The sequence below is a fragment of the Trachurus trachurus genome (assembly GCF_905171665.1).
Source record: "Trachurus trachurus genome assembly, chromosome: 16".
In the NCBI taxonomy this organism is placed as follows: domain Eukaryota; kingdom Metazoa; phylum Chordata; class Actinopteri; order Carangiformes; family Carangidae; genus Trachurus; species Trachurus trachurus.
Window position 1 is genome coordinate 22,220,697 of NC_139902.1, and position 144,179 is coordinate 22,364,875.

The 144,179-nt window shown below is 41.0% G+C and overlaps 7 protein-coding genes and 1 pseudogene across 10 annotated transcripts in view; 1 reads left to right on the plus strand and 7 right to left on the minus strand.

The window, feature by feature from the left end:
* Positions 1 to 2,834: 2,834 nt before the first annotated feature.
* Positions 2,835 to 3,959, plus strand: ccka (cholecystokinin a; the record flags this gene model as incomplete). The annotated part of the gene is made up of 3 exons (XM_083988868.1): positions 2,835 to 2,912; positions 3,015 to 3,192; positions 3,820 to 3,959. The coding sequence occupies 3 exons, from the start codon at positions 2,835 to 2,837 to the stop codon at positions 3,957 to 3,959; spliced, it is 396 nt and encodes a 131-aa protein (XP_083844994.1).
* A 10,300-nt stretch (positions 3,960 to 14,259) lies between these two features.
* On the minus strand, positions 14,260 to 37,155 carry mroh1 (maestro heat-like repeat family member 1). Of its 2 annotated transcripts, XM_083989825.1 has the most exons (46): positions 37,033 to 37,116; positions 36,823 to 36,874; positions 35,843 to 35,954; positions 35,467 to 35,612; positions 33,926 to 34,057; positions 33,672 to 33,834; positions 32,511 to 32,609; positions 32,230 to 32,381; positions 31,359 to 31,499; positions 30,846 to 30,938; positions 29,469 to 29,547; positions 28,965 to 29,078; positions 28,669 to 28,742; positions 28,402 to 28,524; positions 28,195 to 28,302; positions 27,825 to 27,969; positions 27,681 to 27,721; positions 26,830 to 26,971; positions 26,683 to 26,735; positions 26,392 to 26,499; positions 26,113 to 26,232; positions 25,879 to 26,001; positions 25,613 to 25,759; positions 25,253 to 25,279; positions 23,404 to 23,526; positions 23,228 to 23,307; positions 21,991 to 22,132; positions 21,706 to 21,801; positions 21,459 to 21,563; positions 21,234 to 21,369; positions 20,787 to 20,899; positions 20,465 to 20,617; positions 20,258 to 20,314; positions 19,943 to 20,040; positions 19,606 to 19,771; positions 19,177 to 19,346; positions 18,925 to 19,062; positions 18,633 to 18,747; positions 18,337 to 18,483; positions 18,174 to 18,240; positions 17,837 to 17,958; positions 17,506 to 17,655; positions 17,270 to 17,404; positions 16,968 to 17,070; positions 16,802 to 16,867; positions 14,260 to 16,705 (listed from the first exon to the last, which is right to left on the minus strand). In XM_083989825.1, the coding sequence occupies exons 3-46, from the start codon at positions 35,862 to 35,864 to the stop codon at positions 16,629 to 16,631; spliced, it is 4,911 nt and encodes a 1,636-aa protein (XP_083845951.1). In that variant the 5' UTR covers positions 35,865 to 35,954; positions 36,823 to 36,874; positions 37,033 to 37,116; the 3' UTR covers positions 14,260 to 16,628. The 2 variants fall into 2 exon arrangements, with proteins under 2 accessions (XP_083845951.1, XP_083845950.1); XM_083989824.1 differs by lacking the exon at positions 36,823 to 36,874 and having other exon boundaries at positions 37,033 to 37,155.
* Positions 37,156 to 38,620: 1,465 nt separating this feature from the next.
* LOC310999758 (neural cell adhesion molecule 1-like) lies at positions 38,621 to 52,241 on the minus strand (annotated as a pseudogene). Its single transcript has 16 exons — positions 52,166 to 52,241; positions 51,386 to 51,586; positions 51,013 to 51,150; positions 50,256 to 50,399; positions 45,250 to 45,367; positions 44,963 to 45,117; positions 44,703 to 44,836; positions 44,344 to 44,476; positions 44,073 to 44,240; positions 43,817 to 43,936; positions 43,224 to 43,351; positions 42,972 to 43,140; positions 41,884 to 42,068; positions 41,682 to 41,763; positions 39,513 to 39,547; positions 38,621 to 38,645 (listed from the first exon to the last, which is right to left on the minus strand). The product of its transcript is annotated as a neural cell adhesion molecule 1-like (transcript).
* Positions 52,242 to 55,886: 3,645 nt separating this feature from the next.
* LOC310999759 (neural cell adhesion molecule 1-like) lies at positions 55,887 to 62,551 on the minus strand (the record flags this gene model as incomplete). The annotated part of the gene is made up of 16 exons (XM_083990313.1): positions 55,887 to 55,911; positions 56,762 to 56,878; positions 56,999 to 57,185; positions 57,396 to 57,564; positions 57,651 to 57,778; positions 58,219 to 58,338; positions 58,464 to 58,631; positions 58,722 to 58,854; positions 59,085 to 59,218; positions 59,345 to 59,499; positions 59,630 to 59,747; positions 59,903 to 60,046; positions 61,342 to 61,479; positions 61,715 to 61,912; positions 62,054 to 62,125; positions 62,488 to 62,551. 16 exons carry the CDS (start codon positions 62,549 to 62,551, stop codon positions 55,887 to 55,889), a joined length of 2,070 nt encoding a protein of 689 aa, XP_083846439.1.
* A 3,768-nt stretch (positions 62,552 to 66,319) lies between these two features.
* LOC310999760 (neural cell adhesion molecule 2-like) lies at positions 66,320 to 87,662 on the minus strand (the record flags this gene model as incomplete). Its single annotated transcript, XM_083990314.1, has 26 exons — positions 66,320 to 66,359; positions 66,844 to 66,960; positions 67,081 to 67,267; positions 67,478 to 67,646; positions 67,733 to 67,860; positions 68,285 to 68,404; positions 68,530 to 68,697; positions 68,801 to 68,933; positions 69,206 to 69,339; positions 69,466 to 69,620; positions 69,753 to 69,870; positions 70,031 to 70,174; positions 79,520 to 79,536; positions 80,385 to 80,501; positions 80,622 to 80,808; positions 81,019 to 81,187; positions 81,274 to 81,401; positions 81,826 to 81,945; positions 82,071 to 82,238; positions 82,342 to 82,474; positions 82,747 to 82,880; positions 83,007 to 83,161; positions 83,294 to 83,411; positions 85,666 to 85,809; positions 86,814 to 87,011; positions 87,590 to 87,662. The coding sequence occupies 26 exons, from the start codon at positions 87,660 to 87,662 to the stop codon at positions 66,320 to 66,322; spliced, it is 3,474 nt and encodes a 1,157-aa protein (XP_083846440.1).
* Positions 87,663 to 104,645: 16,983 nt separating this feature from the next.
* sult2st3 (sulfotransferase family 2, cytosolic sulfotransferase 3) lies at positions 104,646 to 114,740 on the minus strand. The gene is made up of 6 exons (XM_083989592.1): positions 114,346 to 114,740; positions 109,273 to 109,481; positions 109,030 to 109,156; positions 105,838 to 105,932; positions 105,263 to 105,443; positions 104,646 to 105,138 (listed from the first exon to the last, which is right to left on the minus strand). The coding sequence occupies exons 1-6, from the start codon at positions 114,485 to 114,487 to the stop codon at positions 105,026 to 105,028; spliced, it is 867 nt and encodes a 288-aa protein (XP_083845718.1). The 5' UTR covers positions 114,488 to 114,740; the 3' UTR covers positions 104,646 to 105,025.
* A 6,107-nt stretch (positions 114,741 to 120,847) lies between these two features.
* tmem147 (transmembrane protein 147) lies at positions 120,848 to 125,436 on the minus strand. Of its 2 annotated transcripts, none has more exons than XM_083990552.1 (8): positions 125,363 to 125,436; positions 124,627 to 124,725; positions 124,137 to 124,206; positions 123,966 to 124,031; positions 123,732 to 123,868; positions 123,334 to 123,418; positions 122,839 to 122,960; positions 120,848 to 121,685 (listed from the first exon to the last, which is right to left on the minus strand). In XM_083990552.1, exons 2-8 carry the CDS (start codon positions 124,701 to 124,703, stop codon positions 121,565 to 121,567), a joined length of 678 nt encoding a protein of 225 aa, XP_083846678.1. In that variant the 5' UTR covers positions 124,704 to 124,725; positions 125,363 to 125,436; the 3' UTR covers positions 120,848 to 121,564. The 2 variants fall into 2 exon arrangements, with proteins under 2 accessions (XP_083846678.1, XP_083846679.1); XM_083990553.1 differs by having other exon boundaries at positions 124,627 to 124,729; positions 125,363 to 125,429.
* A 7,653-nt stretch (positions 125,437 to 133,089) lies between these two features.
* gapdhs (glyceraldehyde-3-phosphate dehydrogenase, spermatogenic) overlaps positions 133,090 to 144,179 on the minus strand; it is an 11,754-nt gene continuing 664 nt past the window's right edge. The window contains exons 2-11 of the mRNA XM_083990594.1: positions 137,240 to 137,301; positions 136,710 to 136,806; positions 135,755 to 135,861; positions 134,966 to 135,056; positions 134,747 to 134,865; positions 134,467 to 134,548; positions 134,209 to 134,360; positions 133,942 to 134,104; positions 133,695 to 133,792; positions 133,090 to 133,568 (exon numbers count right to left, since the gene is read on the minus strand). Of these exons, the coding sequence (XP_083846720.1) occupies positions 133,499 to 133,568; positions 133,695 to 133,792; positions 133,942 to 134,104; positions 134,209 to 134,360; positions 134,467 to 134,548; positions 134,747 to 134,865; positions 134,966 to 135,056; positions 135,755 to 135,861; positions 136,710 to 136,806; positions 137,240 to 137,268 (1,008 nt within the window). The 5' untranslated portion in view covers positions 137,269 to 137,301 and the 3' untranslated portion in view covers positions 133,090 to 133,498. The remainder of the gene's footprint in view (positions 133,569 to 133,694; positions 133,793 to 133,941; positions 134,105 to 134,208; positions 134,361 to 134,466; positions 134,549 to 134,746; positions 134,866 to 134,965; positions 135,057 to 135,754; positions 135,862 to 136,709; positions 136,807 to 137,239; positions 137,302 to 144,179) is intronic.

Sequence of the window (144,179 nt, forward strand, 5' to 3'; positions counted from 1 at the left end):
GTGTAAATGTTGAAATTACTTTTTTACAATTATGCAAATTCAAATATTCTAAGTAAAAAATATGAAATATACTTGAATATACTTTTTTTTTTACCCTTTCATCAGTAACTGCAGCTCAGTAGGTTGTAGCTTTAAAATGAGATATAAAAGTAATAATCTGACAAGTATTGGGTTTTATCAATTAATGGCTACAATATAGTATAATTAATTCATGACAATGCAAGCTTTTACAACACTTGAGTTTATTATTTTTTTTAATCAAAACATCAACCTGAAGACACAATCCATTATCCATATTATTATTATGTTGTTATTATTATTATTATTATTATTATTATTATTATTATTATTATTATTATTATTATTATTATATTATATTATATTATATTATATTATATTATATTATATTATATTATATTATATTCCGTACAAAGAAAATAATATTTTCCATGTATAGTGTAGTTTGTGGAGTGTGTTGCTTAATATTAATAACTTTTAATCAAATTAGTCTAAAAGGAGCAAATATTCATCTCTGCACAATAACTGAACATGGAAGCAATTTAGATACATTTTTTTTCCTGCGGAGAGGAGTGGAAGAGAGTGGAGAGGGCTTTCACACACATTACAATGACATATCATTACCAGCCCACTGAATAATGAAAGAGACACAATGACCAGCTGCTGACAGGGATTATATTAGCATCAACAGAATGACTATTTACTCCACCACTGTGTAAATTTAAACTAAATAATAATAATAATTCAAATAGCCTGTGGTACAGAGTTGCAGTAATAAGTAAATTGTAAATATCACATGGTTTCAAACTACAGAAACAAACTACAGATTTTGATTTTCACATGCTGAACTGTTGTTATAATGTATTTATGCATAATTAGAGGGAACGCTGGACTCATCCAGGTGGGATCTCAACAAATTGCTGTTTAGATTCTGTATACAAGGAGGAAAGGTTATTCAATCAGAAAAATAAGAGAGTTGAGAACACCACTACACATACTGTACGTCCAGATATCACTGCAGCAAAAGGACGGTACCTTCACTCTGTTAAAGGACAGAGTAAAACAGCGAAAAATTAGGAGCAACTGAAAACGGACGTGAGCAACAGTGAACAAATGTATCCACTAAAGAGAGAGAAAATATGAGAGGTCCACAGAGCCGTGCTGTGGTGTGGTGGTGAGACTGACAAAGAAAGTGGGTTTTTGAATGATTAGACACTGAAAGCCTCAGAGCAACTTGCATTGCTGAGTTCATCTAATTGGATATTTTCCTGAATATTCTGGCACTAAGTGTAATTCACTGTGGCTAATAAGCTTCATTGCCAGACTCCAAGATAAATACAGTGTCAACAAATCAGTCAGTGTAACATTATACCACCTGTTCATGTGTTTTGTCCTTGTGCATTGCATAATTTTATTGCACTAACAAAGTGCTCAATTGACCTTTAAATTATAAGCAGATCAGAGATGTATAAAAAACAATTCAACTCCAATATTTTAATGTATTTATCCCTTCCTCTTTTTTTTGTACTGTGTATCTTTTGAAGCTATTATGAATATGAGAATGAAGAAAAAGGAAACATGAAGATGTGGAGAAAATGAGTGTGTTTCCTTTGGGATTCTGCCGATGCTGATAGTATTGATTCATCATGGTGTGCGTGTTTGTGTGTGTGTGATACAGTACTATATTGTTCTCTGTGACCAGGGACGTGCACATGACTATAGAGGGGCAGGGGCTCAACATCAGAAAAGGGCGGTGTACAATTTTTTCAGGCCTTAATATCAAAATAAATAAATTAAAATAAATTACAGTTACTATTTAGTCGGTAAAGAAAGCCTGCACGCCTTCAGGACTGCAGTCAACATGCTGGACCAATTTCCCAACTTCCCGAAACAGAGTCATGACTTCTGAACTGGTGGCTAAGGCTAATATGGTATTGGGTGCACATTAACATGGCTTGCAGAAAGAAAAAAAAGTAGGCTAAGCCTACAGGCTACACACACAAAACCAAGAAATGACTACTGTGACTGCTGTGCATATTTACCAACAGCAGCAATATTTACCACAGCAAAGTCACAATTACCAGTAACTCAATATCTGGAAACAAATTCAAATAGTCAGTGAAATCAAGCTGAGTGAGTGATTCCTCCTGTTGCTGCTGCTGTTCACTACATTCAGGTGATGTTAGACAAAATGGGCGCTTTTCTGAAATATGACTCATATTAAGCTCGTTGAATAAGTGGACGGCGACTTGTCAGAACCGACAAGGAAGTTATGTTGGTGGATTTATAACTCACGAGATTCGACACAAGTCGCTCCACTGTCACGTCTCATCTATGTGCGGGTTATCGATGAGGCCGCAGCTTCTCTCTCTCTCTCTCTCTGGACGTGCTGGACGTGCATGTGAGGGAGCACGCACCGCGGGGCAGCCCCGCCCCTCAGTGAGGGACAGAGCGGAGCAGCAGCGGACAACACACACACCAACGTACATACACAATACCGTGTGTATTACAAGGAAAAGCGTACGGTAGATAACCGTGGCATTTACAGCGCGGATGTTTACATCCTCATGCACAACAGGAATGCATTTATTGAAAAGACATTAAAAAAAGGGCACTTTTTAATACGAGGCAAAAAGGGCAGGGGCTCAAGCACCCTTTGGGCCCTATGTGTGCACGTGCCTGTCTGTGACAATGAAGGAGTGCTTGAGCAAGACAAAATCATGTTTCCCTTCGGTTTTAGCTGAGCCATCAAAAGTTGATGTCTTCTTACATCGATTTGCTTCACTGAATCTAAATCTTCCTTTCTCTGTACAGTCATGAATGTAGGTATCTGTGTGTGTGTGCTCCTGGCTGCCCTGTCCAGCTGTTCCCTGAGTCTGCCTTCACAGTCCATGGTAAGAGACGCATACACACACACACACATAAAACATCTCTGTTTTAAATTATGATAAAGTCTGTTATAATGTTTACACAGTTTTATATTTCTTATTGTCCAGCCACAGAGAGCCGAGGGTGAGGCTTTGTCAGACAGCCTTCCTCCACCTTTACCCAACCACACACGCCAGGCGCGCTCGGCTCCAGCGCCCCCCTCAGGGCGGCTCACCAACTACAACCAACCCCAGGAGGACGCACACAGCCTGAACCAGCTCCTGGCCAGACTCATCTCCAGGAGAGGTGAGCAGTTGGATGATGGTCGAGCCTGACCACTGTCAGTCAGGAGACGGATAGAACGAGTAACTGGAGCGAAAGTCTTCCCCTGTAGTCATCTCATCTCATCACACACCGGTCATTCCTCTCCTCTCTCGTCTTGTTGCTCCTGGTCGTGTTATTTCTCTCTTCCTGACGTCCGTCCTTCTGTAATCAGTCATCACTCGTGCTGTGCCTGAGATCCACCATCTGGCATTTCCCACCCCCCTCTAGTTTCTTCTCTTCTGCCTCCATTTTCCATACCTCCTCCTTGTTCCAACCTTTATTTTTTTTCCACTTCTGCTTCTTCCTTTTCCATCCCTCCTCTATCCTTCCCTCCTTTACTTATCTCCCTGTGTTTCCTGACCTCACTCTCTGCTCCCTCTGTCGCTGTGTATCTCTGTTTCTTTTTCAAGTCAATGCTGTGTGACTGGGAGACATGCTGAGCTCACTGGGAATAGAAACAGAAGTCAGCAATAGTTACTTCAACTAATTCAGAGGTTATCTGTTATTATTATTATTACAGAGTCAGTGCAGGTGGAAAACGTGCACAGCTGTCATGTTATGGCCAAGCAGAACGACATTTGTAATCACATCATGTCCTGTCTCCTCCAGGCTCTCCCTACCAGACCAGATCCTCCATCACCAGCAGAGCCAGTGGTCTAGCCCCAGGCCACAGGATAAAGGACAGGGATTATCTTGGCTGGATGGACTTTGGAAGACGCAGTGCAGAGGAGTATGAATACTCCTCCTAAGGCACGGCTTGCTTTCGCTGACGAACCTGAGTTGCAACCCCCAACACCGCCAACAAAAGCTCAGAAAGATAATGAGCCCTTTTCACACTGCACTTACTGTAACCCGGGGCTGACTCGACTGGATCCTGTACCAAAAGGACATGTCCTGCAATCTGAATCTCTATGCTGAACATAAGAGCACCTTCTATACTATTCCCTACAGTATGTCAAATGGTATTAAGTACTGAATTGTAAAGATAAGGACCAATAATATCCTGTATTGTTGTTATATACAAGAAAAGAAACTGAACAGTGTATTGGTCCAGCTATTAGTAGGTCCCACCTTCCCCAGACTGTCTCTAGGTCTCAGACCCATTATTTCCTATTGAAGAGCTAAATCTTTAAAAACACGTCCAAACGGATCAATATGTATGATCATTTTATTTTTGAGTAAGACTCAACATCTCTGAAAACTGTAGTTTTTAAACACCGTCACATAAACAATCAATCATCATCAATGGTGCATTTTTATTATGGGATTATTTTCAGCAGTGGATTTGATACAGATACTGATTGGGTGCTCTAGTAAGTATTTACAGCAGCAGGGCAGTGTATGTGGGTTAAACTCGAAATAAACTACAACAGCAATGAAGGAACATTTCAACAAGTGCAACAGTGTGGCTCATTTTTGTGTTTTTTTGAAAAAAACGTTGTGGACACGCACATCACACCTAGAAGGTGCTGAGTAGAAAAAGTCAAAGAATAAAGAAAGCAAAAACACTCGCAGCCCTGACAATCATGATCTGATGAAGAGCACATCCCTGCTCGAAACGTCACAAGAGTGCAATAAAGTACCACGCTATATGAGCCCTGCAGTGCTGCAAGTATTTTTGCTTTCTTCATTTTTCTGTTTTTATAATATGTTTTTGGGCAATGACGGAGCTCTATGCACAGAGGAGTACACTGCAAAACACAGAAAACACATGTACATTGTTGGTTTTGGTCTTTTCATAAGATTTGTCGACAATATAAGAAAACAGGTGTCAAACAGCTATGAGCTAACAAAGAACTATCAGGCACAAATCTGCAAAACCTGCACCATAAATATTAATTTAAATGAGAAAAGAAATATGTTTTTGGACTCAAGTTTATGTCACTCAGGTTGGTGTTGGAATAACCGATCTTACTGATACTTCAGAATGCATCTGATGCCTTATATTGCCCCATGGTGAGCCATTATAGTCACTAACCACAAGTGTCTATTGAACCAAAATTGGGTTTGAAGTCTCTATCTTTGATTTGTAATTCATTGCACATTGCACATTGCACTCACCTGCAGCCCAGAGCTTCAATCCATTTCAACTTTACAAAATTGCACAGTAAAAAAATAAAAAATTTTTTTATCACTTGTAACAACAGAAAACACATACAACAACAGTCCTTGACACCTTTAAAACAGCAGCTTTCCCCCTCCAACCCTGCCTGCTGATGGAATCCCTGGGCTAGAAATGTGCAGTGTGAAAAGCACGAGACATATTTTGGACATGTTACGAGACAACTTCGGAGTCCCTTGTTGCATAGTGGACTTTGGTGGCATGCAGTCAAAATCAGGAATACAAATTGTGTAGATATGAGTAGAAGAGTGTTTCTGTTCTTTTCTGAAAAATCATTATGTATGTATGAATGTATGCACTCTTGAAGGTTAAGTAATAAATACTATGTTTATACCAACTTTCAGATCCAGTATAATTCAAAATAAAGCTCCATTCTCTGACGTCAGCAGCATGACATGGTAATTCATTTGTTTACAAGCATGAATTTATTATATCTGGAGGGCGCAGCTGGTGGGCTGATCACAAGCATCTCATGCAGCCACTGTCAGCATGGAGCAGCCCTAGAGGTAGAGAAATACTGGATGTCCTCCTGCTGTAGTAGGCTATGTATGTGTGTCCTTCCACATGAGCACTGAAATTCACCAGGGGATCCTCGATTCCACAGAAGCAGGACATTATTAGTGTCTGTTGCTCTGGCTTTCACAGGATTAGCACTTCGATTAATGAGACAGTTTCCTGAACAGGAAATAAATTTAACTAATCCTGAAGTATCTCTCTTAAATTTCACTCAGTTAATACTTAAAAAAGATTAGTGTCAGCCATCTGCATTAGGCCTCATTAGTGAGAGTGTGTGCACATCGTTCTAATGATCTGCTGCCACTGACTGAACAGAAGCTGCTGTGAAGAACAACTTGGTCCATGTCCTCCTGGGAACTGAAACTAAACTTTGCTACAAAAACAGTGAGGGGATCTTGCCTGAGGCCTCCCAGTGGACTTCAGCTGATACGTGATTTAAATCAAATGCTAATGAGGAACAAACACTTAAATGGTTAGCATTAAGTGAAGAGTTCTCTGTTACACCACTGAACATACACCTGAATGCTGGATTAAGTTTGGAAATACGTGTTGTGACTTGAAACATGTTTTGCTTTGTTTACACTTTTTAATTCACCATATACATGCATGTATTATTTCATAGTTGTGTTGCCTTCAGTATTGTTCTACAAGGTGGAAATCAGGCAACATTATGTAAATGTGTGTAAAGAGCAGAAGGGGTCCTTCTCTTTCTAACTTTTTCTTACACAGAAAAGAAAAACAGAAATGGAAACAGAATGGTTTATCCTCCTGTCTGAGTCCTGTTTACTGTCTGTCTCTCACTGAAGCTCTTACAAAATAGCTCCAGTGGTTCATATTTGTGCGGCTGCTGTTAAAGCACATTAACAAACAGAAAATAGTTTTTTTTTCATTTTGTAGATTTTTTTAATTAAAAGGCTCACCATGCAAAAGAGCAAAACGAAAATGTACAACCAAAATGATCTACAAATATACACATGGTAACATGGTATATGATGAATAACATTATGCACGTTATCCGCTCCATGGATTGATTTCTCACCAGCTTCATTAAAAACAAATGCACATGGAGGAGAGGAGGGTTAGCAAAACAGAGGAGAGATCGCACTTACCATACAAATTACTTCAATAATCTTATATAGTTGTATACTTGCTATACTATGCTGCAAATAGGTTTGAGTTAGAACTTGTTTATTTTATTTTTTTTATTTGTATTGATTAATGGTGAGTTGACACATCTATAGGCTACAGTGAGAAAAGAGAGAAAAAGACAGAGAGAGGGAAACAGAGCAGAGGCAGTGGATAAAGAGAAAGACGAGAAGAGAGAAGTTGGCAGGGAGGGGGCGGTCAAAAGCACAGGGCAACGCAATTTTATGTATAGCCCATTTTTACAGACAGTTTGTCTCAAAGGGCTTCACATCGCATCACAACAACATCCTCTGCCCTTAGACCCTCACATCGACTGAGGAAAAACCCACAGGGAAACCCTTTTATAACAGGGAAAAGACGGAGAAACCTCAGGGTGAGCAACAGAGGAGGGATCCCTCACCCAGGACGGGCAGACGTGATGTTGTAGGTACAGTATACACACAAGAAAACAGAAGAAGAAAGAAGAAAAAAGAAGAGGAAGAAGAAGAAAGATGAGGAAAGAAGAAGAACAAAGAATAGGAAAGAAGAAGAAAAGAAGTTTAAAAGAAAGATTTTGAGAGATGTTGTTTGAAAGAATAGGGAAGAAGAAGATGAAAGAAGAAGAAGAAGAAAGACGAGGAAAGAATAATAATAAGAAAGAATAGGAAAGAAGAAAGAAGAGGAAGAAGTAGAAAATAAGTTTAAAAGAAAGGAAACTAGCCTAGGAAGTTTGAGAGGAAGAAAGAATAGGAAAGAAGAGGAAAGAATAAGAAGAGGAAGAAAAGAAGTTTAAAAGAAAATTAAAATAGAGGAAGTTTGAGAGGACTAAATGGTTTACGTAAAGCGATGAAACGAGAAACGAGAGATAAACTAAGACATATAGCTATGAAATTACTTTGCCGCCCATTCAGCAACCCTGTCACTAATGAACTGAACTGCGGATCTTCGCAGAATCTCATAATGAAGAGAGGGGTAGTGGTCATGCATGAAAAAGTGGTATGAGGCCATGAGCTGTGACATTCCGGCGATGAACGCCTCCCTCAGGTGGGGGCACACGTTGACAGCCAGGTAGTCTTTGAGGGTGGAGAACGGGGGGACCCCCCCCAGGTAGGAGGCGGCGCCCCCCACGGCCGAGAACACGGCTTCTCGGGCCGAGGGACACGCAACCAACACGCCGGCCCCCATCAGCGCCGCGGCTGCCCCCACCTGCCACCAGGACGGGGAGCCGGGTGGGGCGGGTTGCTGCTGGGGGGGGTCCCTGCTGTCTGGAGCGATGACCCCCTGCACAGCTGAGACCAGTCTGCCGACAACGCTACCGAAGATGGACATGATGATGTCACAGAACTTACTTTACTGTGACTATTCTTATTTATTTAGCTATTTTTTCTTTAGCTGTTTGTCTCTGCAGCTGTTTGCTTTGTGTTATTTATTTATTTGTGTGTTTTTCTCTCTAATTTCACTCTGTAGATGATAATTTTTTAGAAATAAACGCACTTTTTGTGTGTATCTGATTAAACTCAGGGTGTGTGTGTGTTTGTTTCTAAGTCAACTCACCTTGTGTCTGTGTGACAACTCGACTCCTAAATAGGCCTGCTACGTTTAGACATCAAAGGCACTCCGTGTGACGTGGCGCTTCACAGACAAATGCGTGACGTCATTTGACGTTCTAAAGGATCTCGATGTCAGTTACGTCACCGGGGAGATGACGGGAGCTGCGGGCGAACGTGCAGCAGCCTACAGGTAACGTTCCATAATGTTGCCTACGTCACACGTTCGCAACTATCTGTTGACGTATCGACGTTCAAAACGGCCGCGTAAACGTCACGTATATGGCTTGCCATCGTTAATATACAGTAATACATCCATGCTTGCCATACAATAGGCTACCTAACTGCTTGCCTGTACAGGTAGGCTACCATAGACTGTAGGCCTGTACCGAGAAGGAGATAGGAGAGGAGGAGACAGAGAGAGAGAGAGGGGTAGAAAGAAAGAAAAAAAAAAAGTAAAAAAAAAAAAAAAGGCGGGTAGAAAGGAAGGAAGAAAGTTAGTTCATTTAGTTTATTCAATTCTCTTTAGTTAATTTTTCTTTACCCAACTTTTTTTTTCTCTCTTCTAAACTCACAGATAGGCCAAACCAAATTCTCTCTTTTCATCTTTCTTTTTATCCACTGACTCTGCTCTGTTTTCCTCTCTCTGTCTTTGTCTCAACTCACCACCAATCAATAAAAAAAAAAAAATCAACAAGTTCTCACTCAAACCTAGACTCCATTGAAACTTTAAACAGTAGAAACAAGTCTTGTGTATTGGTGTATTAATCCACGTTTTGATAGGTCATGAGATGGGTCATATTTTGAGATTATAATGGGTGTGTATTGCACTGAATGTTCGTGTCAGAGTGTGAGACATCATCAGTCAGAGTGGAACAACCTTTTCATGTGGCGGCTTCAGGACACTTGGGTCAGTATGGACGAGCAGTATGGAGGTATTTGGATGTTTCATAGTGTGTGTTTTGGACGATTCAAAAGTGATCTCTATCCGTCACCAATGTTGCCAGCCAGACTCCCTTGGAACTCCAAAAGCGTTTTGATAACTCTGAAAGTTCTCCAAACCCTTCCTTGGCATGACGGTGAGTAGAAAGTTGGTGAATTATTGATTATGGGTTAAGTATCCCTTTAAGTTATGTGGAGGTTTTTGTGGTTTTTAACAGTATGACCTTGTGGACCACAGCTATTTTATTTTTCCTGGGAAGTGTGCAATAACTGAGGTTCTGTTGTCTGTTTGTTTGTTTTTCTTTTTTAAAATCTTTTCATGAGTGTGTGTGTACATGTACGCCTCAAACTGTCTTATGTATTTTAGGTATATTTATTGTCCATGGCAGCCATTACCATGCACCCGAGTCCACAACAAATTTCCCCCTGTGGGACAATGAAGTTTACTCTATTCTATTCTATTCTATTCTATTCTATGCAGCCAGTATGCCAGCCATCACATCCATGGTACCGGTGCCGAGCAAAGCTCCAAAACTGAAGTAACAGGGCGCTGTATGGGGGGGAGAGGAGCAGGGAAACTCCGCGGCTCCGCTGTGCAGCAGTTTCACCGACCCGACCCCGCCCAGGCTGCAGCAGTGGCACCATTCATCCTACTAGACATTTCTCTACAACTTCAATGAGTTTAGATTATTTTAAGGTCGAAAAACTACGTAGTGGGGCTTGAAAAGACAGAGAGGAAGTGGAGATGGGACAAAACAAAAGAAAACATCAGGTAATCAGGTTTGACCGATGGAGAGAAAGGTTTCAAATCTTTCTCATTGTCTTTCAAATCGTAGCTAACCATAGCATTAACATAAATTAATATTAACTATATGCTAATGTTAAAGTAAGTATGACATTTGTTGTGACCAGTGTGTATGTTGCAACTGCATCTGAAAACAATAGCCCCAGTGGTTCATAGTTGTGCTGCTGCTGTTAAAGCACATTACAACAAACAGAAAATAGTTTTTGTTTTCATTTTGTAGAATTCTTTTTTTTATTGAAAGGCTCACCATGCAAAAAAAGCAAAATGAAAATGTACAATCGAAATGATCCACATTAAACAACATAATTGTTACACAATCTTTTGAACATGATGTGGTTTCCACAGAGAGGAAAACTGAAGCAGTAGGAGTTTAAATTGTAAAGTTATGACGCAGGGGCCACATTTGCAGTCAGAAGGTGAATGTTCATAATGTGTTTCTCTTCTCTACTCTAATCTTTTTGTGATAATGAGATGAAAAGAAGTACAGGAACGGATTCAGACAGTGATTGAAAAAGTAAACACACTCCACAAACCTCAGCGTCTGGCTAATTCGGAGCAGGTCTTTTCTCTCTGTGAAGAGAGCAACCACGTACAGCATGTGGAGAATGAAGGGAAAAAAGGCCACGGCCAGGGAAATGGCGATGATACGAATGAAAACCCTAGTAGCTCTGGCCTGTTTCATTTTGGCCATTTTGGCTCGGCTGACCCCTCGGACAAGAAGCACGTAGCAGGTGAGCAAGGCCAGGTGGCTGAGGACCATGAAGCCGATGTAGACCGCCTCAAACACCGGCGCGATGAAGTGACCACCGCAGGAACGGCCACCAATCCATTCCTTCTTGGTCGTCATGTCTGTGAGTGAAAACACGACAGGAAGAGCCTCCAGGGTTGCGAGCATCCACACGGAGGAGATTATGAGCCGTTGCCAAGTCCGGGCCAGTCTGCTCCACTTCTGAGGATGAAGAATCTGGTAGTATCTCTGGAAGCCTATCAGCACCAGGATGTTTAAGTTGGAGCTGACACAGAAGAAGTAGAAGTAGAAGAGAAGCTGACAGACGCCGTAAGGCAGATGAGATCCAGCGTAGAAAACCACCATGCCGAAGGCCAAGCAGAGCAGGCAGAGGAGGTCCGACGCTGCCAGGTTGAAGAAGAGCCGCTGAGTGATGGTGGAGCCGTGGAGATGCCGGCTGAGTTTTGCTATCACCCTGATGTTGGCGGGGATACCCAGCAGGCAGATGACCACAATCACACCAGCAACGAGGTAGTACCAAGGGTCGGGCACGGACTCTGAGGGCTGGGAGCTGGAGTTGGAGTCGTTGGAGGAGCTCCTGTTAAAACTCATGGTGGATGGACAGCGATAAGACTGAAGTGATGAGTTGTGTTGTGTCGATCTCAGGCTGTCAGGCTGTGTGACCTCTAGCCTATATGTTGTCTGTGAAACACAGTAACATATAGGTTATACAACCACAGCATAGTGGTTTGTGGTCTCAGTGCTGCCTGCTGCACAATATCAACTGGTTCTCAGGCTGTAGGGGAGGCCGGGGGTGATTGTGTAAGACATTATTCTCTCGGCTCCTTGCAGAGTGTTCATGGATGGGCTCTCAACCACTACAAATAGCAGTGCCTTAAACCTATCAAACTGTATCACAGAATTGATCATTTGATGTCAAAGTGCAACTGCTACAACCTAACCCACTACCAGGGTTGTAACACAACGTGGGGTAAATTCTAACAGTGAGATTGAAGAACTAAAAACTGAGACCACACCACAATATAAGTTTATTGTGCATGTTCCAGCACTAAAAACATCTCCCTATGGTTCAGTTCAACGACACTGCAGTGGTTTTTGGTCTCAGTGCTGCTGTGAAATATCAACTCAGGCTCTCAGGCTGTGAAACTCTTTATTGTGTTTCTTGTTTTTGTTTTGACCAACCAAACAAAGTAAAAGTGAGGAAGCAGAGGTTCCTGACACACTCCACGCACACACACATCCCACAGCTTTATCCCAATCACATCTGGTGGAGTCTCTGATTGAGTTTCCCATGAAAAACTTTGTGCTGTGTCTTAGAGCCTCACAGAGCTGCTACTGTGGCGAGTGTGGCGGTGGGCACCTACGGGGCCAAGGTGCACATCACTTGTTGTGCACTACTTACATGTGGAAAAAAATACCACAGAAACTGTGACAACCAGATGCAAACAGGTCTGATGAGGAACGTCAATGTAAACTAGACAAATAGCACATAAAAGTGCAAAGATGAAATAAGTTGTCAAATAAATCCATATTGTAAATTGTACACATTAGGTACACTTTTGAGATATTTTAGTTCATTATTCTTTTTCTATTTTCTTTGGTTATTTATAATATATTTTATTTCATACTGACTTAATGATTGCATTCAATAAAGAAATAATTAATAGCTTTACTTTTTATAGTAACAAGTGCACAAGTGGTTTGTTTTTGTTAATAGTTTCTAGTTGAAGAATAAATAGTCCTGATCACTGAAAAAAACAGCTGTGACATAAGTCCCAGTCAACCAGTTTGACATGAAATAGCAACAGACACCATGAGGATTCATCACCTCACTAATTGTGTATTTTGTGTGTATTTCGCAGAAGGCTAAGTGCATCATACAAAGCACCAAATCAACAGAACCAGAATATACAACCTTCCTCGTCGCTCTTGATGTTGTTGTAGTTTCTCTTTCTCACTCACAAAAGATCTCCAGAGATGCAAAGACTGATTTGAAAGGGCCGAGTGTGAAACCTAAAGTGAGAGAATAGGCTGTTTCATGACTTTGAAGTGAGAGGGTTCACGCGTCACTTCTCCTCGGGGAGTAATCAAATATCTATTTATCCCTATTTATATCAACATTCAATTGGTGTGCGCTCCCCGCCTCATTACAAACACACAAACATTTTCTCAGTAGGATTTTCTCACATTACTTGCTGGACACATGGGAGGAGCAGTACAAGTCCTCCCTCTTAGTGGCTGAGCACAATTTGATGATTGTGTTGGTGTCAGAGCTGCACAATTGATCAATAGAATCAAAATTGCAATATGGTTAAGAGCAATACGAGGCATCAAACACCTGCTAGCTTTGCCTGGTTCCTATTGAAAAGATAAGAAAATAGAACTCACCCACTCTCCTGCAGCCGTTTCCTGCAGAAGAACAAGTTGATTATTGAATGCAGTAGAAAAGTTAGGAGTCCTGTGACGTTTAGCTCCAAAAATGCACGCAAGCTTTGCTGACTGTGATAGGTCCATTCATTTCCCTGACAGCAGTATTTTGCTATCTGGCTGTCTCTGCTGAAGTCGCTACAACGACAACAACATCTCTCGAGGTGGTGTTATACTTGGTCTTACAGTTAAGACCATGGGTTAAACTTATGCCGGAATATCCCTTTAAGTCACAACATTGTTTTGCATTGACAGCACTATAAAAAAAATAATTCTATGACCAATTTTTGTGATGGATGAGTCAGGCCAGAGACAGAGAGACTATTAGCTCCAACATGATTTCACATCAACAATGAGATACACAGTTTATCACAAAAATAAGTTGACACATAACAAAAAGCTGGACAACACATGATGCATGAGCAAATGGACCAATTTTGGAATAATAAATAATACAGGGTCATCAAATGTTTTTGACCCGTGTTTATCTTCTCGCATGATCAATATGCCTGGGTTTTTACTGCTCCCATGTGGACAGAGTGAAAAGTACACCTTCACGAGATATTGAAATCTGAAAACGTATGCAAAACAAATAAACATTAATATTAAATGCTAATCTGGGGATGAAATAAGTATGTGGTGTGAAAAGAGAAGCAGAGATACATGTGATGTACATGGGGAGTGAAGATGACACCATTTAAGATGGAATAAGTATTTATAGCTGCTACATATACATACATACATAAATTACCAAGACAAAATAATCAAAAATTAGCAGCTTGGTTTGAATGGATCTGTTTATTATTTTATTTTAAATACATGGATTGCCTTCATCTGCTCTCTGTTCTGGTCCAGTAGCATTATGTAAAAGTGACATGCACACATTCACGCTTTGACACATTCAAACATGAATCATTTGAGATAGCCGTACCGTCCTGAGGACGAACATTCACAACATGTTAAAAAACAGGAGGATGAAAAACAATATCAGTTCTATAAAGTTCATTCCTATTCACCCATTCGCCCTAAACTAAGCCATAGTGTTAGAAAGAAAGTGCTAGAGTCCCTGCTTGGAGAACATCAACAATCTTATTCTTATCAATCACCCAAGGGCAAAAAAAATCAAGTTTATGTTTGTTTGCCAGTCAGTTCTGAAATCAGGGACTACATGACAGAGCTTCAAAGTGCAACAGAAACATTGACGGTAGACATACACATAATAATCGTACTTTAAAGTGGTACAAATATAAAAAATGGATTAATGTACTGTATTGCTTTCACTCAACTCCCCACTGGACATTTTGTCACAAAATTACTCCACTTAATTAGGACACATTATGGGTCTGGTGCATCCCTGCCTGTTGGCTATTGAGTGAATTAATTAATTAATTAATTTGGGGAAATAAAAGTGACACAGACAGACATACTAACATAATACAACATTAGGAGGCCACAACAGTGCCCTAAAATGTTACAAACTCAACCATTCAATTGAAACATGACAGACAATGAAACAACACTAAGTGCATTCAAAATGAGAAAATCAATACCAACATTTACATAGTGCTATTATGACATGATATAAACAGACATTTGGCACAAACTGTCTCAGCATGGCAACACAAGTCCGTTCTGCACTAGTAAGATCTGATCTGGCTGGCTGCAACTGGCTGGTTCATGACTTGATAACAATGTAATGGACGGATAAAAAGAAGATCTGCATTATTAAAATGACAGCTCAGCCCTGTCACAGACTGGCTGGACAATAATGGCCGTTAATCAACCAGAGAAGGTTTGGCAATGTTGTTGATAATTAATGTTCATCTCTCTGCAGCCTGTAAAGTGAGACTGAATCATGAAGTGTGAACAAACTGAGCAGCCTGTGCACTACACAGACAGATCATGTAGTGTCCATTCAGTTGTGGTGGTGGTGGTGGTGGTGGCAGTGATTTACAAACAGCTTCGTTATCACATAGAAATGTTGGAGATACATGTTTAAGTCATGATGCACGACTTTGTTTAATCTGCTCTGAACCAGCCAGTGATCATGTTAGCGTGAGCTCCTACAACTGCAACAGCTGTTAAAAGACAGTCACTAACTGGTTATTGCTGGCTGACCTCACTGATTTGACAAAGCCAGCTGGATGATCTGGACTAACACAACACAGCCATGAGAATGTGACCATCCTCATTTATTTCAATTACCACATTCACCCACAACTATAAACCATATTCATGCTTTGCCGAAGTTCTTGTGCATGAATCAGTTAAGCTATTTTCTTTTTTTTTTAATTATAAACTTCATTGAACTTTTTTTTTTAACATCACACATCTGAACTGATCTAAAATGTGTAATTGGATCTTGGTGGAGGACATGGGGAAGGATCAGAAGAGAGGGTCTTTGGGACAATAGAATTATTTCTCAGGTAGAGATTGCCTAAAACTAAAACATCTACTAACACTATCACAAAGTTCTGGTATGACAGCACACACACACTTAAGCTACCAGGCAGAATCATGTAAAATATTTCTGTCATGTACTTTAAATGTATATTAATGTGCACATAGTATCTGAAGAAACTATCCTTATTCTGAAAAAAAGGAGTAACTCAAATGTGTTTTTAATGTTTGCATTACAAACTTATTGAAGTATGATATATATTATTAATGAAACACAGTATATCTATGGTATTGTCACATTGACTGAACACTAAATGCTACAGACAATGCCTATCATCTGTAAAGAGCAACACAGTCTTTGGTCACTGAAATATAGATAAGAATGAACACTTCCTTTCAAGTACCATAATCAAGTTTCAAAAGAAGCCGATCAAAGCTGCTAACGGATAAATATGTTTGCATGTGTGTGCATGAATGTGTATAATCAGCGTACATTTGTATGTTTTCTTAACACTGGTGCATGTGACAGTTTGGCTTCTGGCTCCATACTTATTTGCGTTTTGGTCCCTGCTTTGGTTTCAATGACTGTTACAGTTACGCTATTGTTATATAATTTTGTGAGTACTGCAGATTTGAATGGTGGGATTTGCCCGTTTATGCACACATGGGGCCAAATAATAAAAATATACTTTATCGTTTTATTTTGTACTCTATGTAGTGGCGTACCTAATGCAAACACTGATATTTATATGTAAGGTTTTGTGTGCATGAGTGTGTGTCTGTGTGTCAGTGGAAGTGTCCCATGGCCTCGGCCGCCTTCACTCTCACCACTGGATCTGGATCTTGGAGCAGCATCACTAAACCTGCACAAGGACAAATCAAGGACATGAGACATAGTTAAAACTAGTGATCATGATTTTCTTTTGAAGAAAAAATGAAAGCTGTGTATTTTTTTTCACCTTTAGTGATGGTGCCCATGTTGAGGTGGGAGAAATGCTCCTCTGGAAGATTGCCGAGCAGAAACCCTGTAAACCACACACATATTTTATGATCTGTTGTGTGTTGTGACTTGTAATTTGTAGAATCTGATGTTTATTGTACGGTCACAATGCAGTCTTACTGTACCTATAAACATGGCCGCTCCTGCTCTGACCTCAGGCCAGTTGCTCTTGAAGAACTGGATGACTGATATGTGGTAGAAGTTCAGCATGCCTGGAAAGTCCTGGATCTACAAACAACAAAACACGAACTGAACATCAAACACGTACAACTTAGAATCTCCCCCTTAGTAACTGAAAACAATCTTGTTGCTCGTGCCCATTTGTGCAAAAAATGTTGGAGAACCACAGGAATCCAAATATATCTCATTTCCAGCCACATTGCACAACTATTCAATGCTCAACCCTGCCGGGATACTTGTGTCTCACCAGGTATTTGGTGAGGTCATTGATGAATTCTCCGTAGTGCAAGCTCTTGTCATCGTGGAGGTGGTTCTGAAACATGGTTGTGATCTGGTCTGATCCCACCACAGGAGCACAGACGCGCATCGCAAATTTACACGCCTAGACACATGGAAAAAACATAATCCATATCTTTAAGAAGCTGTACGTTTGTGTAAATGTTTATTGTTGAAATACTGTATGTGTGTGTGCAGATTTCTTACCTTGACCACCTGTGGGTTTGGGTCAACCAGGTGTAACAGCAGGCTGACCAGAACATTGTGGATCTGGTCTTTGAACACTGGCTCTCCAGAGCCAAACTTGGAGAGATTCCCCATCAGATGGATGGAAGCACAACGAATCTCGTCATTCTCCTTCATGAGCACAAAAGATAACATTAGAGATACAACACTGGGATGAAAACACCTACAGGACTGACTTGGGATGAAAACACCTACAGGACTGACTTCAGATCAGTTAAGCACTGTATTATGTATGATTACTGAAAGAGCTCATGTATAATCTCATATGATACCTTAGGAAAAGCAAACTTACACTTTCCAGGAATGGTTTAATCTTCATGAAGATGTAAACCACCAGCAAGTGGACGTTTTTCTTGTCTAGATGCAGGAGAACTTTAGACAGACCCGACATGGCCTCAAGAGTGATTAATTTACCTGCAGGAGGGAAAGTAAGAAAGAGGAGGATTTCTATGTACCAATGCAACCGATGCAGGATGAGCAGCTGAACATGTGGTGTAATAAACATGATGAATGTGTTGAATTAAAGTGAAACCTCAAACTAGCAGACTGTAAATTCGAGCAATCAATTAAGGTTTTACTGTAACTTTGCTCTTCCGAATATGGAAAACAACTATGCACTCAAAACTTACCTGGATCATCTTTCTCCTCCATGCCTGAGCTCATGGCTGCCAGCAGCTCTTTGGCATATTTATTCACCTGGTGGGGGAGTTGAAGGCTGTGAGTGACCCAGCAGCTACACTAGTGTATGTACAGTAGCACATAGTGAAGGTCTGTGCATATGTGTTCGCGTACCTTTTCAGGTGAACCCACTGCAATGTTACCGAGCCCTCGGACAGATAACATGCGGACGGTGCAACAGGGATCCGATATCCGCTCCATCATGTTGTTCATTAACACATCTGTCAACATCAACTCTGTAACCACATGATGGTTCAACAGCTGGAAATGACAGAGAAAGATAAAAACACAACTTGATATTCATACTCTCCATCTGCTGGAAGTAAACACTGGCTGTTCAAAGTACCTGGAAGTGGTAAAATATTTATTCAGATCTATGAGGCCATTATTAAACAAATATGGTTTATCACCTCAGAGAAGAAAGCAGTGACGGTGGTTCTCTGGCACTCATAGATGTTGTTTAAGGACGGACACAGACACTCAACAATGGCAGGTAACCTGGGACCAGCATGTTTAGCCATCGCCCTGTAGACAAGAAGACAATGAGGTAATAGACTTTATACATTGAAACATATGGATTGGAGCTCTTTTTAAGATCCTAAATTAACAATTACCACAGTGATTTAAACTTCGTTGAACCCCTGAACACGTTTATTTATTTATTTTTCTAACAATCAATACTTAAGAGCAGTTTGGCTGTACCGTGCTAGTAATGTAACTCCAGTAACGTGTGAATTCAGTTCCTTCATTGCGTCCCAGGCGTTATCCTCATCCAGTCTTTTCATCACCTCATCTAACTGAGCTCGTGCTAACAAGATCCTCAGTGCATCAGCTGCTACCCTGGAACAAAACAAGAGCAAACCAAACAATTAGACCCCATGCGCCTTTAGAAAATAAATGTATGCAGGAACCAAATCTGTATTTTATTCAATATAAAAATAATAAATAACCCACCCTGCCACATGGACAGATGCAGTTTGTTTGGTGTTATTGTCTTTCGGTGCTAACACTCCCACACTTGCACCGAGTCTGACAGTGAGACAGGAGAAGAGCTGTGGGAACAGACTGACGGCCGGCTCCTGACTCTGACCGTTTAATAACAGCTCTTTGAGGCCACATGTCATCTACAATCAAAACACACACAGACATATGACACATGTTAACACAAGTCATCCTCTTCTGTCATTTCTATTATGGAGTATTTCTGCTTTTGAGAAACAGCTGATGATTGATGGTAAAACTACGTTTCATGGCAGCATCTTATCACAGGAACATGAACATAGTATAAATATGCCAAACCTCACCTGTTACTTTACTGTTAGGTGTGTTTCCTTATAAAAGCAGTCATGTCTGAGTATCAGTTTGTGAGTATTTGTGACTTACAGCCAGTGGTTGATTCGTGGCCACCTTTGTTATCCCTCCTCTCATCATGGACTCCTTCCTGTCTACATAGGGAGCCATGACCAGAAGCTTCTCCATCACCATCTCCATGATCTGATTGGCTACAATGGGATCTGCCCCCAAAGCCATCCACATCTCACTGGTCCAGCTGGACAGACGGACAGACAAAGTAAAAATAAAATAATTATTAGATTCAAATTAGATTCAAAACACAACAAAATGAGGATTAGGTGACTGAATTTACTTTATGTAACCAGTGAAGCTGAATTATTTATGTGTTTTATCTATTTAGGTGTTTGTTTTTTGTGTGAATATATACCTGTCATATGGAAGTGGTTGGTTAACTAGTGTATTAATAACAGTTTGTAGATGCTGGGAAGCCAGGATTAGTACTGTCTGTCCTACTGCCACTCTCACCTAAACACAAGGACAACAGTGGATTAATCGTTTCAGTGAAACATGCACTATATATGAGAAAACATATTAAAACAGATACACAATGTACATAAACATAAGATATAATGCACACAAAAGCAAACTGTTATTGTAAAACAATTTCAGAAGATGCTATGCAATCAGATTCTACAATGAAAACTCCATGGATAATAAATATTGATACTAAATGAAGTAATACCTGCTCCTCTGTGATATTCTGCAGTCGCACATGAAGCACCTCCAGCATCTCTGGTACCTGACAAACACACCACACAACACACACAAAGACACAAACAAGCTCTGTGTGAGCTAATCCAGAACAGGTGTGTGCATCATTATGCTTACTGAGAGGTATGATGATGAGTGTATGCATGTGTATGTGTGTGTGTGTGTGTGTGAGTGCTACCAGCTCTTGCAGTCCACCTCCTCGGTTCTTCAGCAGGGTATTGAGGATGACTGACGAGGCTCTGCAGCAGTTTGTCTGACTGTCGACCAGCCCTTCAAACAACATGAACACCAACGTCGTCAGCTGCTGCTGAGGCAGACGTTTGCTCATCACCTGACACACACAGGAGGCAGAGACGGAGGGAGTTAGGTTTACTATTATGGCTGGTGTTTTTTCCAAACATCCGACACAATCATTTGTATAATCTTGGACAGAGCTGAACAAAGAGAAGAGGATTCAACACAAGTGAAATCAAAGTTCAGGTAGAGGTGGACACATGTACCTTGGTGAGGTCAGAGCAGGTCTTGTAGAGAACTGAATGATCAGGATTTTCTAGTCTGTCTTTAAGCAGCAACAGGCCGTCCACAGCTTCATCCTTGTAGTCTAGTGCAAAACCTACGTGAAGAGAGTAAGTTAATATTTCCAGTAGATATTTATTTATTCATTTAAGGCTCTTTGAGGGGGGGGGGGGGGGGGTGCTAAAAGTAAAAACAAGGTTATATAAATTACAGAATAACAAACAGTTCATAAATACATTGCAATAAAACAGTGGGACTTGACAAGTAGGCCGACTCAACAGGTGCAAGAGTCAACTGTAATTTGTTAGTGATGTGAGGACAGTGAGTTTGAGGGTGTTAAAGATAAAGATAAAGCATAATGAAAAGAACATAATGCATGTTCAAACAAGGCTCAACATCACTAATAAAATGTGCAGTTTACAATGAGGTACCTTCATATCGTAGCTGTATATAGAGCAGTCTGTATATACAGTCCATAGCAGCAGCGCGTACAGCAGGGTGAGGGTCAGAGCAGCGAGGAGACAGTCGACCCAACAGCGCTCCGAGGTTGTGGAAGGACACCATGTTCTGAACAAAGACACAAAACCTATTAACATCAAGTGAGACCACAAGAACGTCAGCACTGAAGAAGAAGTTCAGTATGTGTGTGTTTGTACCTTAACGGTCAGGTTATCCAGGTAGAAAGCCAATATGTGCGCAGTAGCTGTCACTGCCCTGTCTCTCTCATGGTCCTGTGCAGAGCTCAACCACGATTCAATATGCTGCACAGAACAATAACACACACACACTAGATCTCAGACCACATCGCAGATACTAAAAAAAAGGATGCAAGACAATGGGGGAACGGGATAGTTAAATAATACAACTATTAGTAGCATTAAGGTGAACAGGAGAGGACCTCACCTTGAAGACACTCTGCAGGCCGTCAGGTGAGGGATCCTTGGCCAGTACGCTCTTCAGCAGCTCCTGCAGTGAAGCCAGAGTGTCTTTGTACAACGCCTGTGCAGATACACCAAAAACATGTTAGTCTGATAACACTTTAATTACTTGTGGCTAACATGTTTGATTTGGGATTAGAGGTTGAATACAGTAAGTCTAAACATCTACAATTGCATAATGTACAGCATTTTTGTGTTGCATTTCTAACGTATGTTTGTGCACACAATACATCTCTCTGTTTGCTTTCACCTTTCTCTGTTTAGGGTCCAGTATCTCCTCTTCCTTGATTTTTTCTGGAGTGTGTGTGTCAGGTGGCAGAGAAAACACACTGTTCACACACACCTTTAGTAGGTCAAAGCTCTCATTCTCACTCAGTGCAGGTTCCAAGGGCCTGAAGCGCTCAGCGTTAAAGATACAACAGAATCTCAGGTGCACAAATTTAGAGATAAAACAGATTTTTCAGTGTTTTAAAATTTTAGGTCATTTCAAGGTAGGAGTGTGTGTTGTCCGATGTGTGTTTTCATATTGCTGTGATGCAAACTTTATGTATAACAAAACACCCATGATATCAAGAGGAAGCAAATGTCAATAACAAATTTCTAAAATGTGGAATGAGCTGCCATTAGAAATAAAGATGTCTCCCACCCTACAGTACATACTTTTAAATCACATCTTAAAACTTACTTTTATTCCTTGGCTTTTAACTCAGCATGAGAGTTGTGTGATCTCTGTTCTTGTTTGTCTTTTTATTATCATGCTATTGTATTTTTAATCTGTTTTCTTTTTGATGGCTCTTATTTTATCTTTATTTTTAATCCTCATTACGTTTTCTTACCATTTTGGGCTCTATGTCTTTTATGTAAATCACTGTGCAGCTGCACCTTGGTAAACATTTATGTTTTGAAAATGTGCTCAACTAAACTCAAAATTTATTTATATAGAACATTTAAAAACAACCTTAGTTGCCCAAAGTGCTGCACAACATACAAGTGCTAGCAATATAAATAAACATAAATCATCAACATAGATTAAATAGGGCAATAAGAACAGTTACTAAGATAAGGTAAAACAAATAAAAGCTATACTAAAAGATGAAAATAAGAAATAAAGAAATAAAATAAATGAAGGCCAGAGAAAAGAGGTGAGTCTTTAAGAGTGATTTAAAATGCTCCAGAGTTTCAGCTGCTCTGATGTGGAGGGGTAAAGCATTCCACAAATTTGGGGCTACAACTGAAAATGCTCTGTCGCCCTTGCTCTTGAGTTTTGATCTGGGGCAAACCAGCAGTAACTGGTTGCTTGACCTCAAAGCTCTAGCTGGAGCGTGATGCTTAATGAGGTCAGATAAACAAAGAGGAGCTAGACCTTTTAGGCTATATAAATAAAGTGGATTGGACAGATTTCACAGAAACATTTTTGTACAGGTTGAGAGAAAAAGTTAGCTATTCAGCATTTCTTAGCCTTCCAGGTTTATTGTAGTGAAGGATACATCAGGTTGGCACAGGTGGCCATCACAAGGTGGCGTACTGGAGTCCTCAATGAATCAGCTGACTCTGCCTTGATAAAATCCTGACCAGGGTGAGGGGGAGAGATCAGGAAACAGTTGCTGTCACTGTCTGGAAATAACTGAAAGTTAAGTAGTTTAACATTTCTTCTTTTACTGACCAGCATGACAGTAATGAGCTCCTGTTTGCGGGTGAAGATGTAGCCTTGTTTCTTCACACATTCGCTGATGGCTTTGGCTATGTGGCCAACGCTCTGGATCAAACTCAGTTTCATAGTCAGGTCCTGGATCAGAGCCACACACAGACACATACAAACACATGTGGACAAAATCCATGCAGACAAAAGACATACAAAGACATAGAAGTGGAAAAAACGACAGGACACACAGATAAAAAGAATAAGGTCAGGAGGAAAAGCAGGTCAAACATGAATCAAACTGGATAATTGCGTTTTCCAAATTACCAGGAATGCGAACAACGTGCACAGAAGCTCCCTTTTACCAGATGCAACTCTAGCTAAGCAACTAGCTAAGCAAAAGCAAACAGTCCAGAATCATTTAGCAATATAAAAACCAATCAATCAATCAATCAATCAATCAATCAATCAATCAATCAATCAATCAATCAATCAATCAATCAATCAATCAATCAATCAATCAATCAATCAATCAATCAATCCACTCAGTTCATCAATAAATTGAATCAATCCATTTGTGATACTGAAGATTGATCCTCCATGCCTATGGATGGAGAGACATTAGGAAATCAGAGTTGATGATTAGAGGAGACGGCGTCAACAGCAAACCAGCAGCAGGCACTGGTCAAAGAAGTGACAGAGGAGCTCGAGACCTAGAGGCACGAGGAGCTGTTAGAAATTGCAAAAGCTTTTTCCACACTGAGGGTGAGCAGAACAATCCACCACAGTCAGGGAGTGACAGTCTGGTGAGTAAATCATATCGAGATTATCAAGTAATAAGTGAAACAGGTAATTCAAACGACATCTATCTATAAATAATTTCGCATTTTTAATTGTTAAGGGACAAAGGAAAGGAAGAAGGCTTTTGTTGAATCTGAGCTGCTTTCAAAACCCAGAGTAATTTGAATGCCAGGTTGTTAATATAGTCTAAAGTTACAGGTTTTACATTAGTGGGTTAGACGAGTGACAAACCACACCAAATCAACTCAATTTGATTTAAGACCTTTCAACTTTTAATCAATGGATACTGGTCATGACTGGAATCCATTGTAAGACTCAAGCCAATCACATGCATTGAAATAGCAGTTGCAACTTGCAAACCCCTCAGTGCTGCATGGCTTAAGCTTATGATACTGAAAATATTTTTTGTGGCGCATCACTTTAAAAACTATATTTCACTGAGGCAGAGCATTTTTAACATTTCCATGGAGAAATAAAGTGCTGTCAACTAAGTGCTTTCTAAACATATGGTGAGCATTTGCTCCACCATGACTCATTTAAAAGGTGCTATATGAAGTTTCTTTCTGCCGTCAAATGTGGTTTCTTTCTTGAAGCAGGTGATGATGGTTACATCCTCTTGGCACTGTATCTTCACCCTCTCATGCTGCACTGAGGACAAACTTGATACTTCAGTGTCCTACTATTGCAAACTAGTATTATGAGGTAGGCTGGGCCAGAGCTTCTTGGTTAGCAGAGTAAATAACTTTAATGCTAACATTCGCTACACAGGTATAGCAAAACTTACACTGTGTAGCTCCTAATGGATCATTCAGGATGTCAAAGTTTGTGCTCTACCATGGTGAAATATAACTGAAGCAGCCAAGTAATACAACTTCAATAAAAAGCATGTGCATTATTGTATCAAGTTTTATATCCTCAAAGATTTCCAGTAAAGATTTTCACCGTGTGTGCACACCAGAATAGATTCAAATAGGAGCAAGGAAGAGCAAGATGAAAGGGTTTGCGTTAAATCGCAGAGATAAAAGAAAAATCAAAATGGAGATAAATAACCCATGTAGTCTTCTGACAATACCTTTGTCTCTACTTTTATCCCAAGAACCTGTATGAAATAGAGGCAATAAAGTCATATTACATACAAATAAACCCATTTAAGATCTTTCATCTAATGCTGCTGACACCGCCAAAAATGTTTAATGTCGTTCTTACACCATTTATTAGTTTTTTGTGTGAAATGTGTCAATACAGCTAAAGATTGACCTCCTGCAACAAATCCAGAAACTGGTTGATACATAGTAAATGTGATAATGGATACTATCAGTCACACAAGTCAAAACTGTCTTTAGTCCTACTTTAAATCAGACTTCTACTTATTTCAACAAACCAGAAGTCACAACTGTAACACTTGAGGGGCATCACAGGGGCGTTACACTACCTTGGTATTGAAGTGTTTACTGATGCTGCGAAGGATGTCTTGATCGATGCGGTTCAGTATCTTTTCTGGAGGTGCATTCAGAGCCACTTGGCCATAACACAGGATTAACGTGCTTTTCACCTTCTCCACCTCAACATCGTTACGCTCCTGTGAAAAAGGAAGAGAATGATTAACAATAACAGAGACAGATCTACAGAAACCAAGTGAACGAAGTGGTATCAATAATTAAATGATCAGTTGGGAGACTATTGAAAAGTTCTTTGTACTTTGAGCAGGTTGAAAATGCTGGGCGACTTCTTGAACGCGTCCGACTTTCCAAACTCGTCCAGTTTAGCCAGAGTTCCCTCGAGGTGGCTGTTAGCACAGAGACCGATGCCCATTGACACTCCCTAATAGACAGAAAGAACAGACACAGACTTCAGCCTCAGTATTAAAAAAAACACCTTAACAATTTGCAGTGCAATTTATGTTCTCAGATTATTTCAACAGCACAAAAGTACCTCTCTTTCTACAGCGTCATTGTGTCGTGCGGTGAGGAGGATTTCCTGCAGTTGTTTTTTAACCAGCTCTTTATTGAAACACTGCTGGAGAGTCACACCTATACAACGATACAGGAAACTCTGCAATGGACAGTGAAAACATGATTTATAAATTCTTTGGTATTTTTTTAGATCATAATATTTTAATTTCTTTTCAGGATCATACTACAGCAAAACATGCACTTATAAATGAGTTTGCCTTGGATTTGTGGTTATGATACAAGTTTTGAAAGTATTCACCTTCTCCTCCAAGTCATTGTTATATGTAGCGAGATATCGTGTGGCCTCGGCCGCCAACTGACACACCCATTTGTCATCATCAATAGTAGCCAGGGTTTTAGACAAGAGCTGGAGATCATTAGATAAATTCAGATTTAAGTAAATCCAAAATAAAAGCAGACAGCATCTGTGTATGTACAGGCAGCTAATGCAAAACACATTTGAATATAAAGTAAAATTAGTTTATACAGATGCAAAACATTGTTGTCTCATGATGTCCATGAGATAATAGTCCCAAATAGAAAAACACACCTTCAGCAGCTTGTCATCCCAGTGCTTCTTATCGAGGCTCTGTGCCGTTGACTCTGGAAACAAAGAATAAACAGTCAGACTTATCTACAATAGAGGCGAAATCAGATGCAGACGTCGTCATGTCGCTATCTACAGTACAGTACAAACCTTCTAGCACGGACAGCAGAGGTGGTATCTCGTTCTCCCAGAGATTCTCTGTTTTGGGATGAATGCTGACACTAAGGATTTGCAGAAGAGAGAGTGACGGAGCTCCGTGACCTCTGCTGTTGAATGGGAACGCTGAATTCACCTAGGATCAACAACACAATGTGGAGATAAACAGACATCTATTAACCACAATGTACTGTAGACAACTTCCTGCTTTCTATTTACTGTACAGGTCTCACTTCACTTCATGCGACGATAACTGTACTTCTACTTCAACAAACCAGCAGTAACAGCTGTAACATTTGAGGGGCGTTATCCTACTAGTCCTATTTCCCCTCTATGTTGTGTAAAGGGGCTGGAATGACTAGTATTCAAAAGAAATAATCAGACATAGTAAATGACATATTACAATTAAATGAGCCACGGCAATGCTTAAGGACCATTGGGTATGGTAAGTGATTATTCTAAACCACAGATTGAAACAAATTAATTACAATTTACAAAAATCTGCCTCCGACTGGAGGGGATTATTATGGATGATTGATTATCCTAACCCATTTTTTGCATCACAGTTTTTGCCACTAATGATGATACAGATCCATTCAGCATGCATTTCAAATGACACACAGTGCTTCTCTTATACAATTAACCACAGGTGATCAGTTTTAAAGGTGATCGATGGGCTGAGGATTAATCCCAATCACATATTATAAATGAAAATCAGCCAATAGTAATCGGTAGCCTACAAATCGAGGTATTAGTAGTTTAAACACTGTGAGATCTGTCTTTGCCTTTGGCCAGAAGTTATCACACATTTCTGCCGTGTGCGTTATGCAGATGTCTTTACTCACCAGCAGTCTGATCATTAGTGTTTGAGGAGAGGGCAGATTGACTGGAGGGAGACAAGACACATTTAGTTTAGAATAAACAAAATCAATTTTATGTTTTCAGTGAATTTGTAACAGATGCATCATGTTGGTAAATATGTCTCCTACCTTCCTGTTTCAAGTCAATGTGAAAGCTGGGATCCTGGTTATTTTTCTTTTTGGTGCCCAGCACTATCAGACTCTTACATAGAGGAGTGGTGGCATTGCTGAACTGTGGAGGGGTCAGATAGTACAGCAATTTGGGCCATAGCACCTGCAGACAACAAAATACACACGTTAAGTATCTTAATAATATGAAGTGACATGAATCTGTGGGCTTTGTTGTAAAGCCCAAGCTTCAGAAAAATGCATGCAAAGAAAGAAGAAAGAAAAGGAAAGAAAACAACATTTAAATGACTAGAAAAACAAAGAAAAATCAGTCAGTGACAAATTAGATTAATTAGTAAAGTGGTAGACAGAGAGAGTGGAGTGTACGTACATCAGCTAGCCGTCCAACAGTGGTGGTCAGGAGATGAAGGGTGTTGTCACACATCGACCTCAGAGCCTCGTTTGACACCTCCTCTGGATCTGTGGGCCTGTCACCACGCTGGAGACACACACACAGGATAAAGGTATATATGACTTCACATATCTTTGTACTGTATGGATGTACATAGTTGTACAAAAGTTAGAGTTAAACACACACCTGGTATGTGTCAGGTAAGGCACAATGTTGAACAATGAATCGAACCAGTAACTCCCCTCCCTCCAACTCCAGATAACCGTGATGAGCCATCGCACTGATCACCTGGACCACACGCTTCTTCACCTGGGAAACACAGCGACAGAACCAGAATGAGCTTAAGTCATGATTGTCTAACATAAATTAAGATTACGTTAGGATAAACAGACTAGTCTTAATTCAGCAGATAGATACATCCAGAATGATGTTCTCTGTGTGTGTGTGTGTCACCTTGTTGCTGTGATCAGCCATTGGTTGTCTGATGCTGGCCAGGATCAGGAGCTTCTTATTTTCCATTGTTGAAGCTGTAACACGCACACACGTTAACACATGAGTAGAAATAACCAGATGATAGAGGATAAAAGTTCAGTAATGGGGAACTATAATTTGAGTGTGCTCAAACCTAAAGTAAAAGTCTGGATCACTGAAAAATTAATTAATTTTAACTTTTCTACCAATGCCAATCTATCCATGTGTGAGCAAGGCATAAATTAATTTGTGGTGTGTGTATGTTTTATTCTCCTCACTGGTGGAGTTGATGAGATGGCGAAGGACAGCGAGTGAGCCCATCCTGCTCCGTTCATTACTGTTCTCCAACTTCTGAAGTACAAACATAACCAGGCGGTCGGGGAAGGAGTTCGCTAGAGGAAGAGAGGTGGAGGAGGCAGCAGCAGAAAGACGTTGTAACAAAAACACAAAAATCATAGCAAATCACGGAGATAAACGAGAAAACAAAGGATAAACAAGATAAACCAGAAAAGAAGGACGGGGAGAGAGAAAAGTAGACCGACTGTCACAGTTAATATGATTATGTTGTGGTGGACACTGAGTCTGGCACGCTAATGAACGATCTCATTACCGTCCTTGTGACTGCGTAGAACTAGAACAGATAGAAAAGCCTGAAGCTGCTGAACAACTTTCAGTTCTTACCACACACTAAACTTGGTTACCTTCTCACGTTACAAAGACAGTGTCAGCAACAGTCAATAATCAGACGGACATTAACACAAGTAACTGAGGAGCTTTAGTACCGAGCAGACTGAAACAGCGCAGGACCTCGTTGTGGTTCTTGACAGTAGGAGGGTTGTTGTAATCAACAGGGGCCGACACCTGGGGGAGACAAAGGAAAAGTTACACTTGTCTCTTCATCAATTATAGGTCAATTTGTGCACTGCTGTGATACAAGCACTGTCAGTTCAGTTACATGATGGGACAGTTGAATAATTTATTTAAATTGAATTCAACTGAATAAACTCACTGTAAAACATCATTTCCATCAATCATAAATGTTAATCATAATTTGCAGAGACGACTGTTTGTGGTTCAAGCGACCTGCTCTTTTTACAGAACAAGGTCACACATGAGAGGCTTAAATTATAACCACACTCACACTTTGGGGAACATTTCTGAAGTTGAAATGAGAACTGAAATTTTATTATGGGCCATATTTTTCAATGCCATCATTTTGTGTTTTAAGGACTTACTTTGTTTGGACCTAATGAAATTCAGTCTGTTTTAATTATACACGTGTACAGGTTAATGTTAACAAATGAATTCATGAGATGCTGTGTGATTTTGTAATAGGAATGATAACTGTAACTGCTGTCAAAAAAAAGAAAAGAAGCACTGATGCTGTAACTCTCTGGTGAAATACTCTCTGTCCCCACCACGTGATCTAGATAGATGATACATGCACATCAATGGCAGAGTCATTGTGGTGAAATGTTGCAACAGTCAAGACATCATGCCAAGTGTCAGCTGACAAACAAGATTATGTCAACATGTGACTACAGCAACACTCAGACAGTCATTTAACACATCTACAGTAAGAGAAGGCAGGACGAAGTGAAGACAAGACCAAATGACTACACAAAATGGTGGGAACCAGCAATCAAGTGTAGTCAGACCATACAATAGGAAGAGCTAATGTTGTGTAGTGGTGTTAAGAGGACTTTTATGCTTGTGGCTTGTTCAAGATCAGTAACTCGGCATGTCTACAGCATTTTTTTTTTTTATTATAAGTTCATGAAAACTTGAAAAACAAGAGAAAGAGCAAAACCGACTCTCCTCCAAATATCTCTTATGGCATTTTTTTGGTTATCATATCTAGAATGAGATGAACATTTTTCATATGACATAAATCAAAGATATATTTTTAATATGTTACAAAACTGTCCTCTTCTGTACAAATTTATTAACAATGAAAAATAAATAAATTATAAATTCAATGGTATCTTAATAGACAGATGAAACTCAGGTCATTGGATGCAATACAGTACATCCAGTAATAAAGGAGAAATGGTATTGCTACAAGCATGTTTTCTGCTTAGGTCCTCCATTAGCATCTGGCTAATGCATTATGCATCAGTCATCTTGTTTTACTTTGCATTTATTTTAGTAATATGTACCTGCTGATGCAGAACAAACAGTAGACTGTCGAGTTGTGTCTCCAGCACCCTGCTGCCCATGTTGAGAGAAGCATCAAGCACTTGGCACAGACTCTGAATGAAGGCAGGAGAAAGAAAAAAAAATCATCACCCTCTAAAAAAGCTAAATTAGTTGTGTGATGTTTCCGTTACGTGTATGTACCACAAGCACTGCACAGGCTTATTATACCTGTACCAGTAAGTAAAATATATGTAAGATATGAATAGCTGGAGTTAGAATTGGCACAAACAAATAAATAAATAACATGGGTAGATCTGGGTTTTAAATTCAATTTAATTCTGATCCTGATACACAATCTCTCTCCAGAGGACAGTTACTGTAACTGTGTGAGTTCAAACAACAGATATCGTACAAAGAAAAGCAATGAGGCAGTATGAAGTTTGATAGGGATGCTAGAACTGTTGTCAAAACACATGATTCATGTAACAGAGACAAAATGTACAGATTGTGTCAGTGCTGGATGCCATACACACCTTGCTGATGATGTAGTGCTCATTGTTCTTCTTGTACAGCGACAGGATGGCAGGAATGAGTTTGGGGATTTGCTCCTCTAGTTTATCACTGGCCATCAGGTGGCACATGGAGCCAAGTGCCTCAGCCACAGTTAGCCTCAACTAGGACACACACAGGAATACAGAATATCAGGTGACACAGATTCACAAGCTATTCAATAAGCTATTCAACATCACCTAGATCTATGTAGTTTGTAAGAAAGAAAATGCAACACAGGCAAAACAAGAACTTTTAAATAAATATCGTAAATGACCTTCAAATATAGCGGACTACAGAGCAATAAATGAATGAAAATAAATAGATCTATGAAATTATTTTCACTGAAGAAGTATTTGTATGTTATTCTGTTCCTTGTGAAGTTGTGAAGGTCACTCCAGTGAACGATCCTCGACTCTAATAAGTTGCCTGCTTTCGGTAATGCAGCACGAAGGCATAGTGGTTAAATTGTTAACACGGCTAATTATAAAAGACAAATAGTGAACTGTGTGGTTAGTTGCTCCACTATTAAAATCCCACAGAAAACATACATTAACAGGCACTGGCAAATCAAAAGCGTGCTGTTTGTGGTTAACATGTTTCACCAAAATTGGGAACTGAAAATGACACCGGCAGAATGTTCTCGCTGTATTTTCACCAATTTGTGATTAAAATGCTTTTGCACTGCCATCATCATCTTGTATGCAAAAATCTAAATATCAAGCTGCATCTCTTACCTCAGCTTCCTCTACAAAGCCTGACCACATGACTTAATGTCAGATGTTCAGTCATTTTTTCAGTTGTGCACCAAAACATCTTGCTCAATGCCCCCAACACCGAGCTCTGTGTCCTCACCTTGGACTCCCTGCTTTGTAACCAGCTACTGAAGAGGATGTCGAAGGCAGCGTAGATCTCACTGGAGAATGTATCTTTCCTGACTGTGGGATCTGGAGCCTTGTCCAGGTTGGCCAGGTACTCCAAGATACTGTCACTGAAATGACACAGGGCTGGAGGGAAAACAAAACAGGGGAGGCACAGGAAAGCAGAGAGGAAGTGTTTCATGTTGTTTCAAGACGAGGTAATATAATTCAACAATTATGATGATGATTCGAAGAAGCATGTTGGCAGCTTTTTACCGGAAGAGAAGACCCACTTCATGTTGTCCTGTTTGGCCATGCTCAGCATAGGCAACATGGTGCCAAGAATAGCGTTCAGAAAGGGTACCATGCCATAAACTAGAGAGAAAATGGAGAAGAGACCAGCATTAATGACACACCATTACTCACCGCTTCCTCTGTAAGTGACGGAGAATGTACATGTCATGAGTTGAAAGAAAAACATGGTAGAGGCTTGAGGAACCCCTGATGAGATTTATTTTGACAGACAGAATTATTAACAACATGTTAATAGATTATCTAAAAAAAACCAAATGCATCTCTGTACTGGTCAATCATTCACAGAGACTAGCACTAGCATTTGTTTGGTACTTCCTCTAAAATTATACATAATTGAACAGTAAAGCCAATGAGCCATCTATTATTTATCCACTTAGTATCTGATATCTTTATTTTTTACACACAGAAACAAGTGCATATTCAGTATTAAGCAGACCTATGTTACGTTTCTTTAAAACAAGCCCATAATGCAGGTGTTTTTAATAGCTTCTCCAGAATTTCAGTCAGAGCTGTTGTGGCAGGAAGAGTTGCATAACACTTCTACATCCACAGCATGAAAGAAAGACTCATGTTTGAATTTAGATGCAATAAGATCAGTGATACTTAAAATACAATGTTACACCAGTGAATGTGGTGTTAACAGTGCAAAACTTGAATTGCTCGCTGATTCTCAGTCAGTCTCAGTGTGGATGTCACCACCTGAGACACCTTCTGAAGGAGTTTATTCAGTTGCCGTATTTTAAGAACAGGCTTAAATGTTTTACCGTAATACAGAATCACAGATACCAGAAATTTAGGCTACAACTAAAATGATAATTTGAAACAGTATTGATCAACTCAGAGACTGTGAATATCCCCAAATGCTGCAGGGATAGTGTAGGACTTTGAGGTGAAGACAATGTAATCCTTGTAATTTATAAAGCACGAGAGGCCGCTCCTTAACAAACAGCAAATGCAGCGTTGGGACCAGTTTGACAGGTTATTATATTTCTCAACGACCTCCGAAAACCTGCCTTGTGAGCCAAAGTTGTGATTTCCTGTTGTGTGTGTATGTGTGAGGTCTTTCTTATGGCCTCTTGTGTGTGGCTTCCTTTGTTTTTGTGCATGCAAACATCATCTTACCATTGGAATCAGAGAGGCTGGCAAGAGTTTGGACCACAAAGAAATGAGGTAGGACCCCTGGCTGAAACTTGCTTAATATCTCCTCCATTATGTCATTGATGTGCTTGTTACCCACAGCAACCAAGATATTGCTGGCTGCCTGCTGCCAATCAGGGACAACCTCCTAAGAAAACAGAAAAGGAATATCATCTATCATATGCTCGGGGAAAAAAAAAAAAAAAAACTAAAAATAAATTATCAACAAGATATATTACCTTTGATCTTGTCATCTCATCTGAGGCCAGAGAGATGATGCTTTTTATCCTGGGGGGGCTGATCTCCTCGATACTGCAGGCAGCAATCAGCTCAATAGTCTGAAGAATCACAACTCTGTGACTCACTACCAGCTACAGGAGGAGGAGAAAGGGAAAAAAGAAGAGAAGAGATGACTAGGATTACAGGGGTAGCATAATACGTATATACAAAAAACATTAGGACAAAATGAAATACAAATTAGTTGCATGGCATGTTTTTATCTCCACCTAAAAGCACAACATCAAAAGCATTTATCATAATTGTTGGCTTTTACACAGGCATATATACAACAGCAGACATTACGCACCATACCAATAAAAAAGGAAATCTATGTACAAATCACTGACATTTCCACAGAGTGATGATGCCATCATCTGACAATCACATGTCATAGAGCTGTGACAATATGATCAAATGCTGCAGCACCATTTACAGACACAAGCCAATTCAAAACTCTATGGTGAACTCTCCGAAGACAAAATGTGCTTCAAATACAAAATCAAAGAGCAGGCAAAAAAACAAAGATTTTCCATGTAAACTTTTCTCTTTTATGGATATAGCAAAAGTGTTAGCAGTAACATTGATATGACTTCACCAAATTAGTTGTGTGATGTTTCCGTTATGTGTATGTAGTACCACAAGCACTGCACAGGCTTATCATACCTGTACCAGTAAGTAAGATATATGTAAGATATGAATAGCTGGAGTTAGAATTGGCACAAACAAATTAATAAATAAAATGGGGTAAATCTGGGTTTTAAATTCAATTTAATTCTGATCCTGATACACAATCTCTCTCCAGACGATATTTAACTGTGTGAGTATGTCGTACAAAGAAAAGCAAGGAGCAAGGATTTTTCATGTAAACTGTTCTCTTTTATGGATATAGCAAAAGTGTTAGCAATAACATTGATATGACTGATATGAAACTTCACCACCAGAGCAGAAACATTAACACAAACAGATGTTGTAAATCTGTGAAACCTCCAAAAGCAATGCCTTGATCCTACACGACATTACTGCCGGCAAACCACATGCTAGGGGCACTAAGAGGCAGTTTAAGTGTGACTGGGTTTAACAGATTAGCAGAAAACTATTGTTAGCTAGGGTTACCATTACCAGAGTCAAAACAAATCTTTCATGAAGCTACAGATATTTCCATTATGAGAGTACTGTACCATCTGCTGGATTCCTGCTAAAAATGCAGAAAAAGTCAATGTCTCCCCTTCATTAGACTTTAACAGCATGGAAGACTTCCCCCTGCAACTCCCCCTCTAAATGTGTTAAGTATGATCACAAAGAGCAGCCACAGCAGATAATTGCTATATGTACTGTAACTGTGAAGCTGGTTTTAGAACATTAGCAATAGTTGTACAAGTATGCACATTGTCATACTTATCTGGCTCCAAGAGTTATCTGCTCTCTACTTACTACTGTGCAGTAAGAATACTGATAACAACAGTAGGCTACTGTATATTTTCATAGATAGCTGGTGTTTTACCTTTGGGTGTTTCAGGAGGTAGTCCTGGCACATTGCTAACACTCGGTCTGGCTGCTGTTTTCCCAGGGTTAACATCGACTTCCTGACCTGCTCCTGGACCTCTGAGTCCTTATCATTGGCTGCATCTAGTAGCGCCAGGGTCACCTCTAGAGGGAAAACACAACATGAAATACATGAGAAGAGGAAGCTCACAAAGTAGGAAGAAATTTGTAGTTAGTGACACCCATGCAGTAAAACTTCTCGCTAGTAAAACAAATAAAGGCAATAATAGGCTACATATGGCATAGCTTTCAAGACCAAATAGAAAAGAGGCAGATACAAAAACAAATCTGAAGAGAAGAGAAGAAAAAGAAGAGAAGAGAAGAGAAGAGCTTACGTTCCACATCTGTCTCATCCATGGTGGAGGGCTGGAGGGCTGGCTTCCTGGAGCCTGCGGCTGAGAGTTGAGCTTCCCCCCTGGGGGACAGATGAGCAGGGGCTGCCTGGAGCTGAGGAGCAATGTACAATATGTGATTGTATGCAAGATACTAATTTTAATGCGGGTTTCCAGACACTGCCTGTTTTTATTCTAAATAATAAAATATTCAAATGTTTTCAGATTTTAGATTTCAGGTAAGGCAAGGCAAGGCAATTTACAGACAGTTTGTCTCAAAGGGCTTTACACAGCATCATAACAACATCCTCTGCCCTTAGACCCGCACATTGACTGAGAAAAAACTACCAAGAAAAACCCTTGTAACAGGGAACATGTGGAGAAACCTCAGGGTGAGCAACAGGGCAGATGTGCAATAGATAGAAAAGTTTACAACATGGAAATGTAACCGGTCACTGAACGAGGGCTGATATTTCTTTGCACTTAGAATAAAGCCAGCACAAGTAATGTCTCTACTGAACTGTAAAAAAAGAAAAAAAGAAAGAAAGAAAAGAAAAAGAGTATGGATCAAACTCATTGATATATTTGAAAAGTCAAAGCATACATTTGGAAAACACCCCAACACCCCCTCGTGATGGTCCTCTCATCACCTGACTGACTGAAAGGTGATGGTCGGTCACCTTACAGCTGTAAACTGAGAGAAAACATTGATGTTTGCCACTAAAGAGCTCTAGTCTGTATCTATCTTCAGCTGTCAACCCCTAATCTTCCCAGTCGAGCTACTTATTTAGCTCCTGACACAGCCACCAACTCACACAGCTGAGCAGCAGCAGCAGCTAACAACTCTACTCTACCACAATGTTTAACGTTAACCAAGAGACAACAACAACAACAGCAATGTGACATTAAAAAGACGTAAAAGTGTAAAAACGATCAGGGTCGTGTCTCTTACTGTATATTTAATGTTATGGTTGAATAATTACCTTCAACCTGCCCGGATGGTGGTGATGCTGCTGCTGCTGCTGCTGCGGCTCGCTGGGAGATAACAGTAACATTAGCATGCTAAGCTAAGCTAAGCTAAGCTAGCAGCTGCTGCTACGGAAGAAGAGGCGTCAGCAGCAGCGTCCTCACATCATCATCACCCACCAAAACACACACAGACACTCTGCTAACAAGGCTCAGGAGAAACTTACCAAGTCCCAGTGTGTGTCCGCTGAACGACACGACAACGCTGCTTCTTATCTATTCTTTTGGACAGCAGGCAGCGGCTCCCTCCCTGTCACAGAGCTGTGTGTGTCCGGTGCTGCTGCAGGTGTAAACACGCCTGGTCATGTGCTCGTAGTCAGCAGGAACGTATCAGCAGGGGGCGGGACCCCGGGAGGGAGGCACAGCACCGCGGCACATAGAGCTGACAGACAGTCAACACACTTGGAGCTGGTCAGGATATACTTCCTACTGTGGTAATGGTGAGATTTTTGGGATATACTTTTACTGTATATATATTTTATATTTCATTTATGTTGTTGTGGAAGCCCTGGCCTACAACCAGTTACCCTGCACTACAGAAAGATGAGAACTCAAGTTATATATACCCAGAGGGCAAAATCCAATTTTTTGGGAAAACAGACACGGAGCTACAGGGGGCCAAAACCCCTTTCTTGGGTAATTTTGCTGGAAAATGTATGTAAATGCAAATATTTAGGTACTACAATGGCGTCATACAACTATAAAATTTGGCAGAGAGTATCTTGACACATAGGGGGAGGCATGAAAAAAAGATTCTGGGGTTTGTTGCAACTCAATTTTAAGATATCACCCTCAACATCCCAAAAAAGACAAAAAAAAAAAAGTAGGCTACTGTTTGCCTGACAAATTCTCATGAAAATTATTATTTTTCAGCACTTTATGGAGAATATCTATGCCTTACATGTATATAGAAACTTTCCTTAATTCATAAGCTTTCATTTGAGTCCAAGCTAGCCTTTCTATCTCAAAAGCCCCACTTGCTGTGGCCAACGGTCTTCTCTATCTGTTTGGGGAGACCAGAAATAGAATGTTTTCTGATCATGCTAGTTAACATGTACTAGCTTTTCACAATAGGTGTTGCATTGTTTGGAGACAGCCTGTAGCTTTCCAGTAGCTAGTAGAAATTATCTTATATCACATAACTATCTTATTAGGGATTATATACAGTACACGAGGGAACGAGACACAGGTAGTGCAATCAAACACAGGTGAGACACATGAGGTAATCAAACGGACGGGAAACACTGACTGAGACACACAGGAAAAGAACTAGCTACAAAATAATACAGGAAATAACTACACCGAGAACATAACACTGAGACAAGACACCAGGACGCAGACCATGACAAAGGTTAGTATAGGCAGCCTTTATGAGGTTCATAATATTGGTCAGTATCATAATACAGTGTTATAGAAATTACAAAAAGATGTTCAATTGTTTACACAACCATTAGAGGAGCAGTCAAACTCATAATTATAAAATGATAATAACGATAAAGTTATTAAAAAACACATTGCTAATACAAACATTAAAAAGTAGCATCAGACAATACAGTCATCGTATGGTTGAAAAAAGAGTAAAATGAAATAAAACCTTGTGTCTGTATTTTCAATATCTTTTTATATAGATAAAAAGATATTGAAAATTAAATAGTGACAATAATTTTACCCTGTTATAACTCAGACATCGAGATTACAGGAGATTTTGTCTCAGTTAATCAACATCAGTGCAGACTGAGCTAGATAATGACCTCATCACCCACCGATGGCCTGTGTCCACCTGAGGAGAGCACAGTGCTGTCTGGAGAGGCTGAGCACAGAGTAGACCTACAGTCTCACTCCAAAAGCTTGCAGTTTTGAAAAAGGCCGGTTTTGCCCCACTGTGACAGAATCAGTCAGTTTCTTACAGCGTGTCAGTACATTTGACCTTTCATGTGGCAGATGTATCCAATGTAGAACTCACTGAGTAGTCTGAGCTGGAGATTGTGACCAGGTGTTTGATAGTTGATAGTCTCTTGTTGTTTTTACAGAACACCGTCATGTGTTTTTTTTACTCTCATGTTTCACCTTCCACCAGTTTCTGGCCTCACGCCTCAATGGGAAATTCTCTGTCAGGTTGTGTTTTCCTGTGGAAAAAGAAATAACTTATTAGTGAGATACTGGGCTACAGCTACCTCTACTTCAAAGTTTGTAAAATGCAACATAAAGAGGCAACATATCAAAAAAAAAAGAAAAAAAGATTATAACACAAGCTTAGAGCATAATTTACAAGATAAATGAGCATACTATAAAAAGTAGGTTCCCTACTATTCATAATGTAAAGACAAAGCCAAAGCATTAATAGAACAGCAACTAATGTACTGTATTATGGACATACACATACATATATACAGTACATATTTTAAAATTGGATTGTATGTTCAGAAAACGCACAGGTTTTCATTGAAAACATCTTGCAGTATCTTTTTGTGCATTTTTGATTATTCTCTGGCATTAGCCATTTTTAGACACCTGCTGCTCATTCCTGTGACTGAGTATGAACAAAGCAGCTGACAGCAGGTGGTTACAGTTTTACATACGATTCAGTTCCACTCTGCTGTATAACATCATGTTTTTCTATGGACTGTATGAAGGTGAATGAACATACTCATGTTTGGTGAGGGGGGCTTTGTCACAGGTGACCTCTTGACCTGTCAGACTTAAAGGGATAGTTCACCCAAAATTCAAATTTCCGTCTCTGTAGAAGCTCCCAGTGTTGCTCTGCTGGAATCTTGCGCGATTTGCGGAGCCGTGAACTGGGTGTCAATGCAAATCGCGTGAGATTTGGACGGACCAGGAAGAGCAGTGCTGGGAGCTTCCGCTACAAACAAGCTTAAAACATAGACTTATTTAATTTTTTTCAGAACAATTTCTCATGTTGGGGCTTCAATACAAGAGGGACATTACAGACGAGCACTATGGAGGTTGGATGTCTTTTGGTGTGTCTTTTTGGACGAAGAAAAGTGAACTCTGTTCGCAACCGTCATATGGACATGCAGTGCTGCGCCGAGCCCCGCTGTAACTCCGAGAAGGCACGGAGGACTCTGAAACCTCTACCAGCCCTTAGTCGACATGAGGGTGAGTAGATAATGAGTGAAGTTTGAATTTTGGGTGAACTATCCCTTTAACTTCTGCAATTACTTCCTCCAAGTCAGCCACTTGTCTGCTGGATCCCATCCCGACAAGACTACTTAAGGATGTCTTCCCCTTAGTTAACACTTCTATATTGAACCAAATCAATCTTTCCCTAGTCACAGGTTACGTGCTACAGGCCTTTAAGGTGGATGTCATTAACCCTTTACTTAAAAAACCTTCTCTTGACCCAGATGTATTAGCCAACTATAGGCCTATTCAACCTCCCCTACATCTCCAAGATCCTCGAGAAGGTTGTCCTGGAGCAGCTACATGAACATCTGCACAGTAACGAGCTCTTTGAAGCTTACCAATCTGGATTCAGAGAACACCATAGCACTGAAACAGCACTGGTCAATGTCTCTAATGATCTTCTTATAGCTTCAGACAGAGGTCTCGTCTCTGTACTTGTACTTTTGGACCTCAGTGCTGCATTCGACACCATCGACCACAGCATCCTGCTACAGAGACTAGACCATGAAATTGGGATTAAAGGACCTGCCCTAAAATGGTTTAAGTCATTCTTATCTGACATGTTTCAATTTGTCCATTCAGAGTACAGCAGAGTTACATATGTCGTACCACAGGGTTCAGTTTTAGGGCCAATTCTCTTCATTCTTTACATGCTCCCATCTCAACATATTTTTACATCCTTCCTGTTAAAATGGATTGACAGTACCTTTTCACAGGTAATTTGCTGACTATGTAGGGTTTGCAAGTGCAGACTATATTAAATGGTATCAACACGATCATGGATCCACAATGTAAAAAAAACAAACCCCATAATGTTGCACTGCTACTGGCTTTGCCTCTGGTACATGAGACATTTATTTTAATCACTTTTAAACGTAATATATTCGTTTTATACACAGTTCTCTGTAGTTTTCTACCTGTTGGAGGGCCGCGTAGCCACGTGACGAGGAAATAAAATAGACTCGGCGCGAAAAAGAAGAGAAACGCTGCGCGACGGCCGCTGCAGTGCGCGTCGCTCACATGGCGGGTGGAGGAGCTTCCATTGACTGAATGGGCGCGAGCTGCTGCGGCTGTCGCGCGACGTACGTTTCGCGTCGCGGCCGTTCCCAGTGTATTTCAGCCGTTACTGTCCTACCTGAGCACTCCGCTCCCAGAATGCAGGTCTGTTAGTGACTCCCAGTATCTCTAAAAACAGACTGGGAGGTAGAGCCTTCAGTTACCGGGCTCCTTTACTGTGGAACCAGCTCTCTCCATGGGTCAAAGAGGCAGACACTCTAACTACATTTAAGTCTAGACTTAAGACCTTCCTTTATGACAGGGCTTTTAGTTACCTGGTTCAGGTAGCTCTGAACCATTTTATAGCTACGCTGCTACAGTATAGGCTTAGACTGCTGGGGACACATCTGGTTACACAGAGCCCTCTTCTTTCTCCTCCTCTCCTGTCCGCACATTTTGAACTGTCATTATCATTATCTGTTGCACTTTGTAGTTTGGCCTTGGTGTCTCGCACTCTCTCTGTGTTTCCACAGATCCACCGGAGCTCCATCTCTCTGCACCAGCCGCCGCCTGCATCACATTTTGGTGTGAACGCACAGTTATGATGCTATGTGAAGCCCTTTGAGACAAACTGTTTGTAAAAACGGGCTATACAAATAAATTTGCCTTGCCTTGCCTCTTTGAGTTGCCCTCCCTCCTTAGTGACTGTCTGTTGCATACTGCCTCTAGGAGTGGATATACCCTTCAGCGTCACATCTCTGCAGCCAGGGCACACGACAGGGCTTAAATTACAGTGATGACAATCTGCTGACATTCACAGTGGTTTGTGCACATTGACAGGCCGTGGAACACTGTTTTTCACCATCACATTTACTTACCCATTATTCATTCCCACTCCGTCATCAAGCATTTTGAGGCCTGGAACTTTCTCCAAAGATTTTCACCCAGATGGACATTAGAAGGCCGCAGCGATTTCTGTAGCAGCAGGTGGCATCTACCACCAAGAACACCACCACGAAGATCACGATGATAATGCCAAACATGCAGCCTTTGGTGCAGCTCGCTTTGAGGAGAGATGACAAAGTCTAGATGAACAAACTGAATATATGACAAACCCCTTTAATACTAAAGGTATATTGTGTAAGAATTACTCCCATCTAGCAGTGCGGTTGTAGATCACAAGCAACTCAGTCGTATTTTTCATGCTGCATTCACGTGAAATCGGTTAGATGGCAGACGGACAACAGCCACTGCAGGTAGCGGCTTAAACAAGCCTTTATGTAAACAAGTGGCCCGTCAGCACGAGGCAAAACAATACACGTGACAATATGTTGTCATGGCGATGTCGTATTGTTGACCTGACCCACGTTTTACCGGCTTTCTCTCACTGGACTTCTGTGACTAAAATGACATCTGGTTTGTTACCGATGCCCGTTTTTCCGACTGCACCTGAATGCAGCATTCTTGTGCAGTCCTCACAGTCCTCACTGCGTTACCGCGGTGACTTTTCACAGATGCCACCTCGACCTGAGCCGACAGCTCCGGTGTCTCCGGTGAGTTTCCGCGGTTTCCTACCGTCACGGTGCCACTGAACGTAAAAACATGGCGACACCACATGGCAGCCACCACCGAGCTTACCCGCTCCATGTATATATGAATGATATGAACAGCAAATTCAAAGCTTGCCGGAACACTTCAGTTTGTTGATGGGGGTAATTATTAATGAATGAAAAACGTAGGCCTACTTTTGAACGAAATAATCGATTTTCGTGAATAGATAACAGGAGAACTTACACAACGTACCTTTTAGAGTAAATATTGTTTATGTGTAAGTAATAGATTAGAGCTAAATTAGAGCTTTTGTATCAATCCTTTCAGTTGTTTATGGCAAACTAGAAGCTGAGACACATTTTCTAGTTGATCCACTGAAGCATGTGGTGGCAGCCAGACGTTGGAGGCTACGTACCAGGTTGGTCTGCGATGGTGAATTTCAACGTGGCGGGGATAGAAGAACCATTATAATTGACAGCTATGACTTCCAGTTGATAGTCGGAGCCATAGGGCAAGTCTTTGAGGGTGACAGAATCAGCATCGGACGGCAGCTGCATCTCATCCCACTGAGCCCCCTCTTTGTCCTGGTTAAAGAGAGCAGAGAAGAGGGAGTTGGGAGTATTTCCTCTTTCCATGTGAGAGCGTAAGGGCAGAGAAAGTTACTTACCTGTTTGTATCGTAGTTTGAAGTGAAGCAGAGGTACTCCTCCGTCATCCAACTGACTAAGAGGGGCATAAAAGGTGTTGCCCTCGATTTTTATCTTATAAGACGACAAAACTGGACTGTCAGGTTCACCTACAGGCAGGAAATAGGGAGAAGATGATCACAGGTTTGAACTAAATATTTAAACTTAATCATGAATACAAATTAATACACCTAATATCATTATTTATCTACAATGACTTATCTAGGCTTGACAACTTGTTATTTCATGTCTGTTACCTCCTGATTGAGAGTAGATTACAAGGTGTCATCAGCAGCATCAGTGACCATCAGGCAGCAGATGATGAAGTCATGGAAATGTTACGATGACGATTGCATGAGAGATGAACGATAAAAATCAGAGATAGCAGAAATAAAGATACAGAGGTGAACATGCCAAACCAACACATCTTTAAACATTCATGCAGATGTATAAATGCACAAATGTGTACATGCATGCACGTACTGAAAATATTGTTACATCTTAGATAAAATGTGAATTCAAAGAATGCCGTCACTCTTTGTTGCTAATGACTTGGAAGCAATTTACACACTTACGGATTCCCTGGGTGCGAACTGTGTTTGTGTTAGAGAACTGTCCCACTCCTACTTCATTCGAGGCAGCCAAACGCACCATGTAGACTGTGTACGGCTTGAGGGCGGTGATAGCAAGGGGATCTACACAATAAAACATACAAAAGACACATAACCTGATGTATTAACAGTTTGATATCTAAGCAGTGTAAGGACCAACAATCCATAAACTGATTTTTTTCATCAACCTCAACGCTGCGATGAAGAGCAGAAGATCTACCTGAAGCTGGTACTGTGACCTCCTCCCATCGGTCTGTCTCTCTTTGTCTCCACTGCAGGACAAAACTTGTGATGTCTGTTCCCCCACTGACGGGTGGGACCTTGAGGGAGAAGAAGACTGACGTCGGTCCAGGTGAGACTGTCAGGTAGTGCGGTGGACCAGGGTTGGCTGTGGGTCACATGGCAGGGAGGAGGATTGAAGAAGGAAAAACTAAAGTTAGAAAATATCAAAGGAACATGTATGAAATACAAATGTGGACATGAAGTCTTACTGTAGATGGCGACATCTCTGGATGCATTTCTATTGGTGCTAACAGCCATGCAGGAATACAGTCCACCATCAGAGGGCATTATTTCATCTATCACCAACACACCATCCGTCACATGGACACGACCAGCAGAGTCCTGACAGAGACAAATCAAACATCAGAAATGCAGCACATATAGATCTTTGTCATCATTATCATCATCTCATGTCAATGTATAATGAGTTTTGTTGTAAACGCAAACACCTCAGCTATGACAGGCAAAAAGAAGCAATATTTTGAATTTACATTTTCAGTCTTGGTTCCTGAAGGTGAATATGTATAGATGAGTTTCTGTGTGTACGCATCCATGCAAACACTCATACCATTGTGTGTCCATTGTGCTTGTTGAGCCAGTACAGCTCAGGCTGAGGATGGCCGGAGACGTTACAGGACACAGATACACTCTGCCCCGTTGACACATTTAGCTTCTCTGCCGACACAAACACCTGTGGGATCTCTGAAATGAAACATGTCAGATATATTAGCAGTAATCACCTCAGCAAAATTCAAAGGAAAGTAACTAAGTCCACTATAGTACAAAAAGATGAAGGAGCAATTTAAAGTGATATCAAGCTGAACCAACCAAAGACATCAAGCATGATGGTAGCACTGTCCTCAGATATCTTGTTGGCGGCGGTACAGACATATTCCCCATAATCGCCTTTGTTGACAGAGTGTATAATCAACTCGCTGCGGTCTGAGTTGTACTGATGGCGTGAAGGGTCAAATGGCGCCGGCCTAAGAGCAGAAAGAAAAAGACAAGTGATGGTGCACAACACTGACAAAACAGAAGGGTAAACTTCTTTGTTTCTTTGAGAGAGAAGCGCCAACATCTTTATTATCAACACAGTGTTTAAAATCAGGTCTTACAAGGTCCAGGTGATGTTGGGTTGTGGATGACCATCAGCTGAACAAACCAAGGAAACGTTGTTCTCTGATCCAGCAGTCACTTTTTTCACCTCTTCCCTCAGCTTCACTGTCGGAGGAGCTGCAGGGGGATTCAGATTTACTGACATGTAAATATGTTAACACAACACAACAGAAGGATTGATTCATAGGGAGTGTACTATCAGTGAACTAATCCCTTAATAAAAACAGATAATCCATCAATACTGTAGTGTATTGGAGTACCATAAGTGTAATACTCAGTTTGGTCTATAGGTGGCACTGTAGCTGTATTGTATTGTTTAACTGTGCTGGTGTTGAGACCACAGAATAAAGACAGCGGTAGACTGACAAAACATGGCTTCGTCCACTTCATATATTACATGGTGTCAGAGTGAAACCTGAAAGAAAGAAAAAGGAAGAAAATGGAGCAGATGAAACCGCCGACCTCACTAAGTCTAGAAGGAAATCTAGCGGAAAATTGGAGGGTCTGGATCCAGAGATTTGAACTTTTCCTTGTTGCCAGCGGAATTGGTGAAAAGTCCGACGCAGTGAAAAGAGCCACGTTCCTGCATGTGGCCGGGGACGAAGCAATTAAGGTATTTAACACGTTTGACTTCGATGAGGACGTCGATGATTACGACGTGTTGAAAGAGCTGTTCCGCCGACATTGTGAGCCAAGGAAAAATGTGACATATTTGAGACACCTGTTCTTCACACGAGTGCAAGGAAAATCAGAAACTGTTGATGCATATGTGACTGATTTAAAGAGTAAAGCAAGAGATTGTGAGTTTGAGCATCTTACCGACTCACTGATTCGGGATAGAATCGTGTGTGGAATCACGGATGATCAAGTCAGAGGACGACTACTGAGAGAACCTGACCTCACGCTACACAAAGCAATAGACATTTGTAGAGCCAGTGAGTTAAGCCGGAGTCAGCTCAAAAGTCTACATGAGGAGGTTGAAATTCCTGTTCATAAAGTCACCAAGCAAAAACAACATGATAAAAAGAAAGATAATGGTGCTACATCACAGAGCACAAAGATGAGAAATCAAGGAAACTGCACCAGATGTGGCTACAGGCATGAGCCGAGGAAGTGCCCTGCCTACGGACAAGTGTGCAAAGCCTGCCATAGAAAAAATCATTATGCAAAAATGTGCAACTCACGAAGACACACAGACAACCATAAAGTGCAACAAATAAACAAGGCAGAGGCAGATGACCAAGAATTCTTTATTGGCTCAATCCAAGCAGAAACACATGACCACCCAGTCTCGCAGATTAATACTGTGGATGCAAAGAAAGAAAAGTGGCATGAAAATCTGATTGTCAACAAGAACGTTTTGAAAGTCAGACTGGATACGGGAGCTGATTGTAACGTCATTTCCATGAGTGACCTCAGAAAGTTGAGAATGGACAAAAAGGTGAGCAAATCTCACTCCAAGCTTGTTGCTTATGCAGGCCACCGTATTCAAGCTAAAGGAAAAATCATGTTGACATGTCAGTACAAAGATAAAAACTATGATGTTGAGTTTGAAGTAATAAAGAACAAGGCACCTGCAATTCTGGGAGGAGAGTCATGTGAGGAAATGGGTCTTGTCAAGAGACTGCATGTGCTTAAAACAGAGAGTGACATTCTTGGTGAATTTGAAGATCTATTCACTGGATTAGGCTGCGTACCGGGAGTATACCACATTAAGACAGATCCAGAAGTCACTCCAGTTGTTCATGCACCCAGGAGAGTGCCTGTCGCGCTGAAAGACAAAATTGAAACAGAGCTGAAAAGAATGGAAAGCTTAGGTGTGATAACCAAACAAACAGAACCCACAGATTGGGTAAATAGTATGGTGACTGTAACAAAACCTAACAAAGTTCGGATCTGCATTGACCCACAAGATCTGAATACTGCCATTAAACGAGAACATCACCCACTGCGCACAATAGAAGAAGTGGTAGCTGAAATGCCAAAAGCCAAATTCTTTTCAGTTTTGGATGCAAATCATGGATTTTGGCAAATCCAGCTAGACGAAGAAAGCTCTCACCTGTGTACATTCAACACACCATTTGGAAGATATCGATTTAGAAGACTTCCATTTGGTATATCATCAGCACCTGAAGTGTTCCAGAGGTGCATAGCCAGACACCTAGAAGGGCTAGAGGGTGTAGTCAATGTTATAGATGACATCCTAGTGTGGGGAGAGAGCATAGAGCAGCATGACCGTCGTTTGAGGCAACTGCTGGAACGCCTCCGAAGCATTAATCTGAAACTGAACAGAAGTAAGTGTAAGATAAGAATGACTGAAATCACTTACATTGGACATGTACTCAGTGAGCAGGGACTCAAGCCTGATCCTGAAAAGATCAGAGCCATTCAAGACATGCCTGCACCAGAGGATAAAGCCGCGCTCCAGAGGTTCACTGGGTTACTACAATACCTCTCTAAGTTCATCCCCAACCTCTCGGACATAAGTGCCCCTCTGAGGAAGCTGGACGGAAACGTGGAATGGCACTGGGGGACAGAACAACAACAAAGTTTTGACAAACTAAAACTTCTCGTCAGCCAAGCACCAGTACTCAAGTATTATGATGTCGACAAGCCAGTTACATTATCTGTTGATGCAAGCTCTGAGGGCCTAGGAGCAGTGCTACTTCAAGAAGGGCAGCCAGTAGCATATGGCTCCAGGGCATTAACTGACTGTCAAAAACGTTATGCCCAAATCGAGAAAGAATTGCTTGCAATAGTGTTCGGCTGCGAGAAGTTCCATCAATATCTATATGGACGACATGTCCATGTAGAAAGTGATCATAAGCCACTGGAGGTGATATTCAAAAAATCACTCCTCAGCGCCCCAGCCAGACTGCAAAGAATGCTCATGAGGCTACAAAAGTACAGTCTTGAGGTCAAGTACAAACCAGGCAAGGAGATGCATATCGCTGATGCTCTAAGCAGAGTGTTTCTGAAAGAACACAATGAGAAACTCCTTGATGAAGAACTGGAAGTCAACTGTGTCAACCACCAACTCCCAGTAACAGAGGAAAAATTGCAGGAGTTCAGAAAAGCAACGGCAGAAGATGTTGAGTTGGGACTGGTCGCAAATGCAGTTCAGAAAGGATGGCCAGAAAAACAGAGTCAACTTCCAGACAAAATCAAACAGTACTGGACATTTAGAGAAGAACTGGCTTATGTGGATGGACTCATATTCAAGAACTCAAGGTTGGTAGTACCACACACACTGAGAAGTGAAATGCTCAGAAAAATCCACGAGTCACACATGGGTATGGTAAAGTGTAAGGAGAGAGCCCGTGATGTACTGTACTGGCCGGGCATGGCCAAACAGATAGAGGAAGTTGTGGCTCATTGTGCTGTATGTAACACACACAAGAACAATAATTCCAAAGAGCCACTAATGTCACATCCAGTGCCTGAGAGAGCATGGTCAAAGATAGGTGTGGATTTGTTTCACTTCAATGATGCAGAGTTTTTACTGTGTGTGGATTATTTTTCAAAGTTTCCAGAGATTGTCAAACTGAATGGAACCTCAAGCAAACATATCATCATCGGACTCAAGTCTATATTTGCGAGGCATGGTGTGCCGGATGAGTTATTCTCAGACAATGGGAGACAGCTGGTGAGCCAGGAGATGGTGGACTTCAGCGCAGAGTGGGGTTTCAAACACACCACCTCCAGTCCGACTTTCCCGCAGTCAAATGGGCAAGTTGAGAGGGCTGTCCAAACGGTCAAGAACCTGCTGAGAAAAGCACAGGACAGCGCTGGTGACCCATACTTCGCCCTGCTGGAGTACCGGAATACACCACTGAGCGGGGTTGGTCTCTCACCTGCTCAAATGCTCATGGGGAGAAGGCTCAAGTCAAAGTTACCAGTGACAAAGACATTGTTGCAGCCGGCTCTCTACAAAAATGCCAGGAGCGACCTTGTGAATAGACAGCAGAGACAGAAACAATACTTTGACCAAGGCGCCAGGACACTGTCTGATCTCCGAGATGGTGAAAATGTGAGGATCAGACAAGGCAGCAAGTGGGAACCAGCCACTGTGATAAAGAAACACAACCTGCCGAGATCCTACATAGTTAAAACTCCAAGTGGACAAGTGTACAGGAGGAATCGCAGACACTTGCTCAAAACTAAAGAGACTTCATTTCCAGGGACTGTTGACACTCCATCAGAGTACCCATGTCATGTGGAACAAGACACTTTGCCAAGTGTTGATCCACCTGGTCCTACTCCAGACTGTTCCACTGTACCACCGAGTCCAAAAGTGGTGACTGACAATACTGTGTGTACAAACAGCCCTGTGACAACAACACGCTGTGGAAGGCCTGTAAGAGTGCCGCAGCGTTATCTGGTATAACCAGAACAGGCTGATTTAAGGACTGTTATGGGTTTAGTTCAAGGTTTGATTAAAGAATTGTGAAAAAAAAATTAATAATAATAATAATACACACAGTGGTTGGTGTTAGTGTTACACATTGAGCTGTTGTGTACCGAGTGTAATCTTTTACATTTCAGTCATGACTTTAAGGTACATGTTTTGTTAAACCTGAAATTCATATAGTTCAGTTAAGTCAATTGTTTTCTGATGTGTATGTACATGTGCAGACTTATCTGATCAGTAATATCAGATGGCATTTTGGTTGGTTAATTAAGTCTATTCAGGACTACAGTGTGTTTGTTACAGTGCTTTTGTTAAACGTGGTTGGAGACAATATATCACATGTGTTTCATAACTGTTATGCCAATATTCTGCATAGAAACAGAAAAAAAAAACAATCTTGAAAAAAGGAGATGTAGTGTATTGGAGTACCATAAGTGTAATACTCAGTTTGGTCTATAGGTGGCACTGTAGCTGTATTGTATTGTTTAACTGTGCTGGTGTTGAGACCACAGAATAAAGACAGCGGTAGACTGACAAAACATGGCTTCGTCCACTTCATATATTACAAATACAATCTGGATTTGAGTTACTCACCATTGACAACAACAGAAACCTTGAGGTCTTGAGAGATGGCCCTATCTTTGATGTGGGCTTGGCACACATACAGTCCAGCATCCTCTCTGTTCACTTTTTCAAAATGCAGTGTGTTGTCAGAGAGCTGCCGCACACGTTCTCCCTCTGAAGTAAGAGAAAGCATCACATGGACAGCAAAGTATTTAGCTCAATAAATACTTAATCTAAAACAGAATAATAAACATCCTGTGTTACTGTAAAGGAGGCCTCAGGTCTATTTTCATTGTGGGTTTGCATTGAATGTATCAGGACAAGTGCTGACTTTCCCCCCAAAACCGTATCAAGCAAATTACTCGGCCAAGAAACAAGTACTAAACACAATTTTGACATTATGAGGACATAAAAGTTGTTTTGCAAAAGGTGCTTTTTCATGTTCAGCAGATATGGAGCAACATTATGAATCTAATCTCAATATTCAAGGTCCAAGTCAAATGTTCACTCCCACATCACACACAACTGGACACACCACCTTTGTGTATCAGTATATTTTTCATTACCAGACAAACCTTTACCTAGTGTAAACCTTAATCCTGTTAGTTACCTCGTTCATTATAGACCAATGAAACTCCTGAGACAATATTTCGTGAGGGGTCTTATCTAACAATCTCTGAATTAAAATCGATCACACTGAACTTGTCAATGTCATGAATATTGTCATTCACACAACAATCACACTTTGACCTCACAACCTCTGTAATGCCCTGGGTGTTGGTCCTACCAGTAGAAGGGATTTCTTTGGTGCCCCTAAACCACTGAACTTCCACCTCTGGCTTTCCTGTCGCCACGCATGTCACCGTCGCCTTTGTTCCCGCCAGTAATTCATGGTAGGTTTTGGTGTCTCCAAATGATGGACCCTCTGATGAAGAGAAGTAGGATGAGAGTGACTGGGATATCTACATTCACTGCTATAAAGCAACTAAGGAGTTATATCACCATGAGTGAGGTTTTACATCAACATGTGAAAAACATCATGAAAATTAAATTTAAAAAAAATCTGAACATTTTCTTCATGTCGAATGAGGTATGAAAACACCAACAATATGACTGATTAATGGAGTATGTGAGTGTGTATGCAGCCTCTTGTCACATACCATAAACATACATATGTACTTCCGCCTGCTCTTCGCGGCCAGTGCTGTCGTCTTCACATGTACAGGTGTATATGCCGGCATCTTCTAATGTGGCCGCCCCAATAGTCAATTTAGAGGTTTTCTCATCTATTTTTGACACATTGACCTCATCACTAATGTCTTCACCATCCTTCTGCCATGTCATAGTTCCATCTGCTCCAGCTACGACGTGAGAGAATGAGAGAGGGAGGAAAGGAGAGAGTGAATGTAAAAGTAAAGACTTGTTGTTTTAAAACAGTTGTTCAAAGTGCCATGTGTTAATCACATAGATTTAATAGATATCAAATGAAACAGAAGTGACTCACCTTTACACAACAATAAGATCGGGCTTCCAACACGCACATCTTGGGTAGTGGTAATGAGCTGGAGCTTTGCATCTAGAGGAAGAGAGCAGTTTAGGTTGTGTTGTGTATCTCTTTCTCCTTTTTTTAAAAAATTAAAACAAAACAAAAAAAAAACACATGAGACAGAGATGCCAGTCACAGAAAAACTTGCCCATGTGCTGAAACACATGTACAGTAGGCTACAACACTATTTCTCACATTTCTACCTGGAAAACAACATCTCACAGTTCCCACAGCAGACAGGTTTTTATCTTGTTAATATCATTTCCTTGTTTATCATGCTTTTAACTTATTTCATAAAATCCTGTCCATCATCAAAACAGTCAAATTATTCAGTTATTTCATGCTCACACTAGTAGCTTTCTTTTGTCATCAAACAAACCATTACAAGTCTTACCTGTGCCATCCATCTGCAGCAGCAGCAGTAGCAGCAGCAGCGAAGCCAGTTTCAGGAGAGCTGATTGGTTCGTCATGTTCACCTGGCAGCAGGTTACCAATCCCATAAAACTTCAAATCTGAACTCTGTAGTTTCTCTGTTGAGTCTCAGTGTGTTTATGGCACTCAAGAGTGATATACTTAACAAAAGCAACTAAAACAACAGGGACATTTCAAAGACCTCCAACCAAGGAAATGTGACAGGAAAGAGAGAGAGAGAGAATGTGACAGGAAGGAGACAGAGAGAGAGAGACCTTGGGAGAAACCGATGACGCGACATGAATGACCTCAGAGATGCTGAAAAATTAAATGAGAAATAGGAAAGTTGGGGACTGAGAGAAGTACTGAAATACTCCCAGTCGTTCCAGTCGTGGTAAACAAGTTTTTTTGGACACCACCGTCACTTTGCCGACGGGTGAGAAACTGAAAGCTGGATGTCACGGTTTTCCCCTCCTTTTACACACTGGACCTTTAAAAATATATACCGTCAAAGAAAGCGTTATATTCTACACCGCAAACGTGAACAGGCTCAAAGTAGTTTTACAGTAGTTTCTCTGTTCTTCAAGTACCCAGCCGGCTAGAGCACAACAACATTTTCTTCTATTTTCTCAATTTATATTTATTCAAACTGGAGGAAAACCATTGAGTCTCTCTGAGAGGTATGTATTTTCATCTGGAACCAGTCAGGCTTATTGAATTCTTCATTTTCCTTTTTCTTTTTTAGGGTCCGGGCAGCGCAGTTGCCAGGACACTATTGTATTCCTAGGAATTCTTCTTCTTCTTCTTTCTTCTTCTTCCGAGGAAGTCATACTTCCCATGGGCGAAAACTCACCAAACTCTACAGAAACATCCAACCCCATGCAAGATTTACTCAACTCCAAGGACATGTGCCCCCCCCTCCTAGGGGGGGCACAATAAGCGTTTAAATTTAAAAACTTAAAAAATTCCTATACCAAACCATATGCTACAGTGTTGAAACTTCACCACAATGTAGCCTCAATACTGCTGAAACTTTTGTCCACTTAAACTTATTACAAATTATGAAGTCCATCACTCACTTTTTCAATAACTGTAAAACTTTTAAAATGTATCTCCTCCCACAATTTTTGCTCAATTGTCACCAAACTTGCTACAGAGCATCTCCAGACCGTTCTCCACAAAACTTGTTTCTCGGATTTTTGATTAAGCAAAAATTGAGCCTATACAGTGCATGAAAACCTATGACTGTAAACACTACTGTAAACATATACTATCATCCAATTCCTGCTAAATACATTTTCAATCTTCCTGAAAATAATTGAGAATATTTTGGAGTCATGGTTGATGAAGTTTGGCAAATATCAGAATTTTATCTCAAAAACTGAATTTTTGAGAACATTTTGAATTCTGCTCTCATGGGAACAACTGGAGTCAATGTAAGAGTGACATTTTTAAACATCACATTTTATCTTGTTAAAGGAGCATTATTGCAAATCCAAATTCTTAATTCGGCCACTAGATGGAGCCAGGCGGAGCTTATCAGATATAAACAAGTGGGCAGCTGTCAGAGAGAGAGAGCAGCCTCGTTTAGTCCCCCCCCCCCCCCCCCCCCCCCCCTCCTCCTCCCTCACCAGGCTGAATGAACGTGCAGTCGTGGGAAAAAGAAAACTCGCTAGTGGAAGCGGCAGCTCTACGTCGCGCACAACCACAACAACTACAACAACAGCAACTGCAACTTCCTCCTCCTTAATAACGCTGAGAGGACAGCTGAAGAAAGACACGGGACGTGGAGACAAAGTGTTCTACCGAGCGATTCAGTGACTGTAAGCAGCCTGACGTCTGCTACATTACAATTTACTGTTGCATTTTTCCGGTTTGGAGGTCGGATTTGCGAGTTCCGAGTGCAATTGAACGCAGCAAGCACCGGGCCGGCTTGGATCATAACAAAGACAAATTCTGCATTTGCCCCACGGACACTATACTGATGGCGATTTTTTTTGTAAATTTAGTTATGGCTCCCCCCGACCCATCTTTTGCATATTTCAGCTTATTTTATGCTATTACTGCTGTATTTGCGATAATGCTCCTTTAAGCAAAACTTATTATTAAAAACAAATCACCAACATTTCCATGCTGTCTAGATGCAATTTATGTATTATCAGATTTTTGTTTAGATATTAGAATTTGTGACATTTTGACCATTTTTGAAATCTGCCTTTACAACAGCTGCCCGGACACTGACTCCCTGAGTCTATTTGAGAAGACACACACCATGTCTCACTTCCAGATAATTAGCTCACTGAGTTAAGCGCTGGTTTGTGGTGCGAGGGGATGTGGGTTCAAGACCCAGCAAGGGTGATGATGATAATGACACGTCAAAATGCTAGATGTCCTCATGGTGACATCACAGCAAGCCTCTAAATTGAAAAAACAAAACAAATAGCTTGGACCGGACCATGGGCGAAAGCTCACTAAATTTTGCACAAAGGTCCAGTGTCATCTTCTTCTTTCTACTTCCAAGGAAATCATACTTCCCATGGGTGAAAACTCACCAAACCTTACAGAAATGTCCGACCCCATGCCAGATCCCATGTATTATCAGATTTTTGTTTAGATAACAGAATTTCTGACATTTTGATTTTTGAAATCTGCCTTGACAACAGCTGCCTGGGCACTGACTCCCTGAGTCGATAAATGAAGCTACACAGCAGGTCTCACTACCAGCGAGTTAGGAGCTGGGTCTTGGTGTCAGATCAGATTTTGAGAGGTTGTACTGTACTACAACCAAACAGGCTAAAGAACAACAAATACACAAAAACACACATACAGTTGTTTTGCAGTACACATTTTATCAAACCCAAAGATGTAATAACAAGTGTATGTACAACAATGTACAGTGTTCAGTAGAATATGGTCAGGCATATAATGTCAAAAAAAGCAAGAAAAAAAAACACTAAACAAGATTTTACATATGATTATATTGTAAATAATATGTCCATAACTATAAAAAATAACTTATTCCACTTTGTTTGGAGTATGTTTGTCTATTATTACAGGTACTAAAAAAAAGGTTTCCTTATATAGTCGCTTTTCATAGCAGGTCCCCTGAATGTTAATTGCTGACAATAAAGAATAAAAAATAATTAAAATCTTTCACAAGAAAGTGCTGAGCAGTAAAGCTGGCTACAAACTTGGCTTTAAATCCAAAGCCTCTCATCATGAATAGCCCTCATGTGGATAAAAAAAATAAATAAATATCAGAGCATAATAATTACATTAAGGTTAGTATAGGCAGCCTTTATGAGGTTCATAATATTGGTCAATATCATAATACAGTGATACATAGAAATTACAAAAAGATGTTTAATTGTTTACACAACCATTAGTGGAGCAGTCAAACTCATAATTAAAATGATAATAATGATAAAGTTATTAAAAAACACATCACTAATACAAACATTAAAAAGTAGCATCAGACAATACAGTCATTGTATGGTTGAAAAAAGAGTAAAATGAAATAAAACCTTGTGTCTGTATGAAGTGTTCAAAAGTAAAATAGGTAAACTTACGTTGTGTCTTTAAGAAGATATTGAAAATTAAATAGTGACAACAATTTTACCCTGTATAACTCAGACATCAAGCTTACAGGAGATTTTGTCTCAGTTAATCAACATCAGTGCAGACTGAGCTAGATAATGACCTCATCACCCACCGGTGGCCTGTGTCCACCTGAGGAGAGCACAGTGCTGTCTGGAGAGGCTGAGCACAGAGTAGACCTACAGTCTCACTCCAAAAGCTTGCAGTTTTGAAAAAGGCCGGTTTTGCCCCACTGTGACAGAATCAGTCAGTTTCTTACAGCGTGTCAGTACATTTGACCTTTCCTGTGGCAGATGTATCCAATGTAGAACTCACTGAGTAGTCTGAGCTGGAGATTGTGACCAGGTGTTTGATAGTTGATAGTCTCTTGTTGTTTTTACAGAACACCGTCATGTGTTTTTTTACTCTCATGTTTCACATGCATCCACCAGTTTCTGGCCTCACGCCTCAATGGGAATTTCTCTGTCAGGTTGTGTTTTCCTGTGGAAAAAGAAACAACTCATTAGTGAGATACTGGGCTACAGCTACCTCTACTTCAAAGTTTGTAAATGCAACATAAAGAGGCAACATATCTAATTTAAAACACAAGCTTAGAGCATGTTTTACGAGATAATTGAGGATACTGGGAAAAAAAAAGATGGTTCCCTACTATTCATTAAACCAACACAAAACCAAAGCACTAATAGAACAGTAATGGTGCTATGGACATACACATACTGTACATATACATTTTAAAATTGGGATGTATGTTCAGAAAATGCACATGTTTCCATTGAGAACATATTTCAGTATCTTATTGTGCATTTTAGATTATTCTCTGGCATTATTAATCTTCAGACACCTGCTGCTCATTCCTGTGACTGAGTATGAACAAAGCAGCTGACAGCAGGTGGTTACAGTTTTATATATGATTCAGTTCCACTCTGCTGTACAGTATAACATATATGTTTTCTATGGACTGTATGAAGGTGAATGAACATACTCATGTTTGGTGAGGGGGGCTTTGTCGCAGGTGACCTCTTTGAGCTGCCCTCCCTCCTTAGTGACTGTCTGTTGCATACTGCCTCTAGGAGTGGATATACCCTTCAGCGTCACATCTCTGCAGCCAGGGCACACGACAGGGCTTAAATTACAGTGATGACAATCTGCTGACATTCACAGTGGTTTGTGCACATTGACAGGCCGTGGAACACTTTTTTTCACCATCACATTTACTTACCCATTATTCATTCCCACTCCGTCATCAAGCGTTTTGAGGCCTGGAATTTTTTGTCCTAAGATTTTCACCCAGATGGACATTAGAAGGCCGCAGTGATTTCTGTAGCAGCAGGTGGCATCTACCAGCAAGAACACCACCACGAAGATCACGATGACAATGCCAAACACGCAGCCTTTGGTGCAGCTCGCTTTGAGGAGAGATGACAAAGTCTAGATGAACAAACTGAATATATGAAAAACCACCTTAGTAAATATTGTTTATGTGTAAGTAATAGATTAGAGCTAAATTAGAGCTTTTGTATCAATCCTTTCAGTTGTTTAGGGCAAACTAGAAGCTGAGACACATTTTCTAGTTGATCCGATGAAGCATGTGGTGGCAGACATTGGAGGCTACGTACCAGGTTGGTCTGCGATGGTGAATTTCAACGTGGCGGGGATAGAAGAACCATTATAATTGACAGCTATGACTTCCAGTTGATAGTCGGAGCCATAGGGCAAGTCTTTGAGGGTGACAGAATCAGCATTGGACGGCAGCTGCATCTCATCCCACTCAGCCCCCTCTTTGTCCTGGTTAAAGAGAGCAGAGAAGAGGGAGTTGGGAGTTTTTCCCCATTCCATGTGAGAGCGCAAGGGCAGAGAAAGTTATTTCTTACCCGTTTGAATCGTATTTTGAAGTGAAGCAGAGGTACTCCTCCGTCATCCAACTGACTAAGAGGGGCATAAAAGGTGTTGCCCTCAATTTTTATCTTATCCGACGACAAAACTGGACTGTCAGGTTCACCTACAGGCAGGAATTGGAGAGAAGATGACCACAGGTTTGAACTAAATATTTAAACTTAATCATGAACACAAATAACACCTAATATCTGTATTTATACAATGACTTATCAAGGCTTGACTGAGCATGTCGCTTGTCACATTATTTCATGATGTCTGTTACCTCCTGATTGCGAGTAGATTACAAGGTGTCAGCAGCAGCATCAGTGACCATCAGGCAGCAGATGATGAAGTCATGGAAATGTTACGATGACGATTGCATGAGAGATGAACGATAAAAATCAGAGATAGCAGAAATAACGATACAGAGGTGAACATGCCAAACCAACACATTCATGCAAATGCATAAATGTACAAATGTGTACATGCACATATAAATATTGTTAATGCACAGCACACATTTTACATAAAATGTGAATTTTAGAAGCAATTTACAACACTTACGGATTCCCTGGGTGCGAACTCTTTCTGTGTTAGAGAACTGTCCCACTCCTACTTCATTCGAGGCAGCCAAACGCACCATGTAGACTGTGTACGGCTTGAGGGCGGTGATAGCAAGGGGATCTACACAATAAAACATACAAAAGGCACATAACCTGATGTATTAACAGTTTGATATCTAAGCAGTGTAAGGACCAACTGATTTATTTCATCAACCTCAATGCTGCGATGAAGAGCAGAAGATCTACCTGAAGCTGGTACTGTGACCTCCTCCCATCGGTCTGTCTCTCTTTGTCTCCACTGCAGGACAAAACTTGTCATGTCTGTTCCCCCACTGACGGGTGGGAATTTGAGGGAGAAGAGGACTGACGCCGGTCCAGGTGAGACTGTCAGGTAGTGCGGTGGACCAGGGTTGGCTGTGGGTCACATGGCAGGGAGGAGGATTGAAGAATATATATATATCAAAGGAACATGTGTGAAATACAAATGTGGACATGAAGTCTTACTGTAGATGGCGACATCTCTGGATGCATTTCTATTGGTGCTAACAGCCATGCAGGAATACAGTCCACCATCAGAGGGCATTATTTCATCTATCACCAACACACCATCCTTCACATGGACACGACCAGCAGAGTCCTGACAGAGACAGAGAAAATATTAAATCAAACATCAGAAATGCAGCACATAGATCTTTGTCATCATTATCATCATCTCATGTATAATGAGTTTTGTTGTAAACGCATACACCTCAGCTATGACAGGCAAAAAGAAGCAATATTTTGAATTTACATTTTCAGTCTTGGTTCCTGAAGGTGAATATGTATAGATGAGTTTCTGTGTGTACGCATCCATGCAAACACTCATACCATTGTGTGTCCATTGTGCTTGTTGAGCCAGTACAGCTCAGGCTGAGGATGGCCGGAGACGTTACAGGACACAGATACACTCTGCCCCGTTGACACATTTAGCTTCTCTGCCGACACAAACACCTGTGGGATCTCTGAAATGAAACATGTCAGATATATTAGCAGTAATCACCTCAGCAAAATTCAAAGGAAAGTAACTAAGTCCACTATAGTACAAAAAGATGAAGGAGCAATTCAAAGTGATATCAAGCTGAACCAACCAAAGACATCAAGCATGATGGTAGCACTGTCCTCAGATATCTTGTTGGCGGCGGTGCAGACATATTCCCCATAATCGCCTTTGTTGACAGAGTGTATAATCAACTCGCTGCGGTCTGAGTTGTACTGATGGCGTGAAGGGTCAAATGGCACCGGCCTAAGAGCAGAAAGAAAAAGACAAGTGATGGTGCACAACACTGACAAAACAGAAGGGTAAACTTCTTTGTTTCTTTGAGAGAAGCGCCAACATCTTTATTATCGACACAGTGTTTAAAATCAGGTCTTACAAGGTCCAGGTGATGTTGGGTTGTGGATGACCATCAGATGAACAAACCAAGGAAACGTTGTTCTCTGATCCAGCAGTCACTTTTTTCACCTCTTCCCTCAGCTTCACTGTCGGAGGAGCTGCAGGGGGATTCAGATTTACTGACATGTAAATATGTTAACACACAACACAACAGAAGGATTGATTCCTAACTACTGAGAGTGTACTATCAGTGAACTAATCCCTTAATAAAAACAGATAATCCATCAATACAATCTGGATTTGAGCTACTCACCATTGACAACAACAGAAACCTTGAGGTCTTGAGAGATGGGCCTATCTTTGATGCGGGCTCGGCACACATACAGTCCAGCATCCTCTCTGTTCACTTTTTCAAAATGCAGTGTGTTGTCAGAGAGCTGCCGCACACGTTCTCCCTCTGAAGTAAGAGAAAGCATCACATGGACAGCAAAGTATTTAGCTCAATAAATACTTAAAGGGATAGTTCAACATTTTGGCAAATTGGCCCATTGCCATAATCCCTATAGTCATAGCAGTAGGTTCGTTACCTTTATTTGTCGGTGCAAGCTATTTTTAGAACGGAGGAGCGGAGCGGCAGGCTGTTCAGAGCTACACTATGGAGGCTAATGGAATTTCTTGGTTTCCCTCATCAAACTCATCAAATACAAAATCCCAAAACTCCAAAACGCTTTCGTGGACAAGTTGTGAGCTGCACAATCACCACGCTATGAGATAATAATAGAACTTTACGAGACAGAGTTGTTTTAGAGGTAAATTCATGCAAAACCGCTGATGCGCGTTGCGTTCAGGGACAGTTTTTCAGCAAGCAGACTCTGTATTTACCTCGAAAACGGCTCCGTTTCGTAACGTTCCATTATTATCTCATAGCGTGGTGATTGTGCAGGTCACAACTTGTCCACGAAAGCGTTTTGGAGTTTTGGGATTTTGTATTTGATGAGTTTGATGAGGGAAACCAAGAAATTCCATTAGCCTCCATAGTGTAGCTCTGAACAGCCTGCCGCTCCGCTCCTCCGTTCTAAAAATAGCTTACACCGACAAATAAAGGTAACGAACCTACTGCTATGACTATAGCGATTATGGCAATGGGCCAATTTGCCAAAATGTTGAACTATCCCTTTAATCTAAAACAGAATAATAAACATCCTGTGTTACTGTAAAGGTGGCCTCAGGTCTATTTTCATTGTGGGTTTGCATTGAATGTATCACAGGGAAGGACAAGTGCTGACTTTTCCCCCAAACCTGTATCAAGCAAATTACTCGGCCACTTGGGGGCAGTGAAACAAGTACCAAACACAATTTTGACATTATCAGGACATAAAAGTTGTTTTGCCAAATGTGCTTTTTCATGTTCAGCAGATATAGAGCAACATTATGAATCTAATCTCATATTCAAGGCCCAAGTCAAATGCTCACTCCCACATCACACACAACTGGACACACCACCTTTGTGTATCAGTATATTTTTCATTACCAGACAAACCTTTACCTAGTGTAAACCTTAATCTTGTTAGTTACCTCGTTCATCATAGACCAATGAAACTCCTGAGACAATATTTTGTGAGGGGTCTCATCTAACACTCTCTGAATTAAAATCGATCACACTGAACTCCTCAATGTAATGAATATTGTCATTCACACAACAATCACACTTTGACCTCACAACCTCTGTAATGCCCTGGGTGTTGGTCCTACCAGTAGAAGGGATTTCTTTGGTGCCCCTAAACCACTGAACTTCCACCTCTGGCTTTCCAGTCGCCACGCATGTCACCGTCGCCTTTGTTCCCGCCAGTAATTCATGGTAGGTTTTGGTGTCTCCAAATGATGGACCCTCTGATGAAGAGAAGTAGGATTAGAGTGACTGGGATATCTACATTCACTGCTATAAAGCAACTAAGGAGTTATATCATCATGAGTGAGGTTTTACATCAACATGTGAAAAACATCATGAAAATTAAATTTAAAAAAAATCTGAACATTTTCTTCATGTCGAATGAGGTATGAAAACACCAACAATATGACTGATTAATGGAGTATGTGAGTGTGTATGCAGCCTCTTGTCACATACCATAAACATACATCTGTACTTCCGCCTGCTCTTCGCGGCCACTGTCGTATTCACATGTACAGGTGTATATGCCGGCATCTTCAAATGTGGCCGTCCCAATAGTCAATTTAGAGGTTTTCTCATCTATACTTGACACACTGACCACATCACTAATGTCTTCACCATCCTTCTGCCATGTCATAGTTCCATCTGCTGAAGCTACGACGTGAGAGAATGAGAGAGGGAGGAAAGGAGAGAGTGAATGTAAAAGTAGAGACTTGTTGTTTTAAAACAGTTGTTCAAAGTGCCGTGTTAATCGCATAGATTTAACAGATATAAAATGAAACAGAAGTGACTCACCTTTACACAACAATAAGATCTGGCTTCCAACACGCACATCTTGGGTGCTGGTAAGGAGCTGGAGCTTTGCATCTAGAGGAAGAGAGGAGTTTAGGTTGTGTTGTGTATCTCTTTCTCCTTTAAAAAAAAATTAAAACAAAACAAAAAAAAAAAACACATGAGACAGAGATGCCAGTCACAGAAAAACTTGCCCATGTGCTGAAACACATGTACAGTACAACACTATTTCTCACATTTCTACCTGGAAAACAACATCTCACAGTTCCCACAGCAGACAGGTTTTATCTTGTTAATATCATTTCCTTGTTTATCATGCTTTTAACTTATTTCATAAAATCCTGTCCATCATCAAAACAGCCAAATTATTCAGTTATTTCCTGCTCACACTCTTAGTAGCTTTCTTTTGTCATCAAAAATACCATTACAAATCTTACCTGTGCCATCCATCTGCAGCAGCAGCAGCAAAGCCAGTTTCAGGAGAGCTGATTGGTTCGTCATGTTCACCTGGCAGCAGGTTACCAATCCCATAAAACTTCAAATCTGAACTCTGCAGTTTCTCTGTTGAGTCTCAGTGTGTTTATGGCACTCAAGAGTGATATACTTAACAAAAGCAACTAAAACAACAAGGACATTTCAAAGACCTCCAACCAAGGAAATGTGACAGGAAAGAGAGAGAGAGAGAATGTGACAGGAAGGGGACAGAGAGAGAGAGACCTTGGGCCCTAGTTTGCTGGCGCAGCGCAGGTGGCGCAAGGTAGCGCAGCCGGTCTAATGCAAGTTTCGACCAGCGCAGCCTAGCGCAAAGTCAGATTGGAAGATTGGCAGATCGCGCTGCGCTGAGATAGGCGTGGCCGCGCAGCAGGGGGAGGCGTCACAGATTCAGCTTGGTGCAGTGGAAGTTTCGTCCGAAAATGTCCCGCCGAAGTTGCGCTGAAAGCTCGCCACCTCCAACCAGGTCTAGTCTCAGCGCAGCGCGGAGCGCAGCAGGTGCAGTGGAAGTTTGGCTGACTGACCTGCAGTGCACACACGTCACCAAGACCTCACAGGCAGATCTCCACAGTTCCAGACACATTTCAATGCAATAAATATCCACAATAACCACTATTTAATGCAACTAACGGAATCAACACGTGAATTTATATCTATATAGATTGTCCCGTCACATCTGACGTCAGATCAAAGCAGAGATCAAAGGCTGTCGGTGCGTAAAGGAAACTCCACCTGAATTAACACAGCAGGGACGAACTGGCACTGAAAAGCAGCTGTGGATGTCCCAAGCAGGACTGAGGGTGGATGACTGCATGTCGCTGCCGTGTTGAGATACCACTCTGCCCTTGTGATGATTGCTGTATTTATTTATTTATTTACTTATTAATTCATAACCGCGTGCGACCGCATCACGCAGCCGTAATGAAAAACAAAACACAAATCATTATCTCTCTTAGTCCACCACAGCCTCTGTATCAGATAGTCAGTATATAGCCTACTACAGTATACTCAGCATCTCTATCACAGAAAAAGAGAAAAAAAGAGACGGACAGAGAGAGAGAGAGAGGAGGACAGAGAGAGAGAGAGAGAGAGGGAGAGAGAGAGAGCTTGTCCTTTACGCTGATTTCATCCACATGGTGTGTGTTTATGTTGTGATTAGTGTAGCCTACACCTCTCATCTTATACACAGGGTTTGAATAAATGTGAGTTTCTTTATTAGTTTATTAGTTGTTGTTTCTTAGATTGCGTAGGGGTTCTCAGTGTATCAGATCAATCCTGGTTAAGTATATTAGTAAACTCATTGTTGGTCACTCTGAGCTCGGACCTCCGGGGAAACAGCTGTTTCCTCCGGGGAGAGGTTCGGCCTCTGGCGTCGCTGTTTCCTCCGTCCATGTCAAAGTATAAAATGACAAACTTGCAGCGCGCATCACCCGCCGCGCAGTTAAAGGTGAGGAGAGGAGCTCCTTTGATTGGTGAAGATCTGACTCGGCTGTGTCAAACCCACTCCACGCCTTTCTCTCCTCCTCCTGTCTCCCTTCCGCCCTCTCTCCTCCCTCTTTGCCGTTTGCGCCGGTGGGAGGGACGAGGGGAGGGATTGCGCTGGCGTAAGTCTGACTGCGCGGCCCACCAAACTTGCGAAATGGACCTGGGCCACACCCCGTTGGCGTGGCGAAGCTGCGCTGACGTTAGACTTCACCTGGTCGACGAAACTAGGGCCCCTTGGGTTACTTATGAGAAACCGATGACGCGACATGAATGACCTCAGAGATGCTGAAAAATTAAATGAGAAATAGGAAAGTTGGGGACTGAGAGAAGTACTGAAATACTCCCAGTCGTTCCAGTCGTGGTAAACAAGTTTTTTTGGAGGCCACCGTCACTTTGCCGACGGGTGAGAATCTGAAAGCTGGATGTCACGGTTTTCCACCCCTTTTACACACTGGACCTTTAAAAATATTTACCATCAAAGAAAGTGTTATATTCTACACCGCAAATGTGAACAGGTTTCTTTATTTCAAAGTAGTTTTACAGTAGTTTTTCTGTTCTTGAAGTTTCGGCTAGAGCACAACGACATTTTCTTCTATTTTCTCAATTCATATTTATTCAAGCTGGAGGAAAACCATTGAGTCTCTCTGAGAGAGGTATGTATTTTCATCTGGAACCAGTCAGGCTTATTGAATTCTCACCTGAGTTTTCACAAGTCTGTGAGAGTTCAACAAAAACGACCATGTTCTGCTAATAGTAACTCTGTACCATTTTTCAGGATAATCTTTGAATATGTGACGATGTAGATGTGATAAGCATTATAGCATGAGATTATGGTATCAGTGACTCACATGTTGGCTTTATGATTTATTTTAATGAATGTGTAATGAAACGTCTGTGAGAAGTCAACAGAAGCAACCGTGTCCTGCTAATGGTACTGTAACTCTCAACCATTTTTCAGTTGTCAGACACAAATACAACGGCCAACTGGCATCGGCAGCCTGGTACCTGTTACAAATACTATTGGTCATTCAGATTTTGAGAGGTTGTACTGTACTACAACCAGACAGGCTAAAGAACAACAAATACACAAAAACACATACAGTTGTTTTGTAGTACACATTTTATCAAACACAAAGATGTAATAACAAGTGTATGTACAACAATGTACAGTGTTCAGTAGAATATGGTCAGGCATATAATGTCAAAATACAGTATCTTAAAAGCAAGAAAAAAATACTAAACAAGATTTTACATATGATTATATTGTAAATAATATGTCCATAACTATAAAAATAACTTATTCCACTTTGTTTGGAGTATGTTTGTCTATTATTACAGGTACTAAAAAAAAGGTGTCCTTATATAGTAGTTAATTGCTGACAATAAAAAATAAAAAATAATTAAAATCTTTCACAAGAAAGTGCTGAGCAGTAAAGCTGGCTACAAATGTGGCTTTAAATCCAAAGCCTCTCATCATGAATAGCCCTCATGTGGATAAAAAAAATAAATAAATATCAGAGCATAATAATTACATTAAGGTTAGTATAGGCAGCCTTTATGAGGTTCATAATATTGGTCAATATCATAATACAGTGATACAAAGAAACTACAAAAAGATGTTTAATTGTTTACACAACCATTAGAGGAGCAGTCAAACTCATAATTATAAAATGATAATAATGATAAAGTTATTAAAAAACACATCACTAATACAAACATTAAAAGTAGCATCAGACAATACAGTCATCGTATGGTTGAAAAAAGAGTAAAATGAAATAAAACCTTGTGTCTGTATGAAGTGTTCAAAAGTAAAATAGGTAAACTTGTGTTGTGTCTTTAAGAAGATATTGAAAATTAAATAGTGACAACAATTTTACCCTGTATAACTCAGACATCAAGATTACAGGAGATTTTGTCTCAGTTAATCAACATCAGTGCAGACTGAGCTAGATAATGACCTCATCACCCACCGATGGCCTGTGTCCACCTGAGGAGAGCACAGTGCTGTCTGGAGAGGCTGAGCACAGAGTAGACCTACAGTCTCACTCCAAAAGCTTGCAGTTTTGAAAAAGGCCGGTTTTGCCCCACAGTGACAGAATCAGTCAGTTTCTTACAGCGTGTCAGTACATTTGACCTTTCCTGTGGCAGATGTATCCAATGTAGAACTAACTGAGTAGTCTGAGCTGGAGATTGTGACCAGGTGTTTGATAGTTGATAGTCTCTTGTTGTTTTTACAGAACACTGTCATGTGTTTTTTTACTCTCATGTTTCACCTTCCACCAGTTTCTGGCCTCACGCCTCAATGGGAAATTCTCTGTCAGGTTGTGTTTTCCTGTGGAAAAAGAAACAACTCATTAGTGAGATACTGGGCTACAGCTACCTCTACTTCAAAGTTTGTAAATGCAACATAAAGAGGCAACATATCTAATTATAACACAAGCTTAGAGCATGTTTTACGAGATAATTGAGGATACTGGAAAAAAAAAGATGGTTCCCTACTATTCATAAAACCAACACAAAACCAAAGCACTAATAGAACAGTAATGGTGCTATGGACATACACATACTGTACATATACATTTTAAAATTGGGATGTATGTTCAGAAAATGCACAGGTTTCCATTGAGAACATATTTCAGTATCTTATTGTGCATTTTAGATTATTCTCTGGCATTATTAATCTTCAGACACCTGCTGCTCATTCCTGTGACTGAGTATGAACAAAGCAGCTGACAGCAGGTGGTTACAGTTTTACATACGATTCAGTTCCACTCCTATACGTTTTCTATGGACTGTATGAAGGTGAATGAACATACTCATGTTTGGTGAGGGGGGCTTTGTCGCAGGTGACCTCTTTGAGCTGCCCTCCCTCCTTAGTGACTGTCTGTTGCATACTGCCTCTAGGAGTGGATATACCCTTCAGCGTCACATCTCTGCAGCCAGGGCACACGACAGGGCTTAAATTACAGTGATGACAATCTGCTGACATTCACAGTGGTTTGTGCACATTGACAGGCCGTGGAACACTGTTTTTCACCATCACATTTACTTACCCATTATTCATTCCCACTCCGTCATCAAGCGTTTTGAGGCCTGGAATTTTTTGTCCTAAGATTTTCACCCAGATGGACATTAGAAGGCCGCAGTGATTTCTGTAGCAGCAGGTGGCATCTACCAGCAAGAACACCACCACGAAGATCACGATGACAATGCCAAACACGCAGCCTTTGGTGCAGCTCGCTTTGAGGAGAGATGACAAAGTCTAGATGAACAAACTGAATATATGACAAACCACCATAGTAAATATTGTTTATGTGTAAGTAATAGATTAGAGCTAAATTAGAGCTTTTGTATCAATCCTTTCAGTTGTTTAGGGCAAACTAGAAGCTGAGGCACATTTTCTAGTTGATCCGATGAAGCATGTGGTGGCAGACATTGGAGGCTACGTACCAGGTTGGTCTGCGATGGTGAATTTCAACGTGGCGGGGATAGAAGAACCATTATAATTGACAGCTATGACTTCCAGTTGATAGTCGGAGCCATAGGGCAAGTCTTTGAGGGTGACAGAATCAGCATTGGACGGCAGCTGCATCTCATCCCACTCAGCCCCCTCTTTGTCCTGGTTAAAGAGAGCAGAGAAGAGGGAGTTGGGAGTATTTCCTCATTCCATGTGAGAGCGCAAGGGCAGAGAAAGTTATTTCTTACCCGTTTGAATCGTATTTTGAAGTGAAGCAGAGGTACTCCTCCGTCATCCAACTGACTAAGAGGGGCATAAAAGGAGTTGCCCTCAATTTTTATCTTATCTGACGACAAAACTGGACTGTCAGGTTCACCTACAGGCAGGAAGTAGAGAGAAGATGACCACAGGTTTGAACTTAATATTTAAACTTAATCATGAACACAAATTAACACCTAATATCTGTATTTATCCACCATAACTTATCTAGGCTTGACTGAGCATGTCACTTCATTATTTCATGATGTCTGTTACCTCCTGATTGAGAGTAGATTACAAGGTGTCAGCAGCAGCATCAGTGACCATCAGGCAGCAGATGATGAAGTCATGGAAATGTTACGATGACGATTGCATGAGAGATGAACAATAAAAAGAGAGATAGCATAAATAAAGATACAGAGGTGAACATGCCAAACCAACACATTCATGCAAATGCATAAATGTACAAATGTGTACATGCACATATAAATATTGTTAATGCACAGCACAAATCTTACATAAAAGTAATTTACAATACTTACGAATTCCCTGGGTGCGAACTCTTTCTGTGTTAGAGAACTGTCCCACTCCTACTTCATTCGAGGCAGCCAAACGCACCATGTAGACTGTGTACGGCTTGAGGGCGGTGATAGCAAGGGGATCTACACAATAAAACATACAAAAGGCACATAACCTGATGTATTAACAGTTTGATATCTAAGCAGTGTAAGGACCAACTGATTTATTTCATCAACCTCAACGCTGCGATGAAAAGCAGAAGATCTACCTGAAGCTGGTACTGTGACCTCCTCCCATCGGTCCGTCTCTCTTTGTCTCCACTGCAGGACAAAACTTGTGATGTCTGTTCCCCCACTGACGGGTGGGACCTTGAGGGAGAAGAGGACTGACGTCGGTCCAGGTGAGACTGTCAGGTAGTGTGGTGGACCAGGGTTGGCTGTGGGTCACATGGCAGGGAGGAGGATTGAAGAAGGAAAAACTAAAGTTAGAAAATATCAAAGGAACATGTGTGAAATACAAATGTGGACATGAAGTCTTACTGTAGATGGCGACATCTCTGGATGCATTTCTATTGGTGCTAACAGCCATGCAGGAATACAGTCCACCATCAGAGGGCATTATTTCATCTATCACCAACACACCATCCTTCACATGGACACGACCAGCAGAGTCCTGACAGAGACAGAGAAAATATTAAATCAAACATCAGAAATGCAGCACATATAGATCTTTGTCATCATTATCATCATCTCATGTCATGTATAACGCAAACACCTCAGCTATGACAGTAAAATGTAAATTCAAAATATTGCTTCTTTTTGCCTGTCTTAAAGTCTAAGTCTAAGACATGCAAAAAGAAGCAATATTTTGAATTTACATTTTCAGTCTTGGTTCCTGAAGGTGAATATGTATAGATGAGTTTCTGTGTGTGCAAACACTCATACCATTGTGTGTCCATTGTGCTTGTTGAGCCAGTACAGCTCAGGCTGAGGATGGCCGGAGACGTTACAGGACACAGATACACTCTGCCCCGTTGACACATTTAGCTTCTCTGCCGACACAAACACCTGTGGGATCTCTGAAATGAAACATGTGAGATATATTAGCAATAATCACCTCAGCAAAATTCAAAGGAAAGTAACTAAGTCAACTATAGTACAACAAGATGAAGGAGCAATTTAAAGTGATATCAAGCTGAACCAACCAAAGACATCAAGCATGATGGTAGCACTGTCCTCAGATATCTTGTTGGTGGCGGTGCAGACATATTCCCCATGATCGCCTTTGTTGACAGAGTGTATAATCAACTCGCTGCAGTCTGAGTTGTACTGATGGCGTGAAGGGTCAAATGGCACCGGCCTAAGAACAGAAAGAAAAAGACAAGTGATGGTGCACAACATTGACAAAGCAGAAGGGTAAACTTCTTTGTTTCTTTGAGAGAGAAGCGCCAACATCTTTATTATCGACACAGTGTTTAAAATCAGGTCTTACAAGGTCCAGGTGATGTTGGGTTGTGGATGACCATCAGATGAACAAACCAAGGAAACGTTGGTCTCTGATCCAGCAGTCACTTTTTTCACCTCTTCCCTCAGCTTCACTGTCGGAGGAGCTGCAGGGGGATTCAGATTTACTGACATGTAAATATGTGAACACACAACACAACAGAAGGATTTATTCCTAACTACTGTATAGGGAGTGTACTATCAGTGAACTAATCCCTTAATAAAAACAGATAATCCATCAATACAATCTGGATTTGAGCTACTCACCATTGACAACAACAGAAACCTTGAGGTCTTGAGAGATGGGCCTTCCTTTGATGCGGGCTCGGCACACATACAGTCCAGCATCCTCTCTGTTCACTTTTTCAAAATGCAGTGTGTTGTCAGAGAGCTGCCGCACACGTTCTCCCTCTGAAGTAAGAGATAGCATCACATGGAGAGCAAAGTATTTAGCTCAATAAATACTTAAAGAGGAACTAAACCCCTAAACCACTTTTTTCTGCTGAAAACAAATATATTTGGGTATAAGGTAGTGTTGTCAGTTGTTTCTGGTCCAACTTTTGACATTTTAGTCAAAATATTTCAATTTGGTGTATTTTGTAGTAAAAATGTAGAGTGACTGCCCTCTATGGGTTGAAACACGGCTATTACAATCGAATTTTTCTATTGGCTGAGATGGAGGCAGATGACGTTTTGGAGGCAGCTTTCGTCACCGGCCACTAGCTCCCCGACCAATCAGCGCCGTCTGCTGCCTGCCGCTAACGGTTGCTAGGCACTCTAGCTGCTCTGCTGCGGCTAACGGCTGCTAACAGCTGCCTGAATGGGAATCGTTAGTGCGGCCGCAGCCGGCGCTAACGAGCCGTTAACGAGCTAACGAGCCGGCGGATCAGCTGTAGTGTTACGGCTCTGGCGTCCTCTCCTAGTCCGCGCTACTAGTGCTGAGTCGCTCGTTAGTAGCTCGTTAGCGCTAGCAGAAGTGTTGATGTGTGTTTATTACTTTTTTTTCTCTTTTGTGTGATTTCGCGGGTGTGAATGGGGCGCAGGGGAGGGGGGAGGGGGGATCGGAGAGCGCTCCTGAGTCCCGCCCATAATCAAGGCATTTTTTGAATTTCAAGCTTAGAGCACGTCATCCAAAACTGAGGGGTTTAGTTCCCCTTTAAAGCAGAAGTAAGCGGAATATCTGTGTTAATATAAGTCTTAAATAGTTATATCTTCCGACGGCAATCACTTATATAGAGTGTTTGGTCTGTCAGTCACTCTGCTCTGCTGTAAGCCGAGGAGAAAACGTCTTGTATACTTCCTTGTATCCTACAAGCTTTATCCAATGAGGAGAGAGAACGGCATGAAGGGCTGTGTGTGCAGCCAAGGGATGCGCGTGAATGTGGTGACGTAGGGACGAGGACCAATAGATCCATGACGAGGGCGGGGGCTGCTAACTCCATCGGCTGACAAGACGTTAGCCAAAACGACCGGATCGCTTACTTCTGCTTTAATCTAAAACAGAATAATAAACATCCTGTGTTACTGTAAAGGTGGCCTCAGGTCTATTCTCATTGTGGGTTTGCATTGAATGTATCACAGGGAAGGACAAGTGCTAACTTTCCCCCCAAACCTGTAGCCTATCAAGCAAATTACTCGGCCACTTGGGGGCAGTGACACAAGTAGCCTACCAAACACAATTTTGACATTATCAGGACATAAAAGTTGTTTTGCAAAAGGTGCTTTTTCATGTTCAGTAGATATGGAGCAACATTATGAATCTAATCTCAATATTCAAGGTCCAAGTCAAATATTCACTCCCACATCACACACAACTGGACACACCACCTTTGTGTATCAGTATATTTTTCATTACCAGACAAACCTTTACCTAAACCTTAATCCTGTTAGTTACCTCGTTCATTATAGACCAATGAAACTCCTGAGACAATATTTCGTGAGGGGTCTTATCTAACAATCTCTGAATTAAAATCACAATGAACTTGTCAATGTAATGAATATTGTCATTCACACAACAATCACACTTTGACCTCACAACCTCTGTAATGCCCTGGGTGTTGGTCCTACCAGTAGAAGGGATTTCTTTGGTGCCCCTTAACCACTGAACTTCCACCTCTGGCTTTCCTGTCGCCACGCATGTCACCGTCGCCTTCGTTCCCGCCAGTAATTCATGGTAGGTTTTGGTGTCTCCAAATGATGGACCCTCTGATGAAGAGAAGTAGGATTAGAGTGACTGGGATATCTACATTCACTGCTATAAAGCAACTAAGGAGTTATATCACCATGAGTGAGGTTTTACATCAACATGTGAAAAACATCATGAAAATTAAATTTAAAAAAAATCTGAACATTTTCTTCATGTCGAATGAGGTATGAAAACACCAACAATATGACTGATTAATGGAGTATGTGAGTGTGTATGCAGCCTCTTGTCACATACCATAAACATACATATGTACTTCCACCTGCTCTTCGCGGCCAGTGCTGTCGTCTTCACATGTACAGGTGTATATGCCGGCATCTTCTAATGTGGCCGCCCCAATAGTCAATTTAGAGGTTTTCTCATCTATTTTTGACACATTGACCTCATCACTAATGTCTTCACCATCCTTCTGCCATGTCATAGTTCCATCTGCTCCAGCTACGACGTGAGAGAATGAGAGAGGGAGGAAAGGAGAGAGTGAATGTAAAAGTAAAGACTTGTTGTTTTAAAACAGTTGTTCAAAGTGCCATGTGTTAATCACATAGATTTAATAGATATCAAATGAAACAGAAGTGACTCACCTTTACACAACAATAAGATCTGGCTTCCAACACGCACATCTTGGGTAGTGGTAATGAGCTGGAGCTTTGCATCTAGAGGAAGAGAGCAGTTTAGGTTGTGTTGTGTATCTCTTTCTCCTTTTTTTAAAAATTAAAACAAAACAAAAAAAAACACATGAGACAGAGATGCCAGTCACAGAAAAACTTGCCCATGTGCTGAAACACATGTACAGTACAACACTATTTCTCACATTTCTACCTGGAAAACAACATCTCACAGTTCCCACAGCAGACAGGTTTTTATCTTGTTAATATCATTTCCTTGTTTATCATGCTTTTAACTTATTTCATAAAATCCTGTCCATCATCAAAACAGTCAAATTATTCAGTTATTTCATGCTCACACTAGTAGCTTTCTTTTGTCATCAAACAAACCATTACAAGTCTTACCTGTGCCATCCATCTGCAGCAGCAGCAGTAGCAGCAGCAGCGAAGCCAGTTTCAGGAGAGCTGATTGGTTCGTCATGTTCACCTGGCAGCAGGTTACCAATCCCATAAAACTTCAAATCTGAACTCTGCAGTTTCTCTGTTGAGTCTCAGTGTGTTTATGGCACTCAAGAGTGATATACTTAACAAAAGCAACTAAAACAACAGGGACATTTCAAAGACCTCCAACCAAGGAAATGTGACAGGAAAGAGAGAGAGAGAGAATGTGACAGGAAGGAGACAGAGAGAGAGAGACCTTGGGAGAAACCGATGACGCGACATGAATGACCTCAGAGATGCTGAAAAATTAAATGAGAAATAGGAAAGTTGGGGACTGAGAGAAGTACTGAAATACTCCCAGTCGTTCCAGTCGTGGTAAACAAGTTTTTTTGGACACCACCGTCACTTTGCCGACGGGTGAGAAACTGAAAGCTGGATGTCACGGTTTTCCCCTCCTTTTACACACTGGACCTTTAAAAATATATACCGTCAAAGAAAGCGTTATATTCTACACCGCAAACGTGAACAGGCTCAAAGTAGTTTTACAGTAGTTTCTCTGTTCTTCAAGTAGCCTACCCAGCCGGCTAGAGCACAACAACATTTTCTTCTATTTTCTCAATTTATATTTATTCAAACTGGAGGAAAACCATTGAGTCTCTCTGAGAGGTATGTATTTTCATCTGGAACCAGTCAGGCTTATTGAATTCTTCATTTTCCTTTTTCTTTTTTAGTGGAGCACATTAATGAAAAATCGTTCACTTTGTGGTACAAGCGCCAAATTTGGTACACAAGTGCTTTTGGACCTACTATCTCATAAAAGTACGTTGCCCACTTGAACAAACAAAGTGGCCACCATTTTTCAAGATGGCCGCCATTCGAAGTGGTTTGAAACAGCGTTTGAACTATATTTTGATTGAATAGTCCTATTCTGATGGTTTATACATTGAAATATGTGTTTTTGCACATGAGAAATACAACTCTGCATTTAGAAAATCAAAATGATTGAATATTATGATGATACAATGCGAATTAAATGAAAAAAACACTCACAAACAAAGACATTAGTTTCACTTAAAGCTTTTGGACCTGTAAGCTACTTGTAGGGGAGGCCACGTAGAGGCTGTCTTTGTCTCCCCCATTTTTTTTTTTTTTTTTTTTGTATAGGCTATTTTTTTTTTTTTTAATTTTTAGATAACGGTATAAAAACACAGAAAAGGTGTCAAAGCATAGGCTGCATGTTTTACGATCCAGAACTTGAATCAACATAACTTAAAAAATAATAATACAAATATCCAACTCAAACATTCAACTTAAACTTGGTTGTTCTATTTTCTTAGCCCTCACATGCACAGGCACACAACTGTGTGCACTTCAGGCCGAAGCGATAGCATTTGCATCGTCCTTGGCATTCAGTCTTGCAGCCACATTTTGTCAACTGCTCACAAGTCTGAGCAATGGGTGGAAGGGTTGTCCAGAGAACTTGCCAGATCTGACCATCTTTTTTGGTGATACATTGCACCGTTTCGCCTCAATGTATCCTCAATGCCACCTCCATCATCCAATCTGGATGTGTCTAACCTGATGGGCAACAGGTTGATTGCCTGAAATAGAGGTATGTTTTTGGCTATCATGGAAGGAATAGGGGGAGACTTCAACGCTGCTTTTGTATCTGTCTGACAGAGGCAACACTTGCTCCAGTCAGTTTTAGTAGCACAACTCAATGGATTATCGGCAGACATCTTATACAGTTGAAGGTCGAGGGATTATCCTTTTACCACCCAAACATACAAAATATCATAGCACATTGGAATATGGGATGCAACTAGGTTCAAGTATCTGGTGCCCTACACCTAGCCCGATCGTTCATCCAGTGCCATAAATCCCGTGCGATCTGTACACCATCCAGGTAACTAAAGCCCCGTTACCCTTGGCTCGGCTATCCCGCGCTGGCACATCCTGTCAATTCAGGTGCGGCTATCTAACTACAATACTACAACTAACTAAACTTCTAGTTGAGTCTATACAGGGGCTTATTAGATAGCATTTGGGACACTAAAGTATACTACAACTACAGTGAGTACACCACTACAACAGTTAGTAAACTACAACTACAGTTAGTACACTACAGGCTGACACTGAACCCCATGCTGAGTCTCACAGCAGTGATGTCACCAGTGTGCCCTGGTTGTGCTTTGACATCACTCTTATAAAAAATTACTAACCAATAAATGTTGACCACAGAATTTTAATGAATTATCATTTATATTGCTAAATTAGTACTTTTATTTCAGTAAAGAACGCTTGTGTTGCTGTATGTGTGTGTGTGTGCGTGAGAAGTTTGGACACATTTTCACAAATGATTCACACAAAAAACACATCCCTCAGAATTCTGCAGATTTTCACTTAAGATCATTGCAGAAAACTGAAGAAAAAACGCGAAAACGCTACTTTTTAGTCATTTAATAGCCATTATCTTGAAAATTGGTGGCCATATTGGAATTCAATTGACACCATCGAGTTATTCCAGTCTTATTACACGGCTCTATTGAATGCTGCTCTCTGATTGGTCCAGCGCTGCGTTCTGCGGTCTGTTATTTCTGTATAACGGACCGTCGTCATGTATAACAGACCGTTGCTAGGGACGCCGCTCTGATCAGCGCAGCACAGAAAAGAGAAACTATGCAGGATATTTACATTGTGTTTCATTTTTACCGTCATTAAACAACGTCGGACTAATAGTGATGTTAGAGATAAATGATTTGTAACCTGTTACAAGTAGAGTGGAGGCTCCTTCCACATCGTGGCTGGAAACCAGACCTGCATCAGAGCCTCTGACCCGGTGTCAGCTCTCCTCTCGTCTCGGTGCAGCTGGCACCGCGGCTCCGCGACACAAACGCACCCCGTAAACAGTAAAGTTAATCTCTTGTTTATGACAGATACGACTACACACAATACACACATTTTAACACGTGTATGGTAATCCATCGATCCACTGATTGATTATCAAAGGCTTCAAATGCACGAACGGGAGGAGGCTCGGCAAAACAGCGGAAGTGACCGGTCTTGCAGATTCGCTAAATGCAATTTTAAATCGATGAAAGTCGTATTTTGGTCAACATTATGTTTCAAATTAATTATTTCACTCGTAAACCGTGTAATAAGCGGGATAATGTATAGTTGGTCGGTTGTTATGGAGAAATAAACCCCTTCATGTTGTATGGAACCCCTCCGCTTCGCGTCGGGGTTCCATACAACCTGTCGGGGTTTATTTCTCCATAACAACCTCCGAACTATACATTATCCCTTACATAATACATTCATTTTGATGCTTGGATCATTAACATTCTTCTGTTAATTCAAGTTCTACCTCGAAAACCTTTTTTTGGCGTTTGACGAGGCGGCCATCTTGAAAACTGGCGGCCCTCTTGGATTTTCAGCTGGGCAACGTACTTTTATTAGAAGGTATGTCCTGGACATCATTTGTACCAAATTTGGTGCTTGTACCATGAAGTGAACGATTCGGCTCAAAAATGGACTTAAGCAGCCCCACTATTAGGGTCCGGGCAGCGCAGTTGCCAGGACACTATTGTATTCCTAGGAATTCTTCTTCTTCTTCTTTCTTCTTCTTCCGAGGAAGTCATACTTCCCATGGGCGAAAACTCACCAAACTCTACAGAAACATCCAACCCCATGCAAGATTTACTCAACTCCAAGGACATGTGCCCCCCCCTCCTAGGGGGGGCACAATAAGCGTTTAAATTTAAAAACTTAAAAAATTCCTATACCAAACCATATGCTACAGTGTTGAAACTTCACCACAATGTAGCCTCAATACTGCTGAAACTTTTGTCCACTTAAACTTATTACAAATTATGAAGTCCATCACTCACTTTTTCAATAACTGTAAAACTTTTAAAATGTATCTCCTCCCACAATTTTTGCTCAATTGTCACCAAACTTGCTACAGAGCATCTCCAGACCGTTCTCCACAAAACTTGTTTCTCGGATTTTTGATTAAGCAAAAATTGAGCCTACAGTGCATGAAAACCTATGACTGTAAACACTACTGTAAACATATACTATCATCCAATTCCTGCTAAATACATTTTCAATCTTCCTGAAAATAATTGAGAATATTTTGGAGTCATGGTTGATGAAGTTTGGCAAATATCAGAATTTTATCTCAAAAACTGAATTTTTGAGAACATTTTGAATTCTGCTCTCATGGGAACAACTGGAGTCAATGTAAGAGTGACATTTTTAAACATCACATTTTATCTTGTTAAAGGAGCATTATTGCAAATCCAAATTCTTAATTTGGCCACTAGATGGAGCCAGGCGGAGCTTATCAGATATAAACAAGTGGGCAGCTGTCAGAGAGAGAGAGCAGCCTCGTTTAGTCCCCCCCCCCCCCCCTCCTCCTCCCTCACCAGGCTGAATGAACGTGCAATCGTGGGAAAAAGAAAACTCGCTAGTGGAAGCGGCAGCTCTACGTCGCGCACAACCACAACAACTACAACAACAGCAACTGCAACTTCCTCCTCCTTAATAACGCTGAGAGGACAGCTGAAGAAAGACACGGGACGTGGAGACAAAGTGTTCTACCGAGCGATTCAGTGACTGTAAGCAGCCTGACACTGCTACATTACAATTTACTGTTGCATTTTTCCGGTTTGGAGGTCGGATTTGCGAGTTCCGAGTGCAATTGAACGCAGCAAGCACCGGGCCGGCTTGGATCATAACAAAGACAAATTCTGCATTTGCCCCACGGACACTATACTGATGGCGATTTTTTTTGTAAATTTAGTTATGGCTCCCCCCGACCCATCTTTTGCATATTTCAGCTTATTTTATGCTATTACTGCTGTATTTGCGATAATGCTCCTTTAAGCAAAACTTATTATTAAAAACAAATCACCAACATTTCCATGCTGTCTAGATGCAATTTATGTATTATCAGATTTTTGTTTAGATATTAGAATTTGTGACATTTTGACCATTTTTGAAATCTGCCTTTACAACAGCTGCCCGGACACTGACTCCCTGAGTCTATTTGAGAAGACACACACCATGTCTCACTTCCAGATAATTAGCTCACTGAGTTAAGCGCTGGTTTGTGGTGCGAGGGGATGTGGGTTCAAGACCCAGCAAGGGTGATGATGATAATGCCACATCAAAATGCTAGATGTCCTCATGGTGACATCACAGCAAGCCTCTAAATTGAAAAAACAAAACAAATAGCTTGGACCGGACCATGGGCGAAAGCTCACTAAATTTTGCACAAAGGTCCAGTGTCATCTTCTTTCTACTTCCAAGGAAATCATACTTCCCATGGGTGAAAACTCACCAAACCTTACAGAAATGTCCGACCCCATGCCAGATCCCATGTATTATCAGATTTTTGTTTAGATAACAGAATTTCTGACATTTTGATTTTTGAAATCTGCCTTGACAACAGCTGCCTGGGCACTGACTCCCTGAGTCGATAAATGAAGCTACACAGCAGGTCTCACTACCAGCGAGTTAGGAGCTGGGTCTTGGTGTCAGATCAGATTTTGAGAGGTTGTACTGTACTACAACCAAACAGGCTAAAGAACAACAAATACACAAAAACACACATACAGTTGTTTTGCAGTACACATTTTATCAAACCCAAAGATGTAATAACAAGTGTATGTACAACAATGTACAGTGTTCAGTAGAATATGGTCAGGCATATAATGTCAAAAAAAGCAAGAAAAAAAAACACTAAACAAGATTTTACATATGATTATATTGTAAATAATATGTCCATAACTATAAAAAATAACTTATTCCACTTTGTTTGGAGTATGTTTGTCTATTATTACAGGTACTAAAAAAAAGGTTTCCTTATATAGTCGCTTTTCATAGCAGGTCCCCTGAATGTTAATTGCTGACAATAAAGAATACAAAATAATTAAAATCTTTCACAAGAAAGTGCTGAGCAGTAAAGCTGGCTACAAATTTGGCTTTAAATCCAAAGCCTCTCATCATGAATAGCCCTCATGTGGATAAAAAAAATAAATAAATATCAGAGCATAATAATTACATTAAGGTTAGTATAGGCAGCCTTTATGAGGTTCATAATATTGGTCAATATCATAATACAGTGATACATAGAAATTACAAAAAGATGTTTAATTGTTTACACAACCATTAGTGGAGCAGTCAAACTCATAATTAAAATGATAATAATGATAAAGTTATTAAAAAACACATCACTAATACAAACATTAAAAAGTAGCATCAGACAATACAGTCATTGTATGGTTGAAAAAAGAGTAAAATGAAATAAAACCTTGTGTCTGTATGAAGTGTTCAAAAGTAAAATAGGTAAACTTACGTTGTGTCTTTAAGAAGATATTGAAAATTAAATAGTGACAACAATTTTACCCTGTATAACTCAGACATCAAGATTACAGGAGATTTTGTCTTAGTTAATCAACATTAGTGCAGACTGAGCTAGATAATGACCTCATCACCCACCGGTGGCCTGTGTCCACCTGAGGAGAGCACAGTGCTGTCTGGAGAGGCTGAGCACAGAGTAGACCTACAGTCTCACTCCAAAAGCTTGCAGTTTTGAAAAAGGCCGGTTTTGCCCCACTGTGACAGAATCAGTCAGTTTCTTACAGCGTGTCAGTACATTTGACCTTTCCTGTGGCAGATGTATCCAATGTAGAACTCACTGAGTAGTCTGAGCTGGAGATTGTGACCAGGTGTTTGATAGTTGATAGTCTCTTGTTGTTTTTACAGAACACCGTCATGTGTTTTTTTACTCTCATGTTTCACATGCATCCACCAGTTTCTGGCCTCACGCCTCAATGGGAATTTCTCTGTCAGGTTGTGTTTTCCTGTGGAAAAAGAAACAACTTATTAGTGAGATACTGGAATACAGCTACCTCTACTTCAAAGTTTGTAAAATGCAACATAAAGAGGCAACATATCTAATTATAACACAAGCTTAGAGCATGTTTTACGAGATAAATGAGCATACTGGGAAAAAAAAAGATGGTTCCCTACTATTCATAATGTAAAGACAAAACCAAAGCACTAATAGAACAGTAATGGTGCTATGGACATACACATACTGTACATATACATTTTAAAAATGGGTTGTATGTTCAGAAAATGCACAGGTTTCCATTGAGAACATATTTCAGTCTCTTATTGTGCGTTTTAGATTATTCTAGACTGGCATTATTAATTTTTAGACACCTGCTGCTCATTCCTGTGACTGAGTATGAACAAAGCAGCTGACAGCAGGTGGTTACAGTTTTACATACGATTCAGTTCCACTCTGCTGTATAACATATACGTTTTCTATGGACTGTATGAAGGTGAATGAACATACTCATGTTTGGTGAGGGGGGCTTTGTCGCAGGTGACCTCTTTGAGCTGCCCTCCCTCCTTAGTGACTGTCTGTTGCATACTGCCTCTAGGAGTGGATATACCCTTCAGCGTCACATCTCTGCAGCCAGGGCACACGACAGGGCTTAAATTATAGTGATGACAATCTGCTGACATTCACAGTGGTTTGTGCACATTGACAGGCCGTGGAACACTGTTTTTCACCATCACATTTACTTACCCATTATTCATTCCCACTCCGTCATCAAGCGTTTTGAGGCCTGGAATTTTTTGTCCTAAGATTTTCACCCAGATGGACATTAGAAGGCCGCAGTGATTTCTGTAGCAGCAGGTGGCATCTACCAGCAAGAACACCACCACGAAGATCACGATGACAATGCCAAACACGCAGCCTTTGGTGCAGCTCGCTTTGAGGAGAGATGACAAAGTCTAGATGAACAAACTGAATATATGACAAACCACCTTAGTAAATATTGTTTATGTGTAAGTAATAGATTAGAGCTAAATTAGAGCTTTTGTATCAATCCTTTCAGTTGTTTATGGCAAACTAGAAGCTGAGGCACATTTTCTAGTTGATCCACTGAAGCATGTGGTGGCAGACATTGGAGGCTACGTACCAGGTTGGTCTGCGATGGTGAATTTCAACGTGGCGGGGATAGAAGAACCATTATAATTGACAGCTATGACTTCCAGTTGATAGTCGGAGCCATAGGGCAAGTCTTTGAGGGTGACAGAATCAGCATTGGACGGCAGCTGCATCTCATCCCACTCAGCCCCCTCTTTGTCCTGGTTAAAGAGAGCAGAGAAGAGGGAGTTGGGAGTATTTCCTCATTCCATGTGAGAGCGTAAGGGCAGAGAAAGTTATTTCTTACCCGTTTGAATCGTATTTTGAAGTGAAGCAGAGGTACTCCTCCGTCATCCAACTGACTAAGAGGGGCATAAAAGGAGTTGCCCTCAATTTTTATCTTATCTGACGACAAAACTGGACTGTCAGGTTCACCTACAGGCAGGAAGTAGAGAGAAGATGACCACAGGTTTGAACTTAATATTTAAACTTAATCATGAACACAAATTAACACCTAATATCTGTATTTATCCACCATAACTTATCTAGGCTTGACTGAGCATGTCACTTCATTATTTCATGATGTCTGTTACCTCCTGATTGAGAGTAGATTACAAGGTGTCATCAGCAGCATCAGTGACCATCAGGCAGCAGATGATGAAGTCATGGAAATGTTACGATGACGATTGCATGAGAGATGAACAATAAAAAGAGAGATAGCATAAATAAAGATACAGAGGTGAACATGCCAAACCAACACATTCATGCAAATGCATAAATGTACAAATGTGTACATGCACATATAAATATTGTTAATGCACAGCACAAATCTTACATAAAAGTAATTTACAATACTTACGAATTCCCTGGGTGCGAACTCTTTCTGTGTTAGAGAACTGTCCCACTCCTACTTCATTCGAGGCAGCCAAACGCACCATGTAGACTGTGTACGGCTTGAGGGCGGTGATAGCAAGGGGATCTACACAATAAAACATACAAAAGGCACATAACCTGATGTATTAACAGTTTGATATCTAAGCAGTGTAAGGACCAACTGATTTATTTCATCAACCTCAACGCTGCGATGAAAAGCAGAAGATCTACCTGAAGCTGGTACTGTGACCTCCTCCCATCGGTCCGTCTCTCTTTGTCTCCACTGCAGGACAAAACTTGTGATGTCTGTTCCCCCACTGACGGGTGGAACCTTGAGGGAGAAGAAGACTGACGTCGGTCCAGGTGAGACTGTCAGGTAGTGCGGTGGACCAGGGTTGGCTGTGGGTCACATGGCAGGGAGGAGGATTGAAGAAGGAAAAACTAAAGTTAGAAAATATCAAAGGAACATGTGTGAAATACAAATGTGGACATGAAGTCTTACTGTAGATGGCGACATCTCTGGATGCATTTCTATTGGTGCTAACAGCCATGCAGGAATACAGTCCACCATCAGAGGGCATTATTTCATCTATCACCAACACACCATCCTTCACATGGACACGACCAGCAGAGTCCTGACAGAGACAGAGAAAATATTAAATCAAACATCAGAAATGCAGCACATATAGATCTTTGTCATCATTATCATCATCTCATGTCATGTATAACGCAAACACCTCAGCTATGACAGTAAAATGTAAATTCAAAATATTGCTTCTTTTTGCCTGTCTTAAAGTCTAAGTCTAAGACATGCAAAAAGAAGCAATATTTTGAATTTACATTTTCAGTCTTGGTTCCTGAAGGTGAATATGTATAGATGAGTTTCTGTGTGTGCAAACACTCATACCATTGTGTGTCCATTGTGCTTGTTGAGCCAGTACAGCTCAGGCTGAGGATGGCCGGAGACGTTACAGGACACAGATACACTCTGCCCCGTTGACACATTTAGCTTGTCTGCCGACACAAACACCTGTGGGATCTCTGAAATGAAACATGTCAGATATATTAGCAGTAATCACCTCAGCAAAATTCAAAGGAAAGTAACTAAGTCAATTATAGTACAAAAAGATGAAGGAGCAATTTAAAGTGATATCAAGCTGAACCAACCAAAGACATCAAGCATGATGGTAGCACTGTCCTCAGATATCTTGTTGGCGGCGGTGCAGACATATTCCCCATAATCGCCTTTGTTGACAGAGTGTATAATCAACTCGCTGCGGTCTGAGTTGTACTGATGGCGTGAAGGGTCAAATGGCACCGGCCTAAGAGCAGAAAGAAAAAGACAAGTGATGGTGCACAACACTGACAAAACAGAAGGGTAAACTTCTTTGTTTCTTTGAGAGAGAAGCGCCAACATCTTTATTATCGACACAGTGTTTAAAATCAGGTCTTACAAGGTCCAGGTGATGTTGGGTTGTGGATGACCATCAGATGAACAAACCAAGGAAACGTTGTTCTCTGATCCAGCAGTCACTTTTTTCACCTCTTCCCTCAGCTTCACTGTCGGAGGAGCTGCAGGGGGATTCAGATTTACTGACATGTAAATATGTTAACACACAACACAACAGAAGGATGTATTCCTAACTACTGTATAGGGAGTGTACTATCAGTGAACTAATCCCTTAACCTCTTCATGCAGAGGCCATTTTTGGCAATTTCCGCCTGTTTTTGTATCACTGCAATTAAAGCTTTATAACTACAGAAGTACTAATCCCACAACTATGGTTTATGGCTTAAATGAAAGAAAACCTTTGTCCCTATGTCCCTTTGTCTATATCTATAAAATATTGAATTGAGTCATTCCATAAAAAATTGGGCTTCTGAAAATACAATTTTATTTTGAAAAAAAAAAAAACGAGTTTGAAATTTTTGGTGAAAAGGTGATATATCAAAATCCTAATTATAAAACAGGTTGAATTTTACATATATGGTTCACACACTCCCTGTCCACATGTGTACCAAATTTTAGGTTGATATGTAAAACTACTGAGGCACTATAGAGTTTTTCCAAACAGTGTCCCTTGGCGATGTCCAGTGTGCAAAAACTGTCCAAAATTGTCCAATTTGGCTAAAATGCACACTGCAAGATTTTAGTGAGATTTTTTTCCCTCCAACAGATAACCTACTGGGGCCAATCACATACTTGATGGCTTTTAGGAACATTAGTTACATAAGTAAAATGCCATTTGAAAATTTAATTTATGGGGATGAATATTTAGTGTCCAAAACCCATCCAAACAGGAATTTACCTATTTTCGCCTGTATTATATTGTTATTTTCCTTTAAAACTCCAGAAGTAAACATCCCACAACCACCAGTGATGGCTTAAATTAACAAGGACATTTGAAATAGTTCATTTAGTCTTTTATTTTTATTTTAATTAAACTTGGGGCAGTAAAAACACACTTTTTGTGGAGACTTGTATTGCTTACTTGTTGACACTAGGGGGAGAGGGAACCACAGGAACCAGTTGGGTGCAGGCTTAAGGTTTGCCCAAGGGGGCAGTTGTCGGTCTGAGAAGTGAAGCTCACTTCCGCATTCAAAAAGCTGCAATCCCCTCGGCTGTCGCTGGGGGCTGGCTCCAGAAGGGAGCAACTCCAATCGAGCCCCATGTTAAAATAGCCGATTTTACAGCTTAAAAAAACATATTTACAGCCTGGTACATTTTATTTTTTTGGTCTCAATCGATAGTTTCTACCCCCGCACACACTCTGAGGGGGGTGAATTTTTTTTAAACTCTACCGTTTTACTATTATTAGGGTTAAAGTTCTGGCCAATCAGGGCGCAGAACCGTTGAGTGACAGGTCCGGCGACCGCTGCTACGAGGCCAGTGGGCGGGCTCTCGGCCGGCCAACGGCCGCACCGCTCCAAATATGGCAAGTAGAATCCAACATGGCGCGGCTCAAACCCCCGTAGTAGCGGCACAAAACAGACTCCCCCAAACCAATGGGTGACGTCACGGACGCTACGTCCATTCTTTTTACAGTCTATGGGTTTGCCAAATCAGGGATCATTATATATCAGGTCACACCTTACGGTCTCTCTTATTGGACCAAAAAGTTTTCACCCCCGTGACTATGATTGACAGGCGATGCGAGCTGCGCAAAGCGGGTGCGCAGTCTGACGGGGAATGAGCTATAGCATTAGCACTGCGGGTAAACGTAACCTATGATGGATTATCCGGTCACGATGGATAAAATCGAGCCATGGATCCTTGTCGAGCACATCTTCAGCTTTAAAGCCAGGGTAAGCTTGTAATTTTATTCAGTGTTTTAGTGGGTCTTTGATTGATGAATGTCCGTATTTTTCGGCACTCGAAAATGACTTCCGGGTTTGTTTGTGTTCAGTGAGCAGGCTTGTTTAAAACTTTGATGGGGTAAAAACTGCATTTTTGTTCTTTGCTTTTGTTTATATGACAGTATACGATTTTTTGGTGGTGAAAGAAGAGGTGTACAGATGGTACATATATGTTTAAATCACCTTTCGTTGTTGACGTGACGTCACTTGCGGGCTGCCGTAGTCTGATATTGTTTGAGACATTTTCAGTGACTGTGAAAAAACCGTAGCACCTAGAAACTTCATTTTTTTTTCTACATGTTGCCGAAAGTGTCCTTAAAAGGTCTGTGGTGGAGTTTTCATTACACCATGCCTACTTTTCGTTGTATTAAGGACGCCCTTCATGTGTTATTAATTAAAAAACCACTAGGGGGCCTGCGTGAACAGGTACAGATAATCCATCAATACAATGTGGATTTGAGCTACTCACCATTGACAACAACAGAAACCTTGAGGTCTTGAGAGATGGGCCTTCCTTTGATGTGGGCTTGGCACACATACAGTCCAGCATCCTCTCTGTTCACTTTTTCAAAATGCAGTGTGTTGTCAGAGAGCTGCCGCACACGTTCTCCCTCTGAAGTAAGAGAAAGCATCACATGGACAGCAAAGTATTTAGCTCAATAAATACTTAATCTAAAACAGATTTGTAAACATCCTGTGTTACTTTAAAGGTGGACTCAGGTCTATTTTCATTGTGGGTTTGCATTGAATGTATCACAGGGAAGGACAAGTGCTAACTTTCCCCCCAAACCTGTATCAAGCAAATCACTCGGCCACTTGGGGGCAGTGAAACAAGTACAAAACACAATTTTGACATTATGAGGACATAAAAGTTGTTTTGCAAAAGCTGCTTTTTCATGTTCAGCAGATATAGAGCAGCATTATGAATCTAATCTCATATTCAAGGTCCAAGTCAAATGTTCACTCCCACATCACACACAACTGGACACACCACCTTTGTGTATCAGTATATTTTTCATTACCAGACAAACCTTTACCTAGTGTAAACCTTAATCCTGTTAGTTACCTCGTTCATTATAGACCAATGAAACTCCTGAGACAATATTTCGTGAGAGGTCTTATCTAACAATCTCTGAATTAAAATCGATCACACTGAACTTGTCAATGTAATGAATATTGTCATTCACACAACAATCACACTTTGACCTCACAACCTCTGTAATGCCCTGGGTGTTGGTCCTACCAGTAGAAGGGATTTCTTTGGTGCCCCTAAACCACTGAACTTCCACCTCTGGCTTTCCTGTCGCCACGCATGTCACCGTCGCCCTTGTTCCCGCCAGTAATTCATGGTAGGTTTTGGTGTTTCCAAATGATGGACCCTCTGATGAAGAGAAGTAGGATTAGAGTGACTGGTATATCTATATTCACTGCTATAAAGCAACTAAGGAGTTATATCATCATGAGTGAGGTTTTACATCAACATGTGAAAAACATCATGAAAATTAAATTTAAAAAAAAATCTGAACATTTTCTTCATGTCGAATGAGGTATGAAAACACCAACAATATGACTGATTAATGGAGTATGTGAGTGTGTATGCAGCCTCTTGTCACATACCATAAACATACATCTCTACTTCCGCCTGCTCTTCGCGGCCACTGTCGTATTCACATGTACAGGTGTATATGCCGGCATCTTCTAATGTGGCCGCCCCAATAGTCAATTTAGAGGTGGTCTCATCCTGACTTGACACATTGACCTCATCACTAATGTCTTCGCTATCCTTCTGCCATGTCATAGCTCCATCTGCTTGAGCTACGACGTGAGAGAATGAGAGAGGGAGGAAAGGAGAGAGTGAATGTAAAAGTAAAGACTTGTTGTTTTAAAACAGTTGTTCAAAGTGCCGTGTTAATCACATAGATTTAATAGATATCAAATGAAACAGAAGTGACTCACATTTACACAACAATAAGATCTGGCTTCCAACACGCACATCTTGGGGATTGGTAATGATCTGGAGCTTTGCATCTAGAGGAAGAGAGGAGTTTAGGTTGTGTTGTGTATCTCTTTCTCCTTTTTTTTAAAAATCAAAACAAAACAAAACAAAACAAACACATGAGACAGAGATGCCAGTCACAGAAAAACTTCCCCATGTGCTGAAACACATGTACAGTAGGCTACAACACTATTTCTCACATTTCTACCTGGAAAACAACATCTCACAGTTCCCACAGCAGAAAGGTTTTATCTTGTTAATATCATTTCCTTGTTTATCATGATTTAAACTTATTCATAAAATCCTGTCCATCATCAAAACAGTCAAATTATTCAGTTATTTCATGCTCACACTAGTAGCTTTCTTTTGTCATCAAACAAACCATTACAAATCTTACCTGTGCCATCCATCTGCAGCAGCAGCAGCAGCAGCAGCGAAGCCAGTTTCAGGAGAGCTGATTGGTTCGTCATGTTCACCTGGCAGCAGGTTACCAATCCCATAAAACTTCAAATCTGAACTCTGCAGTTTCTCTGTTGAGTCCCAATGTGTTGATGGCACTCAACTAGAAGAATAAACGTAATAAAAACCAACTAAAAGACAACAAAGAAACTTCAAATATCTCCTCCTCAGTGCCACACTGACATGCAGACAACTATTGTTGGCCACCCACCTACAACTGTGAGAACTGTGACAAGGAGAGGGTCTGTGTCAGAGGTTATATAGGGGCACAGCAGCTGAGATGAGAGGAAATGTGACGGGAAGGACAGAGAGAGAGAGAGAGAGAGAGAGAGAGAGAGAGAGAGAGAGAGAGAGAGAGAGAGAGAGAGAGAGAGTATTGGTCACTCATCCCTCCTTACACCCAACAGGGTTACTTGTTGCTGTTCTGAGAAGTGGGAGGTGATGACACGTGAAAGGCGTCTGTCCCTCTCTCCATCCTTCACAATTTTCCTGTTACCTCACAACTGTGTCCACCTATCCTTTGTCTGACTTTATCATTATTATTATTATTATTATGTTTTTACTTCTTTTGTTTGCCTCCACACTCACAGTCTCTCTGTCTCTCTCCTTCTCTGTCTCCAGGCTACCGGATGAAAGCAGGGGAGGCAGCCCCCCCAGGGGAAGAGAAGATGGAGAAAGATATTTCTATCATTCCATCATTTTTCCTCTCCCATTTAAAAAGGGTCACATTCTTCTCAGGCACACGGACCAAACTACACATGCACGACATTTACTGAAGACAAACATCCTTAAATCAACAATCCTCAGTGACACCTTTATTACGGAGTGTTTTCTAATTGAAACAGTTCATGCTCAGTGACGTTCAGTTTTTGTAAAAGTTTCAAAAGTCTAATCAAAATAGACTTTACATGGCTTTAGATGACATCAGACATTGATCAAAGTTAAACTTAACAAATCAGGAAAAGCACAAATTTTGTAACACCTCTTCTTTTCCAGTTAAAATATCTGTTTTGAAAAAAAAAGGGATGTCCAATGCTGCCATCATTAAAATGAACACTTTCACAAGATGACACTGTAACACACAAAGTTTGTCTTATCACCCATATTTAAAGCAGAAGTGATATATTTGTGTTAATATAAGTCTTAAATAGTTGTATCTTCCGACAGCAATCACTTACATAGAGTGTTTGGACCGAAACACGGGTCTCTCAGTCCCTCTGCTCTGCTCTGAGCCGAGGAGAAAACATTTATCGTATCCTACAGTTTTTATCCAATGAGGAGAGAGAACGGCATGCAGGGCTGTGTGTGCAGCCAAGGGATGCGCCTGAATGTGGTGACGTAGGGACGAGGACTGTTATGGTGCGTTCAAGGAAACTCGTAACTCGTGTTTTTCCGACCTGTGAAGTTGTACCAGTTCGATCTGGTACGAGTTCACGGGTCGGAAGTTACGACTGGCCGTTATAGTGACTTTCACCGGTAAAACAGGTCGGAAAAACACGAGTGGGTTGCCTGAAACGCTACAAAGTCGTAAGTTGTGACTTGAAGCTGTAATTTACGGTTTCAAAAGCCTGCCTGGAACGCAGCATTAGCGAAAACGACCGGACCACTTACTTCTGCTTTAATGAAAATACATCTGACACAGGATATAAATCCTGTAGCCTATGATGACAACATACAAACACAACTATGCTGTTCAAAACTTCAATAATCCATACATAATATCACTTAATATAACAAAATAATCAGAATGATGCTGCTAAAGCTCAAAACCTCTATCAAATGATTGTACAATGTATGAACATTATCTCTGCAGTGGTTGATTCTGATAAAGTGAAGCAGTACCAAATTATTGAGATTTTACTACAAAATATTCAGGTGAGCTTTCCAAAATGTCCATTTTTGGCACAGCTTGGAACCACCTGCCGCTAAACGATTGTTTAATCTTTATTTTCACACAATTTGCATAAACTAACTGAAAAAGAATCAACTAGCCTACTATCCAGAGCGATTTATATAACATTGTATCTCTACGGCTCTGCTACTTTCTAGGCCCTCTGTGTCCCTCTGGGTAAATCTGCACTGAGAGCAGCTTATTTGGGTGCAGTTACGCCAGGCTCTATCTCCGCAGCGGATTGGTTGATTGATTGACAGCTCATTCGAACCGTTGGAGCCAATAGAATGAGGCTATACCCACGTTGATTTGATTGACAGTACTGGCAGCCAATCAGAATCAGAATTCTTCTCATGAGCCAATCAGAATCAGCAGAATCCTGAAATGTGTGACATGCAGGCTGTTGTGTGCGGCGCTCGTAAAGATTCCCCGGCTCCTAAAGCCCGTCTGGACCGATTTAGATGCAACACCGGTCAAAGTTCAAACTGGAAATATTGTGGATTTACCAGAGCCAGTCTACGACAATATTAGAAATTCTCTGGATTTACCCATAAAATAAACTTTTCACGGCAAAACAGCAAAGGTAAGAGGAAATTTACAACCACGTTTTGGCCAAGCAGTGTCTGTGTTTGCCCGACTTTGTTTTGGCTTCTCTCTCTGCAGTGCTTCTGTGTAGCCGCGGGTGCTATGTATCGTTCCAATCTTTGTAGCCTGTTCTTTGCGGTAGCTGATGTGTTTAGCATGAGCCTAGTACGAGCCAGATAGCGACTGGGTCCACACAAGGTGCTTCATGAAGTTTGATGTTTAGTTATTTGAGTAGTGTTTGGGCTGCGTTTGGGTCATGTTTTTTACACGTTGTAGCCCAGCTTCTGCTGTTTGATTCGATGTAAAATATGACTACATTCTTTCATAATGAGTGCAGTGGTTGTTCTGTATGCCTGCCCCAGTCCTCCAATTGGGGGGCACGTGGGGTTTAGCAGATTTAACATAAGCATTAAAGGGACAACAAGGAGTTTTGGAAAAGCGAAGCGTTTTCACACTACATTTGAGCCTCCGCGCGCACCGTAAAATTATTTGACCGGCGCAAGACGGACTCATGTTTTCATTCATCAATAATTAAAGTCAGAGGTTCAAAGAGGTTCACATACCGTCGTAGTTCTGACCATAAACGGCGATTCGGCTGCGTTATTCTCATGACTCGCCACGAAGGAAATGCTGGTCGGCTCGACCAGCATTTCCGCCACCACTAATAATAACAAAATAACGATAGAGACAAAACGATATATTTATCGAAAATGGGCCCATTAACAAGTGTGGGTAGCGGAGATTCATCCACATTAACATGAGACTTTTTTATAACCGAATAGAAACTCCTCGTTGTCCCTTTAACTTTAATAATCTTAAACATGCCTGAGGTAAAATGAATGAAACTACGTAATGACCCTCTGTGACTGAAACACCAAAACACACGAACGCACACAGTTTACGTCACTGCCCTTTCATCTATGAAGCATTAGTGCCGGCCGCCAGTCAAATGTCATTCCTTGGGGTCCTATAACTTCCATTGGCCAAAAGCCAGCTTGCCCCTCCCACTGTCCCCTTGATAGCCTACCAATGTCTCCACGCCGTCCTCCAGTCAGCCAATCCTGGACCAGAAAGTCCAAAGGGGGCTACCTATCAGGATGATTATCAGGAGGTGCTATTATGGCTCATTAGAACGGAGTGTGCACATAATGAGGGCTGTTAACAAGGGCCATTAACGAGGGTGGGCACACACTGACAGCTGCTGGTACCACGTTTGTCAGAGTGAGTGATTTTCTCTCATTCACTGTCCCAATTGTTAAAAACTCTTGTTTCTACTGATGCTGCAGTGCAGGCTACATTGGGTTACTACAGACCCAAGACTCTTTCTAAGATGCATGGCCCTCAAAGATGAATTAGACTGTATGTTGAGGGCAGAATGTGAACTAGGCGCTCTCTGTACAGAGAGATGAGAAAGAGTGAGAAAATCCCGCCCGCGACTAAAACCAACTGACAGTTGTTTAGTCAACATCCTCTCTCCGGTACCCAAACCACCGCCAGATGATGGATCCTGTATTGTTTTTCTTCGGAATTAATTCTTCCTCCTCCACTTTTCATAACACCTGCTGCTGCCACTACCTCAGATCTCTGCCAGACATGCTGCTACGGTGGGTGCGCTCTGTGCAGAGAGAAAGAGTGAGAAAACCCCGTCCGCGACTAAAAGCAACTGCGTGACAATTGAGTACAGTATAGTATATAGCCTACTCGAATATTCACAATATTATTTTCTATATCCCACAGGGGACTAGCCGCGATACATCGCGTATTCGATATATCGCCCAGCCCTAGTTAAAAATAATTTAGGCTCATGATTAATGCTGACATGACTGGTTTCTTAGGATCCATTGTTTGACTTCCCGGGAAAAGATTGAGCAAAGGCAGAAATATGCTTATGTTACAATCTCCACTTGAGACAGATCTTAAAACTTTATACTCAGAGCAGAGTTTAACAAAGGTTTTCAATAGGGGAGGAGCAACATTATGAATTATTTTGTACACTAAACGGACATCAGAATACATAATTAAATTATCAAAGCTAAGCATTTTATATTTGTTAAGTATTTCAGTGATGATACTGTCGTGACTTTCTGTCTAAAATTTTCAGAGCGGTGATTCTCTATCTCCAACACTGAAACATGTTCAGTGAAACCTGAGTGTCTGATGCGCTGGATGTGACAGACCTCGTCCTAGGACCTTGTTTACGCCAGTTACATAGTGGAAGCAGCTTGTTAGCATCTGTATAAAAGACCACTCTAAAATGTCAATAGGACACATAACTCAGTGTTAGTTTTTGACTGGTACTTCCTGCCTTGTGCGTCTGATAATTTTTTTTCCTTTTTTTCTCACTCATTTTGCAGCTGCAGCCTGAAGGCAAACCTAAACAACAGTCGTGGTTGGTGCATAATATTGTGAATTCACCTGTTACATGCATCATGCTATGACAGCACAGTGTTCATCATGTTGGCAACTTATGTGTGACAATTCAGGGGGTGCAGTATGTCTGATAGTACAGGTACACTTGATATCTCTGTAGTTAAAAGTCTCGGTGCTGTAATAGCCCTACTGTATTGAAGAAATGTTGCAAAATAGCATCAAGTCTGGATCCGTTTTGCATTTCTTCTATCCATTTCCAAAATGTTTTGTGGGTTCATAATAATCTACAATACAAATCAATATGTAATCGACTGATTTTATTATGCAACACAATCTTCTAATTCTAAAAAGTTGTAATTTGTAATAGGTTTATTCATTCAAAGAAAACCCTCTTGGATACAGTACACACGTACACACGTAAACACACGTACACAAATATACACACACAACATTGAGCATTGACTGTTCCTCTCTTTGTCTTTGTGACCAAAAAATAAACAAAATGCTGAGAACAATTGGCTGTTCTGTTGGTGCCAAAACTTCCACATTGTTCTTATAATAGTAGTCACACACTTTGCCTCTCTCACACACATACGCTCAAATACACAAACAAATGCCTACATGCAGACACAACCCATTTTTGTAATTTTGCCGTAATAGTATCAGATTACTAAAAGACATTTCAGCAGTGTTTGCTTGCGGACAACGGACATGTATCATATGTGCTCTTATATCTTTAATTGTATACAAATACACATACAGTGAACAAAACACACATTTTTTTGTAAAAAAAAAAAACCCAACATTTATAAGTGTTTGTGTACCTATAATTCAGACTCAAACATGCCCATACGCTGCACACATGTGGTGACAGAAACAATACAGTGACAGTTGAAGACGTAAGGACGAGACAGGCAGGAAGGAGAGAGAGACAGAGACAGATTCTCGTGACTGGAGAAGACACACCCTCACTCTCCCGTTTGTGTGAACAAAGCAGGCGTACTGTATGTGTGCATGCGTGAGCGTGTGTCTGTGTGTGTGTGCACCTTCTCAAGTATCTTTACTACAAAGATAAGCTCAGTTCATTAGTTTACGTAACTGGAACCACACAAACACTAGCTACTGTCTAAAGCTCTGTAGGGACAGAATTTGTCTTTTTTTTGTTTCCTTTAGGCAAAACAGTTGCCATCTTTCACAATTAGCTGAAAAACACTGTGTTTGATATTACATAAAATTAAATCCAATTTGACGTGATTTTAACCCTATCCTTAGACGTGCCAGTATTGCAAATATCTTGATGTAAGGTAAATGTGATGTAAGTAAGGCAAATGACACAGATCATTCCTGAAAATCCACTCCAGTCTCCAATCTTGGATATCCTTGGCTGAACGGACTCTCATCGTTCCTGTATTTGACTGAGCTCGAGACAGCCAGACCTTGATTCAGTCTTTTCCCACAGCAGAGGATACATTCCTGTAAAAAGGGATTGAACTTCACTCACGCAAAACTCATGTTGTTTTCTCAGTTACTGCTTTGAATAAAACCCCCGCTGCTCACAGGATAATGAATCCTATACAGATACTAAATAAATCACATTTAGGAGCAATCATGTCATTGTCCCTACTCTATAGTATTACTGTAACATCAAGATGCAGGAAGTACTTAGTGCTCACACACAAAGATAGTAATCAGCGACACTAGAATGGATTGTGTGCATACGCCCGTGTGTGAGTGTAAATACCCACTGCACGTCCACCACCCGGCTGAAAGAATGACTCAGCCGACAAGCCACACACTAAATATGTAAACATGTGTTTGTCTGCGTAGGTGTGTGTGCGCGCGTCAGTAAACATTGTTGCTAAAGCTTGAAAATGTAAAGAATCAAAATTAAGTTTTCTTTCATCATGTCAGTGGCAAAACATTTGGCCAAAATATCTATTCGGTCTTAATTTTTCTTTTCTTTCTCAAGAAATATGAAATGCAGGATTTAGGATTTAGGATTTTTAAACAGCTTTGGAGTAATTGTGATGGTGTAATAAATGGCTTAACTTTTACAAGGGAAAATGGAGGCTCTTCCACATAGCATCTCTTGGCTGAAAACCAACTTTGCAAGAATGGGGCCGCCGCCCCGGTGTCCCAGCCCTAATCTCTGCGGCACCGCGACACAAACGCGCCCCGTAACCCGTAATCTCTTGTTTATATCAGATAAGACTACACAAATATACACATCGTAACGTTATGTACAACTCCATCGATTGATTTCTTGCATCTTGCATGCATTGCTTTGTTGTACACAAATGCACATGGCCAGGAGGAGGGTTAGCAAAACAGTGGAAAAGTGACCAGACTTGCAGTTCCTCTTTAAGGCACTTTAAACATTTTCTTTTTATGGCCGCTCGTCAGTAGACACATGAATTTTTTTCTCAATAAATCTGCTGTAAGTAAAGTCTAATTGGTGTGTTGATTGATGCTTTTCTTATTCATCAGTGCAAACCACACATTGTGTATCCCTCTTTTTAATATATTAAAAAATATATGAGTGAAAATAATTTACATATGACTATGCTGCACAAAGCAACTTACATAAAACATGATGAAAGTCAACAGTATGAAAATCTTAAAATTATTGCATCTTTCAAATATTGTGAGTAACAGTGTAGTTTTAAGTATGATGGTAATAGTGACCCCTGGATCACTTCTTTCTCACACACTGAGCTGTGGCTTGTGTGCACGTCTGTAGCATTATCACATTTACTAAAATAGCAGCATAGAAGACTCTAAACAAAAGGAATACTTCCCTTCTCCCCTACTCTCTCTATTGTTACCAGTGTGAAAGTGACAGTGACGCAGCCGCTCGCTATATTTATCAGGCTAATATTTATACACAGAATAGACAGTAAGACCGACGCCCTAAGGTCATTAAAACCTCTGTGTACGCCAGCCATTGTTGTCTCATAAACAACTAATAAACAAATACTGCGGTACGTTGTCATCCTGTACACCATATTTGCGTGCAATTGTGTGTGTGAATTTACCGTGCCGCGTCTATTCTGGACGAGTTCAGCATTTTGCCAGACCCCGGCACCTCCACAGGACTACTTCCTGCCCCTCCTGGCCTCTTGCACCGTAAAGGAAACTCATAGTAAGTTAGCAGAGGACACAGACAGGTGACAGATGTGCTCCTCTGCCGTCTGCACCTGTTTGCTCAGGTTCTCTGGACAATGCCCTCAGCATCCCGCTATACTTATGTGACCACAGAATGAGTGGCAGAAAGAGATGTAGAAGTTCAAGAAATGGCCAACGCTCAAAGAGATTAAAGATTTTTCGGCTAAACCATGTCCCTCATCAAACAGCTGGGCAGTCTAAACAATCCCGAATGTCGCCATTAAGTCTCTCACCAGACCTTTCATGTGACCATCAAGAACATCTAAACTCAGATCCAGCTGCAGATGTCTTTTTGATGTTCCACTGCTCTGATTAAAAAAAAGAAATGCCACTCTGGGAACACTACAAAAAAACACACTGGTGGAATTAGATAATTCAAGTGAAGATGTCCCAGAGATGAGCTGAATCTAGGTCACTTGGCAAAATGTTTCCTGTAAGAACATCATGAAGAGAGCTAATTTCCAGATTCATTTTTCTTCTTCATTTTGTGCTTTTTGATTGAAAAGTGGGAGTAAAAAAAAAAAAAAACTCAATTAAAAGTAAATTTTTAAGTTCTTCACTCCTCCATCAACATGTCATCATAGGCTACTCTTAGTTAGTCAGTTGATGGGCTCTGTCAAGGTTGCTGCACGTCACTGAAATTCAAAATACAATCAGGAACAATAGTAGGAAGACAGATGTTACGCTGGTCTGCAGTCAGCTTGTCTCAAACCTAAGCATCCTTACATGTGCTTTGACTAATGGACCTTTTTTAAGAACAAACAGAGCAGTGCAGCTAATGAGCTCTTATTTGTACTGTACAAGTTGCTTTTGCATCTCTGCACTGAGGGGTAGATGGTTTCTATATGTGGATCCACTTTGGCATTATTTTCTCCCTCTGTACGAGGCTTAGATAGATATAAACCTGTATGTTTGTTTGCTCATGCACAAAAGCTTAAATGCTTTAATTCAACTTGTTTTATACTGTCAATCTGTTGATTTCTGAATAAACTACCTACTTCTGTTACAATGGGAAACTTTGCTTACAGCCTTTGTTGACATTCTGAAATGAAGAGGAAGTTGTTGACCCCATCTCGACTTAGCAATACAAACAATATTTTTACCAGAACGGAGCCCTGTTTATTTGACTTATAGTTTATTTTGCATGCCATCACATGAGTGACTGAATTCATGTCCAAACACTGCAGGGGCTGTGAGCTCTTTGCCAGCAGCTGATATTTTACGAGAATTTCCGTTAAGGATGTTTTCTTCCAAACACATAGAGCATCTCATTCAGCAGACATCATTAAAACCGACAGCCTTGGATATCTGCTGTGCTCAGGATTTTCAGCCAGTTGTAAAAACAAATCATATTTTATGAATGAACATTTGGCTTGTGGAGAACTTGTGTGTACAGGATTCTGGCTGTGGTTTTTAGAAAAGTTAAAACATTCCTATTCCGACACAATTTAGAAGATAAAACACACACACATTATGCATTTGTGTCTTTACGTGTAAGACGTCAGCGAGTGGGGCAGCACATAGACACAGTGAAGGTTCAGTGGCACAGTGCTTGGCAAACTAGCACGTAACCTCTCCATGCAGTATTACTGTAAGTTATTTGTAAATGGGCCTTATCTGAATGTTGACTGGGGCCTTTTCTTTTGTTGCACCGTTGCCTTGGGGAGTTGATGAGGGGAAAAGGGAAGATCTCGTACTTAAACACATACAGAAAATGCTCTGTTTTTCCTTTTTTTCCCCCCATCACTGTGACACACATACTTTCACACAGACACAGAGGAAATAGCAGTCCATAGGCCAATAAATCAAAAGCAAAAACTTTGGCATTTAGATTAAGAAAAAAAAAAAGAAAATTAAGAAAATCTACCCTACGTCTTCACCAGCACATCCTGCTGAAACGAAGTTTAATAATCTGATCTAATTGAGATTTCAGTTCTAATTCCCAAACTGGATTTGTAGTTTGTTGCCTATAGTATGGATCATTTTTCAGTTTAATCTCTGAACCAGAACATACACTTGCACACACACGAACCGATATAGTATTAAATTAGGATGGGGAAAAAGTTGTCACATCTGGAAAAAAAAAGTTTGTAAAAATGTCAGTAAGCTACTGTGTAAATAATTCTGAGGTAAGTGATGGGGGATGAGATTCACAGTTCTCGTTGTGTTTCTGTGAGAAGTATTTTGGTAATCGCCTGGTTCTTGAGAAAGCATTGTCCACTGTTATTTTTTAGGGGATTAGGGGAAGAAACAAGAACCTGAGCCATGTGATTCTTGGAGTACCTCTGTATATTCTGCCAGTAAATACAAAATATATTTGTTTTGGTCAAAGTGGCTGATTTTTCAAATCGGAAAGCTGGACTGGAGCTGCATATGATCTGTGGTTGGGAGAAATAGCAGACCACTCTGGAAAACACTCAATGAAGATAAAGGGGGGAGTAGATAAGATGGGAGATCCTGTACTGAATTTCTCTCAGGGTAAGAAGAATTAATGAGTTGAGTCCAATGTAAAGGGTTGGCTTGGACAGTGTTTGATTGCTTACAGTAGTAGCAGCGTAATAATAACACAAAGAGGAAATACTGTAACAATCAAACTTTAACCTTGGAATATACCCACTTTATTTATTTTTTTATCTGAAGCCACAAATTTGGCTGCATAAAGCAGAGTTTACAGCAGAAAACTGAGCCACCAGATCCTTCAAGTCTGCAGACAGCCTCAAATGTACACTGCCGGTCAAACGTTTTAGAAGTCCCTCGATTTTCCGGTTTCTTATTGAAACTGAAGCAGTTCAAGTCCAATGAATATCTTGAAATGGTACAAAGATAAGTTGTGAACAGCCAGTGTTTTTTTTGTTTTTTATTAAAAAGGTGAGTTTACCCAAAACTGAAAAAAAAAATGTAAAGGAAAAAGAGGCTGCAGGCCACCACCATGGACTGAAATCTTTGGTTCATTACGCAGGATTTTGTACGCTGTCTAGTAGTTGAAAGGATGGTTCATCAGTGCATGACATCAACTGTCAAACATGGAGGATGGTCTGGGTCTGTTTTACTGGATCCAAGGACGGTGAAAGGCACCATGAACCAAAACGGCAGCGTCATGCAGTAAGTACCATCTGGTATGAGCCTGGTTAGTCAGGGCCAGGGGTTCATCCTACAGCAAGATAATGACCAAAAACACAAGTCTGAACTAGGCCAGAACAACGTTAGGAAAGAAGAACAAGATGGTAAACTTGAAAACATGGAGTGGCCTACACAGTCTTCATCGAGCTGGTTTGGGATGAACTAGGCAGAAGAGTGAAAGCAAAGTAACGGCAACAATGTTGAGAAGAACTTTTGATTTCCATTGAAAGAATACAACAAGTGTGTTCAGCTGTTGTATCTGCCAAAGGTGGCTACTTTGATGAGTTAAAGTTTAGAATACATTTTGTTTTATAAATTGATTCCATGATTCCTTTTTTTTTTTTTTTTAACTCCAATTGCTCATCCATCTTATGCTTTCATTTCATTCAGAGTACAATGAGACAAACTGCATGATTTGCAATAAAAGACTGGATAAATCTGGGTTTTCTAAAACTTTTGACGAGTAGTGTACAACTAATTAAACTGAGCCCAAATGTTTATTAAACTGCATAAAATCTATTGTTTTTAAGTAAAACATACAGGGGTAAAATAAAAACTATGATGACTTCAGTGATTTTTTATGCAGATAAAAAAAAAAAACTTGCTGTATAATCACAACCCTGCCGGATGTTGATATGACATTGTTGCGTAAATACAGTCACAGTGGACCCTGACGATGTGACCAGGAGCTGCCCAAAGCTACGTGAAGGTTGTTGTGTCTGAGCCCCATTCTGGGACTTCTGCTGTTTATTTTATTTTTTTTCAGTCTTTTTTTGGGCCTCCTTTACCACATCCTCTCGCTCTCTCCAGTGCTACTACCGTCATTCCCATCGCTCCCCAAAACACACCCACCCCACCACCCACTCCCAGGCATGTGCCGTGTCATGCGTACAGGAAGACAGACATGCTGCTGAACAATAGAGAGACATTGCAGCTGCAGCCAGGCGCTGTGCTGCAGACGAAGCAGTGGCACACAGAAGGGATGTTATGCATTACTGTTACCCAAAATACATGAAAAGACTTTTCAGGTATCATCTGTGTATCAATTTCTAACCAGTAGAAATTTGTTGTGTTGAGTATGTTGTTTGAATGGATAGGCCTAACTATGGTTCTGAAACTGAGAACCTCCATTCAATAAATTAAAGCAATACATCAAATATGATTAAAATATGATTTAAAAAAAGAAGAAGAAGGAAATGGGTTTTTTGTGTGTTTGTTTATTCTAATATTTTATAAGCACACATTATTGGAGACAATGCTGTATTTCCTGACTTGCTTAGGCCCTTTTTCTTATTTAAGTTGCAGCCTAGCAGGTGAATAGTATAAATGTCCTCTCAGGCCATATGCCTGGGGGTCTCTTACCCATCTATTTCCTCCTCCCACCCTGGCTCTGTGTCTGTCTGTCTGCGTCTCTACGTGACTGGTCCAGGGTCTGTCAGTGCCAGTGGAAGCCGCCATGGCAGCAGATAACGCTAACTAGCTTCCTGCCATTACTGCTAATTGTCCCACGGCCCGGAACTGTGCAGACACCCTGGGTGGGGCGTGACTGAGGAGTGTGTGTGTCTGTGTGTGTTTTTAAGAAAGTTGTTCACATGGCCGCAAATGCAACCTACCTGTTTATGAGGCTGTATTTAACGCTGTATATATATGACCTGTCCTGAGGAAACATATGGTCGATGCGTTGCTTTGGGCTGGTCGATGCATTCATAGAAACCGGAAGAGAGGATGAGCGGTATGTGGACAGCTGAAGGAAGGATGGGAGAGATAGTATGAGGCCAGACAGAAGTTGTATGTTGTCTGTGTATATTACAGAGACAGAAAGGGGACATTTGATTATGAATATGGCTAAACAACTTTGAGCTAGTTGACTTTAGTTAAATATAGGATAATAGTTTATTTTTCTGGAAAAATCCAGGCGCCTTACATTGAAAGAATATAGACACACCATAAATACCACACACATTTATTGTGTATTCAATATATAAAATACTGTATGAGATGGAGTGAAGGACAAAGCAACAATAAAGTAGGTTAAAAAAAGTAACAGAAATATTTTTTTATTTAAAGCAGAAGTAAGTGATATATTTGTGTTAATATAAGTCTTAAATAGTTATATCTTCCGACAGCAATCACTTACATAGAGTGTTTGGTCTGAAACACGGGTCTCTCAGTCCCTCTGCTCTGCTCTGAGCCGAGGAGAAAACATTTATCGTATCCTACAGTTTTTATCCAATGAGGAGAGAGAACGGCATGCAGGGCTGTGTGTGCAGCCAAGGAACGCCGTGAATGTGGTGACGTAGGGACGAGGACTGTTATGGTGCGTTCAAGGAAACTCGTATTTTTCCGACCGTGAAGTGGTACCAGTTCGATCTGGTACGAGTTCACCGGTCGGAAGTTACGAGTGGCCGTTATAGTGACTTTCACCGGTAAAACAGGTCGGAAAAACACGAGTGGGTTGCCTGAAACGCTACAAAGTCGTAAGTTGTGACTTGAAGCTGTAATTTACGATTTCAAAAGCCTGCCTGGAACGCAGCATTAGCGAAAACGACCGGACCACTTCTGCTTTAATTTAAGCACATAGGTAAATCTCCTCAACAGCGAAGCATCCAAATACTAAAAAGTAAAGCGCGGACATGTCTGCAGCTTAGTTATAAGAAAATATAAAAACACAGATTTAGTCTTACACACCATAGTGCCAAGTACTGAATGTAAAGGTTATACAAGGTAATGGTGCATCTTCCTCATGATTTTGTCTCACAAAAAGGGAGGAGAGGATGTTTAGATGTTGTATGTTATCCCGGGTCAATCTGCTGATGTCTAGAGTTGGCTATATGACCCTGGGGAGGGCTGGCAGCGGGCTGTATGTATCTAACAGGGGCATCAAGCACGGACCATTTAACAATGCAAATGATACAGAAACAAAAAGCATAGAATAGTAATAATCAGGAACAGAAACAGTCTTCTTTGCTACTAAACTAATATTCTTACTCAATGCCTCCACGTGCCAGGTGAAAAGATTGATACCAGACACTAAAACCATGAAGAAATTGGGCCTGCACAATATGTATGTGTAAGTGGAGTCAGCCATCATTGTGTCTGTGAGAATAGGATGTACAACAATAGCCTCCGGCTTTGGCTGCTGCCGCCATGGTGGCATAAAAATTTGATGAAAAGACGTGAGTTTTGGGGAGGAGGATTTTGTTAGTTGGAACCTGGAAGAGCCAGGTTAGCTGTCAGTCTGACTGTGTTTCAAGTGTGTTGAGCTAAGTTAAAACTATCTAAATATTTACTGTGCAGACATAACTCCACTCATTTGAAAGAGATCAAATAAGCTGATTTCTCAAAACAGAAGACATTAGATTCCCTGGCCCCTTCAGCAACTCCAACTGTAGTGATTATTGAAACGGGGAAAAAGAAAAAAAAAGCCACTGGGGTGCTTTATTTTTCAGATTGGATTAAAGTGGCAGAAGATGTGAAATGTCATGATGCTTGGGCCTACAGTAGCTGAATCCAAACATGGAAACTTATTAAAAAACCTTTGGTTGTCCTTGAATGGAGCTTCATCGGATAAACGAGAACTGCTCTGGGCGGAGGAAGTTAAGAAGACTGGGCTGACTGAGCACACTTTAAAAAGATTACAGGATCTTCTGAGGGGTTATTGGTTATCATCTTGTGTAAGTGTGTGTATATGTGTTTCTGAGCGTGTGCATCTCTACAGTGTGTTGATGAGAAGAGAGAGCATCAAAGCAGCCAAGCATCCTGTGGGGAGCCCAGGGCAGGACCGACGGGCATGAGGCGGCAACGAGGTGGGTGTCCTGGAGCAGGCACCACATCGTCTGCACACACACACACACACACACACACACACACACACACACACACACACACACACACACACACACACACACACACACACACACACACACACACTACACACACCCAAACTCCCACCCGGGCACAAAAGGCCACCATGTAATTGCAGTAGTGTCAGAACTCAGGGGAGGCAGAGTTGGGAGGGACACACAAACACACAGAGGAGCTTTCTACAGCATCAACCCATGTGTACTTGATATTAATAATCTGTGTACAATTTGAAGATAAAATTAAAAAAATTATAAACATTTCAGGAGTTACATAGTCTTAGTTACAGTAAAGTAATGATCATTTTTCTGTGATGCTCCTTCTTTGCACATGGCACAGAAATCATACACAGAAACCAAGGAAGAAAGAAAACAGCTTGTCTCTGTCACATAAAATACCATAGTGTGAGTGTGAGAACAGGATTCCCATACAAACTTGTATTGTAATGTACTTGTAATTGTTTCATCATACTGTATATGGTCAGTTAAAATCTGAAACTTGTGTTGCAGTGCATTTGATGATACAGCACCGCACTAAACCATCAAAGCTGTTGGTGAGTGAAAAGCAGAACTATCACTTGGTTTTCTGTGAATGACTCAGTCTAAATCATTTGTTGCAGTTGAATGAATTCATTTTCTGGCTGTGTCTACAAACCAGTTGGCTTGTATCTGCCAGACTGTCTCTCTATGGATGAATGACTGAGTTTATGATTTGCTTAGTTAGGCTGCCATCTATTGGCTGAACCAAATAAATTTCACAAGTCGTCTGATTCAACTTTGTTTGTCTTCACTGTTGGTGAAATTACAATTTCTGTACATTTAACATTCACAGTACGAACTGTTTGACAACAATAGTGTGCATATGTGTTTGTGTGCGAGTCAGCCACTTGAGATATGCCAGAGGCAACAAGTATCTCAGGCCCTTGCTGTGTCTTTGCTCATGTTTGCATGCAGGGAGAACATGTTTGGACCTGTTTGTCCTCGCTTTCCAAGTATGTTTTTCTTTTACAGTCTGTAAGACTGTGAGCAACCTCTGTACTGCAATGGAAAACTCTGCACCGGTTGTCAAGGTGTTAATATCCAGCTTAAGAACCAGCAACACTGGAAAATCAAACAGGTTCAGAGTCATGGATAGCAATTAAGAATTGATGAATTTGGCAGAAGAGCAGCCTGTACACATTGTTATTGCTATACATTAGTTTGAGGTTATAAACAGATAATCATGTCAAAAAGCTACAGTATAGGGCCATCGTCCATCGAAAGGAATGACATATAGCAGAGATCTGTGGGACATAAATGAGTGGACTTACTGTTAATTTTTCCATTTACATTGAATTCAAAGGATGTTCACAAACCCACACAAGCAGAGGCGATCATAGAAAACAGAGGCCTCAGATTGCATGTAAATGGCCTGTAAGAATCTCCAGTAAAATTAAAGTTCGTTTTCTGATGTTTCTTCAACTGGCTTTAGTCACATCCCATTACCTTCTGAATAAAAAAAATACTTATCCCTCAAGCTCTACTTTTTTAACATCTGCTTTACTTATCAATTTACATCTCTGCCTGTTACATATTATGTTGTTACAGTTACTTACTCATATCTTTGTTGTTTCACAACAGGTAGCCAGCAGGCACTCTGCATGTCTGAGCTTGTCTGCTGAAATTTGGTGTTGATTGTACTGTTTTCATACTTATCCCTGGTCCACGTATACTGGAAAAGGTTCTACAGTAAGAAACAATTCCTAGAAACAATGTCCCAATTTCTTTGAATAAACCACAGACCCCAAACATAAACTGTTTTCCTATGTTTTTTGATGGTGGTGATGGTGATGGTTATGACTGTGAACATAGCTTACAATACACTGCAGTTCACAAGAGCTTGTTTGGCTGCAAATCTGTGTCTCCGGAGAAATGTCATTTCCTGGCACTGCCGGGGAACTAAAACAACTCTCTTCAATGGAAATACCTCTTAAAAACAGCATTTAAAGGAAAAGATTATCAAGTAGATTTGACCATAAATTTTATTAAGGCTGTGCACGCATGCAAAAAAAAAAGTATACAAATTGAGATTTATAAGGAATGGCTGGCAACTATAGTGAGTGAAAAGCTGAATATATATAAAGATACATACATGATTAAAATCTGATAACAAAACCCAGTGTGAACAAAATTTAAATGTGTGAAGAATGTGGCACTGCTTGGAGAAAATCAAATCAAATCAAATATAAAAAAGTCTGCTTACATGTTTATGTGATATGTTTTAACTCCATTTATTGCCATTAATGTGTGAGAGTTACCATACTAATTGAACATTTACTAGGTAATTGTGCTTTACGTCCATGTGCAAATTGCAATGAATAACTATGCTGTAGTATCTGCAGGGTCAAACTAGATACTTCAGAGCCATGTCCTCCCCCTCCAGCTCATTGGAAAGGACAGATGTGAACCGGGCCAGCTGCTCTGGGCTGAAGTGTTTCTTCCAGTCTCCAGTAACACCTGGCAACAACAACAAAAAAACACACATGCACAAAGACAGTCACAAAAACACAGTATGATGTGAAAGAGAGCCGGCCTCCAGCAGGTTATCAGTGAAATGCACCATGGACAAACAGAGCCTCACCTTTCCTGAGGAATGGAGATTTGTCATTATCCATGTACACCTTTGGCACCAGGCTAAAGTTGGACATGTTGTTGGTCTTCATGGTCTTGAAGGAGCAATGTTCTGCTATCTTCTGAATAGCTTCTTCACTCAGGTTTTTTCCCAGGAAATCAGAAATACGCCTGAGAGCATCAGGTAGCCCCTGAAAGAAGAGCACATGGACTGGGCTCTGGTCACATGTTTTCCAGCTGATGTCAGATGTCAGAAAATACAACGTAAATACAAAGTATCCACACACTGAGAGACACAGATGGACAATAAGTGTGCTGTCAGGGCCTGAAAAAGAAAGTGGCCTGTGACAATTGGCCGAATGACATGCATAAACCACCTGAAACTTCATCACCACAGTGAGATAAGAAATGTAAAAACCTGTCTGTTTATTGGAACAGTCTGAAACATCCTGTTGACCTGTGTTTGAAGAGATCATTTGTTGGTAAAAAATATCAAATATCACCAGTCCTCCAGCAACTCTGGCCTAAAACTGTAGAACATTGCCATTAAAAAGCAAATTAATGAGACTGCGTGACGTGTTGTACCTGATTCATTTCTTCATATGTGATGAACATTATTCTGTCTCCCATATCGGTGTGGCTCCAGCTCTTCACGTGGTCTGTCCATTTTCCAAACAGCACTGCAGACAACACAGACATGATGACATTGCAGCATAATTGCAATCAACAATCTCCAACCAAATAAATGACAGCTCCTCTCTCTTTGATGCGGGACGAAGAGATTAAGGGCCCTAGTTTGCTGGCGCAGCGCAGGTGGCGCAAGGTAGCGCAGCCGGTCTAATGCAAGTTTCGACCAGCGCAGCCGAGCGCAAAGTCAGATTGGGAGATTTGTAGATCGCGCTGCGCTGAGATAGGCGTGGCCGCGCAGCAGGGGGAGGCGTCACAGATTCAGCTTGGTGCAGTGGAAGTTTCGTGGGAAAATGTCTCGCCGAGGTTGCGCTGAAAGCTCGCCACCTCCAACCAGGTCTAGTCTCAGCGCAGGGCGGAGCGCAGCAGGTGCAGTGGAAGTTTGGCTGACTGACCTGCAGTGCACACACGTCACCAAGACCTCACAGGCAGATCTCCACAGTTCCAGACACATTTCAATGCAATAAATATCCACAATAACCACTATTTAATGCAACTAATGGAATCAACACGTGAATTTATATCTATATAGATTGTCCCGTCACATCTGACGTCAGATCAAAGCAGAGATCAAAGGCTGTGGCACGCGTAATGGAAACTCCACCTGAATTAACACAGCAGGGACGAATTGGCACTGAAAAGCAGCTGTGGATGTCCCAAGCAGGACTGAGGGTGGATGACTGCATGTCGCTGCCGTGTTGAGATACCACTCTGCCCTTGTGATGATCGCTTTATTTATTTATTTATTTATTTACTTATTAATTCATTAGCGCATCAGGCAGCCGTAATGAAAAACAAAACACAAATCTTCATCTCTCTTAGTCCACCACAGCCTCAGTATCAGATAGTCAGTATATAGCCGTATACTCAGCATCTCTATCACAGAAAAAAAGAGAGAAAAAAAGAGACGGACAGAGAGAGAGAGAGAGAGAGGAGGACAGAGAGAGAGAGAGAGAGGAGGACAGACAGAGAGAGAGAGAGAGAGAGAGAGAGAGAGAGAGAGAGAGAGAGAGAGCGAGCGCTGATTTCATCCGTTACGCATGGTGTTTGTTTATGTTGTATTATACCTCTCATCTTGCTTACAGGGTTTGAATAAATGTGAGTTTCTTTATTAGTTTATTAGTTGTTGTTTCTTTCATTGGGCAGGGGTTCTCAGTGTATCAGATCAAACCTGATTAAGGATATTTGTATTATTATTAGTAAACTCATTGTTGGTCACTCTGAGCTCGGACCTCCGGACCAAAACAGCTGTTTCCTCCGGGGAGAGGTCGCTGTCTCCTCCGTCCAGTCCAAGTATAAAATGACAAACTTGCAGCGCGCATCACCCGCCGCACAGTTAAAGGTGAGGAGAGGAGCTCATTTGATTGGTGAAGATCTGACTCGGCTGTGTCAAACCCACTCCACGCCTTTCTCTCCTCCTCCTGTCTTCCTCCCGCCCTCTCTCCTCCCTCTTCGCCGTTTGCGCCGGTGGGAGGGACTAGGGGAGGGTTTACGCTGGTCTAAGTCTGACTGCGCGGCCCACGAATCTTGCGAAATGGACCTGGGGTCTCATTTATAAAACTGTGCGTGGGATTGTTACTAAAAGTGTACGTACGCCCAAAAGCCAGGTTTTGCGTGCGCCAGTAAATATTCAGACTTATAAAACCCTGCGTACGCACACTTGCAAGCAAACTTCCCTTTATAAATCACAGAGTTCCTACAATTGTGCGCAGCTGAATCCGCTTCACGTTCCGCCCTGTTCACGCCCTGTTTCAACCGTAGATGGTCAATGCAAACCACCACATGAATGCGATCTGCATGTCAATGAGCCTGACGTGCTCTTGTTCTGTCGGTGTTGTGAATTAGTTGCAGGTGTGAACGTGGCAACGTGACGTGTTGCTGCAGCTGTTAACGGCGTCAGCGTCTCAGAGCGCACGCGGTGTTGTTTTGGTGCGCTGCCCTCTCACATGCTGGACCCGGTTCGGCACATAGTTACAACAATGACAACAGTTTTAATCTGAAAGAGTTATTAACCATTCATCATGGTCTCCCTCTCCCTCCTGTCTCCTCCAGCGGTGCCGTGGTGCAGAATTACGCACGGGGCTCACCGCTATATTCATACATTTACAGTAATTAGACTGATCGATAAAACTTTAACTTTAAACTTTGAATCATTAGCGGAATCAGTTACATTCTGATGAATGATCAAACATGACACTTCTCTTGATAACAAGAAAACAGAATGTAACAATTGTGGGAACGATTAGGCCTACTGGATTTTTTTCTCCAGGGTTTGAGATTGAATTGACTCTCGATCACTGTTCACACAGTATCATAGGAACATAGTTATTTACACCATGTATTTATCCCATGCAGCCGCGCCTCCTCTCCTCCTCCTGCGCTCTGGGAGTGAACAATATGACAGAGAGACGGTGGTGATTAAATATAGAGAAGGAATTTTGATTTTGAATTTTAAGTTAGATTCTACGAAGATGTTTCTGAAACACCAGTCCGATGCAAAATAAGGCTGTTGAATTAAATCACCGTGGCAACATGGATCTAACGCATACGGGTTGAAATTAAATGTGTGACGGCCGATAATAAAAACATAATCGTTCTTCTCACTCATCATTTCCTGAGTCTGACTTCAGTTCACCACCACACCGTCTGTGTCGCCAATTCCCCCTTTCCTCCAAACCAGCGTACGCCTGGGTCAGAGTTTGCTTAGAGCTGCGCAGATTCTCCCGTCAAGTTTGTTTTTTATAGATCACAACCTTGGCGTAAAAAGTCACGTACGCCACTTTCAGCCCCGTTTTGTGCGTACGCAACGGTTATAAATGAGACCCCTGGTCCAGCCCCGTTGGCGTGGCGAAGCTGCGCTGCACTTAGACTTCGCTCGGTCAACGAAACTAGGGCCCATAGCCTAGAAGATTTTTTGTACCTATACAGCCATCAGGCTTTTTAATTGTTCTGCAAATGAATTTCCCTTTGAGGATTAGTAAGGCAATTCTTATTTTTTTATTATTCTTACAAACAACTGCTCTGCATTGGCTAAATTACAAAAAATGACTATGCTATCAAAGGTTCCCAACTTTTCATGTAACCTCTGACCTCGGCCATCCATGAATTTCTCCATAAACTCATCAAACGTTCCTGGATCCTCGAGGAATCCAGCCATCTGGTGGAAGTAGTAGGAAGACACCATGATGTCCTTGGGATTCCTCATGACATAGATCACCTATGGCAGACAGCCATGGGATAAAATACAAACAACACAAGTGTGATCTGTTTAAGATATGAGATCAGATTAAGAAAGGTAGATGGGAATATCTTGAAAAGACTCCGATATAATACCTTGGCTTTGGAGGCGTGGAAAGATGGCGGCATGAGCTTGTAGGGCAAATGTGTGACCAGAGCCCGTGGAGATGCCAGCTGATCCACAACTTCTGCCAATCTTTTCTCCTCCAGCCAGGGAACCCTGTCCCAGTTAGGGATGGTTTGAATCGGTGTCAGATCTCCACCATTCAGCACCAGCGGGAGGATCTCCTGCATCCAGATTGTACCTGCAGAAAATACAGAACAGCAATCAATCACTACTACATGGCCCGCAGGAAGCACTTACTTCTCCTATAGGGAAAGGAAACCAAAAGAGTGATCAAGTGATGTTATATTGTCTAATTGGGAGATTTTTGACATTTTTATTGTTTTCATAATAGAGGAATAGATACATATTCACAATAGTTGGTGGTTGAACACAGAACAGTCCAGGTTTACTAACAGAGATTTTTGACATGTGACAAGCAGGATATAGGACATAGATAATGGCACAGTGACAGATTAGCATCAGGTCAACTTCCAGACACCAAGTCGAGAAAAGGTTGCCGGGTTTTAAAAAAGATTTCCTCTTTAGCAGACATAATGTACCTGATTTTCTCCAAGTGTAATGCGTTCCCCAGCTCCCTCAGCCACATTTCGTATGTAGGAGCCCTTTCAGATTTGACATTGTGGGCAAAAAAACCTCAAACAACTGCCTTTCCCTATCCCCAACATCCCCCGCTTGACTGATTTTTTTTTTCAAATTCTCTTATCAGTCACAAGTGGCTCTGGACTCACTCAAGCATGACAATTATCTTGAGGACTGAAAGTGCAGTGTGGACTTTTTCTGTAACACTAAGGCTACTTAGTTTAAAAGAAAATGAATGTTCAAAGCAACACATCTGTCTCAAATAGACACATTCACAAGTTACATGTACACTCAAAATGTGCTGTTGTTACATCCTGAAATGAGAAAACACAACTGTTCCCATTGCAAAAATAGGGTTTCCAATGGAAACAGCCGTGTTTTGTTTCCGGACCTGTCAAAGCACAAGTCAAAGAAAATGTTGTCTTAAGGTTTGATAATTATTTTATTTAATGATAGTGTATCCTTAGGCTATTCCGAATAGCTGCCAGTTATTTCCCCAAACAAATAAGACTCATAAATCATGCACCAGAGCTTTACTGGATAGGACGGTGTAAAGAGACAGGGAAGCAGGGAGAGAGACAGGAGGAATTACATCAGGCGAAGATCAGCTGTTCTTTCGTTCTGGGGCAGACAATGTTCATACAGGACGTGTTCTAACATGCTCACCACCTCTATACCGTGAGCAAAATGATGACTATAGTTTGTGTATGATTATGGTTTGTAGTGCACTGCCTGTTTGTAAAAAAGTGATAAGGACACTTATTTTTATGTGCTAAGAAGGTTTTTGACAAGGACGTTTGTTCCGGATGACCAACTGGAACAGATCAAAGATGTGAGGATCTTCATATGAAGATATCATCTGTTCTTAGGAAACAACTGGGACAGGACTGCTGTGGAAAGTAATGTCTATATTATTATATTTCCTTATCTGACTCCCTGTCGTTCCTCTATCTCTGCCAGAGGGCTGCATTTAACAGAGTATAACAGAGAGATGATTTCTGTATTACAGTTCGGAAGTCCTTTTGCACACATACTGAAGGTTGTTTGCAAATGTATTCCCTTGATTCACTTGAGCAGTAAAGGAGCAGTTCATCAATCACTCACCATACAGTACAGACATGTTTTGAGAGCTCATTACATTCTTAAATTGAGAATTCAAATTACAGCCAGGCACTGAGCCGCTGGTGCTTTAACATTGCAATGTACTGTACACACTCAAACCTTGCACTGGCCCCTGCAGGCTAACTCAAGTCTGACTCACAGTTGATCTCCATTAAGATGTGTAATTTTGGATACTATAATCTTACTGTGACAAAAACCTAGTTAGTGTTAATGTTAATAAAAGTATTAAAATAATAATTTTAAATAATGCAATTGCATGTGACGCACACAGTTATCATGCTCTTCTTTCCACATCACACATTTTGGCTTGTTAACATTGAACATTAATGAAGGAGCTGTTTTTTCTACTCAAATTCCCCGAAAAGCCTTGACCGTGTGTCAAGTGAGCTGACATGCATTAATAGGAGCCTGAGAGAAACCTTTGCTTTTCCAACTGTCACATTTAAACTGTTGTCTATATGAAAAAGGCCTTTACCACTCTCTTTACTCCTCGTGTCAGTCCTTCTTCAAACTTCAACTAGCTGAGGAAAGTTAACTAAACGTGATGATATATTCCAGCTCAAGACATATGTCACATTGTCAACATGCAAATGTTCTCAACATTTTGTGTCATGAATTGGACATATGGAAAACAGTTTGTGTAATTTTCTCACTAATCACTTTGTTATTGTACATAAATGGTTTTTGATCTTTGATCTAACCCTAACCCTGTTTCTTCAGAAAGTCAAAAATCCTTGCAATAAATTAAAAATAAATAAATAAATAAAAGTCTTGTGATTCACAACTATGAACATAAACCACACTGACTAACACCAGTGCCAGTACCAATACGGTTCTTACTCATCTGCACCTGGATTCATGATCAATTTACACAAATTTACAACAAGGCAACAACATGTATTGTACTTAAATTTAACCTTTTACATCAAAGTAAGTAAGACAGACACACTGTACCTGACTTGGGGTAAGTGGCAGCAAACACATCAGTATCTTCTACAGACAAACTTTGGGCAAATCCCAGGCTCTCCATGGAGTGACAGTGAGAGGGAAGGAGCATGCCGCCATATCGAAAGTACAAATCTGTGGACATGGCTCTGCTCAGATTAGGGTCTAGTAGTCCACTCTTTAATCCTCTCTGCCAGTATCACCTCTGACTAGTCTGGGGCCGTTGACTCTCTGTTTTGGTAAGAAACCTACCGGATCCAGGGCGAGAGGGGCAGGCCTTTCCGCCAAAATAAAAGCACCAAGCTAATAAAATGCGGTGAAACTCTTTGGATTATCATTTACAAGAAAGTCCCAGAGCCATTTGGTTAACCTTTTGCTTTTATTGTATTACAAGTTAATGTCTATTTTATGAGTTTTATGTTGATGAACACTTTTACTTTGGTGAATTTGGTGATTTCTGGATCCGCTATAAGACGGGAACCAGAATGCAGACAAAATTCGGAGTTAACAGACACCAGGCTCTTCGCCTCGCTGAAGAGCCTGGTGATGCGAGGCTACCTCTGACATCTAGCTCTTGTTTTTTTTTATTATATTTTTTCATTTTCAACCACAGGACAGGAACTCAGATCACCAAATCTCATGTAATACAGCACTTCATATCACAGTCATTCAATCCCAAATGGGCCTGGTTCCCTCACAAAACAAACAAAACAAACAAACAACAACAACCAGTCATATACCCTTCAAACACACAGACAATGACAACAAAACAAAACAAACAAGCACCAGCAGCGAAACATAACTAAAATAAAATCAAAAATCGAAAAAAAAAAAATCAAAAAAAGGTGGTTACCCACACACAATACAACAGAACAATAACACATATCATTACACACTGATCATACCATCTCCACTATGCCCTATATTGGCCCAAGACACTCCAAAATCAAAATCAATATGAGATTGCCAAATTTTTAAAAAGTCTGAGGATCTGTTTTTACTCCTGTAATATATACTATCTAAAGTACGATAGCTTGAAAGTTCATTCCACCACTAGCTCTTGTTTTTTATAGGTTCTGGTTGGTTGGTTAGTTAAACATCTTTTTTCCTTAAAAAACACACAATCCTGTAAATTATAGGAACATCATGTCCTGGCTCAGGAGCTGAAGCCTTCAGGAAACTTTAAGAACAGGGTTAAATATTTACACAGGAAGCATTTTGAACCCCATGACACTTCATCTGACACTTTTATAGTGAATCCTAGAGACTGTTTGTTTGAACGAAGACGTTTCGATATGTCACAATAGTAAAATCACAGGGTTTAATAATTGCATCAGCAATGTTTTAACTTCATATAGCTGCTTTAGTTTCAGGAACCTATTGTGCATGCTGACTCAGTGTCATGCTGACAAGACTTACCCGGTCACTTGATAAGAACTGTCATTAATGTTCCTGTACTTTCTCCCATGACAACAATAAATGTCTGCTGATTCAGGGGCAGTACCCAGTGATGCAGAGACAAACTGTCGTGTGGAAGCATCATAAAAGCTCAGAGGGTTAAATGAAGAAGTGACGCCCGGAGAGACTGACACACTTGCCTGCTTTCCTTTGAGGATGACTTGGGGCCTAAATGTGGTGAGATTATCATTTCAAGAAAATACATTGTCTACTTTGCCAGTGTAAATTTAGGCTCCTTAGAGAAGGATTCACTGGTATCTGATGATAAATGTAATGTATTATTTTGTGATTTTGGACTTCCAAAGCAAACAATATGAAGTTACAGCTGCAGATGTAACATCTCCTGGAAAGGGTTGAAAAATACCAAAGCACTGTCGAAACAGTCCAGGCAATGAACCAAAAATAATAATAATTTATGGGAAACGCTAATAGGAGAGATTACAGTGCAATGATAATCTATGAAGTATCATTTGTAATGTAACTGATATGAACGTGGGGGTTTCTGCATAAAATCTTTTGAATGTGCTGCACTCTGTTGTGGTGAAATCCAGGTCTTTGGTCTGAGGAAGGAAGCCCCCTCCCAACTCCTGCTAATGACTAGTGGTGCTTTACTTGAGACACTAGTATACAGCTTAAGTAAGACAAACATAACATGATAATAAATGTTCTGCATTTACATTATGATCAATATGATATTAAATCAAATTGCATTAATTCACAAGAAATGTTCTTCTGCATAATTTAACTAGTAGGTCTACTTGCAAATGACAAAATGAAGATGCAGAGGGAGAAAAAAGTTATGTTGAAACCTGTCATTTCTGTTGCACACACCACCAGCAACACACACATTGCGCATGCACGGATTGTAATGAAGACATGGCATTGCTCGACTGGTCTAGTTAGCAGTCTGTATTACAAATGTACACATACACACCGACCTGACTTCGGGTACGTAGCAGCCACGACGTCATCGTCTTTGAACGTAAACTCCTGCGCAAACTTGAGGCTGTCGGTGGAGTGCGTCTCAACCGGGCACATGAGGCCGTGGTGGAGTATGTACATGTCTTCTTCAGTGGACATTATGCCGCGAGGAAGAGTGTAGTTGTGTGTGCTTTCCCTCCAGATAGTGTCCCCCCCTCCTGTTGCAGCTTCCCCTACCTCCCTTTCTCTCCCTCTCTTCCTCTCTGGAGGGTTGGCTTCAGCTCCAGCTGCACAGACTTGCACGGAACACCGGTGAAAACACGGAGAGAGCACAACACCGGCTCAGTAGCCTCAGTCAGTCTGGATAATTAAAGACGAGATACAAGGACTTTGTTCTGCTGGTAACTGTCTGTAGCCCTTGCCCTACTATACACTCGACACGCATCGAGTTCAGTTTTTACTCTGACAGCACCTCCACTTCTCCGCCCACTCCGCACTGTTACCAATACCAAAGTCAGTGGAAGCCACATTCCAGTTTATGGTCACAAGATAGATGTTAAAAACAGCAGTGATGTATAAACAATCTTCTATCCACACTATACTACTACTACTACTACTACTACTACTACTACTAATAATAATAATAATAATAATAATAATAATAATGATGATAATAATGATGATAATAACAACTATTATTGTTATTATTTGGTTATTGTTATTATTACAAGAGCACTCCAGTGTGCAGTTCATGTTTCAGGTGTTTGTGTGTGTATACATCTTACGATATAATCTGATAATGATAGTGAAGTGATTTAATACCCAATTCGGTAACACTTTATTTTAAGGGGTCCTTGTTCCTGTGTATCTACCTAATTAATTACAGTGTAATTACCTATGTAACCGTATGTAATAACATGTACTTACATTGTAAATACATAGTGTATTTTAGTGTACTTACAGGTCCTTGTTACACTTGTAATAAGAAATGCCAAAGTGGCCTCTCTCTTTGCACAAGCATTTCTTATTACAAGTGTAACAAGGACCTGTAAGTAGCCTACACCAAAATACACTATGTATTTACATAGGTAATTACACTGTAATTAATTAGGTAGATACACAGGAACAAGGACCCCTTAAAATAAAGTGTTACCAATAATTCTATTAAATCATTAGCCATCATTATCATTTCATTGGCAGCCAGAACAGGCTAGGCAGAAATGTTGATTTATTGATTAAAAAATATAAATGGAAATAAATAAATGGAAAAAAACACATGTTCTCATCCACATGTACAAACCCAGACTCAACTGGATTGCAGCTCTGGTGCTGACTCTGCTGCCTGCCTGATGTGACTTCACATTTTAGTAGCTATTAATAACAATTTTTGCATTTTGATTCACATCATTGAGTTGGTAGAGTTTTGTTTATGTATTGTAAAATAAACACGCAACATCAACACAGTTATTAATGGAGGTATTACTGTTACTTTATTATTTGCAAATGTGTATCTCAATCTGTGTGTGTGCGTGTGTGATGAGATTTGTAATGCGTATACTGACATTTGTGTGTAGCTATACATGCATCTGCAAATGTGTGTTCAGAATCTGTGTGTGTATCAGATTTGTAAATGTGCACCAATGTATAAATTGGTATGTAAATCTGTAAAAGTGTAAACAAGTATTCACAAAAAGTGAAGAGGTCTCACTTAAATTAAACCATTTGGTTTCAGAAAGGTCATTTCTGAGAGTGGATATAATGCATGCCTTATCTGCTTATCTTTGCTAGGTAACTAAACCATAATCAAATGAACACTGGTAGTAAATTGAGCCGTGACACTCATTTCAGTTAAATTATAGGAAAACACAGATCATATTGTCAGAAAACAATATAACCATTTGTATCCCTCATCTGTCATCATGTTTCATTCATGTTTAATAGGATCATTTTGCTAGCTAGAGGGGTTTTGCCTGATTGGCACATTTATTTCCACTGTTTGACACTAATTGGCTCAGGCTTTAGGAGCTATTATGGTTATTTCATTTACATTAAGTACATGTTAAATCACTTCTTCATGAAATTGTAAGATTCATTTGATTGAAGATATGGATATACATTTATTTAAAAAGGAACTGATGGTGTGTATGATCCTGATTATGATTTACAATGTTGAAACTAATTTCTGTTTTCTCTTTTGAGGTTATCAACCTGATAGATTCAACAACAAGCAAAAATCAAATAAAAGGAAGAAGTTGAATTGAGTTGACTCCTGCGTCCTCTGTGCCAAGCCTGGTCGAGTTCAGGCAGATGAGGTCGAAATAACTCGACAATGCTGATGCTTTTATTATTCTACTAGCAAATTAGAATTAGCAGGGTCTAAGTTAAGTCTAATATCATGATACCAAAACGGTGATGTATTGATACAATACAATTTGATACAGATCTGTTTATAAAGCACTTTTAAAACAACAACGTTGACCAAAGTGCACAACAATAATGATAAAAGATACAAGATACAAGATACAGACAATTAACACAGATTAAAACACAACAATTTAAGACCAATTAAAAAAACAAAAAGCGATCCGCAATCACGAGACAGAGAAGGCCAGGGAGAACAAGTGGGTTTTTAAAAAAAAGTGTAGATAGGCTAGTACAAAGTTATCTGCCTGTACGTGTGGAAAGGTTCAAATGGGGCAGCTAAAAAGATATGAAAGTGAATACACTGTACCTGATTTGGGGTATGTCACAGCAAAAACATCGGTGTCTTCCACAGAGAAATTTTGGGCGTACTCCAAGCTCTCCATGCTGTGAGCCTCGGGGGGCAAGAGAAGGCCATGGTATTCAATGTACCCAGAGAAGGACATGATGAATGTTCCTGCATCTAGGTCTAAAGCTCTGCAGAGGGAGAGGGAGTGGCAGACTAAACACTGCTCTTCGCTCCTTCGCATTCCCTTTCCCCTGAGCTCCTCCTTATTTTCTGAATTGCACCTCTCAACTGCAATTTATCAGCTGTTTTCTTATTTCTGATTCAGGGGATGGAGCCTCTGCCCGATTAGAGTTTATACGAATACACCGTCACTTAAAAAAAAGTCCCCTTTTTTCTGTTTTAGGATTAAATGATAGAAAGTAAAAAGACTCTCGAAAGACCAGTACGTAACAGTGTAGGACCCTCACGAATCCCCTCTTTGTGCCTGTGGGTACCCAACCTTATCGAGTCTGTATCTTGACCTGTGAACCGGTGTTAATTAATTCCTGGGATATAAAATCCTGTATATAAAAAATAGTACTAACTCTCTATGATTTAACCTGCGTGATCCAGGGTTAGGGGCTACTCTTAATCCAATTCTCTCTGGAATCCAGAAAGTCAAACTAATGTCAATGGGTCACGTGATGCAAGCAGTCACCACACACAAACGACAACATTGTATGGACACAGAAAGTAATGTATGTGTATGTGTGTGTTAGGTAACAGCAAAGCCCATTGTGGCATTTCAATAATGAGAGCTTTGTTGGAACTCCAGAGGCCCTCACTGAGAGAGGGATTAAAAAAAAGAAAAGAAGTAGAAGCAGAAAAACTCCAGGCAGGCGACCAACTGACCAACTGCGGGTAGAGTAAATCAGCAGAAGAGACATTAAAATGTACTTAAACAATTTGAATGTTCTTATAAACTTTCCCTTTGTGCACTCCTTAGTTCAGTTTCTCAGAGAAAAAGATGATTCAGTGCCAGGGCAGGTACACCAAAAGTATTCGCTCACCCATCCAAATAATTGAATTTAGATGTTCCTAACACTTCCATGGCTACAGGTGTATAAAATCAAGCACCTAGGCATGCAGACTGCTTCTACAAACATTTGGAAAGAATGAGTCGCTCTCAGGAGCTCAGTGAATTCCAGCGTGGAACTTGCTGCATCATCCAAGCCATACATCACCAAGTGCAATGCAAAGCGTTGGATGCAGTGGTGTAAAGCACGCCGCCACTGGACTGGGGGGCAACCACCATTCCGACATCCACCAGTCCAACATAGGGCTCTAATTGTCTAAATGGCAACACTTAAAGGGATAGTTCAACATTTTTGAAAATTGGCCCATCGCCATGATCCCCCTAGTAATAGCAGTAGGTTCGTTACCTTTAATTGTTGGTCCAAGCTGCTTTTAGATCGGGGGAGAAGAATACCGAGCGGCGCAGCTACACTACGGAGGCTAATGGAATTTCTTGGTTTTGCTCATCAAACTCAGCAAATACACAACCAAAAAACTCAAAAACGCTGTGGTGGACAAGTTGTGACCTGCACATTTACCACGCTATGAGATAATAGCGGAAAGTTAAGAGAAGTGAAGCAAATACTCGGAACTACTTTCTTCAGTGAACCACTGGTCGGAGGGACACAGTGTGCGCACCTCAGCCAGTGCCGTAGTATACGCAAAGACGGTTTATATCTTTGGTATACGGACGTATCTGCAGTAAACAGGCGCTTTTGAAATCACTCCGCCGAGCAGCCGTCTAGAGTGTAAAGTCCGACTTTGCCTCTAAAACAACTCCATCTCGCAACTTTCCGCTATTATCTCATATCGTGGTGAATGTGCAGGTCACAACTTGTCCACCACAGCGTTTTTGAGTTTTTTGGTTGTGTATTTGCTGAGTTTGATGAGCAAAACCAAGAAATTCCATTAGCCTCCGTAGTGTAGCTGCGCCGCTCGGTATTCTTCTCCCCCGATCTAAAAGCAGCTTGGACCAACAATTAAAGGTAACGAACCTACTGCTATTACTAGGGGGATCATGGCGATGGGCCAATTTTCAAAAATGTTGAACTATCCCTTTAAGTTTCTATCAAATGTCACGTCATTCCGACAATTTTTGCCTCATATGGTCGGAATGACGGTATTTTTTTTTCTTTTTTTTAAACATCCTGCCTTTCCGACAATTTCTTTAACAGCGTATTTTTTCCCCAAAAGATTTTGCACTGGTTGGGTTTAGGCAATGAAGAAAGGAGTTGGTTAAGTTTAGTAAAAAAGACCAGGTAGTGGCTAGACAGGCAGACTAGTCCCTGTCTGCGCTCTGCTGCGTAATTATTACGCACAACCATGTGGGTATTCCTCTATCAGCATGTCTTAAAGAAGGGAGTCACCTGTTGAGTAACGCAAAATGTCGAAATGACAGCATTTCACCCACTGGACTCTAGAGCAGTGGAGGAGACGTGTACTCTGGAGTGACGAATCACTTGTGGAAAAACTTGACTGGCCTGCACAGAGACCTCACCTCAACCCGATAGGACACCTTTGGGATGAATTAGAGCGGAAATTGCGAACCAGTCCTTCTTGTCCAACATCAGTGTCTGACCTCACAAATGCGCTTCTGGAAGAATGGTCAAAAATTCCCATAAACCCACTCCTACACCTTGTGGAAAGCCTTCCCAGAAGAGTTGAAGCTGTTAAAGCTGGAAAGGTTGGGCTGACATCATATCAAACCCTATGGATTACTTAATTAATGGGATGTCACTCAAGTTCATATACATGTGAAGGCAGACGAGCAAATACTTTTGGCAATATAGCGTACCACTCTTTCCATTCCAACTACCATTACAGTAATTAGTCAACTGTCCTCTCTGGAGTCCACAAGCTCAAGCAAGGTGACAACAGCATCACTTTATGTTTGGATTTGTTGATTATCTTTTGTCCCAATTAGAAGAAAAAAATATGAAACATGTCCTCACTGTTGTACGTGATAGTTAACATAGCTGAGGCATTATCCTTCTAAAATGGTGCTTTGGTGCTGCAAAACCTCTGGGCTTAACTAGTTTTAGTTACTACAGGTCTCGATAATTTTCCCCCAGTGTAATTAATAGAATCTCTACTTCTTGTGGATTTTTTGTGGAACGAGGAAGAAAAGAAAATTAATTGAAATTACTTTTGACTGGAGGCGCAAGTTTAAAAGTAAAGACACTCCTTTCATTTCTTGCCATGTTCCTTCATCTCCTGCCACTCACACTCGTTTCGCTGGATTTCCTCCGTTGTTGAATACAAAAGGCGTTTACCAATTCTATTCTATTCTTTATCCCCCTTTTCTTCAACATTCGTTTGACCTGATTTAATTCCCTTGCTGGATTGCATTCAGGTTGTTCTTGCTCCGCTCTCAGATTACCTGCTCAGGTTCAGGTGTCTCTGGCTGTCAAGTGTAAAAGTAGAAGCGTGGGAAGAGCTTGAACTTTTTGCCATTCATCTTTAAATGGCAGAAACAAATCAAGATGCTGAAGTGTGTGTCAAACACTTTACAGTTAGAGAGGATTTAAAGGACCTTTTGACATGGGGTTGTGTGAGGTGAAGCACTTTAAACAGATATTATACTGTTTTATAGTTATACATGTCCCTGAAATCAAATTTAGCAATATAAAGTGACTCATTTTCTTTTTTCTGAAATATAAGAGAATATTCCCAATTAACATTTAACACTGCAGACCAATCAAGACATTGATAGTGAGGTTAAGACAAAAGATATTTATGTCAAAATCATAGAGGTTTACAATTCAATATAATGTCATGACGCTGAGAAAACCTCAGTTTATTTATAATGCAGGCGCTTTGAGTTAAACCTTCAATCTTCTCGACAGTTCAGTTTAATTATTAGAAAACTCTCGTTACAGTTTTGTTTTAACTACATGTACATTTATTTGTATATAAATAAATTGATAAGTTCATGGCCACATTGAACTATTAAATTACTTCTACTGTCAATCACCTGTTACAAATCCACTCAGTGTATTTCACTATCTAATCTAAGTATTTACGCTGGCTCATTAGACAACACATAGAAAAAAAAATGTAATTTATAAAGTCTGGTTTCATTTGTGGTCATTCCGATATAAAAGTCACCTTTTCACAAAACAAACAAACAGTTTAGATAGGCCATTCATACTGCAGAAGCCTCCTGATGTCAGCCTTCATCCAGCACTTTTAACTGGTCGAGTGAATGCACGTTTACCATCACTGGACCAAACAGGCTGATCAAAACAAACTGAAAGAACCTGCAAGTGCATCAGTCGGTGGCTCATGTCTGTTTTTACATCAGAGAAATCCAGCTACCCAGTACCTGAAAGTATTTCCCAGCAGTCTTTGGTGTGGTACGGTAATACTTCGCCTGATGTTGTGTCATGGGTCGGCTTCTGATTTCAGAAAAATGTGGTCCGCTGCCTAGCAAACAGACCGCTGAAGGCTTATCTCAGGGTGCTGAGGTTCATTTAGTTGCTGTGGACGAGGGTGACGAAGAGGAACAGCGAGCAGAGAGAGATGGCACCAGTGAGCACGGCTTTGACCAGCAACACTGTCCAACTGCCCAGGAGGAAGACGTGGACAAACAACCTGAAAAACACAGACAAAGACATATTGTTGGCTGCAACGTTTAAGAACAAAACTATGAATTGTTATTCCTGAAACTGGATATGGCAGCAGCAACAGACAAGTATGCAGATAAGAGCTGATTCAACAGATTCCTGACATTTGTTCAGTGTTGCACCAGTTCCCACTTCACAATTGATTTAAGCTCATAGTCCCCAAAAAATTATTTGATCATTTGGAATCATTTACTGGTGTAGCTGTTCATTTAGACCCCACAGTCAGATTGTTTTCTCCTATTGAAATATGCAACTCCCTCAAGCAGCACCTGTAGCTGTTTGTGCCTGACACGTGCCAGGAGCTGTTCCTCTGCCAGTTCCCCTCCTTTTATGTTTTCTTTAGTAGTTGGCAACCAGCTTAATGGTTCACATCCAGCTTTGCGTGTGTAAGTGTTGTTTGCTTTTGGCAGAGAGAACAATGGGCATGTTCAACACTTCGAAACTGATTCATTCTGCCAAACAGCAGAACATTTTAATTATCAGAGATTTTTTAATTTCCATATTTGTACTTGTCTCTTTACAGACACCCAGTTAAGCAAAATGCAACATATGTAGTTATTTTAATAACTACATACCTGAACTCTAAGTAGTCCAGAAAGGCAGACAGGTCATGGGCCATCCTGACCATATCCTTAGCCAGGAGTTTTATTTAATGCCTTCGAGACGGCTTGATTTACTGTTTTTAAATCCTCTCAATTATTATTATTGGTCATACTGTTGCTGCTAATTAGTGCCATCCTGTGGTTTACAATGGAAACTGCATGGAAATTATATTAGCATGGAGAATGCACTCATTTGGCTTCTTGTATAAACATATATACGAAGACTGACACTACTCCCATTAAATTCCAGGATGTGATTAGCTTTGCGTGGGGGTGAAAGGTTAGCATACCTCTCCTGACTGAAAAGGTAAGAAATCTGTCCAATCAAATGTGACAAAAATGACTTCCAGCAGCCTGGATACTGACTCCATCCCTTTAAGCTCCAGCTGTATTTTACAACAGCATTGTCACACTCTTGAAGTTTCCTTTATTCTGCATTTCAGCACTGTTCATGCTGTGTCTGCAGGTGTGTATTTGTTGGTGTTTAGCAGTTCAAGTGTAAGAGTGTGTGAGACTCACTCCATTAAGAAGGCCTTGTAGACACAAAGGGCAAGAAGCACGGTAACAGGCAGCCTGAAGCTCTTAGGAAGGTCGTATCGTGTAAACATCCACACCACTGCTGCCATGGCAATATAATGGACCTACACACAGGGACAAAACTGTTAGTACCCTTCTGTTAAAGAAAGAAAAACCCACAATGTTCACTGAAGTAACTTGAAACTGACAAAGGTAATAATACATTAAAAAAAATATTGAAAATCAACTAAATTTTTTATTATTATTTTTGTGAGTTCCAAGTTATTATATGCTATATACAAAGTAACACAACAATGGATACACTAAGAATGCAATGTTTTGAATTCCATGTTTAGCTGAACGTGTAGACAGTTACTTTATCAGTCGATCTTTGCTGTCAACAAAGGAAGTGGATGTGAAAAAAATAAAATGCATAAAACAGAAGCGAGTAAAATAAAATAAAAAAACTGAGGGTGCAGAAAGAGAAGAGCTACTTACCAAACTGATGTTGGAGTCAAAGCTCATCTGGATGTATTTCCAGTCAAACTCAATCCCTCTGGCGCCCACCCACAGAGGAAGACACCTGAAGACCCACAACAGGTTTTTAGTTGATAATCTTTAGTTGTTATTAAACCTTTATTTAACCAGATAGAGACCCATTGAGATCTGGGGATCTGAGTATCCCATGCAGTGCCAATTCAGTGGTGCAGGAACGTAAAGGTAGAATGGCTCTTGGTTCTTTAGGGCAGAAAGTGGCCAAGAAGAGCCTTATAGATCATATAGATTATAGGTTTGCATAGGGCGACTACAGCCTGTTACAAACCTCAAAGCACAGTGGTAGTAATTTTGTTAAATTAAGCTAAAGATTCTTCTAAAGGATCGGTGTTATTACTCACCTGGACATGACCAGTTCTGCTGTTGCCCAGCCCATGGCAGCCACCATGATCTTGTACTCTCCTTTACCAGCGTTACGCGACATAACGAGATGGAGGCCCAACAGGTCTGCCAGGTCCACTGTTGCCTTCATGAATTCCTGAACAAACCCACCCAGATTGTATTCACTGCATTGCATTTTTGGCAATAATGTAACGCTCATTCCTGATGTTACTACGTTGCAGTTCAACACTCACCCCAACAAAGTCATACACTCCAGCTCCTCCTTCCCATGTGGGGAAAAATGTGGCTAAGAACAGCATCTGTAGAATGAAAGAAAACATCCTTATACACACAAACAAAAAAAAACACAGAGAAGCTAGGGTGATGTTATGGTTTAATCTCTTAATTTTATTCCAGGTACTAACCTTACAGAGCTGGACGAACAAGTAGGTCGCACCAGCCTGAACACATCTCCAGAAGGCATTGTACTCTGAGCTAGGAGGACAAACACACAGAATTTAATGGTAGGACTGTAAAATAAGGAGGTACAAAATGCACAATTTATGAGATAAGACAGGTCAGGCCAGAATTTGCATCTCGCCATGCAATATTTTAATATATGAGTGCAATTATAATCAAACTAAAAGCACACATTATGCTGCCAAATTCAAGACCTTACTACAGAGTCCTAAGAGGATTATGCAGAACCCCTCCCAAACATCTGACAGTACTAAGAAGATTGTTTCCAGGGTTTTTCTTGGTCTTCAACATATGTTGCTATGACTGTGTTTATGATTACCTAAAAATCTATTTTCCATATCTTACTGTAATATTTTAAAAGCACACAGTCGGTCAGTCATCGTACACCATCCATGTTGCAGACCCCCACCCCACCCCATTCATGCAGATACTTACAGGCCACTGCACTTGTATGTTATAAAGTAGGGGAAATAGGCCAGAGCAAAGCAGTTTCCAAAGTGGAACAGTGTCATGATGCCTGGTCACAAAATTCAGCTCCCTAGAGAGAGAGGGAAAGAGAGAAAGAAAGAGAGAGATTGATTAAGTCCCCAGATGCATGAGAAACATTTAAATGTCATCTTCTCTGGGACTCAACTCAAATGACATTTAGTTTACAATTAGCCTACATGAGATTGCAAACCGGTGATTGATTATTTGGTTGTTTCTTTTTGCCTGCAGTATCTGAACACACCTTGATCAATGCGTATATTTCCAATCCAACTCTTAATTTGTGTCCGTGTCCTTTAAACATTAGCTACACCGGCTGATGGTTACCATGTTAACACTGTGTTGCCACACACCGGTGCAATAAACATAACAACACTGTTGATTTACACATTTTAACAAATCCACAAATCTGTCAGGAGCCGATGCCAAACGTTTAACAGGTAAATATACCCATCGATCAATATACAAAGCGATAACACCGTGTTAATGTCATTAAGGAAATCTGCACACTCGCTAGCTCAGCGTGTATCCCGGCCGGCGTGGACACGAAGCTACAGTCCGTTCACAAGTCTCCAAGACAGTTTTATTTCCTCTGCCGGTTAAAACACGAAGCTGTTTTTAATGTAATAAACATGAATTACACTAAAAGCTGGTGTAAAACAGAGACTTATGTGTCGGTACTCACCGTTATAGCTAAATGAGGAGCTAAGAGGAAGCTGACTCCTTTCCAACCGTCTGACAACCGGAAGTTGGCTTGGTCCGCCTAGAAAAGCGTCCGACCGTAAAACCGGAAGGAACCTTCTTCTTATTCTTCTGGCGTGCAGTTTATGGCCACAGTGAAACTAGTTGGAATATCTAGAAATTTTAAGCTGAGTTCCACAGCAGTCATTACTACAAATTCACTCTATTAAATCAGCTCATCCACCGACTAAGTTATGCTCAGAAAAGAAAACTAATAGCCTAGGTCCACTGGAATTTCAACCCCAAAACCTCCTAGGCCTACTATAGAACCAAAAACTGTGTTTCTAATCTAGATCATGAGATATTCCAATTAGTTTCCCGGCAGCCATCTTGCACGCCATCTTCAATACAACATTTCCTGTAGCTTATAACAAAACAACAATAATAATGAAATGTGACCCAAAAATACTTCAGACCAAAATGAATTGATTTTGACAGTTATATGCTGATAACGGGCATATCGGTAGGCTAGCCATCTTGAAAAATGGGAGCCATATGCTTATTGAATTTTTTGAGTGGCCAGCGCCTTTTTCCAAAAGCGTGACCCTTAGAATTTCATGCTTGTATCACCAAGTGAACGATTCTTGCCATAATCTGCTCCACAACAACATATTGAATTGCATTGCTCATTCTTCTTCTGTTGTGTTTTTTGGCAGTGTTGGCAACCCACAGGTAGCCTAGGTATAGGCGCCACCTACTAAGCATTGCTCGAGAGATTGGCAGTTACAGACTATAGTTTACTATTTTTGCACTTTCCACTGCTGCCTTCTATCCCCTTTTCCTCCTTATAGGACTGTCTACACTCCAAAATCACATGCTTGAAAGATTCAGTCATACTACAATGCTTACTTTCCATCTGAATGCTTATTCATTTTATGCAATTTTTCATTTAAACCAGCATGTCCAATCCTAAACCGTGTAATGCCTCCCATGGAAAAAATCCGTGGAAAACTTCTAAGTCTCCTGCATTTTGCAGGAGTGTTGGGACCAATCGTATCAGTTATTCACATCTGACTTTAGGGTAACCAAGTGTCCTGCACAAAGCGCTAAAGGTTGAATTAATATGTCTATGCTTACAAGCAGCAGGATCGTGTGTGTGTGTGTGTTGCTGTAAAGACAAGACATTATGTGACAAACACAAAAACACAGTCAAATGATTCCAAGTTTATTAAAAATTAAATCAATCAATTAAAAATAAACATTAGAATATTATGCAATAGGCTACAGAGGCTGGTAAAGATCCATTCAGAGCTAAATAATGATTTTGTGTTAATGATGAGAGTTTGCATACAAAGCAGTTGTCTGACTTGAATTTTTACTGTGCCGATTACATCAGAACTAAAGTGTGTGAATTATCACGAAGATCAGAAGAAAAAAGATTTGAAAGACAAATAACATCCTCAGTTTCTGTGTGGTAACATTCCTAACTAAATTATCAATTTAATACGAAAACACCCGTAGTAGAGAAAAATCTATCTAATAACACAAAAAACAGGCCTTGAAAACTTTGCTAATTTCATTTATACCATTTCTTCTACACGGTATAGCAGATGAAGTTTCTTCTCTCTGAGCAGTCTCTAGTGATCCACTTGTTTGTGTCATATTTGGAGAGGACCCCACAGTGATTCAACTTGGAGGGACACTTCGGCAACATCCCTTCATCCTTCACTTCGTCTCCGGACTCCCACCACCAACTCCCTCCCAGGAAGCGCAGCCCCACCCAAACCTGACAAACAGAAGGAAAGTGTTAGAAGTCACTCTTATTCACCTTATGCATGCTTTACTTAGCTGTGGCAGCTGCAGTTTAGCAAAGCACAGAACAATAAGGTTGTTGGCTTCAAGAGCAAATCATTATCAAAGGAGGTTCATCTCTCACAATATTTAAGCCACTTTTCTATGACAAAATATTACATCACATTGAAAAAGAAAACCCTAACCCTAAAATGGTGACAACAAACCATGATGCTCAGTTTAAAAAAAATGTGGTTCAAGAGGAAAAATGTTCACAGCTTGGTATTTAGCTGATATCTTATCATCTTGATTTCCTGTCAAAAGAAATTAATTTAATTTCATGATATAGAGTCATTTTTAGTTGAGAAATACTTTCTGCAGGCCTCTACAAACTCAGTGAGAGAGGAGAACGTTGGTAACTTGATTTATGTCAAGAGGTCTTTAGTAAAATGACCATTTCTTTTGCTAATGTGTCACTCATCCTCCCACCTCATCTGTCGTGGCTTTGTAGATACGCTGTCGGGCATAACTGTACTCAGCCAAGTTGGGCAGGCTCAGGAGGCTGTAGGGCTCGCTGCAGGACCGATAGGGACAGAAGCTCTTGCAGTAGTCCAGGGCTTCCTCCCATGTCTTGTTCTCTTTCACCAACACCAGGTTGTCAGAAGAGCAGACAAACCGAAGATTTCGGGAGCACTTTTTTGAGTGCCACGTGTAAGTGGTAGAACTTACAGAGCCACAATCTGCAGTGAGTGGCTCTCCTGGTGCCCAATTTCTGTAGTCGGATCGCACATCAATCCAGTCCCAATGGTGACCAGCCTGATACAGTCCAATCCAGCCACTACCGAAATATTCTGTTTTTTCAGTGATGGTGGCAAGGCTACCTTCCTTATCCTGACAAAACTCAGACGCATTGCGCCAGCTTAATTTCTCCTTGCTGTAATAGACAATTTTGCCCCTTTCTGAACAGATTGCCTCATGTTCACTTGAACACTGATCACTGTACCACTTTTGATCATCACCGATAAATGCACAGTGAAGGCTGGGCTGTCCAGCAGCCCACTGGCTGTCCGACGACCAGTCGTATTCGGAAAGCCCAACACCAGTTCTAAAAAAAAAAAGAGTGATATCATGCATATCAATATTGAAATATTATATTGAAATGAAGATAAAAATTAATAGGATACTCACTGTATATTTACAAACTTCCACTCTGAGTGTTTCTGAGGATCCCTATGTAACCCAATCCACGCATGGCTGACATTTTCGCTCTCCAACCACCTACCTAAAGGCCCAGCGCTCGCTGTCTCTGGAGTAATTAAGTCAATGTGTTTCCTCTGACAGTACGATCTAGCTTCAGTCCAGTTACTCTTCAGAAATGGCAAGTACATCAACCTTTTTATGATAGATGCCTCCAAGCAAAGAGCAGTAATGACCAGTAAGGAGAGTGTGAGGTTAGGGCCGCTCCCCATAACTGGTCCTGTCTTAATAACAAATCAACAATGCCTGCTATTGTTTGTCAAGTCTGTTTTCTAGTGGGGTCAGTGGCTGTCGAGGAGCCGTCCCTCTGCTTTTATAACAACTGTATTCCTGGTCACTCCCACCTAGACACACCTCACCAGACCCAGCTGACTAGTAGCACCTCTACTCACCTGAAGTAATCAGTCCACATGAAGATAGCCATATCACATTAATTATTAGTTACTCCAACTTATCATTAAACTTTCTGAAGATTAACTTTTTTTTTCAAAATCTGTTACATATCAGTTGTTTGTGTCTTTATGTATTTATGCATTATAATAATAGCTTGTTTGTACCACTTCAAGTTCTCCAAGAATTCCCTTTGTTACGTGTGACTATGGCTGAGAAGTTCTGCCCTGAGCTATGTGTTACTGTGTATACATTTATATATAGGCTATTTATTTGGGATGGAGAATATGTCACTCATTTCCAAAAGGTTCCCATACCCTTTTTTCTTTACTCCACCTAGAGACCTCATTATTTCTTGTTGTGTGACCACTTTTCATTAGTTTTTCTGTTCCATCTTCAACTGAAATCTGTATAATCAACACATTGTTTTCATACAAATCAAAAAGAACCAATATCACTGGTTTTAATCTATATTGGCCCATAATCTATCTCTGTGTTATGCTGTATTCATCCTGAAAAGTATGAAAGTAGATTTGACTTCAGTTTACTTTTCGTCAGCACATTTACTTAAAACAAATAAAAACAAAACGGATCCAAGTCGTGTGTGTGTTCCTTTGCCTCTAAAAGATTCAAATCCTTTTCATTCAAAACTGTTCAGCCTCCGTGCTTGAATGGGGAAATCAGACTTCAGGCAAATCACTGGATTTGAATCTCTGGATCTTCTTGGTCAAGAGATGCTGATTCTGATAGACATAATATTATGCATTCAAACAGTATGCATCTCTAGGCAAAAAAAACAAAATAGGTAAAAGGAGTCTGACCTGAAGACAACAGCGGAGATCTTTATTTATTTATTTTTTAGCCCCTTTAAACTCTAGATACAATAAACTAATTTACAGAGGGATATGAGTCCTAAATAGAACCTGATGTTCAATCACATCTTTGGTTCAACCATTGTTTTGTTAAATAGAAAAGAGACAAAAAATCAGACAAAAATCATGGCACATATTCATCCATGTGTGTAGTTATGAGGGTAAAATTTGTACAACTTTGATAGTTATAGTTTTTCTCAGTGGCTTTGGTGCATTTGTCACATTACTATTAACATTAGTGCATTTCTGAGAACAATTAGTACAAACTGCAAAACCTAGTTGATAAGCCGCAAAATCATGTCACTTGTTCAAAACGGATAGTTCATTCCTCAAAAACAAGTATTCATGTCAATGAAACAGTCTGTGTCATCAAAATGATAAGTCCTGACACCATGGTTAATGAACAAGATAGTCAAATATCTCTGTCTTGTTTTCATGATGACAGTTCACTCTGTAAGTGGTTTCCAATGCAAAAAAGTCAGATCTTGGTGACGCTACCTGTACGCTACTTGTACAGCCATTTGAAAACATTTGTAAAGTTACATATTACTGTATTTAGTACAAGACACTGAATTTGTATGCTTGACATTTTTACTGCATGCTCTTTGCAATTCTAATTCGTTCACAGCATTGTGCAAAAGAAAAATACACTACAGTACAGTCACGTATTTACAACAAACATAAGAAACACCCTGTGGGTAGAGCTGTGCACAACTGTAAAAAATATTGCAGTCCATAGGGGAGAGTGGGGTAATTTGTGCCATGGGGCAAGTAGTTCCACCCCTGTTATCTAGAAAACCATAGAAGAAGTTGGTCATGTGACCACATATTTTTGAAGGGGCATCCATTTCACCCATCCTATCAAGAAGGGAGACACATGGCTTGAGAGGAAAGCACATTTATGTTCAAAAAACAAGTTTTTGCCCTCCAAAGTAAAATTTCTATGATTAAGGTTTTTTGATTGCCGTGTTTGAACAATTATAGATAACTTTGAAAACAGTTCACACATGTTTTAGTGCTTTATTAAGCTACACCATGAGTCTATACAGTTAGCATGATGCCAGCTCAAAACAGCTGGGGACTCCTTTTTTTCAAAATGCTGGGCTTGGGGTAATTTGTGCCAAAGGCCCTGGGTTAAGTTGTGCCAGTGGCAAGTGCTGTCTGTGTATAGGAGAAACATGGCAGTGGGCACGGATTGGCTTGAAACTTAACATGTGTGATGAGGGACCGCCCCTGAACCCACCTGCCCAGTCTGGTTGTGCTCGTAGCCTGGTGGATGAACAAAACGTTGCGTTTCTTTGCGCCACAGCCCACAGCGTGCCTCAGGCCTCCACGACTGCATGGGGACAAGCAAAGGCCCGATCATCGCCGCTTCTGGCTTTAATTTTGTATTGAATGTCTTGCTTTTATATAGCATTAACATTTGTGAGATTAAAATTATCTGTTTTACTTCAATTATCAATGGCACAATTTACCCCAGTGTATTATCTCTAATGGCACAATTTACCCCGCACCGGGGGCAAGTTGTGCCAGAATTTTTATTCTTTTTCTAAAGCTATATTTCTGAAACAGTTGATTTAAGATTCAAAGTGATTGTTCCCAGGGATGCACAACATCCTAAACTATATGTACATATATTAGTTGGGGGCATTATTATAATCCCCTTGCTTTAAAGGCAATTTAAGTAAAAATTGGTACTACTTACCCCGCTCTCCCCTACTGTAACTGAGCATAGACAGTACTATAAATCATTCTTGCACATCTAGACATTCCTGTCCATCTGGCCACATTCATCTACATCACAGCTAATATCATCACTTGTAATGCAGCGAGGACAGTATCTCCTCGACTGGCGAATCCACCCTCTGCAGGACTCTGCTGTGATGTCATGACATGCTTCATCCATGGCTAGCAGGGCCATTTGGATATGTGAATGCCAGTCATATACCTTCCACCTTCAGGCAGAGAAAAACGGGGAGTAAGGAGGGAGATATTCCACCAGCATCCTTTTATGTATTGCAAACCACTGTCTGACCAGATCTGAGCGGGAAAATGTGTTCCTTTTCTTCTGAAAGATTCAAATCCTTTACATTTAAAACTGTTCAGCCTCTGTGCTTGGGTGAGGGAATCAGACTAAAGGCAAATGACTAGATTTGAATCTCTGGATCTTCATGGTCAAGAGATGCTGATTCTGATTCTTACTCTTATTTCAGTTCAGAGTTCAGACATATTATGCATTCAAACAGTACTATGCATCTCTGCAGACAGCAGATATCTTTATTTTTTAGCCCTTTACAATAAACTGATTTATAGAGGATATGAGTCCAACAACATCTTTATATGTGTGTGTGTATATACAATGTTTTGTTTAATTAAAAAAAAGAGACAAAAAGACAAATCAGGCAAAAAACATGGCACATAATCATCCATGTGTGTAGTTGTGACTTATGAGGGTAACCTTTGTATACCAACTTTGATAGTTAAACAACACCCCCAAAAAGCCCTGACTTTCGGAGGTGAAGGATGGTGGAACTGTTCCTATTGCAGTATGTTAAATAAAACAGTAGGTGGCACTGTAACAAAACTGATAGCTCCTTTCATAAGTTCCTGTTTCAAGAGAGGAATTGGGGCTGATGAAACATTTCCTTTATGGTGAGACACAGCCTGCATTCAGATGAAGTCTCACCAAAGCTGTGGCTCCAATACTATACATGGGATTATTATTACCGATGTGTCACAGTGTAAATAATGTTAATGTTGGATAATTTGATTTGAAACAATGTATCTAAGGCCATTATGTGCAAGCTAAAGCTGTCACATACTGTAACTAGCTGTCAAACAATGAGCAGTTTGACTCAACATTTCCTTATCATATATATCATTTTATGTTCTCCAATTATCCATTTCTTACTTTAAGAACAGGACACAGTCTCATTACAGGATCATGACAGAACAATTTGTTATAGAGAACTGAAAAGAGAATATGGAGATTTGAGACACGATCCATCAATATAATCCATCTAATACATGTCTGCTTCCTCAATTTCACTTTTATGTCCTGACTATTCAGCTTCCTGTGACCTTGGCTATCACAATGCCCTTACATACAACTTAACTACACATTTATATGGACTTCATAACATATTACAATTTTAAGATAACATACGTTATCTTAATGCATTTTTATTTAAAGAAAAGAGGTTATCTACATCTTCTCTTGATAATATTATTTATGGTTGGCAGCCATCTGCCCCGAATGGTTGGGTTAGGAGGAACAGAGAAATAGAGATAAAGAGAGAGTCAGGGGAAAAGACCATTATGCCTGTAGTGACATTTTTCATTGGTTTGACAACCATTTTCTTCATTTCATCAGTGTCAGGGCTCAACAGAAACAGTAATGAAACTTGGACATGTTTGGGTTTTTAAAGTTTTATTTCTGTCTCATTACTCTTAAGCGGAGTTACAGTAGCTCTGCCTTTCAGCTTCCTCCTTCCACTGGTGATTAAGCCTTTAAAACACACCAACAAGAAGATGGATACAGTAGTTACCATAGTACTGAGCCATAACGACACATCTAAAGTGGCAGTGGGAGGTGGAGAGGGGGCACACGGACACAAATACTGTCACCGACCAATCGTCTCGTCATTAAAAGGAAAAAAACAGAACACTCAAACGCACTGATGCCGCTTCCTACATATTCTGTAGTAGAGCTAAGGGCCGTGATGCTATGACTTGGCTATGGGTGGGGCTTGTGTGTAAAAGAGAAGAGAGGGGTGGGGGGGATGGTTGGGGTGGTCCCTTTCCTGACTTCCTTTCTGAACAGGAAGTATCTACTCCTTGGTGTGCATGTACAGCAGCAGGTCAGCAACACGGTGGCTGTAGCCGAACTCGTTGTCATACCTGAAGAAATAAGAGTAGAGAGAGAAATAGAGACAGAGAGCATAAGAGAGTGACATTAATTGACCCGTTTTTAAACTTTTACTATACACTACATGTGGGAGAGGACGTGGAATTTGAAAAACTAACCAGGAAATGAGCTTGACGAAGTTGTCGTTGAGGGAGATGCCAGCGCCGGCATCGAAGATGGAGGAGTGGGTGTCACCAATGAAGTCGGAGGACACCACCTTTCAAAGGGAAAACAGACCCCAGGTAAGATAGTGTATAGCAATACAGTATATGATACAGCAATACATACAGTAAATTAAGTAAATCACTTCATCAAATCATGTTGAATGACTGGTAGCCCTCACAAAGAATAAACTCTGAGTCTTACCTGGTCCTCGGTGTAGCCAAGCACTCCCTTCATGGGCCCGTGTGAGGCCTTCTTGACGGCTTCCTTGATCTCAGCGTAAGATCCAGGCTTGGAGAGACGGCATGTCAGGTCAACAACTGACACGTCAGCCACTGGCACCCTGAAGGCCATGCCTGTCAGCTTACTACAGAGAGAGAAGACAAAAGAGACGCATTTATACAGTCTTTCTTGACTTCAGAGGTGTCACTGGCGATCATAAGGCTGATGACAAAATGTGTTGGTCCTTACCCGTTGAGCTCGGGGATGACTTTGCCCACTGCCTTGGCGGCACCGGTGGAGGCTGGAATGATGTTCTGGTGGGCGCCGCGGCCATCACGCCAGGCCTTAGCGCTGGGACCATCCACTGTCTTCTGGGTGGCTGTGTATGCATGGACTGTGGTCTATAGAAGAGAATGACATATAACACACATTAATAACATTAAATCCTTTTTGGTCTCTTGCATACAGGGCGAATGTTCATGAAAAATCACATTCACTCTGACTTACCATAAGAGCCTCCTCGATGCCAAAGTTATCGTGGATGACTTTGGCCAGGGGGGCCAGGCAGTTGGTGGTGCAGGAGGCATTACTACCAACAGACAGATGGGCAGACAAGGTCAATAACTTCCAGACTATATTTGGTTTACTAAACATCAAAATTGATTTCCTCTGCCTGAGCCTTGTAATTACATAAGAGTTCTGGTGAGGCTGCTGAAACACGTTTGCATGTGTTCATACTATACTGTATATACTGTAACTACAGTGTTTAAGACTAAGGAGATGTTACCTGACGATGGTCATGGAGGAGGGGTCGTATTTGTCCTCATTGACTCCCATGACAAACATTGGAGCATCAGGTGAGGGAGCAGACACAACCACACGCTGAGCTCCACCCTGGAGGTGAGACTGTGATTGGCAAACAGAGAGAGTGCAGGTTAGAAACTGGACCATCTGGTGGTTTTGTGTGTGTGTGTATACACATGTGTTTCTGTGTGCATATACATACAGAGGCCTTCTCCACGCTGAGGAAGACTCCAGTGGACTCGACAACGTACTTGGCTCCAGCATTGCCCCAGGGGATCTCTGCGGGCTTCATGCTAGATTAAAGAAAAAGGACAGTTTGTGTAAAACAAAATGATTACTGTTAAAAAACTAGAACTAATGACACCAAAATAAAAGTTGGAAAAGACATACAGAACAAAAGCGGATTGTTAAATATAGAGCAAGACAAGTGAGGGTTGGTGGAGGGGGGCTAATCTTGCTAGAACAGTAATTTAAGTTCAGTAAATCCTTTTTAAATGAGTGTGCAGGACCTCTTTGGATAATTTGGTGCAAGTAATGAAATTTACCATATTGGGATATAAAGGTGAAGAGCATGATAAAAATAAAAGGAGGTATAAGGAGCTAAACCTGACATAAGAGGATCTACTGTATGGAACAGGAATGTCTCTTCTATAACTGGCTGTTTGTTGGTTTTGCCTTTTGCAGACACGAGTCCATTACTCAATGGGCTAAAACAACAGCCTGTACAAAGGGTGGGGGGTTGGCTACAGGAGTGAACCCCCCGAGGCAGCAGACAACCTTGTTCCACTGCCAGGAATCCACTCAGGATATTAAAAACAAAATGGAACGAGGTGCCTCCCCTTTAAAATGGAAAATAACGTGTGTAATAATTCAAATTGAACTTTTCAATTACAGAGAAAATCAAAATGGGACTCTGTGACCTGATGTCACTCAGTTGGCCACACTGCGGCGCAGAGACTTCCACCAACCATCAATCATCATCTTTACTTACCACTGGAAGACAGAGATGGCGTTGCCGTCGACGATGAGCTTGCCATCCTCCTGGGAGACCTCACCATGGTAACGGCCGTGGGTGGAGTCATACTTGAACATGTAGACCTAAGTGGCAATAGGTAAATGATGGGATTATTAGTGTGAGGGACAGTGAGGGGTCGTCTGGTTGTGTCATCACAAAAATGTTCATTGATTTTTCCTTCTTAATGCCTGATTTTAACACAAAACAGACAGTTTTGGGTTTCTTGGGTGATTTTGGGAGTTAACGGAAGTGTTAAAGTAAAATAAAAGGAAGAAATCAGATTCCAGAGAATAAAACTCAGTTAAAGCAGAAGTAAGTGGTCCGGTCGTTTTCGCTAATGCTGCGTTCCAGGCAGGCTTTTGAAATCGTAAATTACAGCTTCAAGTCACAACTTACGACTTTGTAGCGTTTCAGGCAACCCACTCGTGTTTTTCCGACCTGTTTTACCGGTGAAAGTCACTATAACGGCCACTCGTAACTTCCCGACCGGTGAACTCGTACCAGATCGAACTGGTACGACTTCACGGTCGGAAAAATACGAGTTTCCTTGAACGCACCATAACAGTCCTCGTCCCTACGTCGCCACATTCACGGCGTTCCTTGGCTGCACACACAGCCCTGCATGCCGTTCTCTCTCCTCATTGGATAAAAACTGTAGGATACGATAAATGTTTTCTCTTCGGCTCAGAGCAGAGTGACTGACAGACCCGTGATTCAGACCAAACACTCTATGTAAGTGATTGCTGTCGGAAGATATAACTATTTAAGACTTATATTAACACAAATATATCACTCACTTCTGCTTTAAGCCGTTAATAAAATGTTGTGACACCTTGACATGTAAGTGTGTCTCGGCTGTAGTGTTCGTCAGGTGCTCCACTGGATTTGTATACGTTTTGAATAATTTGTATGTGCGTGAAACTTTTCTCACCATGTACTGCAGGTCAATGAAGGGGTCGTTGACGGCGACAACCTTGATGCCCTTCTGAAGGCAAGCCCTCAGGACCAGACGGCCAATACGGCCGAATCTGCACAGAGACACAGAGAGACAAAGATTAATATACATACAATACAATACAGTACAATACATATTCATTTATATAGCACATTTAAAACCCAAGTTGTCCAAAGTGCTGTACAATAAAACACAGAAGCAAAACTAGAAACAATCAAACTAAATGGGATACAGGTAATGTACAGTAAAACATGCAATAAAACAATAAAACCAAAGTGAAGACAATTAAGTAAAATGCCAAAGAAAAGAGATTAATTTTTAATAGAGACTTAAAGTGCTCAAGTGTTTGTGCAATCCTAATCTGCAGACAGAGGTCGGCTGTTCCATAGTATCGGGGCCACCACAGAGAAGGCTCTGCTATCTGACACTGCATTAATAATAGCAGCTGAGGGAAAACTCAATCAAAACCACCCTGTTTATAAAATGTTTGGACGTTTCCAACTCACCCATTGATTCCAACACAGAGGTCTGACATGGCTGCTGCTTAGGGGGTGTGGAGTTACTGTAGCTGGAAGACAAAAAACAAAACAAAATAATGTCAGACTCATCACTGCAGTTCACTATGTAACGGCGAATTTCTACTTATTTGTTATTGGTTTTTGCGGTTGCTTGACAACAATGACAGAAGCACACGGGACGGGAGTGCGTGGACAGAGACAAACTGTTGCCATGGCACTGGGAGGTGGCAAGTGAGTCAAGTTGCTGGCAACATACAATGAACTTGTGTGTGTTGGTATTTGTTGCCTCGATGTATTGTGACAATATTTAATCTGCCTCCGAGGTCCCAGCCTTCTGCTCCTTATAAACCTCTTGTTTCCTTCTGTATTAAATTGTTACATATGGTCTGGTCGTCACACTGCTGCCGTCTCATTGCCGAAAAAGTCGCTGTGGGAAAAGTTTCTTTTGCAGTGTCAGCTGTGAGGTCTAAACACTGGTAGCAGCCAGTGTGACGCATTAACACACGAGAGTGAAAACAAACACCAAAGTGGTAGCTACTACTAGCAGAAACTGATCAAGCTAGTATAAAACATGAGCGAGCCACTGGTCGGAGGGTAAAACAGCAAACTCAAAATCTACTGCACACAGGATGTTTGGGTTTTATCGTCAAATGACTGACAAACAATATGTTTTATGTGCATCTGCTGCAGGAGGAGGGAGGTGTTGCTGCTTCATGCAGGGACATGTTTAGAAAACAGTGGGATAAGAGGGGAGGGAGAGAGCGGTAGCTACGTAACACAGCAAACACAGACTTGTCTGGCGAATGAGAAGAAAGAAAGGAAGCCTGGCCCTGACTCAACTATGTGACCTCCTTTCTCCTCTGCTTTCCCCTCCTTTTCTTACTGAGCACTCGTCTCCTTGTCTCCACATCTCCACGCCTCCTCTGTCCTCCCCTCCCACTTTTCCTGCCCCCCGTCTATTCTACCAATAACTTCCATTTTCCTTCCTTTTTCTTCACTAACTCCTCCTCTTCCTCTACTTCTCTGCTGTGCTCTGTCTGTTTATGGTAACAGGCATGTGAAAACTCTTTGATATCTTCACAAATCTAAACCAAGTCACGTGACTTTCTTCCTCCCATTGGAGGAATAGAGCATCATGCATGAACCAATCATCTGCAGGTAGCAGAGATAACATGAGACAACTCTGTGGAGATTTCTGTCTCATACAGGTGAGCAGATATAACTCACTAGTACTAGTACCCAACTAGCCAGTAGCTAAAGTGTGTGTGTGTGACAGGTAGAGTCAGTAAGGGCGACACTGATTGTCCTTGAAACTGGTTGGTCGTTCGACTACTGTAATCTCCTAATCTGTTGAGTGTGTATGTGTGTGTGTGGCTCTCTCTCTCTCTCTCTCTATGTGTGACTGCATGTGTGTGTGTGTCCGTGGGGAGCATGTAGGACAGGCTGTCAATCTGGTGAAATGCATTGTGGGAGCACTTTAAATAGACTATGGGGGCAACCAGATTAGGATAAAAATGATCTCTCTGAACACTCCCAGACACTGTCAAACATGAACATGGAAAATCTAAATCTGTATTTTTTTTGGATATTTGTTAAATAAGTACAGACAGATAGATGATGTCCTGTCTGGCTGGAGCTGTAACACTGTTTGTTTCCGGTCAAAATCAATTTATTGAACCGTTCCCCACAGTTTCAACTGTCAGATGTCTACAGGGTCATTTATGTTGTGTATTTATTTGACCCTCTGTGATGTGTTTCATCTAGTCATCGTAGTGCCTTTCTTTCAAAGCAGAGCAGCCATTTTGTGGTCTGCTGCTAACTTAATACAAGGTCACTAATGGAGAGAGAGAGAGAGAGAGAGAGAGAGAAAGAGACCTCCGTACAGTACAACCAGGCTCTCATGTTTCTGTCCCTTCTCTCCTTTGTATTTGGTTTCCCACCGTTACCTATTGTGAATCAAGGTCCCTGCAGTGGCCTCTCTTTCCTCTCCTTTGAACTCTACTTCCCCCTGTCTCACTCTTACTAATTTGTCTCACTCTTACTACAGTATAACCTCTCCATTTTCTCTAAATAAAAGAGTTGCCTTCTATTTTCCAACACAAAATGGCTGCTCTACTGACAAATGTAAAATGGGTCGAGACCAGGAGTTGTGGAGCCTCGTAAAAGATCTGGTGGGACACAAATCCAGCGATGGGAGTCAGAGTTAAAATCTGCACAAAGGTGACTATGTTTAAAAAAAAAGCCTGACAGCCAAGTATCAGAGACTCAACTAACAGGTTTATGCTTTCAAATAAAAAAGAGAAGTAAACTACCCGATGCCAGTTTACAAAAGGAAAATCAACCTGGTGGCCAACAGCTCTTCCCACTTGTTACCACACAGTCCTGCCCCCGTTGACTGTGGACCAATCAGCCCTCATCTAGTATTCAGCACATACTCTGTGAGGGACACTCAGACGTTTCCCTCGCTCACAGAGGAGGTATTGTGCAGAGCGGAGCAGAGAAGTTACGTACAAGTAACTTCAGCTCTCAATCTGCTGACACTCGTTAAACGACAGGCCCAAAGAGCCAGACAGACGACGGACCAAGAGACTTTCAGTCGCGCTGCCTCTAACAGTCAGAAACTGAGCTCTGTCGTGTCTCAACTGAACAGGGGCTTTCAAATAATCATGCACTTTACTTCCGGTTGTGATTGACTTGATTGATTTACAGTGAGCAGGACTGAGACAAGTCCGTCGAGTCTTTACTCCGTGCACGACCTTCAGTAACCGTCAATCACGCTGACAAAGAGTGGTGCAATCATCTCCTTTCCTGACTGGTGAGAAAAGGGGAAGAACCAGCTAGTCAGTGTCAGTTCACAAGTACAGTACATGTTGCAGTTCACTCCACCTCTTTATCCATTCATCCTAATGCTACTTCTTCATTTAACGTTATAGTCTTTTCCACTTCCACCTGTAGATCTTTATAATTCCCCTCACATCTATCTAATGCTGTACACTCATCTGCCTTTGACTCACTTGTTTTTTAGCCGTGTGAGTATTATGAATCCCCTTCCCCTTTCCCCCCACCATCCAAACTAAGTCATTAAAATTCATGTCCCAATTTGAATGTACCCTCCACTCTTTGTCCCGCCGGTCACCCTCATTTGCCACAACTCTGCCCTCCCTCTCAGTTGCCATTGTCCTCACAGAAACACAGTTTCACCAGTGGGGGTACAGGACAAGGCCTCGAGAGGAGAGGAGAGGAGAGGAGAGGGGAGGAGAGGAGAGGAGAGGAGAGGAGAGGAGAGGAGAGGAGAGGAGAGGAGAGGAGAGGAGAGGAGAGGAGCGTGACACAGCGTTTCACCTCTGCCAACACCTCCTGTCAAGCACTAACACATGACCGAGCAGACTGTACTTGTCTTTGGAGAGCTCAGTAACTTTTATACTGGCTTTAAAGATAATCTACTGCAGAGCTGTATATTACAGTTCACATACCGACCAAAACTATATACACAATTCATGGTGGTAAGTTAAACTGGCCTGCTTATTTAATATACAGAGTGGCTCTTACTCATTCTTTAAGTTGCCTCAGTTTGTGTGTGGATTGGAGATGTGTCAGTGAATGAATGAACTCACTGACTCTGCCCACTATGCCACGCCCCAAACCTTCCTCCTTCGTCTGCCCTTCGTTCAGCATCTCTCGCCTATTCAAGCTGTCCTCCAGCTCCCTATTCCCCTGTCACACCCTCTTTCTCTCCAGTGTTTTTCCACTGCAGTGGGTTGATTGGCTGGAGGCCAGACAGACTGTCAAATTAGGCAATGTTTTCTCTTCTTGCCCGCCTTGGCTTGTATTAAATCTAAGAAATCAAATACATTGCAGGCAGTAATGCGCTCATATGCACTATTACTAATGAAAGTCAATGAAGTCAAACTTTCTGTCTGCTGCAAAGAGCTTAAAGAACTCTTTCTTCTTTCTTCCCCTCCTTTGCAGTGTACCTGCTTCTTCTTCTTTTTATGGTCTCATCGCTGAGGCAATGTCACTTTGCTGCCCTAAACTAGTCAGTTAAATGTCCAACATCATCACATCACCAGTGCACACACACAACGCCACAGGCTGTGCTCTACTCAGCAGGCACGGCCTCCTGCTGACAGGAACAGATAAGAGCTCCACTGTTACTACTAGACGTTTTAATCAGTAACAATTAACATGACGAGCAGCCACTAAATTTACAAGGTGTTGATGGCTTTATGTATTCCTCCGACTAAATACACTGACTCACACTCACTTTTATAAATTGATAAAAATTAGGAGTTGCTATTGTTGTGTATTAAAGACTTGTTCATACACACTAACAGGCTTGTGTACACACACACACACACACACACACTCAAAATCATGAATTAGTTAAAGGTGTGCTGCTGTATCAAACTGCAGAGAACTCAATACGAGATAAACATGTGACCACTCTGCAGGGGCAATGCAGAAACACTAGGACACACACACACACACACACACACTGCCCACAGCCCTATGAGCTTGTGTCAGCGAGCAGATGACAGATAACCTTAGGCACTGGTCCTGTCTGTCCCTTACATCTCTCAAGCTATCAAGATGCTGCGTCTGCTGCCTCCTTCATATCACAGCTGTGCAAACATCTGTATCTTTAAATGACCACAATATATATATAAAAAAAGGATAGGCATTTTCTGCCCCACCTGTATATGTCACTCCCTAGACTTGCACACAGCCTATTTCCTTAAATTGGCAAATGTTAGGCACTTGTGCTGAGTCACTCTGGAGTTCCTTCTCTCTTACACACATCCTGGACAAAATGTCTGGTTGATAAGTCAGCAGCAAAGAAAGATCGAGAGGGACACTTAGCCATGGAAACAACCACACTACATATGAGTGGAAAACTTTAAGGGAGATTAATGACTCGTTCGTTTATGTATAAAAGGACATGGCTGACTTCTAAATAGCAGTGATTATTAACTAACAGCAGGATGCCCTAAATTAATTTGTATCGGTTTTGAACCAGGCACCCCAGCCTGAGAGAGAGGACATGTCCACTAAGTAACATGCAGACACTAATCTGATAGAGGAAAAGGATAGTGTTTATACCTCTTACAGTAAGCCACAAAGAGTCCCATCCACATCTATGATCATGTCAAAGAGACACAATGATCTGCTTAATAACATGGCAGCAGAACATGGCTGCAGTCCTTGTTCGCCTGGAATAACATGTCCTGTGTGTTGTTGGTGTGTGTGTGTGCCAGATAATCTCATTGCCTAACAGTTTACTCAGCAAACCACACTGTCACTGACATTTACATTTTAGACATTTCGCTGACACCTGATCTACAGTAGTCACTCACAACAGCGAAATGGATGTCAAAGCAAGCAGACACAGCTGTGTATTACACAGATTCTATATCCTTATAGGTTTATATTTATATTAATTAAATAATGATTTGTCATAGAATATACAGAGTTTTGGCCTATGCCACATTGGTTTTTCATTGATAAATGAAAATAGTGCAGAAAATGACTCAGAAATCACAAAATTAATTTTAATTTTGAAATTCATCACAATAATTGTTAATATCCACAGTGACTATACTCTATGTTAGAAAAGAAACGCCTATTATCCTTAAATTAATTTCTGTGTTGAGGACAAAATCATCCAGAGAATGTTTATTGAAAACACTGCAAAACTATTAATTGTTGATGCATGTCACATGACTGATAATTTCCTCCCCAACTGTGATCACAGGGCCATAAAATCCAGGCAGAGCACATGTTTGACTACAGTGCTCTGGGGCCTGTTATTAATAACCCTCTATTATCTAGAACCTGAGCTGTAAGGAGTGACTGCACATCATTCCCCAGGTCCAGTCGTGCTTGCTTGTTCATTTTTAAGTTGAGAGGTTTCAGAATAAAGATTAGGAGCTGCTCAGCATCACTACAGCAGCTGTGGGCCTGCTATGACCTTCCTCAGCTGGAGTGATGACCTTCAACCAGTGAGGCAAGGCCAGACATCGCTGCATCTACCACACCTACATAAATAAAATGAGCAAGCAATTAATGATTCACCCTATCGATCTGTTCATGTACTACTGTCACAAGTGAACATTTCAGTAGTTGCACAGTGTGGTTTCCAGGCTTTTCCGGTTTGATTTTGCAAGATTAAAAAAAAAAAGATTTGATTTGCTAAATAACTCATAGATGAGCTGTAGGCCTAGTCGTGTCTTCTTTGTACACCGCATCAACAGGTCTGTCGACTGTAGATCAAACTGCGGCAGAATCACGCGCCTCCACGCAGCCTCCCTGTCCTACATAGACATCACAGGTTTTCAACTCCCTCCCCTTTCTTTTCATCTTCGACGTGAAAGAAAAAACCGAGGTAGTTCATTAATTTGTTCCGTTTCTTACATCACCATTCATGCCCTCTGCTTCCCGTCATTGCGAGAGTAGGCCTGGCTACGACTCATCTGGTCTAATGGCGCAACGACGACAGACTTCATGATGAAGACGAGGGGAGGCACGTAGCTTCACCTCCATTCACGTACACTCCTGCACCTCGTACACCAGCTTCACTACGGCTCAGCGCACCAGCTGCAGCGGCTGTAGCCTATCACACGCATTCACATTAAAGCTTCTACATACAGAGGATATTTTTAAGTGATGGGTCGCTGTAAACGCGGTAGCTACTATATATTTTTTGTATTAGGTTACGTAACGTGGAGCCTAATCCACTTCCGCAAAGATGCAGCATCGGGAGCTGCCTGCCAATGTCACGTTACCCGCTGTGTAGGACGGTTTAGCTTCGCATGAATGACTTATGCATAATGAATGGGTCGCCATTATTAAAATACGCACTTTTTCTTTACCATAAGACGTCATTCATTGGTGGGTTACGGTTACTACATAAGGGAGTTTGCAGCGTTTG

Coding starts and splice junctions, on each gene's coding strand:
- mroh1 (XM_083989824.1), bottom strand. CDS start 35,864: ATGGATGAGACAGATGTGGAAC. Junction 26,500..26,682: donor GGGATGACAAGCTGCTGAAG/GTGTGTTTTTCT, acceptor AATGATCTCCAG/CTCTTGTCTAAAACCCTGGC. Junction 21,564..21,705: donor GCCTGCAGAGTGTCTTCAAG/GTGAGGTCCTCT, acceptor TGTTCTGTGCAG/CATATTGAATCGTGGTTGAG.
- sult2st3 (XM_083989592.1), bottom strand. CDS start 114,487: ATGTCCACTGAAGAAGACATGTACATACTCCACCACGGCCTCATGTGC. Junction 105,444..105,837: donor CATATGAAGAAATGAATCAG/GTACAACACGTC, acceptor CTCTTCTTTCAG/GGGCTACCTGATGCTCTCAG. Junction 105,139..105,262: donor ATCTCCATTCCTCAGGAAAG/GTGAGGCTCTGT, acceptor TGTTGTTGCCAG/GTGTTACTGGAGACTGGAAG.
- tmem147 (XM_083990552.1), bottom strand. CDS start 124,703: ATGACACTGTTCCACTTTGGAAACTGCTTTGCTCTGGCCTATTTCCCC. Junction 124,032..124,136: donor TGTTCGTCCAGCTCTGTAAG/GTTAGTACCTGG, acceptor TTCATTCTACAG/ATGCTGTTCTTAGCCACATT. Junction 123,869..123,965: donor GAGTGTATGACTTTGTTGGG/GTGAGTGTTGAA, acceptor GGGTTTGTTCAG/GAATTCATGAAGGCAACAGT.